Consider the following 121,896-nt stretch of genomic DNA (forward strand, 5'->3'; position numbering starts at 1 on the left):
CCAATGTTGCAGATTTCATTGGGCCACAAAACCGTGTTCATGTATAACCAAGTAAAGAATGGTGGAGTAATTCGCATTTGTGTTTCTCTTTCCTCTAAATAAGGGTAAAATTGGGAAGCACAGACAGTGGGTAACATTATTCCACGCCCATGGATTTCCCAGAAATATCGGCACAAGTCAGAAGCCACGAAATAATGCAGCTCACCTTAGCATTCGTGTGTACGTTTTCTTCAGCCGAACGATAATTACTGTTCGTTAGCGCTTGCATAAGTGTATCTATGACCCTGCAATGCCTGAATAATAAAACGCGTGCAAAAGGTGAATGAATATTGTTTATTGTGCGAGGTATGGCTTGCACCATCAGGGTAATTTCATCAACCAGAAAAATAAAACTATTGATGTGAAATGGGCGGTGTCCTGGAGTGCAGCAAAATGAGCATGTGAAATTAAACTACACTGCACAATCAGAGAACGCGCTGTCTTTTTTTAAGTGAAAGAGAGCTGTGTTTAAGCTGTGTGGCGAGGCTGTTATCTTGATGGGCCTTTCATCTCTGACATAAAAACCCAGATTAGCACGAGTCCAAACCCTGACCATTGTCAGTGACCACAAAGTGTCAGAAAAAGATGTGACTTCAATGGGAAAGGCATCGGGCTTCTTTGATGCCGTCGTCGGTAACGCAACAATTATTAAAGAGGTTGTCCGGTGTGCGGTGCTCAGCATCCCGGTGCCCCACGCCATAGTTGTGGTCCTGCAGGCTGGGAGATAAATATACTGTACAGAAGAAGGCAAAGCAGTGAAATTAATTCAAGATTTATTCTGGCCAGGCGCTGAGTGGTACAAGGTCGAGAATCTGCAGAGGTGTGCTGTTTTAGAAGCACAGATACCATGGCAGACTTGCAGCATGCCCGACTTCGAGCTGCGGGGATTGGTGAGTACGAGTTGCGATCGAAGCATTGGCTACCCAGCAGAGGTGCTGACGGGTTTAAGAGAAGTTCCAGCAAAGCGCCACACGAGGAACAGGAAATAGCATTCTACAGCCAGTAGAAACGTAGGAAAAGTAAGTGGCAAGCGCAGGAACAAATGAAAAACAAGGGTACGATTTAAGCACCTTTTAAGATTCATCTTAAATACTATTTATTTCACAAGCACTGTGCTGGTGAAACCTAAAAAGGGCTTTATTATAGCTGTCTTCAGACTGAAATTGCGTCTGCTTCAAAATAATTCAATAGGGAAAAAATATATATATATATTTTTTTTAATTCCTGTTCTAAAATGTTAGCATGTATAATCCTTGTGATGGGCTGGCATTCCTGCAACGCGAAAGTACGAGAAACAGCGGAATCTGTACAGGGTGACCTATAATGGAGTCCATAATGGTGTAATATACACTTACCAGGCAGATCCCCATGGCATTGCCAGTTTTCGCTCTATCCTTTGTGCGCTCATTGCATGATCCTTGGGCAACATTTCCATCTCAGAATGCTCATGAATATATGCTCCTGCATCAATAGCACAATCTCATTGACAGGAGATTACTTGTGATTAAGCTCCCCCCCTTCCACAGTCAGTTTGCTTTGCAGATAAATGCACCAGAGCTCAATCTAGTTCCCTGTCTGTATTTTTTAAATAGGAAAAGACAGAAAGCAGATCTTCTAGCTACTCTAATTCTGTCACCCTCGACTGCCAGGTCAATAACTTCATAGACTGACATCAAGAAGAGATACAAAAGTGATGAGATTTCCTAATGACGGCAAACAGCTTCAGCTGGGCACATCTGTTTATACTAATTGCTAGGGCTTTGCGGTCCATCGCATATGGTTCCTTATAGCACTATAACTCAAATATACTAAAGTGTAAATATTGCAAATATTCACTTATGGATTGAATAAAGGTTCACAATTACTAGCAGTTATTTACTTTTATTTCAGAACACAGAATAAATATCAATATACTGCTAGCAAAAATAAATATAGAAAATATAGTCGTAAACGTCAAGAAAATAAATGGTCTAAATCTGGAAGCCCTTCTAGTACATGTAGTCAGGGACCAAGTGGGCTACCCTGAAGTGTTATTAGCATGCAGAAACGTAAAGTGCTAAACATTATGCAAGCCCTTGTTTACAGATGGGTGCCAAACCAAGAGCAAAGTCCCCTTGGTGCAAAAAAAAAAAAAAACTGTCAGTTATATTCTTAGAATTAGTACAAAATCTTGACATTTGTACACAAATTTGAGAAAAACATGTGCAACCGGTAATAGCCTTTATGTTGCATGAGTTATCACTGCGTTTTCCTCTTTGCTGGTGGACAGAATAAGTGACAAGTATGAATGAAAGTTATTTGCGGCTTATTCTTTCTTGGTGCCATGATAAAACAATCATTGGCAAAGCCAATAGGTCTGGGTTTAATGTACTAATTCATGTAGAAGTGACCCAGCCGAGAGGGCTATATTTGTAGAGTAGCTCCCCATGCAGTGCAGTGCAAGCACTCAAGTGGAAGCGGAAGGATACACTCAAACACAGTCAGGCTGGCCTAGCAGGCAACCTGCTATCACAGAGGGGTCATTCTGATAAGTCAGCATGTGGGCTGGTTTTGTGGATGTGTGAGGGCCGGTTTGGTGGTGGTTGCCCCAAATTGTGGCACTAAATGGGCTGCTCTTGTGAGCATCTTTATATAGCAAGTAGAATGCAGCAGCAGACAGCATTGTGCAGTTGACAATAGGTTGTAATGGGCTCACAATGCAGCATGGTTGGGTGTCTCTCATGGTATGGGAAGAGACGCATCATATCTAATCCGGTGCACCGGGGCAAGCAGTGCAGTTCTAATTTTAGAATAAATCAACTGCTACCTGACACATACTTTCTCCAAGTTACCCACTCTCCAACTCTACTCATGTGAGCGCTAGCAATGGTACCAATAATTGCCATTGCCAAACGCCCCCCTGAAATGCATGCAGTTTCTAATTGGCTAGGTACGGGGGCTCATGTGTTTGTCCCACACACATGGGAAGCATACAGAAGATGCCATAATTGAGGCTCTCCAAATGTAGGCCACTTTCTTTACTCTTCAGTTTGCACATGGGGGGCACTTATATTTTGGTGCCTGCGTCTATTTTCTGTCCCAGCCCGACCCTGCACTCAAACAGTCAGTAGCAATAGATGAGAGATGAATAATCAATTGGACTGAGACACTTGATTGATCAAGTCTCCCCTCAGATGGCTGCAAGAGGCTAGCTGATAAACTCCACCACTATAAAGGGACAGATCTAAAGTCCCCTCTATGTATATTGTTAGCATTAAGTGTGTTTGACAGCTGCAAAAATCTACATATAAAAATATGTATTGTATTGTATTGTAATAGTATTTATATAGCGCTTACTACCCCTGACGAAGCGTCAAAGCGCTTTTCGGCGAGTAGCACGCTACTCCGGAACCCAACAAGAATTAGTGATGGATTGGTATCGGGAAATATGAGTACATGTTACCTATTGTTAGCTTTTTGGTGTTTTGTAACTGTTGCCATAGGCATTTTTTTAAATCTAAACATAGGAAGAACTAATTTGGGACGTTTAAAGTGTAATGTTGAACAGGTGCACTGTAACAGCAAGGTGATCTCTGAAAAACCGAGGAGCATATTTATACTCCGTCTGTGCCGATTGTGCGTCAAAAATTTTGACGCACAATCAGCGCAAACGTTGCCCCGTATTTAATCTTTGACGCCCGCGGACGACAAAATTCCGCCGTGTGCGTCATTTTTTGGATGCGGCAACCCGCCTTGCGTTAATTATATGCAAGGTAGGCGTTCCCGTCCAAAAAATGGCTTAAACTGCTGTGCGTTGTATTTATGCTTTCGGGCAAAAATGACGCACGGCCGGGAGGCGGAGCCAGAAAATGACGCACAGCCCGATTTGCGTCAAAAATTAAAGCCTGGGTCAGGGCAGGCGTTAAAATGGGGCAAACACACCTATATTTAATCAGAACAAACAGCAGAGCAGCAGAGCAGCAAGAGGGAGCCATGGAGGTGATTCTAATCCAGCGTGCACGCAGACGCAGAGCCCAGCAGCAACAACAGCAGCTACAACAACATCAGCAGGGACCCCAAAGGCAGTGCAGAAGGCAGGAGAGGATATTCCGCCCAAGAACCACCCTGCAGGGCCTCAGGGAACACGACATCATACAGAGGTACCGGTTGAACTGGCCGGCCATTCAGCAGCTGCTGCGCAACATTCAACAGCAGTTGGCCCCCACTTTGGTGACACCCCGCACCATCCCAACAGAAACAAAGCTGCTTGCCGTACTTCATATGCTGGCAAGTGGCTCTTTCCAAACAACTGGTGCCCTGGTTGGCGGAATATCACAACCATCATTCTCCGCCTTTTTGCCCAAAGTACTGGATGCCATCATTCGAATGACACCCCGCCACATCTGCTTCCCTCACACACTGCAGAAGCAGCAGGAAACAAAACAGGGGTTCTACCTCATCAAAGGCTTCCCACACGTCCTTGGTGCAATCGACTGCACACATGTACGCCTTGTGCCACCTGCTGCAACTGAACACCTCTACCGCAACAGGAAGCACACACATTCCATCAACGTGCAGGCCATAGTTCGATCACCATGGATTGATCACCAACATCATGGCTAAATATCCTGGGAGTGTCCATGACTCATACATCTTCCGTCACTGCACCATCAATGAACACTTCCAGGATGGATGGTATGGCAATGGACTACTTGTTGGTAAGTACAAAAACCTTCTTATATACACACTGCACAACAACCCTCTAGGACACACAACACATACACCACAACAGCAACATGTCAACAGGAACATACTGAGGTTGTGACATCGCTAGCCATGTTTCTGAAGTCACCATTGAACCTGTCACACATTGGAAATTACTGTACAGCCTAATGTTAAGACGTTAATGAGTGTGGTTGCCTAAATGTCACCTTGCAAATTGTAAGTGTCCCAATGGCCTTTACATTAATACATTGCATAAGTTTCAAGGTATGGGATGTCCAGGGTACTTTGATATGAACGTGTTAACAACACTTTCAATTTTAACTGTGCATGGAACTATAATCTCACCCCCAGTGAAGACACACGGACACCTGTATCACAAGTCACAATGCTAGGGAAGGCACACTGTACTGTAAATCCCAAAACATACTGCTGACAAACGGTCAGCAGGCAAACACTCGTTCAGCCAAGGAAACAACACAATGCAGATGTACAGCCATTCAAGCATAGGATGCCACATTGGTACACAAAAAAGTCACAGACAACACCAGACAACTACTGCCATGAAAGGTCTTTTCAATAGTGCCAGCTATATCAACATGATCCCATTCATTTTCTCTTGCAGCTGATCAGGGGTATGGCATCCAGCCATGGATTTTGACACCTTTTGGCAACCCAAGTACTGCTGCAGAGCGTGCATACAACAACGCCCATAGGAGGACACTCAGCATTGTCGAGCGGACCTTCGGCATCCTCAAGTCAAGGTTCCGCTGCCTCAACATCAGTGGTGGTAGCCTCCTATATTCCCCCGAGATGGTCTGTAGGATCATCCTCACATGTGCAATATTGCACAACATTTGTATCAAAAGAAACATTCCCCTCCTGGAACCAGAGCCACACATGCCTGAAGAGGAGGAAGAGGAGGATGCTGGCCTGCAACAGGAGGGGGAACTACAGAACACGGCCGCTGGTATACGCAGGCGGCAACAGATTGTAAATCATTTCTTCTGAATATGATCACCTTCACCACTTTAGTTAACTAATTTAAATAAACACCTATTCTAATCACCATATGATGGTCTGGCTATTCCTTTTTTGCACACCTTCATCTCTACTTATCAAAATAAGAGTGTTGCCTTATGGAGCATTGCTGAGATACTGAGTAGGACACGGAACATCCCAGAGCTAATGTGATGCCTAACATACAATGGTCACATACACACACACTCTTAATGACATATATCATGTACATATCTCCTTTGAAGGCCAATAGCAGAGGACCACAACTATTTCACACATACACGTTGAAAGCAAGGTCCAACGCAGCATATGGCACACAACTATGACACCATCACTCAATAAGGGGAAAACAAGCCTCATACATGAGGCTGTCAATGTGCTTTGGCATCAGTAACAGGAATGCCTGACCAGACCCTTGACAGCAGTTAGTCCAACTGCATCCAATATTTGCAAGGACTATCTGTGACTAGAGTTCCATAGAAGCAGAACATAGACAGCACAAGTGCCACACATATGACATGCATTGCGCACATGACATTCCATGTACATGTCAGGCCATTTCCTAACTCATTACACACCCATGCACCTAGTCACAACCCACCTGTCGGAAGACGTCCCTGGAATACTAAGATGTTTACCCTGATAATACCTCCTCTACACACACAGACCAACATTAGCAAACCAGTGTGCTACACCCTTTCCTATGGTATGCCATTGTCATAGAACATCTGACTGCAAGGACGTCAGGTCAATTTATACACTGTCTTCTAGTTTCAAAGCCCTGTTAGCACATGCAGATTGCTTCCCCTTGTCAAAATGTCTGTTGGCCCTTAGAATGCAAGTCTCACCTACACGACTGGTGAGAAACAGATGCAGCCCACACCTATCACCTCCATGCACACCACACATTTAAAAAAGCACTGCCCCTGATGATGCCTGGAACAGCATAGGAGTTACCATTATGTCAAATACACCGTCAACCATTGATACTAATTAAGCCGTGTAACACAGCCACTGGGTTCATTTGTCACCTTCAAAAACACAGGACGTACACAGTTTGACATGTCAACTGTCTACTTTGTCCTCAAAACAGTCTCAGTCAGACCACTGATTATGTAACTTGTCAAGTAACTGGATCCTGAATCACCCTGCATTCTGTCAGCCTGACTGGCAACTGCCTGTGCGTCACACTAAAGTTTCCCTGTGTCTACATATGTACCACACTTGCGTTAGCAAACCTGCCATTCATCAGGGGACATTGGGCATGGGCTTCTTCCATGCATTCCCAAACACCTTGTATAGCATCATCTGCCTTTTAACTGTACCTTTTGAGTTACATCCTCTTGGAAAAGCAAAATTCATGGCCCATCCCTTGTCTGGGTTGCATTTATGCATGAATGACAAAGTATGACAGTGTCCCAGGGCCGTAGGCAGGGATTGGTTATGGGGCTTTCAGCACAACCAGCAACCTCTGATAATGTCCATGAATAATACACAAATGTCAGGACCATGACAGTTCACACACAGCATCACAGTGCGCACAACATAGTGATGGGCTGTGTGTGGTGAATAGCTGCGAGAATAATCAGCACAGAGGCTATGATGTTCCCAGATGCAGTGGGAGTGCAGAGGCCAACCTGTGTACAAAAGTTGTAATGACACCTGCCGGAACATGACACCTGAGACATTATCTCACTCAGCACACCAAGGTTGCCCTGTTGACTGTCTCATTACACGTCTTTAGTGACAGGGCGGGACCATCCACATGTTGGTTCACATGTCCACATCTACTTTACTCACATTGATCAACCAAGGATACTCAGTAGTTACAGGAATAGCTGCCACTGACTCATGATGAGTCCTAGACCCAACTGTGACAAATTACACCCCAAACAATCTACAGGATCATCATTGGACCACACACATGAACAAGACACCTATGTGCAATTGGTCACTGGAAATATGTGGACACGTGCTGTCTTGTATGCTGGTCCACCACAGCCACTTGATAGTTGGGGCTCACTTCTATGGCCTCAACTGTGGTGTCATCATACATATGAGATTCACCCTTGTCTGTCTGTGCAAACAACATGGTACCCACTTCCTCAATGCATGTGTATGACTCACTGTGGGATTCACCAACTAGTGCCTAGGAAGCTCTTACCAATACTCTAGGACATAGGATGTAGAAAATGTGGACCATTGACATGAACAAGCGTCTGCCATCCATCTGGTGCATGCTATGTCACATGTGGTGTCTACGTGACCCTAAAACTTGGAAGTACACTTTACGGGTGTTGTTACATGTATGACTAACACATGCCCTTGCTCATTTTCAATTTGACTTGCATCTAAGGATTGGACACATGGACGTCACATTCATACAACCATATGTACAATTATGCTTCATGTGATACACACACATTTGGTCAACCAACACATTAGTTGTCAAAGCACACACTTTGAGCCAAAGGCATTTAGGTATTGTACATATGTGCGTCACATTGCTATCCTCTCGTTATGCCAAACATGAACAATTTGTGCAACACATATATGGAGTCCACACTTATGACCATCTATTGCGCCAGCCAACTGTAAAAATACTGTGAAGGGTGTAGTGGATGATGTTCCGCTGCAGTATGATGTCACACATGTGAACATACACCATCAACACCATACTGTCTTCAATTAGCCAATCTCTGATGTGTTCCATATGTAAAATAACCAAAAAACAAGTAAAAATGCCCCAAACCAGTTAATGCACTGTAATTTTGACGGCCCTAGCGCTGTGTGTCATTTTTTGTTTACCAAAACTGTATTTGGGTCATTTTTTTTGACGCACAGGAGTGAAATTTAGCCCGCATCCAGATATTTGTACAGTCCATGTATCATTATGTGGATGCGGGTTAATATTCACGCCTGTGAGTCAAAAAAAATTATGCAAATACAGTTTTGGTAAATGAAAAATGACATATAACGCGAAAAAGGTGGGACTTTTCATACAGGAAGTGATGTAATAGGATATCCTGTTTACAGATCATGTACAGTGGGTGTACTTTCACTTTCACTTTGCTGTCTATGATCCTTCTAGACTGTGTGGCTGTGTAGAGAGTGTTGTCCTGAGATTTTGCGCTGTTTTTGTCCTGTGTGCTATCTGTAAAGTCCTTTTGTGAAATAAATATTGTTTGTGTATACTGTAGTACTGTGTTTTGTCTACATTTGTCCATTTATCTTGTGTTTTTCTTGTTTGTGGGAGTCTGTTGTGGGTAGTGTTAGTTTGGGGATAGTTGGGCTCTTTTAGTGGTTAAGTTTACTTTTCATCTGCATTTGTAACCCTACTTTCCCCCTTTTCCCCTTTCTATTTCTTTTACCCCTATCCCCTTTCACTTCACAAGTATGTCTGGTAGGCCACGTCTTGGCAGGATGGGGGAAGAGGAGTTGGGGGGCTTCATCTGGCTGGTGACACATTTCTTGCCGCTCATGATCCAGGCAGGGTCATACAGGGGTATCCGACAGAGGCGCGCAGAATCCGGTGGGGAAAGGTGCTGCATCACCTGCAGCGTGTGTATGCCAGCTAGAGGAGTGACCACCAGCTGAAGCACCGGTGGGCTGACCTCATCACCAGGCAGCAGGATCTCTTGGACCACCTGGGAATCATGATTGGTGGCACTGTTGGTGAGTACGACTTATGTTAATGTGCACGATTAAATGCTCTGTAGTGACATCAGGGGATTAGTGCAATGTCTGCCAACTAACTTGCTGACTGTGTGTAATGCTGGGGAAATATAAGGGGATCATTGATGAACTATGGCAAGGATCACAATTGCTAGCTGTCAGGTAGCACGTGCTCAGCAAACTTACAGGTTACTGATCCATGAAGGAAATTGGTGCGGCCTTTTTGTCAGAACAGCTAACAAAATAGGAGCCAATCATGTCTATATAGGGTACTATTGACAGAGAAGTACAGATGTACCAACATTTAGGCCAACTATGTTGACGCAATTGCTAGGCTGACTTTAGAATCACTGCATGATGCAGAAAATGAGTGCTACCTTCACGTCAAATGATAATAGCAAAGTGGCTCAGACATTTGTCTCATGTGAGTCTGGTGAGTGTGGAAGGAAAGCGTTCACAGAAGTACTATGAATGTGTGGGATTATTGTGTTCCTTGATCTTTTTGGATACATGTGAGTCCTTGATTTGAAAACATTGTGAAAAGGTGTAAGGTGCCCTCAGCTAACATCTTAAGATGTTTGTTGGAATTAGTTGAGCCACAATCCAAATATGGATGGCAGTCCAAGTGTATGCACATGGCTTCACATCTCCATGGTTGGTGCAAATCACCATAGGTGGGCCACATCAATTGACTATACTCTAACAACAGGATGGCTTACAAGAGTCCCTGCCCCTCCCTCTGTACATTGGGCCTATGTGCAATAAATGTGTCATGGCCACAAGGCATGTTTGACTGGTAATGCAGTCCTTAAGTAACCAGGCTTTGGATGTCTCTCTTGGATGCACATGATGAGACGATTACACTCCATATTTCTTAGTGCTCACCAATTATGGGGCATGTTTGCAACCACATGATAGTTAGGGCCAATGTATGTGTGCAGATATGTGTGTAACTGTCACAGGAGACCCATGCTATGTACAAGTTGGCTGTGATATATGCAGTACCATCATGTCTGAAAGGCTGCCATTTCCTTATTCAGCCTAGACATTGTATATGTTTATGAAATTGTTGCACTGTGCACAGATTTTGAGCAAATTTCTTCCTTCCATACCTTACAGGTGGACCGGCACCCTACACTGTGGAAGAGGTGGTGACATTTGAGGACCTTGACTTCTCCAGTAAGTGTTGATATGTCTGTTATGTGTTGTGTTTGCTGGTTATGGACTCATGTGAGTTGGACACATAGCAAGGTGTGATGCGTTGGGCAAGCTTTTCACTTGTTCCATGAGTGGGAATGCAGTTCTCACATGTTTTGAGTTTGCCAATGCATATCCAATGGTATCATGTAGGGATTGTAGGACATCCCTGTAGGCCCCACTCTGAGTACAGGGGATAGTCATGTGTATGACACTTGTATCACCAAGAGTCGCAATGGAAGTAAACCCCAATTTAGTCAGCCTGTCAGACCCACATTCTCTAAGATTGGTAGAGCTAATAGCTTTCCAATAGACATCTGCTTCCCTATTTACCTACGTAAGTTTGAAACAGTAGGTAGAACCTCCTAGCAGCATGTACTTCCACATGTAGTGCATTAAGTCTGTGGAACCTGAGTGCAATGGCATAGGTGTGCATGCAATTCATGATCATGGGTGTTCTAGCAACTCTGTGTAGGATGTAAGTCAGGCCTCACTGGAAGTATATGTTGTGTACTAAGTTCTGCATTTCCTGACATGTCTGACCCTATGAGAGCTCTAGGGTTTGCTGACTCCTAATTGTAGATAGACCTTACCAGTGGTGTGTCTGTAGAGACAAACATGTGTGGAGTTTCCTATACACTCCTCGGTGTACATGTTGTTGGCAAATTATAGTTGTGTATCCACCGCCCCCCCCCCCCCCCCCAAACACGGCCATGGGTTTGTGAATGGGGTACCTAGTACTGATGCTACCAGTATGTTACACATACATGTGAATAAGTGACAGTTTTGGTTGCATACTAGTATACACACTCAGGTTTGCCACTTGGTACTATACTGGCAAGTCCAGTTACAACTTGCAGACCATGTGGCTTTAGTTTTGCTTTCCGTACACTGACATTTGTAGCCCAACTCTTGGTGGAGGATATGCAGCATGATTCTTAGATGATAACTGTCAGAACTCAGATTGCAAGTCAAAGCCAGTTGTTACCCATCTTGTGGGTTATGGATGTGCTTTGTGTGATGTGACTTTTGTTGTCTGGCCTGCCATATACTTCCTCAGGGACATTCAGTGCTCTGTATCGTGATATGAGCTGTTACAAGTACAGTAGATGTAATGTCTGATTAACTTGCTGTTCCGTTTCACACAATGCAGTTACTAATGTAGCATATCGGCATTTGTCTTCACAGCAGCTAACATGACTCCAGACCATGTCCATGAATTTTAGCGCCGGGCCATGCGATACCAGCACATCCTACTGGTGGAGTCGGGGTTCCGGAGGATGGCCCGGCGATATCGCCATCAATGTGCCTCCGGGGCATGGCGAGCCTTCCCACAGGGTGGGCATACTTTGCCCACCACAGCCACCACAAGCACAACCACCAATCAGAGCCAGGTGGCCCCAACCACAGCTGCCACTGTTGGTCCAACATCTGCAGGACTTCCTGGCCCCAGCATTGCCACCGGTGCAGGACAGCCCACACAGACCTCCTCCACCGGTACCCAGACTGCCACTGCTCCATCTGTTGACCCTGCAGCCTTCAACAGAATTGAACATAAGATAGACAAAGTGCTGCGCAAGGTGAGCCACCTGAGACGGGACGTGCGGCACATTAAACGGTGGGTCAAGGATATTAAGAGCACCCTCCGGAGCACCAACCTCTAGACACTTTATTTGATGGACATGATACTCTATCCTCCCTCCTCTTTCCTTGTTCTTATAGTTAGTGGGCTTAAGGGGCTTAGTGTTAGGTTAGTATAGGCTGTTAGTTTAGTTAGTGTTAGTGGGTGTGGCGTGGGGGGGCCTGCTTGTTTCTATTTTTTACTTATTACATGTGCTTGGCTATGTTGGGGTTCCTGTGTGTAAAAAAAAAAAAAAACACAAAAAAATATATATTTGTTTAGGATAGTATAGTATGTGTTTAAGTTAGTATGTGTTGTCCTCCTTGTGTCCCGTCTCATAAGGGGGCTGGGGGGTAGATGTTTAGAACGTTTCATTACATGTGATAAGTAAGTGTAGCTTAGGTTAGTTAGGGACAGTTGTGGGTAATGAGTAGTCAGGGTAGATTAGGGTAGGTAAGACTTTTCCCTCGGTTTCCTCTTCTGTGATTAGCATTTCATAAATATATAGTTAACCCTTAACAGTATGTGTTAAATGCTACTTGATCACGGGCTTGGAATTAGTGTGCATGAATGTTGTTCTATTACATTTGTGTCCTATGCTACAAACAAATCCCAACTGAGCTGTAAGACTGGCCGCTACCCCAGAGCTACCTTGCAAAGTTTCCACCATTTGTTGCAACCACCAATCACAGTTAATATGGATCTCAATGTGTTTCTGTCGATAAGTATGTTTTCTAAGTCAAAAACAGTGCTTCCAGACTTGGTATTGGGGGAACAGTTTTAGGTCTGACTTCAGTGTGATGATCAAGGACACCCTTATAAGATGAGTTCTCGTAGGCACTCTTGTATTCTTGTCTTCATAACTCACATATGTCATTTGTGACACAGTTCAGCATGAGTACCTATTAGTATGTAAACTCAGACAGCTTCATTCATGCAGTTTTTGTAGTGTTTGCTTAGATTTGTGTGCACTGTTATATGTGTTAGTATTGCATGGTGACAACATTTTGCAGCCACTATTTGATGACTTAGATATCCCCTGAGGAAGCATTATTCTGTTCAACACAGCATGATGGTGTATGGTTTCTCACTTCATCAGATATGTCCCTCAGGATGGGCAGAGTATGATGCAATCATGGGCACTGTGCAGAATTATCAGACTACATAATATAAGGACAGTTGTATTGACAAGCTATGTAATTTGACAGTAGGCACATTTCAGTTATCTACTGCACAGTTGATATGTCACATTACCCAGAGACAGATTTGTTGTGTAAGTGCTATTTATTGAAAAGTGCTGTAGTGCTATATGTACATTGGAGTGACATCTTGCATTGTGATCCTACACAAGGGGTTACGTAAATGCTTTTGACATGCTGGGGTGATGTTTCAGACAGTGCAGAGGGACAGGATTTACCAATGAGTAAGAGAGAGAGACAGTCACTGGGCAGGCTGACAAGATATACAGTGGTAAGCAGAACAGTCTTTAAGTAGAGTTGTAAGACTGGCATGTTATAAAGCGCAGGACCTTGGTAATAGTTGGCCATGTGGCAGGGACTAGTGCTTCCGGGTACTTTTCCGTGTGAAAGTGATCTGTTCCATGTCTTCTTCTTCTGATGTGTGTGTTGCCTCCTCTGTCCTTGTTGGTGGTGGTTGTGAAGGGGCAACACACACCTCAGTGTTAGAAGACGTGGAGTCAGACATCCTGGTCGCTGCTCCCTGTGAAGGTCTTAAGGGCAGTACTGCAGCAAGGAGGGCCTGCTGGTTCTTGAGAATCCCTGAAAAGCCCTGAGGGGTTCAATGTTGCATTCATGCACGCGTTGACAGGATTGCGGTTGTAGGTGTTGGGTCAACTGTATTACCGCTGTGCTGATTTCCTTCTGGGTTTTCTGCAGTTCCTGCAAGATAGATGTTAGGGCTTGCATAGCTGCTGCCTGATCTGCAAATGACATCATGCACGAACGCACCACCTCTAGGCTGGCTGCCATAGTTTGCATCCCCACCCGCACCTCCTTGGCCAGCTACCGCTGTACTCCAACTACAGTTCTCTCCAAGCTGGTGCCAGTGTCGTCTGAGTCCTCAGCTGTATTGGAGCTGGCATGTCTTACAATTGGGGTGGTGGGTGGTTCCTCTGCGATGGCTGCTTGTTCTGTGCTCCTCCTTGTGACTGACGGTGGGGTCTGGAGGGTTTCAAGGACCTTTTGGATGGTCTCCTGGGGAATGTTTATCGGCTCGTCATCCATGTCATCAGGGAAATCTGGGACAGGCATATCGGCAGGAGATCCTTCTTCCTCTGCATTGAAACAGGGTACAATTAGTGTGTCTGTGTTGTGGCAATTTTGATGTGACGTGCCTATCTTTTGATGAATTCACTTTGTGATCTTGTTTTGTGTTAATTTCTCCAGTCCTTCAGATGGGCATTCTTCCAGGCCTATGGCCCACCTGTGTGTCAAATGTATGTTATTGAGTTATCAGACTTGTCAGCCTCATCGCCTCTAGGGGTTGATTTTTGCCAAATAGAGAATTGCCACCTTCTTTTCCTACTCGACCCTCCGTGTACATCCATTCTCATGGTGAGACCTTTCACCGGCTGTGGGTGTTCTGATGGCCCTGGCAGCACACTTAACAATCTGGACCTGCCCCAATCTCTGATCTTTCATATCGACTTAAATGTAATTGACATGTGGCATATCCTATGCATGGCAATGTTATGATCCAATATGAATGTTGACATTGGTAATGTGTCCTGCTGGTGTTGGGGAATGTGTGTTACAATGGATTGCCCTGATAGTCGTATCAGTGTCCTATTTCCTCCTCTGACTGTGCAGGTGTATTTCAGTGACCAGTTACATGTGTCCCCTCCTCAATGCTGTTGTCTGAGCAGTATGACATTTGGGATGTTGCCTTATTACCCAGGCACAGGATGGACACTGAAATATGCAGCATGGGTGTGTCCTTAGTGCTGTGTAGCTCCTATTGTTGTTTACATTGGCTGATGTTTGTGACAACTATGGGCATTGACATTTGAGAGTACTGGGGCCTTTGTCTTATTTCTGGGGATTGTTACAGTTGTCATCCTCACCCCATAATTTAGGTGTGTATGATCCATGGGGAGGTTACTGCCATTGGCTACTTGAGCTGCACACAGAGCAGAGGTGGTAGTGGCAACTGTTGTCGCAGTTACATTGCAGTTGTCGGTATGGCTAGAGGATTGCTAATAGGGCCCTAGTTAATGTAGGGGGTATGTTGGCTGACGTGTGCCAGGATATCAGTTTGACGTAGTGGCCTTCCCTCCTGTCGTGGCTTTCCCTTTGCTCCATTGTTGGCATGACAGCATGCACCCATGGGACTGTTGTTGGTGTAGTGTAATGGTGTGCCCCAGCTTCTGTCTGTGCAGGCCATGCCCCCATGCCATGCCCCTTTACCCATGCCACTCCATGTATATGATGACTTACATGCAATGTGTAGTAGGTATTCCCCCCCCCGGTTGCAGTTGACGTAAGTGCATTATAACTCCCCATGCGACTTACCCTGCATGTGCGTTGTCTCCTGGTAGTCTGCGCTGTCCTGTCCTTGAATCCCTGTGACGATCTCCTCAGGGATGACGGCTGCGACCATCTCCTCCATGTGGTCCAGGGCCTCCTGGTGTGCTGGACTCCCACCTCCAGTCTGCAGTGCTGCCTTCCTGTTCCTGGCCATCTTTTCCTTTGTCCTGCGCTTGCAGTCATGCCAGCGTTTCTTGCACTCGATGACAGTTCTGCGTACTTCAGCCACACTGTTAATCTTGTCGACAATTTGTTGCCATATGGCCTCTCTCCTACTGATTGGCAACTTTGATGTGACAAACAGTTGGTGCTGGTGTTCCGTCACCTCTTTAACCAGAATTTCCTGTTCCTATGCACTAAAGCGACACTTTCTTTTCTTCTTAAAAGTGTCCTGGTTCTTGTGTGGGTCCTCCTGGCTGGTTCCTGGTCTGCTGTCATCTTCCTGGGGTCTGTAGTGGCATCTGGGATCCATTTTGGCTCTCCTCTGGTGAAATGGCTGTGTTCACTGGGTTTTTCTGATGCTATTGCGTCAAAAAAAAAGGCGCACATCCGGTTTGCGGTGTCGCAAATCGACCCACAGTCATTTCCGCTGCGTTAACGTTGTTTTCCTTTACGACTTGACGCCGCGGTGTGCGTAAAAAATAATGATTCCCACCTGTTGTTTGCGCCACTGTGCGTCAAAGTATAAATATGGCGCCCGCACGGCACACCAAAATGGCGTTAGCCGGCGGTAATATTTTTGACGTAAAACTGCGCCGGCGCAGTTTTGCGTCAAAAAGTATAAATATGGCCCCAAGTCTCTCAACTCACCCACATTATTCACGTGTCACCCACTATTGACAATAATTCACTCTCTCACCCACACGCCTAAGCCAATTACCTGCATCTGTACAGTGTGTACTGTTCAAGGGAGGCTAAAAAATAAGAGCATGTAACCTGGTCAGCGAGTTAATCCCACCTTTGTACTCCTTTCTCTCCCAGCTAGGTAAAGAGAGGGGAACAGAACCTGGCATATGTCTTTGTAGCTGTTCCCAATGTTCACAGCTTCCTTGCAGTGGAAACCAGCTAAGGGTTAGTCCTCTGGCTTTATTTTCTATTTCTTGTTGCTGTAGATCCTTGTTTTTTTCTGGTGTGTTGGGGTAGCCCTCTCACATCTAGGTCATTGAAGATATGCCGGGAGGGTCATCAAATGCTCAAGTTTGAGACCACTCCATGATATGGAAGCTTCAAGGATACACAGGTAATCTAGTGACGAGGGAACAGGGTGATGACAATGGGTGAGAGGGGAAGGGCTAGTGCCTGCTATATGACAGGACTATACGTGGAAGCAAAGCAGAGAAGGAGGAAGGGTTAGACACCTGAAAAGTGAGAGTTCAAGCAAGGGAGTGAAAAAGAAGCAGAGGTTGCACAGGAGGTCAGAAAGAGGTATCCTGGGTTGTACAGTGACCTGGTGGTTGGCCTGCAAGAGTAGAGGCAAACTGGCATCCTTGGAGCAGGTGTGGAATGACAGCATGTATTAGAGAAAATAACAAGATGACCTCTGTTCTCCATGCAAGCTCCTTCCCCTCCTCCTCAGCTGACTTCCTCCAATTGCTGCAGTTTCCTTTTTGTTTCAGTTTCCTACCCATTCTGTATCTCAGCTCTCAATACCTCACCTGTGCCTATCTCACCTCCCTCAACACGCCTCTCACTACATCACCATTCTCTCTCTCACACATCCTCCTCTGTGCCAACCAGCTATATCTGTATCCTCCTCCTCCTCTCCCTAGGTTTACCCCTCTGTACCTCACCTTCGCTCTGTTTCACTGCAGTTTCCATTCCACCTCCGTGTGACTCTACTCCATCTACTACACCTCTCTCCCAAACACATCTGTCTCTTTAATTTCTCTCCCTCTCAAGCAATTTCCCAATACCTTACCTTTATCACTCTCACCCCTCATTCTACCTCACCATTTTGTACCTCACATCCAGTGCTTAATTTGTAAATAAAAACATTCCGGTGCCTAAAGCCCTCCTCTTAAACACGCGGTTGCTGCAATTAAATGTGCTAACAGGGAATACTGAGGCAGCATAATCCCGAAGCCATCTCAAATTAAGCACTGCTCACATCACCCCTCTCTAGTTTTTTTCCTCTCCCATACTTTTCTCTTACTACCTGCGCTCCCTTTCCCCCACCTGTATTTCTGTATATCTAACCTCATCATTCATTTGCTTTTTCGTCGCTCCACCTCCCCTCTTTCTATTACTAGAGACTACTAGAGACTAGTGGTCCCTATACTTTCCCTCTCTCAGTATTTAACTACCTTTTCACTCGGTCTTTCTCTACCTCTCACTGTTTTGCTTTATCATTTACCTTAGTTCTGTCTCTCATCGCTCTCTTTACTACCTACTCTATTCAATCTCACAGTCTATGCCTCAACTCTCTCTTCTCTCGCGTTGTACATATTTCTACCTCATCTCTGTGCCTTTCTCTCTCTCTCTCTTTCTCCCTCTGCTCTGTACTTCTGTAAGTACTTTATTTATTTTGCTCTACGTTACCTCTTTTCTCTCTACATTTCTTCTCTTGCAGTTACGCTTCAACTATTCTCTCCCTACCTTCTTCTGCAAGATCTGTCTTTCTATTCTTCTCATTCTGCCACTCTCTTCACCTCTCCTTGCATCTCTCTAAACATCATTTACCAAATCACTTCTCTCCAGCTCACTCTGCCTCCCTCTCCTTCCGTTTCCCATTCGACGTTACCTCTTTCTCTGTCTCGCCCCTCTGTACACCAAACCCTTCTCCCTCTCACTACATTTCCTTCTCCTGATTTGTAGCTGTCTATCTCAGTCTAAAAATGTACCTATATCTCTTCCCCTTTTTCTCTGCTTTCCTCTTTCTACCTCTCTTCATATTACCTTTTTATTTGTGTCTGGCTACCCCACCTTTCAGTGTCAACCTTATGTCTCTCCCAAACGCATCAGTTTCTCTACCACATTTAGGCCCATATTTATACTATTTTAGCGTTGCATTTGCGCCGCTTTTTGACGCAAAAGCAGTGCAAAGTTTGCGCCGATTTTGCGTCAAAAAACGACGCAAATGCGGCGCTAAAAAAGTGTAACTATGGGCCTTATACCCTCACCGTCTCTCTAACTTGGCTTCACTTTACCTATCTGCCTTTCCCCTGTCTTCCGCCACCTCATACTAATCCTATTCGGCATAGTCGGATGTCACTTTCTAATCACAGAAGTGTACAAATGAAAAAAGAAAGGACAAACCGTGAGAAAAAATAAGGACAAAATGATCAAAATCCACCCGATGGAATGGTGGCAAGCCTTAGAGAGAGGTGTTTTGACTTTCACTTTTGCCGCGAGAATGCTAGTTGTGAAGGTAAATTTATTAGCAATTATGAATATCCAGCAATTAAAGCTTCGATCTCAACTGCGAATTGAAAATGTCTTATTTTAATATTATGCATTAGTCCACGATACATTGGCAAAGTCACCCTCACTTTGTTTCCACCAATGGTAAAAGCATGCTGGTTAGACACTGAATTCCACTTAGAATATTACAGTTACAACATGAAAAAGATTGAGAGTCAAGAATAAAAAGAAATTTATGTATCAATGTCTGCACAAGCATTTTTGGAACTACTTAGCTGCCCTTGTTTCTAAAAGTTTAAATATAATGTATTTTTGTTTGGTACCAAGAGGGCTTGGATTAGCCGAAAATGGGTATCAACTTCAATGGTGTTCAGAATAGGGCACCCCAATATATATCTTGTACATGTCCCCAAAAAGTCTGAAGATGGCACTGCCTTTAAGAAACTTTTTACATCCTTTCTTTCTATTGGGGAATTGTCATGGGCGTTCCCAGGGAGCATGGGGGGCACTTACCCAACCCCTTAACCCCCTTCCTCCCACCCCAGATTCAGGGTCAGTCTGGTGTGCAGGCTCACAGTGCAGTGTAACTCTACGCCCGCTGTAGTGTTAGGCTGTCTGCACTAGTACAGCTGCGGCCTCCGCCAAAAAGGGTCCGGGACGCCTGTTCCTGAAAAACTCTCAGTGGATGCTTATGGAAATTTTAAATCTGTGGCAGAAGCTCTGCAGACTTTTTAATGATTGTTATGGCATTTCAGCTTTTGTTGAGGCGGACTATTTCTATGAAGATATGGCATTCTAAGGAGATCCTTCAGAAATTACCAGTGACACCATTTAGAAATGGACGGTCCAGCAAGTGGCATCATCTCTACAGAAGCCTGTGCAACAAACAGGGACAGGTGACGGGCAGAGCAATTTTTTCTTGACCATGCATGGCATCTACGGGTATTAAAGTTGGCCAACATGCTCCTCCATACAGATGGGACTTCAGCATTCCTTCAAGCGGGTTGGGAAGCCACTTCCATCTAAGATGGTTATAGCGCCTGATTATGTTTTAGGGTTCAGTAAAGCTGAAACTGAACATACATGTAAAACAGTCTAAGCCAAACTGCATTGTTTAGCACCCTGTAAGTCAAATACTGTTCTGAGAAGGAACAGAATGTTTTTAGCTCTAAAAAAGAGCGACAATCCTAATAGGTACCACTCTCAGCAATTCTAACTTTAAATCACCCATAGGGCTTTGAGATGACTTCACAGCTGCAATAAGGCTATGCAAGCAATTAATACATCATAACAATACACAGCTCTGCCAAATACGCCTCAGTAATAACGCACCCCCCCACTATTCCAGTACCAATGAAGTTACAAACAATTTTACTACTACACTTTAATCCTCACTGCCAGCACTACCTACTAATCCAGGGCCCTCTTAGGTAGCTCTTCCTATGCATCCTAATACATAACACCTCCTTCTATAAGCACTGTACACTTTTAAGTAGCTTTACCTATGGTCGGCGTAGCCAGTCATTTAAAATTGTGGACGCTTAGTTGTGCAACTCCCGAGCTTGGACTCCTTAATCCTTTTACTCCCGCAATAGGCAGTGACATCTGACCATATTTGGGTTGTGCTAATATACCTGTAATGCCTGCTGACCCCTGCTGTGGGTACTGAGAGCATGGATGATCGAGGGCGGGTCGAGTGAAGCCACCGCCCGGCCCTGATAACGCGTCAGAACCTTGATAAGTAAACTTACAAGGAGACACGTGTAGGCAAATGAACCTTTTGACCACGTTTGGAGACTTCCCAGAACGAGATATCTTTTAGCATCACAATCAATATGTCAATAACTCCTTCACTATTCACAATAACTAATCATTTAAGCTAATCAATAACATTTAATATAGATCCACACAGCGAATGCACCATGACCTTTCAGCCATGAATAACCACACAATCCTAGTTATGTGTTAGGATATTTATTCCCTATTAGTTACAATCTAATATCATATTTATTAGTTTCGATATCAACAAGCTCGTCAAAAACACTATGGGGGTCATTCTAACATTGGCGGGCGGCTACCGCCGCCCGCCAGACGGGAACCGCCAAGCGGCCGCCAAGCGGCCGCCATGCGGCCGCAATAACGCGGCCCCCATTCCAACATTCCCGCTGGGCCGGCGGGAATGAGGCCGCAACACAGGAGCCGGCTCCTAATGGAGCCGGCGGTGTTGCGGCGGTGCGACGGGTGCAGTTGCACCCGTTGCGCTTTTCACTGTCTGCCATGCAGACAGTGAAAAGCAGGCCGGGGCCCTGTTAGGAGGCCCCTGCACTGCCCATGCCAGTGGCCCCAGGACACCCCTTACCGCCAGCCTCTTCCTGGCGATGTAAACCGCCAGAATCACCGCCGGGGGAAAATCGGCAGGACACCGCCGGGGGAAAATCGGCGGGACACCGCCGTCCCCGGCGGTGCGACCGCGGCTTTACCGCCGCGGTCAGAATGGGAAATGAAGCACCGCCAGCCTGTTGGCGGTGCTTCAGTCATTCTTGCCCTGGCGGTCCAAGACCGCCAGGGTCAGAATGACCCCCTATAACTTGGCAATCAGAGCAAAACTTCATCAAAGCATAGATCATGAACATTTAGAATGAGGCACGACGTTAATATGAATCAACTTTAGCAGAGTAACATTAGTACATTATTCAACAAAGCAAGAGTTCAGTCATTTGTCTATTTGCATCCGATATTAGTGAATTCCTTAACTAACTTCGAATTAGCATCCGCATATTGGGCTTCATGCTAAACAATTTGGCAAACACAAATGTGGAAAAACATCTAACTATGGCCTCTATCAAAAGAGCAGTTGGTACCTAGAAAGAAAAGGCAAACAGACAATTACAATTATCATCAGATAGTTACCCCTCCAACGTATCAGCAATCAGCGTCAGTCTTTGTCCTCAGGACATCAGTCGATTCGCCATCAGCAAAGTTAGGACAGGGCAAGGTCGCAGTATGGCATAGCTAAGAGTAAGGCTTTTCCCTCATAAAGAGGAGAAGTAAATATCAGGTAAGGATTCAATAGAGGATGGTTAAGATATCAGAACAGCAAAGTCTCAAAGAATAATGGCAAAGTATGGCTTAAGGCAGAATGTCAGAATAATGGCAAGGTGTCCCAAATAATAAGCGATTTCTCCTCGGGTCACACTGTTATATCAAAACTGTCGAACTAGCCCTTAATTCCCCATTGGATCAATTTTGGTGCATCATTATCTCTGTCCAATAATTCTCCACACACCTTACTAGAATTTTCCACAAAACAAAGTTCTCATGCAGTCAATTGGCTCCTATGATTGACGTCTTCATCAGGTGGAATGTCAGGTAAGAAAAGTTACACTTTACGCTCCAGTCAGTAGTTCCATTGTCTTCTCCTAGTCCAGGCGGCCTTGCACCTGTTGTGAATTATACTGTTGCATTCAGCAAGAATGTCTCCTTGAGCAAGTCGGGTCCCATGAGAAAGAATTTACTACGGCTACACACACATATCTCTAGCTTCTGGCAAAGTACAGCTTAGTGTCCTTCAGGAAAGCAGCACATTGCACGTTAGAAAAACACAGTTAATATGAGACCAGGCAGCTAGTCCCACACCTTCGCTAACTAAGGCCTAGTGATTAATTTAGCAAAACCCGAATACATAACTCTTAATGCTAATACAAAGTCTTACATTAGTACATTAATAATTCATCATGAATCAGTTTCATTATTCATCGTATACATTGGTGGCCACTCCCCGTGGGCACATTTCAAATGCGTACATTATTTTCTATGTTTAACACATTTCTATGCAGTTTCACTACACATTATGTTGCAAGCTTTTCATATTAATATTAATTTTAAAGGTCACACTCCAACAGCTCGCATGTTCACTGGGCCCAATCCCAAGCGCGGTAGTGCGCGGCCTGCTGCGCTGTACATTTTCTAGCTGCCCGTGCAAATACTTCCAATGGTGGAGCAATGAAGCGGAATTGAATGGGGCGCACCCGTCTTGTAAGGTGAGAGGAGCTGGGCAAGTGTTATGCAGGAGTTCGTGCCACTATAGTGCCCCGAACACTGAGGTGAGGAGGCATGGACAGATTGACTGAGCCACCCGGGGCCTGGCGTCCTGTTTGTCTGCCTGGAGAGTGCTGCGCTAGGGCAGATATCGGGTGCTGGTCTCTGCGGGAGAGCTGAGTAATGGTCATGCTCAAGGGCCTTCTCTGGATTGGGAAGGCCTGAAGCTGAGCTTCCGAACTGGCGCCAGGGGCAGTGGAAGTGTGAACTGTGCAGCCAGCCAAGGCCTTCCGGGTGCGATGAGACTCACTGCACTGCCCTAGATTTTTACGGAGGCTCTCTAAAAGTTGACTGTGCCCCCTAGAATGCACACAATAGAAAGAGAGAACTGACCAATAACTGCGGGCATCTGCCAAAGACTGAGGGTAGACCTCCAGTGATATGGACTGGGCAAAAACATTTGATTCATTAAAACTACAAGATTGGTGCTGCCCATTAGACTTACTCTCTAATGCCAGCCTTTTGATATGTGCACCCGGGACCGAGTCACCTCTCCTGCCCATGTAGACCCCTGGCAATACAGTAGTGTACCATTTGGAACAGACGCACCAAGTGTGGCCTCCCTTCACTCAGCTTTCTGTTAAGATAGATGCATTGCTTTCACTCCTGAACTGCGAGACAGCCTGCAGCTTACATAATGGGGCGGACCAAGGCCAGAAACAGCAAATCAGTGGCACATAAATGATCATGCTCCTCTCCATCTGAAAGCTCTTCCACCCGCACCCCAGAGTCTTCTGTACCTCCCAGTAAGCCGGTGCCCCCAATGGGCAAATTGTATATAGTTCTCCCAGAAATACGTGACTCATGCGTCGCTACAGAACAACGGCTGTGAGTCATCACCACAGACATAAGCCTGTTTAAGATGACCACTATAAATTAGCAGAGAAAGTCAAAGCGAATAAGGTGTCCATTGCTGCTATGATGCTCACCCACACAGACCACACTGCACAGCTCGCCAAGTTACATCAACAATTAGAGCTTCTCCATGAACAACCTGAAGACGCAGAGGGAAAGGCTTGCAGAAACAATGTCCGTATTGTGGGGATGCCAGAAGGAACAGAGGGATTAAAGTCTGGTTCCGAACCGCGGTGGCCCCAACAGGACTGTCAGACTTATTCACGCTTGGTGTTCAATCCAAGAAGAAAATACCGGGAGCTAAAATACTAAACTTTAAAGATTGCAAGATGCTGTTGAAGGCTGCCTATGAAAAAGCACCAATACTCATAGAAAACATGAGGCTCTCACTATTCCGTGATGATATGGTTGCTGTACAATACTGTATCCTCCTTCCAAGAAGTAAAGCGATATTTGTGATCAGCCGGCCTCACCTATGCCCTCCTTTACCCAGCTAAACTCGAGGTGGTGCATGAGCAGCAAGCCTTCTTTTTTTACTCCCCTGTCTTGCTGTGAGAATGGTTGGAGCAACACTTCCTGTAAGCATGTAAGGCTGAACCGAAGGGACTCACCCACCAAAGCTACAGCGGAGGCTGCGTCATGGACAGCTTGGTGTGTAGGTTCAGCTTGGTGTGCAGGCTCACAGTGCAGTGTAACACTACGGCTGCCGTAGTGTTACACTGCCTGCACTAGTACAGCCGAGGCCTCCGCCAAAAAAGGTCCAGGACGCCTGTCCCTGAAAAACTCTCAGTGGACGCCTATGGAAATTGAAGAGGATGGGATGCCCTCTCCTCAACAGGTTCTAGCAGGCCAGCTGGAAGCAATCCGATCGGCGTCCACTTTCTGTTCCAAAACAATGCCAGCCAGCTCCAGCTCATCACATAGCAGTGCTTCTGATTCAATGGTAGTATGGCTTTGTTCTCATCTATTACCCAACAGACAGCTAATGACTTGTAAAAGAGCAAGATGCGAGCACACTCTGGAAATGGCAGTTGTTCTCAACAGGTAAAGGGTTTTGAGAGTGGATGGGGAGGGACGGTCTCCTTATTCCAAAGGCACTGGTGTAGGACCTTCTGCAGAGATTGGTATTCCAGTTGGGTTGAACAAAGACTTAATGCAGCCCTGCCATTGATGCTTGCAGACAATGCTGCTCATATATAGCTTATTAATATTGTTATCCTAGCAGTTACGAGCTCAAGAGGCCTCTTCTACACAAGGGTTTTTGTTTTGCAGTGAGATAATGATTACACAGGTCATCCACGATAACCTTCAATGCGAAGACAAAGGTTGTTCATTAGCTATAATGTTATGGTTCTTTACACAGTTTGGTCAAAATATGACATATCAGAGGGCCAAGATTTGGGGAACAAAGTTCAGTTGGTTCATGCAGTCACCAATATTCTGTATTATAAGTATTATGTGCATTGTGCTATGTGTCCTACAGGCTATATCTCATGTTGTACACTATGGCCCTCATTACGACCCTGGCGGTTGGTGTAAAAGTGGTGGTAATAACACCAACAGGCTGGCGGTAACTACCGCCAAATTATGACCATGGCAGAAAGCTCTCCGAACGACAGCCAATGTACCACACCGACCGCCACGGTGGAAACAACAGGCACCATGGTGGTAACCGCCTATAGCCAGGCAGAAGTCAATGTTCCGCCCACCATATTAAGACCCTGCAAACCGCCACTTTTTCCGGCGCAGTACCAACAACAGCAAAAGCCAGGCGGAAACTGAGCTCAGAAGTGAAAGGACTACCCTTTGGAGACACAAGGAAGAACCATGCTGCCATGGAACCCAAACTGCATGTTTTTCCAATGATATTCTACGTTCTGCTCCACCACGAACACCAAAGCCGGCGAAGACGACGACGGTGAGTACAGCCGCCTAGCACACAAGGGAGAGGGGGAGGAAAACTACAGTGACACACACACACACCATACACACCCCACACACCATACACACTACCAGATGCATTACAAAAACTATTTATCCCTGTAAATCGTCTAAATAATGCAAGGACAAAACGATTTTGAAAAAGTGTTTGTAATAAGATCAACACAGTAGAAAAATAAGTTAGGCAATATAACAGATATATACAATACCTACAGAAAAGGGGACACATCCCAGTCCTCAGTTTGCGTGGGCCACATGGCCACAGGCCAAAGTCCAAGGCCCCACTTGTCACCTGCTTCAACATGGTGAGAACACTGCAGGGGCATCAGTGGGTAATAGCCAGGCACCTCAGGAGGACGGGGGCACCTCAGCCGAGAGATGAAACAAGGCCACTGGTTCTGGAGAGGGCAACATGCCCTGTGCTTGATCCTGGGGAGTGATGGGCCACAGTCTGTCGAGTGGGTGTCATGCCCACAGTCTCCCAGGGGGCAACATGCCCTGTGCTTGATCCTGGGGAGTGCAAGGCCACAGTCTCTGGAGTGGGTGACTTGCCCACTGGTTCTGGAGGGAGCACCATGCTCTGTGCTTGATCCTGGGGAGTGATGGGCCACAGTCTGTCAAGTGGGTGTCTTGCCCACTAGTTCTGGAGAGGGCAACATGTCCTGTGCTTGATCCTGGGGAGTGCAAGGCCAAATTCTCAGGTGGGTGTCTTGCCCACTGGTTCTGGAGGGGGGCAGGCCGCACAGCAGCCAATGGAGGCAGGATTACATAGTGTCCACCGGCGTTGACGGCTGCACAGTAGTGGTGCTGCTGGTGAGGGGTGGCTCCTGCACATCCCCTGCACCCTCGGACGGCTGCACAGTGGTGGTGCTGCTGGTGGGGGGAGGTTCCTGCACATCCCCTACACCCTCAGACGAATGCACAGTGGTAGTGGTGCTGGTGGGGGGAGGCTCTTGCACATCCCCTGCACCCTCAGATGGATGCAGAGTGGTGGTGCTTCTGGTGGGAGAGGCTCTTGCACATACCTTGCACCCTCTGATGGATGCACAACCATGGTTGGTGGTGGGGGCTCCATCACAGCTGCTGATCCAGGCGCCTTGCCCTTTCTGCCTCCTGGTGCAGGCTCCTTGGCCTTCTTGCCTGAAGGTGCAGGCTCCTTGGTCTTCCTGCCTGCTGGTGCAGGCTCCTTGGCCTTCTTGTCTGATGGTGCAGGCTTCTTGGTCTTCCTGCCTGCTGGTGCAGGGACCTTGCCCTTCTTGCCTCATGGTGCAGGCTCCTTCCCCTTCAGTACATGTGGCCTTGATCCCTTTCCACCACGAGTGGGTGAGGTTAGGACTGGGCCCGTGGACTGTTTGGCTGAGGTGCTTGGCTGGGTTCGTAATACCCTGGCCGTACATGCAGGACGGGGGTGTGGGGAAGGGTAGGGAAGAGGTCAAGCGTGGATAGGAACAGTTTTTAGGGACATTGGGGCAGGAAGAGGGAGAAGAAATGGGAGTGGAGGATGAGGGAGTGTTTGTTGGTGGTGTCTGTCTGCTGGATTTGGGTGCAGGTGCATGGGCTGTATGCTGTTGTGCAGTGGATGGCTGTTGGGTGTGTGAGAGCTTGCGTTTGTGTATTTTAGGAGGGGGGTGACACAGTGGGTGGGGATGTGTGCATGGATGTTGTGGAGGTGTCTGCCAGTGAGGTGTGTGTTCTGCTTGGTGTGGTGATGATGCTGGTAGTGGATGATGATGTAGTGCATGCAGGTGTGAGTGTGGACGTACCTGGGAGGGAGGTGATGGAGGAGGAGGAGGGGAAGACAGTGGAAATAGTGGATGTTGTTGTGTCTGTAACTGGATGGTGTTTGTGTGTGTGTGCCTGTGGGATGCTTCTGTTTACCTGTGACACTCCTGGGTGTTGTCTTGTGTGCATGCTCATCTGTATGTGTGCCTGGGATAGGTTGGGGTTGAGGGGAATGGGACTGGGCAGTGGAAGTTGGAGGGTAGAAACAGGGACAATGGCTGCAATCAGAGAGGAGGCCAGAGCCTGAATCGATCTCTGTTGGGCCGCCAATCTGGTGTGAATGCCCTCCAGGAATGCAATAGATTGTTGCATCTGGGCTGTCAGCCCTGGATGGCATTCACAATGGTTGACTGCCCTACAGAGATGGATCTCAGGAGGTCAATAGCCTCCTCACTCAGGGCAGCAGGGCTCAGTGAGACAGAGCCTGAGGTGCCTGGAGTGAAGGAGATGCCCCCCTCCTGGGTGAGCGGGCACCGGCAACTCCATGAGGGGCTGCTAGGAGGGCAGTTCTGGTATGTGGGGTGGCAGCTGTAGCTGGGGTGGTCACAGAAGTATCCGCCACCACCAGGGAGCTTCTATCGGAGGAGGTATCTGTGTCTGAACTGTCCCCTCCAGTCTCCACCGTGGTGCTCCCCTCGCCCTCCTTTCCACTGGTGCCTCCTGGGTCCTGAGGGATGCAGCTCCCTCTGTCGCCTGTGCCTCTGCTTCTCCGCCAGATGATGCTAAAGCACATAAGGACAGGATGACAAAATAAAAAAGGGGGAGAAGAGACAAAGGATACACTGGGTCAGTGACTGCACGAACACCACCGTTGGCGAACACAGCGCACACACACAAAGGGAACAGACCTATGCACTATGCATTGCACTACCAGAGAAATAGCTTGCAACCACAGCATGGGGAGGGGCACACACTGCCTAATGCAGCACACCTGGGACCCACACAACCCCGACCAGTAGTGGATGCCTAGGAGCTAGGTAGTAGGATTATCCCTTCAGAAACCTGGTCACCAGGGGACCTATGCTGCAATGTCAGGCCTGACCTAGGGACACCCACTGACACAGATCTCCCACCCAGATACCACCCTACCATGTGTAAGTTGTAATGATGGACACTGTACTCACCCCCTTGTGGCTGCTGTGATGCCCTCAAGCACCCATCCAGCTCTGGATAGGCCACCGCCAGTATGCGGGCCATCAGGGGGGTCAGGGTTCGAAGGGCACCCATTCCTTGTTGGGAGGCCATCCCCAGCTGGGCCCAGCATCTCAGGTCCTCCCACCGTTTGAGACAGTGGGTGCTCCGCCTGCCATAGACTCCCAGGGTCTGCACCTCCTTGGTGATGGCACGCCATATACCTTCTTTTGATGGGCGCTGACCTGCAGAGGCAATACACACAGGAAAATACCATTAGACAAACAGTCCTGCCTGTTACACTTATGGCCCACCAAACCTGTTTCCATCACCATTGCCACACACATGGCCCAGCACACAACCTGTACGCTGCCAAAAGGACATCCACCCACACCCTTACACGAGGCCTTCACACACACAACTCCATACATTCATGTCACATGCATCCTGCTCACAGTGTACTCACCTGTTGGTCTGGAGGCCCATACAGCAGTCCATACTGGGGTAGGACCCCATCCACCAGTCTCTCCAACTCCTCCGAAGTGAAGGCTGGGGCCCTTTCCCCGGTCACACGGGCCATGGTAGGTTCCAGATACAGGTCTCAGCAGCACATGCAGTGTAGATCGTCTCCTATGGAAGTTCAGGTAGCAATTGAGGAATATGATAGTAAATGGTGGTCACGTCCGCGGCGGTGCATACCGTCACCGCCAGCGTAGATCACCATTGTCCACTGTACCCAATAGGGCCCAATGTTAACCAATGATGAGTTGCACAGCGGTTCCTGACCGCCTCCTGCAACGGCACACAACGTCAGCAGAATTACCTCGCTTCCACCTATCCCTCCATACAGGACAGTCTGATGCCATTTCGGACTGGGGGGAAGACCCTGGAATAATGCTGCATCACAGGAGATATTAGCACATACTGGACAAATCACAACGACCATTACATGTTTACAGGACGCAAACTACTGTTGTAGCTCCATTGTTCAGTTTGTGACCGGCTCCTCACTCTTTTGTCCCTTAGATTCCTACCGCTGTGGATAAATAGGAGATGGAGACATACCCCCGTGTACAGACCTCTCATGGACTTGGCAACACTGGAGGACAGGCACATTATCCTCACCTATAGACTTGACAGGGCCACAATCACAGAGCTGTGTGCCCAGTTGGAACCTGATCTGCTATCTGCTATCCGTCATCCCACTGGGATTCCCCCTCTTCTGCAGGTGCTATCAGAACTCCATTTCCTGGCAACTGGTTCTTTCCAAGTGAGAGTGGGCTTGGCAGCAGGAATGTCACAGCCAATGTTCTCAATATTGCTGACAAGAGTGTTATCTTCCCTGATAAAACACATGTGCAGCTACATTGTTTTCCCCCAAGTTGAGGATTTGGCCACAGTGAAGGCCGAGTTTTATGCAATGGGGCATATCCCCAAAAATAGGGGCAATTGATGGTACACATATTACATTCGTCCCCCCACGGCAGAATGAACAGGTGTTCAGGAATCGTAAGAGTTTCCACTCCATGAATGTTCAGATGATGTGCTTGGCAGACCAGTACTTCTCCCACGTCAGTGCTAAGTATCCTGGGTCGGTGGGTGATGCCTTTGTCCTAAGGAATAGCAGCATCCCAAATGTGATGTCCCAACCACAGAGGCACAGGGTGTGGCTAATAGGTGAGCCCTGGTTCCTACACAGTAGATGTTGGTGTATGGGTATGGTGTGGCTAAATGTTGGCCCTCAATATTTGCAGGTGACTCTGGTTAGCCAAACCTATCATGGCTGCTGACTCCTGTGAGGAATGCCAGGACAAGGGCAGAAGAACGTTATAATGAGGCACATGGGCAAACCAGAAGGATAATTGAAAGGACCTTTGGCCTCCTGAAGGCCAGGTGCTGGTGCCTCCATTTAACAGTTGGATCCCTGTGCAGCTCACTAAAGAAGGCCTGCCAGATAGTGGTGGCATGCTGCATGTTGCATAACCTGGCCCTGAAACGCCATGTCCCATTTCTGCAGGAGGAGGAGGAGGCTGGAGATGCCCGTGTGCCAGCAGTAGACCCTGTGGACAGTGAGGGTGAGGAGGCAGAGGATGAGGATGAGGGCAACAGAACATATGTGATCCGACAATACTTCCAATGACACACAGGTAGGACAGTGTTACTTTACATTTCAATGACCTTGGTTGTAATTTGTGTGGCAATGGTTTGCTGATATTTTCCACTTCTAGGCCCACTTACTGTTCCCTCTGGCAATTCATTTTGCAGATTTTGGTGACCTGACATATACTCCTGGTGTGATCACTACAGCCAGCTACAGGTCATTAATCTATGCTCATTCTCTGTACAGTTGATTTGCAATGTTTGTACCTTTTTCAATGAATATATATTTGATATACATGACATACTCCAAATGTTTTTTTTTCAAAGGGTGTTTATTGAAGTGCTAATATATACTACCCAGAAATTTATTGATCCTGTTTGAAAATGACGGGATGGGATCAAAACTGATCTTCTCATAACAGGTGTTATCACCTAGTTGTCCTAAAATCTCCCGTTCGTAATCATGACTGTTCATGATCACAATATTTCCCCCTTTGTCAGCCTCCTTTGGCTTTGATCAGGTAGCCAGGAACCCCAGAGGGGGTAACAGAGAACTGGCCCTGAGAAAGCGGGAATGGTATTGGATCCTCAAACTTAAAGCGGTTGAAGAGGGACTCCATATGAATTTTGAGATGGAATACTATTTGGGTGAATAATCTAGCATCAATATGACTTAAATATCGCCTCTAGTGCTATGAATGGGCGAACACGTCAGTTCAACTAATGTCAATTCTTTATGTATCTTCTCAAACACTTTCAGTATACATATCTGGTTTCAATCATTGATAATGTATAATATAGCCAACGTTTACACATTGAAAGCAATGGTATGGCATAGAGCATATGTGACTTATAACACACGGGTCCAATATGGCAATTGGTTACTACCATGAATCTAACATTTCAATCGATACTTATATTACCTACTCTCTTCTTTAAGAATCGCAGCAACCAACTTCTCTCTATTAGCCCACTCAAATTTGCGTTGCTTACTTTCGTCTGTGTGCTAGTTCAATTTACTATAATCAGTTTGGGCTATATATTCAATTATTCAAATTTGCCCAATGGTAATTCCAGACTTGCAATTTTGTAGGCTCACACTCTATGGCTACTTTCCCATAAGCTTTTCTCTAATTATAATTTTTATTTGTAATGTCAATATCTATAGGGCATGCACAATTAGCTGATGGTCAGTTTTAATTGCCGAGTATGAGATCGGATGTTATCCTGAAACAGAGCGTTTCCCCTCCAAGATGGCACCCTCGCAGGGGAGTGTCTTAGTCCTCTTTCTACTTCCACTACACGGATGATCGTTTCAATAGAGTATAAATGACTGCACTTCTGGATTGCTCGCGTTTCTAACAACACTTGAAACAGCACCACGGAACAAGAGAACTTTTTTGCTTTATAATTTTCAGCACGAAGGTGAGTGGGGAGAGTCGGGCTGTTTCTGAAGCGTCTGTGGGACACCTGTGTTCGGTTATTAAGACTCACGGATAGACGTAATGAACCGTTTTCTTCGTTTTGTTTTATTCCAGATAATTGTGTCCACACACCGACTGGACACACGCATGAATATTTGGACTGATGATTTGGGGTACGTGCTTTAAAGTATTGCACAATATTATCCTTTAGGCTTTATAACACAAATTTACATACGTGTTGCTCTTGCTGGTTAAAAGTAACTTCGAGATTGGGTTACATCACCTTACAATTTTATTCCTAGATGAAAGTAATATTAGACTCTCAGGAGAGAGATCTAAACATAAACGAAATCGCGCTACTTGCTTAAATGATAGAAAGGTATGTAGGATATTTTCTCAGACGCTCACAAGGACACTATATTTCACTGTAGGGTATTGACATCTCCCTTCTTTTTATATTGCTATCTCTTTTAGATCAATTGGGATAAGTTCTACTTTCTCTGGTTTTTCGTTTTCATTTGGTCCATATACACGGGTGTCACGATTTACATAATGCTCTATTCCATCACATGAAACTAATGCAATGACTAATTATCAATGCCAAATATTCCAGTTATCATTTCTAGAGCAGCATATATACCAGTCGCTCCAAAGTCTCATCACTATTCTAGACTGCTCACCATTCCTTACGATTGCTAAAAAATGTTAAAAAATGTTAAATTGTAAATTCAAGAAAATCTTTAAATTTTTGATCTTTTTTAATTTCTCACAAATTGTCACATATAAAATGAGGGTTTGGCACAAAAGTCACGTGGTTTGGAGCATGGGATATCCTATGTGAAGGAACAACATTGTAAATATGTTTTTTAATATTGGTCACAAATTGAATCTTTACAGCCCTGATGAAGTCTTTGGGAGCAACTCTCTCACAGGACGAAACAGGTGTTGGCTGTTGTTGTAAAGGACATTATACTACAAGAATAAACTAACAACTCTGCCCTCTATCCTGGTCGGATGTACGGTTGATTATTATGAACAAAACACAAGGACCGAAAACTCATGAATGCTGAACTTATAACTCACGAGTGCCTTGACATCTGTTTGTGGTTACTGTGTTTCTAATAGAAACTTAGGAGGTATGGGGGGGATCCTCCTGTCAAGAGCACCGTGTGCAACTCTTTCAATTTACTGATACTTGGTGAACTACTGTGAGCGCTAGTCCCTATAATCATCCTCCTTTTCGTTGTTTTCTGTATATATATATATATATATATATATATATATATATATATATATATATATATATATATATATCACTGCAGTTCCTCAAACTATTATATGGAAGAATGCCCGGACAACAAATTGAAGTCCAAAATTACTTTAATACCAAATGCTTCCTCCCACACAACGCGTTTCAGCCGTAGCCTTGTTCACGTATAGGCTAGTAGTTTGCTACACATATTAAATACCAATAACAAACATAAAACACAAACAAAGGACTACACAGGACAAATACTTGCAATCCACAGGAAATACAGGCGCCATTTTTAAATGTCCAGGTATGCATATTGTATTATGTGCATCTTATATAAATAAATATGTCATGATAATATTTTTATTTATATTTGAGAGTAAAATGTATACAATTCATAATACTGATCAAATAATGTAAATTGAATCATGACCTTCATACTATGCCTACTACCTGGCTCATTCAATTGCAACGCCTATCTCTATACTTATAAAATACCAATAAATCTATTAATCAACAACAACATGCTTGTGCCATGACCCATTATTTCATGCTAACATGTGAGCAAACCCCAGACCAACACATCTACATAATATAAATACAAAACCCATAAAGTGCAAAAACACGTAAAAATATTAAATACAAAAATATAACCAGCAACTCATTTCAACCCAAATGTACATTAATTTCCTCACTTGAGTTAAGACCCACGGGGCTCAGGGTGTTAAGCCTGATTATCATCTTGGATTCTAAAACCCTCATTTTTCTCTCTCCGTTACCACCCCGAGCGGTAAACTTGATCTGATCAATGACCACAAAGCTAAGCAACCGTTCATCACCATTGTGTTTCTCATGGAAATGCCTTTCTACAGGATAGTTTCGATCACAATTGCGAATGGCTCTAATGTGCTCCAGAACCCTTTTCTTAGCTTTATGTATTGTACTGCCCACATATAATTTCTTACACGGGCATCTCAAACAATATATACAAAAATCTGTGTTGCAATTATAATGACCACAAATTTGATGGGTCCAATGTCCATTATCACCAATTACTTCAAAGCAATTAACACTATAACTACAAGCTTTACAGTGTTTACAGCAGAAAAACCCAGCCGGATTATCTGATGCTATTGCACTCTCGTGACCACTTGTGACCATATTGTGACTTAAATCTTCACTTAGTGATCTACTCTTACGAAAAGTGACCAAGGGCATATTGGATATAACATTGCTTAGAATAGAATCTGTATGTAATATGTGCCAACTCTTATTAAAAATCTGTCTAATAACCTGTGATTGATTGGAATATGTAGTGATAAATCTCACATTCTGCTCAGTTCTATCTGTTTCCAACCTCGGGTACAACAAATCCTCCCTCTTTATGTTGTCTGCCTTTCTTTTAGCTTGTAGGATTATCTTGCTGTTGTACCCTCTCTCTTGAAATCGCCTAGACATGCTCTCGCTTTCTTTCTGGTAATCTTCCCACGTGCTGCAAATCCTGCGAGCTCTCAAAAATTCACCAAAAGGTATACTAGCAATAAGCTTGGGTGGATGCGCACTATAAGCGTTTAATAGGCTGTTCCCAGCAGTTGCTTTTCTATGTAGTTTAGTCCTCAATGATTCCTCATTGACCAACACTTCAACATCCCAAAATTGAATTTGTTTCTTGCTTCATTGTTCACTCAAGTGCAAATTATAATCATTCATATTCAAAGCTCTCACAAAGCTCTTTGCAGACTCCTCATCTCCTTTCCAGATCACAAAGATGCTGTCTATATATCGACACCACAGAACAACATTGTTATCGTAATCTGGTATGTTGGTGGATACATGTCCTTCCCACCACCCCATAACCAAATTCGCATAACTGGGTGCAAAACATGTCCCCATTGCTGTACCCTGGATCTGTCTGTACAGCTTGTCATCAAAAAGAAAAAAATTGTTGTTAAGACAAAAACTAATCATATCACAGATCATCTCTGTATGCAGTAAATAGGAAAGTGATCTCACCCTTAGAAAATGTCTGATCGATAGTAACCCTAGATCATGTTGAATACAAGTGTACAGGCTAGTAACATCCATAGTAAGAAGAAGGTAGTCATCTTCCCATTGGATACCATCAATCATTTTCAAAAACTGAGTCGTATCTTTTATATATGATGGAAGACTCTCTACAAACGGTCTCAAAAAGTAGTCTGTGTATCTCGAAGTGTTTTCCAACAATGAACCTATAGCAGATACTATAGGTCTACCTGGGGGGGGGTATCGCTATTTTTATGCAGCTTCGGTAACAGATATAATATATATATCACAGGAGAGTCACATTTTAAGAATTAGAATTCCTCCCAATTCAACAGACTTCTATCCCGCCAGTCAATCAGCATTTCATAGTACTTAGTATTGGATGCTTTAACATATATCAATGTCACTGGTGTATAACATGTACAATCATTTACTTGTCTCCATCCTTCTGCTAAATAGGCATCTTTATCCAAGACAACAACGTTGCCTCCTTTGTCTGACTGCCTGATTACAATGTTACAATCATCCTTTAAACCTTGTAATGCCATTCTTTGCAAATCAGTCAAATTATATTGTTTCCTATTTCTCACTTGATGTCTGGTCTTCTTCAATTGTTTGATAATATCACTTTCAAAAACATCTATAGCCTCACATTGAATAGCAGGTAGAGAAACTGATTTTGGTTTGAATAAAGTAGGACAAGGGCTATCCAATTCAATGCCCGAGTCCACCAAATTTAACATGGGATCCTCGTGGGCTTTAATCCCATCATGCAACATCGATAATGTATGTAATACCTCTACATCAGAGATGTTTAATGTGCCGATAGGTTGCTTGCCCCCAACATGTACTTCTTGTGTGACCCTCGTATGGTACAATTTTTTCAACTTCAATTTCCTAACCAAATGAAAAGATTAATTCTTGTCTGTACATAATCAAAATCACTCCTAGAACAGAAAGACAAATCCATTGCCAAAAGGCTCGACTCTTGCTCAGTTAATGCTCTCGAGGACAGATTAACCACCGTCTTCATATCCCTTTCCGAGCTCTTGTTGTAATACCTGTTTGTCTTGACTCTTCTTTTCCTTGCTCGTATCTTTGCTGCCCGATATATATATATATATATGGTTTTTAGGTTGGATATGAGTTTTGGAACGGTAAGGGCATTTGTAGGTTTCGGGGGGACTAATTTTTGGGGTGGTAAGGGCATTTTAGGTTTTAGGATGGGTATTGGATTTAGGGTGGCAAGGGTATTTTTAGGGTTTAGGATGGGTATTGGTATTGGGGTGGTAAGGGAATTTTTGATTTTAGGGTGGGTATGATTTTTAGGGTGGTAAGGGCACTTTTAGGTTTTAGGGTGGGTATGGGTTTGGGGTAGTAAGGGCATTTTTAGGTTTTAGGGTGGGTATGGGTTTTGCACTGGTAAGGGCATTTTAGGTTTTAGGGTAGGAAATGGTTTTGGGGTGATAAGGGAATCTTTAGGTTTTAGGGTGGGTATGGGATTTAGGATGGTAAGGGTATTTTTAGGTTTTAGGGTGGTAAGGGCATTTTTAGGTTTTAGGGTGGGTTTGGGATTTAGGGTTGCAAGGGCATTTTTTGGTTTTAGGGTGGGTATGGATTTTGGGGTGGTAAGGGCATTTTTAGGTTTTAGGATGGGTATGGCTTTTGGGGTGGTAAGGGCATTTTTAGGTTTAAGGGTGGAATTTAGCGTGGTAAGGGTATTGTTTTAGGGTTGGCGTGGTAAGGGCATTTTTAGGTTGGTGTGTGATTTAGGGTGGTAAGGGAATTATTATGGCTTAGGGTGGGTATGGTTTGTGAGTGGCAACGTGTATGTATGTGTATATATATATATATATATATATATATATATATTTACACACACACACACACACACACACACATATATATATATGGGTTATGCGCACCATTTTATTTTCTATCATGCATATGACACATATGTCTTCACCACTAAATTTTTGTGGTAAAGGCATTTTCAAGGTAAAAAAACTTTCATAGTAAGTGCATTCATTGTAATGATGGATGCGTTGTAAAGTCAATCGGGATAATTGCACTCATGGTTCCATCATACAGCCACTACTGGCTCTCACCTACTGGAAGATGGCCCTGTAATACACAAATCCCAACACCCTATGCACTGAACATCCCTTTATGGGTCCTCCCCATCACCTTGGGTACGCTAACAGCAAAGAGATTACACGTGGGGTCATAATGGACCACTGACAGTGTCCTTGCAGTCTGCTAATGGCGTATTAATGTCACACTCCGACTTTGTACACACTCAAGGGTTTCCCGACATTCTATTCTTAAATCAAGCAAATATCCTCACCATGTTTGCCAACACTGGGCAATAGAGTGGACAGAACCTGGAACACATAAATTGCTTCAGGCACATCATGACATGGGACACGCAGGCATTTATTGCGCTGGCTATATTGTGGACTTAATCCTTAAAGGCCAAATAGGAAGCAGATTTGCCCTGTGGGTTTACTGATGGGGAGTGGTGCTTTCTATGAGAACACCACAAAAAATAGCCAGTAACTCTAGATTTAAATTCATCCAATTTTCACTCCTACACAGAGCATACCTCACACCATATAGGATCAATAAAATGTTCCCTGACGCCACTGCTGCGTGCCTCCGCTGTCACACAGTTGATGCAGACCTGCTACATATGGTGTGGACCTGCCCCTCATTAAATACATATTGGCCAGATATTGCACAATCACTCAGGGATCTAACTGGAAATTCTTACTGGCAGTCACCAGATGTGTGTATCCTAGGCTTACACCCCCAACCCAAAATTGCCAGTGTCGACTCACTTCACAAACCTGGCCATACTCCTGGCTAACAGATTAATAACGAGATGCTGGAAATCCCTGGCACCATGGATAACACAATGGTGGGAGGAGGTTGCTAATAGAGGGCTGGCGGAGAGTAGGGTTCTGCGTAGGGAGGAATATAGAGGATTGTTTAAAATACCCATTTCCTTAGAATAGGACATGCTGTTGGAACAATTCAAGGGGCAAACGGAGGATGCATCGGAGGAATTACATTTTAACCACACTGAATGGGAAATGAGGGATTTGACAACTCGCATAGACAATTCCTCCTCCACTGTTGCCTCATTACCATGAGGGGCGGGCCTTCACCTGCACTTTAATTATCGCTCTCAATACTGCCACTGTGGCGAGGGATGAGATTTTCTATATAGCGTCACAAGCACAAATCTAATTGTTAACCTCATTAAATCGGTGACTCCGACTGTTTGCTATGTTGTTGAGGGGAGGGGGTATTGTCTGATAATCACAGAGATGTTAAACAGATATAATCTTTGTAAAACAATTTGCGACTGATATATAACTGTGATGTACCATATCAGATATTATCTTAATTCCAATAAGGTTTGTGTTAAAAAAAGTAGCTTTACTTTTTCATCCTAATTCTAACTTGCAGCACCACTTACTAGTCAAGGACACGCACACTCCTTTTATGCATCCTAACTCACGGTACCACCTACTATTCCAGGACTAGATCGCATGTAGATAGCTCTACTAAAACAACTAATCCCTACACACAGCACTCCAGCTAAGGCACATTGGCCTGGCCTGAAGGACCCAGCAGTGGTGCACACGTACGTGCAGTAGCGGCTCAAGGGGCGCTGAAGTGGTGGTGCGCAGGGGAGGGAGGGAATAAACATTTATTTAATAACAAAATAAAACACTTACCTTTCCTTGCCACTGCGCCATCCTCTCCATCATGGGAAGCTGCAGGCACAGGCTCCCAGCCTGCCCTGCTGCAAATCCTGACGTTGCTCAGAGCAGCTGGGCTGCCGGGCTTGAGAGAGCCTGCTGCGCGTGTGTGTATGGCCGGCCCGAGACGGCTGGCTAAACATACATGTGCTGAGCATTCCTTCTCACTGCTCTTCACCCCTGTGGACCCGCCCCCTTTTAACAGAAAACGATCATAAACAAAGTTTATGATCGTTTTCTGGTAATGGTTTTGCATCTGCCACTGCTGGCGGGGGGAGGGTGGGCGACGCTCCTCCACCCAAACTGAGGAGCCGCCACTACATACATGCCTCAATCTTCCATGGCTGACTGGCACTGAAGGGAGAGGACTCGACACATCCGCTAAGGTTGCCTTTGGATGTAGGTTGGTAGCATTCTTACATGTTACATTCCCTTCTTACGTTTAAATTCTTAATTGTAATTCAACTGTGACTGGTTATCCTCAGCAACAAACCACCTCAAAAACACGGCCAGACCACTATATTATGGGGCATTATGTCGACAAAGGTAAACTAGTTAAGGGTATTATCATTACATTAAAAATAGTTTTTTTCCATAATTTAACCTTAACCTGAGAATGGTCTTACGGGGTAATTCCTAGAGAGGAAGTAACATCCAACAATATAGGGGTCAAATCAAGTAGTGGCAAGATGTAAAGTAATATAGAACCTGTGGTTCCCAGTTCAAAGATGGGTGCCACACTGCAACAGGACTGCATCACACTACTGGCAGCACCTGCTGCACTGTTCAAGGCAAGACGACACATCACACTGGCATCGCAGGCGCTCCACCTAAATCACACCACCCTGTCCGCTGAGGATGAACTCAGGGGGAGGCGCAAGCACACTATGTTTCCTTACTACATGTCTCTACAGACACATTTACCTGTTGCTCTGGGAAGTACTGTATTCTTAGAACTGTTTTTTTTTTTTCCAAGCAGTTAGCTCATTAGCAGTCAGATGCTGGGCTGGGTTGTTTGCAAAGAAAAAGGCAGAAAGTTGGAACCAAATTTTATTTTCATTTCGCAAGTCTGATATGCCGTGCCACCAGCCATTCCTCACTTTTTGTCCAACAGCATGTTGCACATTATTGGGGATCGTCGTTTTGCATTTTATACTGTCAGTATGGACTCACATCCCCAGTACACAAAGTGCTGTTGGCTAAAATGTCAGATATGGATACATGTTATAAATGACATGGAACCACTTGTCAACTATGTTATAAAATGATAAATGGAGACATATTTTGTGAGAGTTCACTCCTTTGTTGACATGTTCCGGCATTTGAATATTGCCTTTATGGGGTCAGCCACCTATCTCAGAAATAAAAGTCTTGGTATCTCACAGCAAATATTGTGAAACTGTCCTTGGTTCACTGAGAATGGTATAGAGGTGCATTCAATATTTCCTTTGCACAGAACAGGTAGACCCTGGACAGAAACAGTGCACGCTTCCCTTCTTTAGAGGTCTTCTTCAGAGGACTGGCACAGCGAGGGCAGCCGTAGTGAAAGCTTTCCCTTTCACAGGACACTTGCAAATAGGGCAGCAGCAGTGCCAGCTCTTAACAGAACAGGTAGAGCATGGCACTTGTGATGAAGCAGAAAAACAAAGGTTTTCATTTATTAGCGCTTAAACGTAGTATTGCAATAATCATGTGTGACTTTAACCAAACTAATAAAGATTGTACGGGGACAAAATGTGCCCTCAGAGTAGTTTGCCAACATTTATAAGCGTGCTTTGTATAACGTGGTGTATTAGAATTGCACTAATCCGACATAATCATAAACGTGTGCTACGATTTGCTTGTTTGAAATGTTTTAGCTTAGCATTACTTTAGTGCAGGCTTTGGCCTAGTTGCCTGGTCTCACAGTTTAGATGCTCGTATTTTTCCAATGTGCTAATAAACGTGTATTTTTGCTTGAAGCTGCACTTTTCCACTGAGATCGTTCACATGCTTATCTTAAGGTTTCGTGCCAGCCTGGCATATTTCTCTCCTTACTCCAAGGTCAATCTGCAGGTGCGGACAATGGAAGCTCTGAAAGTGAGTTAATTGGTATAAAATGTTGCAACTTGCGTACCCATCTCCAAGGATAATGTATGCTTAAGTAAAAGCTTGAGAACTGTCGTTTTTGATTGGACAATTTGAAGCTAACCTATGAACCCTCCAATGGAAGACCCTACTGGATTTGAACTGTTGTCTATTTAAACCAGGTGCACGAGAAGAAAGCAGCCATTACCCGGACATCGTAGCCATTACAGCCATTTACCAGCTATTGCCCGACAGCGCGTCATTCCGTAGCTATTATGGCCCACTTTGCTGCGACGCCATTTTGAAAGAGACTTTGATGCTTTCTCTAATCGAGAGAAAGAGACTTTAATGATTCTTGCCCTAGAGACTTTAACTTTGATTTATCCCTTTGCATGAAGTAGTAGTTTTACCTTGCCGCCGTGAGGCAATTGCCCCGTCCACCCCTGCCCCTTTGCCCCCGTCCCATGCTGATCGAAACGGTACCCATGCTGATCGAGAAACGGTACCTGTGAGACGAAGACTTCCTTGTATGCTGATCGTAATTGGTAAATATGAAAGGAAATTGTACAATTGCATTGTGTTTCTTTTAGGTAACCAACTGCTGATTTTTTGATAAGAGCCCTAGCTAGGAGTTTTCTAAATTTATGTTGCTAAATTGTTTTTGCATGAAGTCCCACATGCCGATGCTAATTTGAGGTTAGATGAGGATTCCTTTTGTTGCACGATGCAATTTGAGACCTTGTTATGCTGACTAAATGTATGCAATTAGTTCATTACAGATTATCGTATTAGTGATTTGCATTGCTATTATCGAATGCCTTGTGATTCAAATGCTACATAGGTTGCACCTGTTTCGCCGTTATGGACAGCTATTAATGTTCATTTACGTTTATCATCTGGTGTTGAGACACATCTATATTGTGCTAGCATTGTTAATATAGGGAAATAAATTCACTAACTTTGAATAAACTGGTGTGGTTATTCCTGACTGAAAGGTCAGGGTTCGCCGAAATGTATTCTGGATTAATTGTTAAGTGTTATGTTGATCAAGGTATTGCTTATGTTCGTTATTGATTATTGATTTGATTAAATTAACTGATATAGAGTACGGAGAGTCCCACTTAGCCAAAAGATTCATCGGCCTAAAAAGCGTCCGAATACAGGTAAAATTAGTAGTACGGACCGCTCCATCACTTGCAAAGCAAGAGTCTTCTCACAAAAGGCAACAAGTGAGATCTTCCATTCCCCGCATAACCGAACCAGCGCACAAAAGATGTACAGTTAAGGCACGTCTGACATGTAGGTCACAGACAAATCATTGGAGTGGGTGAGTGACCTAGAGGTAGGTGGATGAGTGAATGTGGAATCTGGCACAATTCTCAATGAAATGATATTCTGTGTCAGCATCCTGAAATTCCTTCTGCTGTCACTCAGAGACCTGTGGTCTGTGTTCTTTGGTTATCTACAAATTAAGAAGTAGCTGTAAGCTAATAGGTCATTGCTATTCAGGGCAGTCCGTCGACATCCTAAGAAACTGTGCTCTAAAAAGGGACACAGGCGCTAACCTCCTCGGAAAAGTTTCGAGTGCATAAGCACCAGGCGCACTGCAATTTAGCCTCAGTGCTGCACCTCTTCAAATGTCGAGGGCCGCCACTGCAGCTCACCCTTGAGGGAGCCTCCAAATGCAGAGAAGAAGAGTGTTATTCTTGCCTAGCCCTACATTTCAGCAAACATCAACATCAGGCATTCTAGAACGCTTGTTTGTTTGATGATGTTAGCTGGCTCTTTGAGGTCTATTCTGACATAATTGGCCGGACAGACCCTTTACCATTTTGTCTTTGCACCCAGAGAGCCTCACTCACTCCTATGGTGATCAAAGACTGTGAACTCACCTTGTCCTCCATTTTGAAGCGTCAGCAGGACTCTCTTGGCATTAGTGCTATCAGACCTGCCATTCTCTTTCTTGGCTCAGGTGATAGAGGCGGGGATGGGCACGGCGCAGCGAGAAGGAGATGGGGAGACAGCAAGGCCCGGGTAAGTGAGAGCCGACAGGTTGGTAATTGTGGACATTAAGCGTTTTCCGCAGAAGCATAAATCAATGCAGGCTCGGGAGACAATGCAGGCCTGACATTGATTTTCCATTTGCTGTCCTTAGAAAGGGAGACTCTCGAAACTCCCCATTAAGTGCCCTCTCTCCCTCCCTCTCCTCGCCCATCATGTCTCACATACAAGCAGGTGAGTATTTTAGAATTCGAATGTTGGTCGCCTTTTCCTCCGCTGTGACTCTTGTTTTGACTTAGATATGTGTTCCTTTATATAGCACAGCTGCACTCGAGGCTTGGGAGGCAGCGGCGGTGGCAAAAGATGCAGATGCCCCCTACGGCTCATGCAATTGTCCTCCCTACAGGACCTATAGGAAATAAAGATTTTCTTGCATCAAACTCATTTTGATTTCCAGCTCGTTAGAACTGCAGCTCGTGGCAGAAATGGAAAATGTGACTTACAAAGTCTATTTTAAAGTCCGGTGCAAAATCTGAGTGCAAAAACTCCCTAAACAAATTAGTTTTCCCTTGGCTGTTTCTTGAGTTTTATCTCCAATCTTTAATTAGCACAAGACATGCAGAATAAATCATGCAACCAATGTGTGAACCTAATTTACCTGCTCTTCCACCTTTTTTCTGATTTTGCCTTTCCAGGTGTTGGGAAGTCTCGGGCGTCTCACAAGTCATCTCAATTTGCACTCAGCTCTAAATTGTCGCTGGTGCTAAACATGGCACAAATATAGTACGCACCTGTTGTAGGGCTAACCTCATGGTCTAAGGACCAGATGCAAAACACTTGGGGTTGCAAACAAGGCGATTCTCAAAATAACAGCAATTGCGACTGACTTTTAAAAGAGCTTCTGCAACTCTTTCTGAAAAACAATAGGTCGGTAGTGAAAGGGGCATCCTCTCCACGATGTAATCAGAAATGGATATATCAAATGATTGCGGCTAAAATTATGGTTGCAAATCATTGGTCAGTCACTCCGTCTGAGTGCCTCATTTATATGATAAAAAAGAAGAGAAGAAGTCTGGGTACCCTTTTGTAAATCATTATCCAGATTACACTATGCCACTTGGTATGGTTATGACACCTTAGGATACCTGCATCTGCTTCTGTAATAGGATTACCATACATGCCCCTTTATCCTCGTCTGGCTTTGGAATATACTACATCATTTCCCAAAATCCATCTGAAGAAATACCGAATGTTAACTGTGGAATTACATCTGTTTTTTGAATGTTGAAATTCTAATTGGCTGATGTGAATAAATAGTATGTTATTATGCCGGGAAAAGTCCGGTACTGGGTTGTAAACAAGGCCAAATGGACATAAGAGATACCAAGAAGCAATGCTGCCTTAACAACTGCTAGAGATGCTTTCCTGAATGCAGTTATACAGGTTAGAGATACCAAAATGGTTGGGATGAACATGAACAATTGTAAACCATGCAAGTTTTAATGTGCCACTGACTTTCAAGATCAATTGAAGAATATATATGACTATCAGTCTGGTGTTGTGAATGCTGGTGTTGGGGTGGCCGCCATGGAAACACTGTCGGAAAGCTGAGTTGTAATCAGTAGAACTCAGATCGCTGTCAGCCCATAGGGAACAAAGTTCTTGGCAGGGATGGCAGTCCCCTAGAGGGACTGCCCACCAGGGCTGTAATGTGGCTGTGAGACTGCCTGGAGTGCAGCGGTCTGACCATCACCATGAGTATGGCAGTCCTCAGATCACCACACTCATAATGAGGCCCTAAGTCGGGGGGAGGGGGGCGCGAGTGCACCAGGTTCGGGGTAGCAATGTACTGCTCACACTACTGGTGTGTGGTCCTTCATCATGGGGACCACTGCACCCCAAGACAGCTTGTGAAGTCAATTGATCAACGTTGCGGGATGCTGCTGGGGGCTCATTGAATTAATGGTTTCCACAAATGTATGTACAGTGATCAATATTTACCATGGTGGGGCATATTATCGTGTTTTGCATGGGTCATTGAGATTCATCCCAAATGTACATTTCATATTGTTGTATGCTCATTGACATTTATGATGAAAACACATTGTAATCAAACTGCATTAATCATGTGTGTGTGTTGAATGCAACTTTGCTATTCATAAAACCTGTGCAAGTTTCCTTTTTGGGTGTTGTTCAGCTAGGGTGTTGTGGAAACGTGTTGTGCTGTCGCTTTACACATTGCTTCTGTGATAAGCCTGACTGTTCCAAGCCAAGCTACCGAAGAGTGAGCACAGGTTATCTAGCAGGTGTACTTGCCCACCCCGAACAGGAGTGGCACGTTCTGCCTGTCTGAGCTTACGCTTTAGCCAACTGAACCAAGCCGCCTCCAACAAACACACTTTGAGTCATCTGTAGTTAAGGATCTATGCAATGTGTTATGTATTCAGAATACACTTTGGGTCATTTTTAATTCAGGATCTGTGCAAAGAGTTAGATATTCAGCAACATAGCCACAGTGTCATTACCCTTAGTTCTCAAAGAAGGACAAACAAATTATTCAGTGTACAGATTGGGCCTATCTGACCTGATGCCTTACTCTCCGCCCTAATGTCAATGAAACCTACTCCTAGCTAAAAGACTAAATTGAGCCCACACTAGGATATCATGGCCAAATCAATGATTCTCCTGCCCACCTCTCCAGTGTACCCAGCTTTATTTGATTTGCACCAGTCTGATCAAGTATATTATTTCAAATAACTGATTCGCTGACTCAACAGCTACTGTTCTCAAAATAGATTCTGTTTTGTCCATCAGCCCCACCAAAGCCTGTCAAAGACTTACGTATTGTGGACAAAGGTTGTGAGTGGTGGGACCATTAGCCCGGGTTGAAAATTTTATTCTGAGGTTGGGGGAAGAACATTTTGATAGTTGACTTAATCGTTGCTGTAGTTTGAATCACCACTACAAAAAAGTCTTAGAGGAGGAAAGCGAACTTCCTCAGATTATTCCTTAACTTCTTATGATGACAGTATAATGATGATGACGAACTTGATGGCACTTTAGAAAGATAAAATGGAGGACAGGAAGTGTTTGATTTGATGAACATGGAATTGTCTCATGAAGAACAATGTTGCACAATAAATAGCACAAGAGCAAGAATGTGTAATTTTTTTAATTCTAATACTTCTCTTTAATAACCTGCAATTACCATGTTCTTCTGCTTAAACTAACTCTCTCCTAGGCAAGACAAGATACACCTTGTCAGCTGAGAATTAGATTGTGCAAACAGATTGCCCAACCAAATGTATCTATTTTATTTTTACATGTGAAGGCCCTCTAATAGCTCTGACGAATTGCAATTGCTTGTATTTTTGGTGAGATTTTTGTCAAATACGCGATTGATACTACACATTTAATTCACCATAACAGATACTTCAACTACTCATTCAGAATCCACTTGTGAAAGTGAGAAACAAAGCACAAGAGAAAGAATGTGTAATTTTTGAAAATTCTAATACCTCTCTTTAATAACCTGAAATTACCATGTTTTTCTGCTTACACTAACTCTCTCCTAGGCAAGACAAGATACACCTTGGCAGTTGAGAATTAGATTGTGCAAACAGATTGCCCAGCCAAATGTATTTATTTTATTTTTACCCGTGAAAGCCCTCTAATAGCTCTGATGAACTGAGCTATGCAATTGCTTGTATTTGTGGTGAGATTTTAGTCAAATACGCGATTGATACTACACATTTAATTCACCATAACAGATACTTCAACTACTCATTCAGAATCCACTTGTGAAAGTGAGAAACAAAACAGAAAAAATAACACTGATTTATACCATAGGGCAGGAAGTATTAAAGTAAAGGACACCAAAGTGAGAGTGACCTTAATAGTAACATTGTTTTTCCTTCCAAGAAAATTTACTATATTTGATAAGAAAAACATTCTTCCAACATGTCCAACTAATTCTCTCTTTTTTAAATACCAAACAAAGAAATAGACAGTTTTACACATTACCACAAACGGTGGTCTCTATTTCAGACAAAATCTCAAAACCCAACAAACAATAATGAAATAAAGAAAAAAAATTCTAAGCAAAAGAAGGACACCAAAGAATGGTAAGAAACAAATGCTCATTATTTCAGTAAAATGTACAGATCAAACCAAAAAAGTGTAACACAACAGTAAATACTTTTTTGCATTTTATACAGGTAAACATGGAAAACATGCCCACAGTGGGCTACATACTAAGAGAGGCAATTAATTACTTAGATATGAGGGGTATCTTTATTGTAAGATTAGACCCACAGAACCAAGGGCTCTTTAGAGATGTGTGGACTATGCTTGAACTTGTTGCAAAGGCAGAGCAGTTACTCTGAAAGATTTCATTGAGAAAACAACTGGCCATAAGCACTACGTCTCTGTAACAGAGTTGGAAGTAAGGAAGAATGTCCAGGAAATTGAACCCTAGGAGCCACCTCAAATGAGCCCTGTGGTTCAGTGCCAAAGGAGGTAGGAAAAAGTATTCTCATACATGTTGCCTGAGAGAAGGCCACCCTCTAAAATTTGAAAAGAAGTGACTGATAGGAAAACACAGACGAGCAGTGTGCACTAACAACCTAAAACATTTAGTGGCATTAACATGCCTCCCTGAACTAACAGAAACTTAGGGCCATGAACCTCTTGTTCTCTACAATAACCACAAACCTTTGAAAAGAATACTAATATCTGCCACCGTGACCCTAGAAAATAGTGACATGTGGATGATGGATTGGACATTTAACTAATACCTCATCCATTCACCCAGGTTTACACTAGTAAAATTAGTAGCACCACAATGCCTCTTATTTAAGCTTCAAAACCAGACAAGCAGTCCTTTACCTACCCCGATTCTTTTATCAGTCTTAAAGTGGAAAATAATTAATATGCAATTTGTTTCTTTTGGAGGAAAACCCCCTCAAGCCACACATGATTTTGTATTTACTCCTAACCTCCCTTTACTACTGTCCAACCATAAAAGCTAAAGTTATCTTTACCTCCCCTTACCACTGCCAAATCCAAAACCTAACATTCTTTTTATCTCGCTTTACTACTACCCACCCCAGACCATAAAATTATTCTTACTTCTCTTTAGCATTATCCTCTTCATACCTTAAAATTAACCTTACCTCCCTTTACCACTGCCCACCCTTAAACTCTAACATTACCCTTATGTCACTTTAGCACTACCTACCCTTATCTTCCTTTCCCACTCCCTGCACCTGACCCCTCTTTTTTAAATAACATGATATTTATGCTATTTAAAAAGAATGCTTGCCTGTGTGGTAAACTTTGTTGTAAAGGCTGTTTTCCCTAGTAAATCTCTGACACGCCACACATCTCCACAAACTGTAGTGCTTCACCATAAGTGGTGGCAACACATGTTGCTGATAAATTTGACTTGGAACAAGATGCCCGGATTCAGAAGCAGGATATGTCAGGTCAAGCTCTCAAGAAGCTGAATATGCAGTAAGTTACAAACCCCACCATTCCACCAAAGTGGGACAAAAAATGATCAATATGGAGCATATGGCACAAAATTCTAGAGTAAGATGGTGCATGTTACACTTTTAACAATATGCTAAGTGTACCAACCCCCCCAATTCCATACCTACCTCAAAATGGTGACAACATTAAATGCATGCAAAGTCTGATCAACAAAGTATGTAATGCAAAAAATCTATAGCTAAAATCTTTAAGTAATGGGAGCTGTGTGGCAGGAGTTCCGGCACTGTACAGCTCTTCGTGGCGTGCTCTGACACAAATATCTTACCCATGTTTACCACGCATGCAGACAATGTTTCCACCCAGGAAATGTAGAGGAAAAACCCTAAACTGAGAGATAAACAAATGCTTTGCTAATTAAAGGGAAATGATGGCAAGACAAGCCACCGTCCGCCATGGTTCTGAATGGCGGTGTCTAGCCATAAGGTGACAGCCTGGAGAGAACTGCTGTGATTCAGAAAGTGGAGGAATGGGGCCTGCTGAGACTGTGGAGCTGATGGCCCTAATCTTCTTGGGCCAGCCCCAACCCTTTGTGACACCGCAAGTGCTGAATTCCTGCTGCTGTGTCATTTGTAATCTGCGCCTTGAAAAAGATGAATGGAACCAATCTGAAAACGCAGTTTAAAGAATACCTGCTTTTTTTGTCCACTGTCATTGTCTGGTGGCTGTTTTGACTACTAAAAACTAAATGTCCCAGAAAGCCTTGCTGCTGGCATCCTGCACAAATCTGTTCAAGTTTCTGAAGCTGCTTCTTGCCACTCTTCATTGCAACCTGCTCAGCGTCCTCCAGTTGCTGCTAAAGGTCCTTTACTTTCAGTGCAAGGTTCTTCTTCATCCTTTCCAGGTACCGCTTTCTAGTCCTGACGAGGCCGGGAATTAAAGGTCTGAAACAAGTCTATTAACAACTGGAGGAGCGTGATGAACTTATAAATGTAAAGACTGTGATATATGAATATACTGCATTTAAGTAGATTTGAGTAATTTTCCATCACAGATGGTGTTACTCATTATATATGTTGTGGTTTATGTAGAAGGGCGAGACAGAAGGAGACAATAATATAGATTTATATAAAGAACATGGTTTTGAATTAAAACATTTTTCCAGTGAATAATGGGTATCTTTCCCTACTAAACACTATTTCTGTTTTACCACAGTTTACTAGCCAGAGTATAGCGAGGTTACTAGGGCTCCCCCAATTCTTTTGGTTGATATTGTTTTGCATCTTGTTAGATGCAGGGGATTTATTTGCCAGAAAAAAAAAATATTGTATAAAAGAGGCATCTATAGTAAGTGTAAATAAAGATGTCTCACTCTTGTCGACCCCTTAACAATTTAAAAAATGTTGTAGGAAGTTGGCTCTGTAAATACTATCTCAAAGTCAGAAATAGTGTGCACAGAGTCCAAGGGTTCCCCTTAGAGGTTGATAGTGGCAAAATTAGATAATACTAATGCTCTATTTTGTTGTAGTGTGGTCGAGCAGTAGGCTTATCAGAGAGTAGAGTTAAGCATTTGTTGTACACACACAGGCAATAAATGACGAACACACACTCAAAGACTTAACTCCGGTCCAATAGTTTTTATATAGAAAAATATATTTTCTTAATTTATTTTAGAACCACAAGATTCAAGATTTGAGGTTAGTACATACATTCAAGGTACTTCACACAGGTAAGTATACAACTTTGATTCAAAGCAGTAGTATACACAGTTTTAGTTAAAATGGCATTAAGCTATTTTAAAAGTGGACACTGCACAAATCAACAGTTCCTGGGGGTGGTAAGTTTGGTTAGGTTTCTCAGGTAGGTAAAGCACTTACCCAGTCAGTCTCCTGTGCATAGGCAGCCCACCGTTGGGGGTCCAAGGCAACCCCAAAGCCACAGCATCAGCAACACAGGGCCAGTCAGGTGCAGAGGTCAAAGGAGGGCCCAAAACACATAGGTGCCGTTGGAGAACAGAGGTGCTCCGGTTCCAGTCTGCTAGCAGGTAAGTACCTGCGTCCTCGGGGAGCAGAACAGGGGGGTTTTGTAGAGCACTGGAGGGGGACACAGGCACACAAAACACACCCTCAGCGGCACTGGGGCGGCCGGGTGCAGTGTGCAAAGTAGGCGTCGGGTTTGCTGTTGAAAAGCAATGGAGGGACCCAGGGGTCACTTAGTCGATGCAGGCAGGGCACAGGGTGCTTCCCAGGCCAGCCACCTACTAGGCTAGGAAGAGGGGCGCCTGCTGGTCACTCTTGCACTGGAAGGTGGTTCCTCTCGGTCCTGAGGGCTGCTGGTGCAGTGCTTGGTCCAAGAGTCGGGTTCCTTGTTATCAAGCAGTCACGGTCAAGGGAGCCTCTGGATCCTCACTGCAGGCATCGCTGTAGGGGTGCAGGGGGGTCGACTCAGGGTACTCACATTGTCATAGTCACCTGGGAGTCCTCTCAGTGGTGTTAGTTCTCCTGAACTCAAGCCGGGGGCGTCGGGTGCAGAGTGAGAAGTCTCACGCTTCCGGCGGGAAGAGAGAGTTCTTTGAAAGTTGCTTTAAAGTTGCAAAGTTGTTGCAGCTTTTGAACAGTGCCGCTGTTCACTGGAGTTTTTGGTCCTTTGGGTTCAGGGCAGTCCTCTGAGTCCTCAGAGGTCGCTGGTTCCTGTCGGATGCGTCGCTGTGCACGTTCTTTTAGTCTGGAGACAGGCCGGTAGGGCTGGGCCAAGTCAGTTGTCGTCTCCGTCGTCTCTGCGGGGCTTTCAGGCCAGCAGTCCTTCTTGTTGTAGGTTGCAGGAATCTGATTTCCTTGGTTCAGGGTCGCCTCTAAATACTCAATTTAGGGGGGTGTTTAGGTCTGGGGGGCAGTAGCCAATGGCTACTGTCCTTGAGGATGGCTGCACCCTCTTTGTGCCTCCTCCCTGAAGGGAGCGGAACACATCCCTATTCCTATTAGGGGAATCCTCCAAAACCAAGATGGAGGATTTCTAAAGGCAGGGGTCACCTCAGCTCAGGGCACCTTAGGAACTGTCCTGACTGGTAGGTGACTCCTCCTTGTTTTTCTCATTATCTCCTCTGGACTTGCTGCCAAAAGTGGAGGCTGTGTCCAGGAGGTGGGCATCTCCACTAGCTGTAGTGCCATGGGGCATTGTAACACAAAGCCTGAGCCTTTGAGGCTCACTGCTAGGTGTTACAGTTCCTGCAGGGGGAAGGCGTTAAGCACCTCCACCCAGTGCAGGATTTGTTTCTGGCCTCAAAGAGCCCAAAGGCTCTCAGCCCAGGGGGTCAGAAACTCATCTCAGTGGCAGGCTAGCATGGACCAGTCAGTCCTGCACTGAAAGATTGGGTAAAATACAGGGGGCATCGGTAAGATGCCATCTGTGTGCATTATTTAATGCGTCCAGCACCGGCATCAGTTTGGGTTTATTATTCTGAGAAGTTTGATACCAAACTTCCCAGTATTCAGTGTAGCCATTATGGAACTGTGGAGTTCGTTTTGACAAACTCCCACACCATATACTTAATATGGCCACACTGTACTTACATTGTATAAGAATAGACTTAGACACTGTAGGAGCATATTGCTCATGTAGCTATGCCCTCACCTGTGGTATAGTGCACCCTGCCTTAGGACTGTAATGCCTGCTAGAGGGGTGACTTACTTAGGCCACAGACAGTATTTTGTGTGCATGGCATCCTGAGGGGGATGCCATGTCAACTTTGCCTTTTTCTCCCCAACACACACAATCTGCAAAGGCAGTGTGCATGTGTTAGGTGAGGGGTCTGTTAGGGTGGCACAACACATTCTGCAGCCCTTAGGGACCTACCCTGGTCACAGTGCCCTTGGTACCACTGGTACCTTTTACAAGGACTTATCTGTGTGCCAGGGGTGTGCCAATTGTGGAACCAATGGTACACTTCTAGTGAAAGAACACTGGTGCTGGGGCTTGGTTAGCAGGGTACCAGCACACTTCTCAGTCAAGTCAGCGTCACTATCAGGCAAAAAGTGGGGGGTAACTGCAACAGGGAGCCATTTTCCTACAAATGTTTTTGGTTTTTTAGTGGTCTTATTTTTTTAAAATATGACAGAACCACATACAGTCAGTTATTCTAAAGCACAAATAAATAGATTATTGGAGCACCCTTCTCTTTTAAGTGGAGAACAAGCGATACCTGTCGCTTCTAATGTGGCTAAAATAGTAAAATTAAAACAATTAAAGAAGAATATTAGAACAGAGCTTCATGCACAAGTACTTCTAGAACATTTGAAAAATAACATCATTCCTGTAGGCCTCCAAGTTAAAAACATTCCGGTGATTTTTGTCTTTGATAAAACATATCTATTTCAGTTTAGTGGGGTTGGCACAAAACGCTCCCGAGATTGGTTGGCTCTCTCTATAGAGACTGCTCTAAGAATCAGTGAGTCTGAACTAAAGGAAATAGAATTGTTAGAACATGAAATTGAACAAGACAAAACAATTCAGGACGTAAGACAACTCCTAGAGTCAGTAGCAAGTAGTATAGCGGAATTTAAGATCCATACAGTGAGTCAAAAAAACCTCTAAAGTAGCGAGAGACATAAAAAACTTCTTTCTACAAGATTTTTACAAATTTAATAATCCCCCAAAAATGACTGGTGTTGTGGTGATTCAGCACTGTTCTGTCAGAGGAGATTTCCCAGTTGGTTGCCACAAACCCCAAAGTGAAGTGTGCAAAGTGAGAAGTACAGAAGGGAGGGCAAGATTAGGCCTGTGCTACACTGCTGTGTTTTCTTCTGCTGGTCCACCCATGTCTATGTAGCCGGGGAGCACCTCATTTGTTGAGAGCTACCTACCCAAGAGAAGGACATTTCCTAGGTATTTCCAGAACAAACTGAAGACATGCCAGGAAGGATTAACAGTGCCCTGACACAATCACCTCTGACGGTACAGGGGTACTGCTGACTCACATGATGACTTAGATAGATGAAGTATCAGTTCTGACCATGCAGCACCTTATGGCCTTCCTCAACAAATGCCAAAACTCCACAGCACCACCTTCCATGGCCATACTAATGACATAACAATGAAAACCATATTATTGGGGTTTTCCAGTCTCCTTATCATGCATCAAAAGCTCTGAAGAGGATACAGATTTTCTTTAAGTGTTTTCCAGATGTCCTGTTCTGCAGCAGTATTGGGTCGATTTGGTGATATGCTGAGGTTGATTTATTAATACTTGGTTTCCCTATCCCCTATAATTGTCATTCTTGGATAAGAATATTAATCCAACATGTATTCTAAGTACAGAAAGAGTCTTGCTTGATTGTCTATCTCCAATAGTTGAATGGTTGGTAGAGCAGTTGTTGCACTAATAAGGAGCTGTCTAGGGCCCCAAGACTTCAGATAAATGTATTTCTGATACCAGCTTTTTTGCTTATTTTCTTTTCATACCTTTTATTGTATGAAGAGTAGAAATAGAAGAATAGAAAATGCTCCCTAGAATACTCTTTGAAGTAGAGATTCAGTAAAATCCCAAAAGCACCAACACCCTTCTGTGCAAGCTTCCTCAAGACTGTTAAAAGCTGCAGAAGCTATGGACTTTTGTATCCTAAAGAATCGGACTGCACAGGCCTGACTGAGCTTTCCTAAAATAAAAAAGATTAGAAAAAAATGTGTAAGTTTGTGGCTAATGCAAATACATTCACTGCAACCTAATCATGTCTTGTAAATGCATGGGTAAGGAGAGAGAGGCGCTCCACTGGTATCGATGACACACTCCCTCAGGCAAAGAAATACTGGTCACTGGTGCTACATCGCCTCATACATCGAGGCAACACAGAAAAGTCACACCACCAATGAAAAATGCCTCAGCAGTCCCTTTGTGCGTGCCGGCCCACGGGGCTTCACCAAGAAGCCGCCATATTCTTTGGATGGTAAGCCACGCCCCCACTGTAGGAGATTTCTAAACTTTAATATATGTGTCTATCATCAGAGTCACATTAGATTACTAGAACCACTCGACCTAGATTTCCTACTGACCATTTCTTTTTTTTTTTAATCTCGATTTATAGCACTAGCCCAAGGATATGCTTTTTTACATCTCAGTTTTGAAGCTTACAAGTAAGTCATAAGTTATATCGATGGCACATGTGTTTTTTCTGGACACCAGTAGAGCACCTCAGAAAGTGGTCTATAATGGTTGGGTGCCTTGGAAGGGAGTAAAGCCGGGGCTGATGCAGTCTTCATGGATTATTTCTCATTATTCACTTATTTTGCACCTCGTGTGTTCCCTCTTCATTGAGACATAATATAGTGCCCGATGTGGTGCCAGTTGGATAAGCGAAATCAACTCTGATGACCAAGCTACCGGATGCAAAGCAATAGACCTTGAACATTATGGGTCCCAGTCACAAGAGGGTAAAAGTACGTTTGGAGATGTCTTCTTCCATGGTAACATATATGTACGCTTTTTAGTGATCACAGAGGTATAATGTATATTAAGTCAGCACAATCCACATAATTATGCTTGTTATGTTACATTCCCAAAATTAAGCAATTACACTGTGTTGTGTAATTACAACGGTTTTCATAGAAACAATTATAACTCTGGAGCATGGGACCAACGTGAATAACTCAACGCAAAAGTCTGTTCACGGCAACTGTGTTTTGTGAGTTATTTCTTTAATATGAAATACGTCCTTGAATAAAAAATTGAAGCAAGTGTGCATTTCACGCTACAATATAGTGCTAAATGATGAATTGCATTTCACTTGATTATGCATAATTCCCAGAGATTTTGTGTAATTAAGTCAATGTCGCACACTTCCACTTTTTAGGTGCTCACAAAGCTTACCAAGGGTTCTCATGGAAAGCCGTGCCAGTTACTGCTTCCCAGGCATGCTCCTAAGAAAGCTTAATGAATTCCCTTGTTGTCGTATCTCTGCTTACTTGACCAATGGGAAAGCGTGAGTAAGGTACAACTGAACACTGGCAAATGACAGAGATTTTGCGCAGTAACACGTTTTGGCTTGTTTGTTTCTTCACAGGAGGCATCACTTAGTCCACACCTTTACAAATTCTGAAACATTGACCTGTCACATACGAATAAGAGCCTGATTACGAGATTGGGTGGTGCTCGGGACCAGAATGACTAGGCCGGTAACTAGTGATTCCGGGTGGTAATTTCTCCTCTGCGCCATCCAATTATGAGTTAAACAGGCCAGAATATAGAATAACTATGCAGAACCACATTTTGGGCCAGATGTAGCAAAGGGTTTTACCCATTCTGTGTCTATGGGAAAATGTGTTTGTACATATGGCCCTTTCTGTGTCTAATTTCAACCTCTTTAACACTCATTTACCACCGGCACCCAGCAGGGGGTAAACAGATGCAGGGGGTGCCCAGTCTTGGAAGTTTTGTGTTGCTGGTGTTCTGGTGGAGGACACTTTTATTCCCTCGGCACCTGCATTTGCCACTGGAGCCCCAACGTTTTATTATTAGGAGCTGGTGTGGCAGACCAATATTCCTAAAGGAGCTGTGGATTTCTAATGTGCTAACCCTGGTCTTACCAGCCTGGAACACTTATGTGTGTGTGGCAGACCAATATTCCTAAAGGAGCTGTGGATTTCTAATGTGCTAACCCTGGTCTTACCAGCCTGAAACACTTATGAGCAAAAAGTGCTCGGAAAACAATTTTGTTCATTAGTACAGGTAATGCAACGAATGGACATTTAAAACAAAACATAAGTTTAATTGTCAGATTTGTTTCAGGAATTCCACTCCTCAGAATAATACTACTTTCATTGTTAAGAGGTTACAAGAGAAAACAAATTGGAGATAATATTCTCTAGACAATGAAGCATGCTGCCTAATTACTTCCATTTAAGACACCCAAATGTGTAGGTACAAAAATGAAACAGAATAAACCACTTTATAAGAAAAAAAGGTATCCTGTTCCCTGAACGAATCGTGCAGAAATATATTGAAATGCAACAAAACAGCAACACTGCACTGACAAGGGCTGCATTGAAAGAAACAAGTTGTCATTGACTATTTTTTTTATTCCTTTCATTTTCTATATAGTGCGAACTTGGCCGCAGGGCAATAGAGAGTTTACATGTGCACCAGATTATATTACACATAGATTTTTTTGGCACAGAGAGATATTGAGTGGTGTGCCAAGAATCGAAGCACGTTGAGCCGACACCAGGACTCAAGCCGAGTTCACCTGTTCCAATGTCTGTGGCCATTAACAACATGACACTCTTCAAATACAGTGTGCTTTCAGAACTTGGATTTCAATAAGGAACTTATACCTTATGAAAAATGACTAGCTCTGTTGCTGCCTATTCAGAAGATTTCCAACCGGTTCAAACTAGTGTACTGTCTGCCGGAGACAGTAGATTAGCATCACCTATCATCTGTCCTCCTCGCCCCAGTCCTCACAAATTGAGGAGTCCCTCCTTCCCCGCAGTACCACTAGTACGTATAAACTGATCTTTTAAGAGCCCATGTTTCCTCAGTCACGTTTCTATACCCTTGAATAGTTTATGAGAACCTCCCACCCTCCTGTTTATCTTTCTCTCAACAGACCGCTAAACTTTGTACTGAGCTCCAATATGTTTACTCACTACTGCCGCTCTGCTGAACTAAGTAGAGTATGATCGATACCGGAGGTCGGCGTACTCCTCGTTCATGTGCTAGGCTTGGGGCAGAGAGAGCGTATCACAGCGACCAGCAGGCTGGTGAAGATTGCATGGTGCCAGCACTCCTGCCCTGCTCACCACCTTCCTCTGAATGAGGGGAAGCAGCCATTTCAGTCAAGTGATTTGATCATTGGATGGTGATGTAGTAAATTAACAGGCCAACCCGTTGGACTTCGGTTTTAAATGAACAATTCACACCATTATTTGAGAGAAAGTAGAGAATCACCCAATTATATACATGGGAGAATTCATTTACTAGTGCGACAAGTCCATCTATATCCCTGCAATATTAACAGGTGTTTCCATAACTAGTGCTGATAAAGATCCATCATGAAGCAATAAAAGCATAATCTTTTTATGAGGGTCGAAACGTCGACGACCTCATATCCAGCCTGTACTAAGATATTCCAGTGATAAAGAAAAGTAACCCCAAGGGGGAACAAAAGAACTATCCACCACTCAACTCCACGCACTTCACAAGCACTCATATACTCCAATGATCAGTCTTAATAAAGGAATATCTAGAAAATTATTCAATAAATAATCCCATACAATTACAAAATCAAGACAGCTATAAAAAGGACCTTAATGGCCCAATGCTAGAAAAGACTAATTAAAGGCTGTTTGGTGAAATATCCTCACTTCTGCCCTCTTAGTCACAAGAACAACAAAAGTGATTAGATGGAGGTAGGGGCATGGTTGAAAAATGTATTACCACAGAAGTTGACATCAGCTCAGGATACTTGGGTGTTGCACATCATAAAAGATTCCATTCAAAGACACACATTGAACTTCATGGTTTAGAAGTACTGTGTTGCCAGGTGACGCCATACAGAAAGCCTCTATGTTACAGAGAGTTCAAGATCTCATTCTCAAGGGTGCAGTGATTCCTTTACCCCCAGACCAATAAAACCAAAGCTTTCATTTGATTGTTTTCTAGGTTCTGAAACAAGATGAAACTTTTTGTCCAGTGTTAGCTCTCAAAGACATGAACACGTTCATTGTCATAGAGGCGTTCAGAATGGTAACCCTAAAAACCATTATACCTTTGTTCTCAGAAGGAAATTTCCTAGCAACCCTCTATCTTCAGGACACTTACTTTCATGCTCCAATCCAAAAGAAGAGCTAGAATTTCCTTAAGTTTGCTATTTAAAATGAACATTAAAAGTTTCAAGCTCTTCGTACAACTTTGCAACCTCTCCAAGAGTTTTTAGAAAGGTACTGACTCCTTATGTGTTAACCTTACAGGTAAAGGGAGTTTCTATTTTTCCCTATCTTGATGACTGGCTTTTATGTGCTGCTTCCCTTTCTAAGGTGCAGCAACACATCAGTACAGTCTACCCAACCCTCCAGAATTTGGATATACTAGTAAATCACAAGAAGTCGAGACTGGTGCCAGCACAGGAAGTAACATTCATAAAGGCCAGAATCAATAATTAAGAGGGCTGAGTTTATGGTCCATGGAGGAGGGTGACAACCCTCCAAACCAATTTGTCTCATCTGCGGTCATAACATTAAGCATCAGTCAGTACTTGGTTACGTGCCAAGGGGTTTATGACGGCCACTACTGTGGTTGTACCTTAGGCTCAATTCAATCTGAAAACTTTCTTTAATCATGCCCTAGGCTACTGGAATCCAATGTTCCAGGATTTCGATTGCTTGGTGCCAGTGACCCCTCAGGTGTCCTGAGACTTCCAGTGGAGGTTGTTAGAGGAGACTTTAGTGAAGGGGAGATCTTCTTTCTCCTCAAATTCTAACTATGAATGCGAGTGTTTGGAGTTGCAGGGCAGGTTTCCAGAAACAGGAGGAACATGGACTATGGTAAATAACCAAGAAGCTCCAATCATCCAAATGGAGAGAGCTCACTCCAATATGGGAGGAAATCAAGTCATTTCAGTTTCATCTGGAAGGGGAAAATCTATTTGTGAGAACAGACAATCTAGTGTGAAGATACTATCTCAACCAAACGCGGTATGAGGAGCTGGAGGCTCAACATGGTAGTAGCCAAGATTTCTTCCTTTCTGCATGTTGTAGCAATAAGGAACTTTTACATTCAGGGGCCTCTCAATGATCATGCCTATTCTCTAAACTGCAATCTAGTGTCTCAGGGACATTTCACCTGTCATACCTCTGATTCAATCAGATTTACACCAGTTTCGGAGTTCTGGCACTCTACCTCTTTGCATCCCCTCAGAAGTAATTGCTTCCCTATTTCTGCACTGAAATGTTGAAGGTTTATGCATTAGATGCATTGTCAATGATGTAGATTAGGGAGTTGCTTATGCATTTTCCTCCCTTTCCCCATCTCCTGAAGATGCTTCAAAAGATTCAGGAGAAAGGCTGACAGAGGTGCTGATAGCACTTTTTTTTGGTAAACTTTTTATTGAATTTTTCCACATATAATAAAGCAACAGTGCACCATACAATAATAACATACAATAGATTTGGTGGCAGCAAGAGTTTCCCCACATCTCTAATAACTTGGTTATCTCCTGAGATGACATTGCACCACTCCCAAGGTGTCCTTCTCCCAAGGTCTATCCAGGCATAGTTTCAGCCCTATGCTCCGCACCTCTGCCCATGCTTTCCATATTTTGTAGTGTTTCTTGGGACATTCTCACACCTTATTAATGGATCTTTCCAACCCCATGCAAATATCCATGCCCTTACCCCAGACCTCCACCGAGGGAGCAGCCACCGCCTTCCAGGCCCTCCCAATATCCCTCTTGGCAATTATGAGACCTACCCACAAGAGCGCCTTTTGGTATCTTGTGCCACTGAGCTCATTCGTGATGTGAGGGAGCACTAGTTTAGGATCCCACTGAATATTCCATCCCAATACCTGCTCCACCCTCCCCAAGACTTCCTCCTAGAAGATGGAGAGGGCTGAACAGTGCCAAAACGTGTGCACCAAATCCCCAAGAGCAGTTCCACAGCGCAAACACTCTCCTGCGAGATGAGACCTATGCCATGTAGTCTAGCCCTCATGTAGTATGTGCAGTGAAGCAATTTTAACTGGATGTGCCTACATTGAGCAGGAATAACTGCTTGCCTGGGTGCTTTCAATGCCAACCTCAAGTCATCCTCCTCAAGTTCTCCTAAGTCCCTTTCCCAGGGTCTGAGTACCTTCTAAATTGGGTCCGGCATATTTTGTAACAACATTCTATATATCTGAGATAGTTTATGTTCTTTCATGTCCATCAAGAGGAGATTAGCCTTCAGGGAAGAATACTCCAGAATGTCTGAAGCCGCCCGCACTGTTGGTAGCAGTGCAATGCACAGTTGCACAAAATGAAAAACCCGTGTGCGATGGAGGGCATACTCCTCCTATAATTCCTGAAAGCATTTTGGGATCCCATCTTTCAGGACACCCCCCAAATTTGATATTCCAATACTATCCCACGCTGCAAAGCCTTGCAGAGCTGTAAGCTTCCGGAGATAGGTTCCACTCCATAGTGGTGTTTCCAGCGTAAACCTGCCCATCCAGCCAGTGGCTTTCCGAGCTGCCGTCCATATCTCCAGCACAACCTGGGTCACCAGTGGCATGTCCCCTCGGGTCTTCCCTCCTTACAGTAAATGTGTTCGGCCCTGTGGTCCCATAGCCCTCCCATCAAAGTCGTATGCTGGATCTGTAAGTCCCCAGAACCACCAATCATTAATGATGAGAAGGTGTGTGGCCCAGTAGTACAGCCGGATGTCTGCTGTAGCTATACCCCCTTCGAACCCAGTTCAATAGCACTTCTCTAGGGAGATACTAGAGTCCTGTTCCCCCATAGCAGTGCCCATAGGTGGGTGCTTATCTTTTTGAAGAAAGACTTATCAGTCACAAAGGGGTGGTTTTGTAACTGGTACAAGAGTCACAGTAGTGCAACCATCTTAAAGATGGCTGACCAACCCAGCAAGGACAGTGGGAGAGCCACTCAGAACTTAGTGTCTCTTGCCAACTGCTTCAATTGTGATGCCAAGTTCTTTTTGGAAGAGCAGCGTGCATCACCCATGACAAACACCCCTAGGTATCAGAATCCCTCTGGCTGTATCCCCAGTCCGGATGCCCCTTTTCATATTTGTTGGGCAGGAGGCTAAAGTGTAAATCACTAAATTCCGGGGATTGATATGAAGCCCGGAGTACATACCAAACACTTCCAATATCTGCAGCACACAAGGTCCAGTTGATTCCGGCTGCCCCATGTACAGGAGCACATCATCTGCACATAGCAATATTCTGTTGCTCACTGTATCTTCCCATTGGAAACCTCTAAACAGAGTATCCACACGTATTCATGCTGCCAAGGGTTCAGTCACCACTGGGTTCAATCACCACTGCGAATAACATCAGAGAAAAAGGGCAGCCCTGGCATGTAACTCGTAGTACAGGGAACCTACCTCAATGCATACCCTGGCTCTAAGGTCTGTCACATTTGCCGGGGTCTTCTTTTAAAGAAGTGAGATAGGATGACTACTATTAGTATTTTCCCCGTCTGTGGCCAGAGTTGAATCCTCCATCTGGATAGGACCCTTAGTTTGTTTAGAGAGTAAAGTATAATGTTTGAATGGAACGGCCACAGCAACCCCACCCCACAGATGTAGCACATCTGCTTCCTCCGACCTCGAAATCTGTAATAAGTGAATCTGAGAGCGTGTCTGTTAGCTGAGGTTCCAAAATGTTTCCTCCTTCCTCACTCTTACCACGCAAAATTACTACTTGCTCCACCCTGCTCGGCTTCAAGGAGTTCTCTAACTCCTAACTCCATCCCGTGTTGAGAGTTGTGCATGATGCAGGCATTAACTGATTTTGCTGGGCCCCCTCTGCACTTTGGCTTCTGGGATGAAGTGAATTGTCCTGGCGTAACCAAAGAACTAGTCCCCTTACATTGAAATGTTTGCTTTGTCAATAGGTAGATTCACCAAACGAGGTTCAACTAAGTGGAAACAGAAAGTTGTTGCTGCAATTTCTGTCAGTCTTATCCGTGCTATACAAAGTTCATCTTTCGCTTAAGCACCGGGCAGAGAAGAAAAGAGGGTGGAAGGGGGGCCTCCACACATAGAAACTCAGCTCCAAAGAAACAGTTCTCTTTTAACTAAGGGATTGGCCCTATAGCAGCAGCAGCACTTTCCCAGACAACATATAATTCCAGCACAGACAGCAAATATGAAACCTCTCTGACCTCTCCGGCCGGTGCGCCGTTTCCAAGAACGAGGGAGCAGATCTTGAGTGAGTTGCGGCCCATTTTGTCACCTCGCGGTGACCTGCACTCACCTCGGTTGAAGTGCCTCTGCGAGACCTGTCGAATGTAGTCACTGCTACTGAATCACTGAGGCAGCACCGTGTGTGGAATGCTTCCGGTTGCCATCTAAGCTCAACGCTTGCAGCCTGTTCCCAGTTCAAGTCCGAATCAAGCAGAGCTGCAGGACGCCATCAGTGATCTCCTCTGCGTCTCCTACAATGTCCGCAGCTCCACCGCACATACTTCTGGGGGGTGAGGTGGGAAGAGTGCGCCAGCAACGGAGTGCGCAGATCACCTCTGCCACCATCTGTTTCTAGCCACACAACGGGCAGATGTTGGATCCGGGCTTCGCAGAGAAAGTCAGACATATTGTTGTAACAAGAATGCCCATAATAAATCGCTTAATCAAGTGAGAAAGTCTATGCAAGATGTTTATAATGCTCGCAGTTACACAGCCAATGCTGTCTACCTTCAGAAGGTTTATGAAGAGAGTGAGTACGCAGGCTGATTATTAGCGTGGCAGGCTCAAGAAGCCAATCCAAAATTTGGTTAATTCACTATTTGATGACCAAACCCAAACTTGCACAGCCCGCTCAGATTTTTGAAAATTGTTTTAAACACTATAAAGCAATATACAGTGTACAGCAAAAGGTTGTTATGGCTAGTCTCCAACATTTTCTATCTCAGTTACCTCTTCCAAAGCTTGATGCCACCCATTATCAGGCCCTACTAGCTGCAGCGTCCCTCGAGGAGATTGAGAGGGTGGCGGGGTCGCTGGCCAGCGGGAAGGCCTGTGGCGAAGATGGGTTATCCGCAGAGTTTTTAAAGAAATTTGTATCGGTCTTGAACTCATTAAGCTGGCTAACCATGTTTTAACCAGTGGCGAGGTCCCGGCATCATTTTGTACTGCAGTAGTGGTCAGCTCCTTGAAAAGAGATAAGGATAAAGAAAATGTTAAATCATACAGGCCTATCAGCTTGTTAAACGTGGATTACAAAATAATTGCTAAAGTACTGGCTAGTCGCATGAGTAAAACATTAGGCTCCCTTGTTCACCCAGACCAGTGCGGTTTTATTCCTGGGAGGCAACTATTTTCTAACGCGTATTTCTTAATTGAGGCTCTAATTTATTTTTTCGTAAAACCACATCCCTGCACAGGTTTTTTTCACAGATGCTGAGAAGGCTTTGATCTAGTGTCATGGGCCAGTCTTTTTGCCATTCTCCGAGAGTTCAGGTTTCCAAAGAGGTTAATTAAGAGCATAACACTTATATGCAGGGGATACTGCCCAAATACTTATTAATTCACAATGTATCAGGACCTGTCCGATTGTCAGGGTCAAGCGGCAATGATGTCCCTTGTCACCTATTCTTTTTTAGTTGTTTATAAAGCCCACAGCCATAAGAATACACAAAGATCCCCTTGCTGTGCCCCCTATAAATAGCATGACCTGTATTAAACTATATGCTTATGATATAGCGTTATTCTTAAAACTGGGCTGTGCAAATTGAAATCAAGTTTTAATTTTTTTTAAAGAGTTTAAGGACCTGGGCAGATACAAGATTGACAAACTGAAAATAGAAATATTGCTAAATAGCTATGCACTGGACACTTCAACCACAGAATTTCATCCCTTAGTTAATTCTTGGCCTAAAAGATATCTAGGCATATATGTAACAGAAAATATAACAAACTTTTTCAAACTGAACTACTCCCCTCTGGTTTATAAGATCAAGGGTCTTTTCGCGAAGTGGACGGACTTACCATTGTCAATAAAGAGTCCGGTTTTCAAAGATTCCGTTCGCTCTCCAAATGAAATTCCTTAAGGAACTGGAGGACATTATTCCTGCTTTTATCTGGGCAAATAAAATACCTAGGTTAGCAATAGATGTACGGTATAGGCCGGTAAAGGAAGGTGGCCTTGCTTTGCCAGATTTAGAACTATATTACTTTGCCACCTTTGCTCGTGGCTCATATAGGTCCTCCAAAAAAGTCTCAGGTTATAATACAGATGGACAATTGTTTTTATCAATTTAATTTTTCAAGAATACGAAATTGGGGATTTTCTACATCTAACAAAATCCCCTAAAAAAATCTGATATAAGGCCCTAAGATGGCTTCTTAAAGGTAAAGAGCAACTGTGTAAACATTATAATATCCCAGACATCAAAGGTAAAACCCGCCTCACAAATATTTATGTTGAAAATCACCTCTTATTGGACAAAAGCATCAGCACTAGGTAGGCTTCCTGTGGATTTATTCTGATTTTTTAAATCAAGCCAGCTGAAAGACCTGGGCGGAAATCAAGCATTACCTTAGGATTTTTAAGCCAATAATGCAAGGATACTTTATTCTTAATAGACAGTTTTTAAGCAATTTAGATCTTACTAAAATTTGGGCTAGCCTGGACCTAGTCGAAGAATGGTTCGGCTTCCCTACTCGTAGATCCATTAGTGGTTTGGTCAGTATTCTTAGACAGCAGCAGGCCGAGGAACTATACTCGAATGTTCGAAATAAGTGGCAGTCCAAGGAAGGTCTCCAGATAACGGAAGGGATTTGGAACAGGGTAAATAAGCTTAATTTTTGTTTAATAAAAAGGGCAAGTTTTCATAGAATGCAGTTTTATGCAAAGTGGTTACTCTATAGAGCCCCAGCATTTTAATACAAAATTAATCCCCACGTTCCTGATAGACGTTTCAGGTGCTCAGCTGTGCTTGGAGCCAATTGGACCCATATTATTTGGGAGTGCCCTCAAATAACTTAATTCTGGGCAGACCCTCAGATTCCCTGCATGTGCACTTTTGGGTTAGGTCAGGCAATAGATATCTACATTGCAGTTTTGGGGTACTCTCCTAATATTAATGTTTCATTTCTCCTGCAAAAAAGATTGTTTATGTGCACGCTTGTAGCCAGATCATTAATCCTCCAAAAAAGGTGTTCAGCGCTTGTACCAACATATTCACTATGGTGGTCCAAACATGTTGAACATTAAAGAATTAGAGCATTGTTGTGCGCTTAGGTCAGTATCCCTTAAGAAGTTTCATGGGCTATGGGAATCTGAGCCAGGTTGGTAAAATATTCTAGACTTGCGGGGGCAGAATTGAGCAATATTTGGCTAAGGGTTATGTGCAATATTGATGTCACAAAGTTCGTATATCGTTTAATGTTGTCCTGCTGCTACCTTTTTCTAAGACTTTTTTATTTCATATTATAATATTATTTGTATGATGTATGAACTTTTGCAATAAAAAATAAACATAGTCTCAAATAAAAATCGCTGTGAAATCATAACCATGTAATCCTACTATTACACACTAATAAGTGAACCACATTGTAATCATCATGCCATAATTCACTTAAATGAAAACTGAAAACAACAAACCTTCCCTTAATCAAATGAATGAAAATAATACCACCTCTTAATAGTTGTATTGCACTTAATGATATACCCAAATTTGGGTGGGTGACTTATCACCAATGTGTCTGGAGGGATAATCCTTGCCTCTGTGTCCTTAACAGACTTGTAACTTTCCTTCTTGTTAGCTAGGAAGTTTCACATTGTAAATCAGGACCGGAGCTGAGGATTATGCATGTTTAAAGTTTACTCATCACTAAAGCAGATGCCTCATAAATAGGTTTGAAATAAAACTTTTTGAAGGTGGCTTCCAAAGACTAGTCCGCTGCATTCATGATGTCTTCTAATCAACCACCTGCTTGGATGGCCTTAGATGCCATAGCTCCCCTTGATGAATGAGCTCTAAAAACATGGGTATGAATTCCTGCTTTCGCCATGATACATTGTACCAATCTTGCAATGGAGGGAGATGAAACTGCCTTGAATGGTTTGTTAATGGCAATCAGCAACTGCCATTCCCCCGGCAGTCTGATCTCTGCTGTCATTTTCTCATGAGCCTTAAGACATCTTATCACACACAGCTTGGGAGCAGCCTCAAAGGTGGGATATGTTACTAACCTTGTATTAAATTTGTAGCGCCTCGAAATGGTAAATGTGACACCCTTGCGTGATATCCAGAACCCTAACATCTGAGACTCTTTTACAAAATATGAGACATGGAAGGACGCCAACTTTGCAAACATTTCTTTCCTAGACAGAAATTGGCTATCCTCACAATTTGATAAACGTAGCACTAAATTAACATCCTACAGACCAGAATATCTAGCTTCCGGAGGTTTGGACATCTTGATTCCTTTAAGCAACATACAGATCCAAAGGTGCTCCCCTATAGGAGTATTGTTGACATATGGATGTCCCAATGAGATTGCTGACCTGCAGAAGATCACCGTACAGTATGTCAACCTAAATTCGCTAACTCAGCTAAAAAGTTCAAGATATCTGTATTCTGGGCCTCCATGGGATCCAGGTGTCTCTGCACACACCAATGCACCCTTCTTTCCCAGGCTGATTTGTATCTCTTGCTTGTGCATGGGACCAATGCCTACTGAATGTATCTCTCAGCCTCCTTCAAAAGTCTAATGTCTTCCCATCTACACCTGATAGTCATCCGAAGCACATGGCTTGGAGAATATGTAATACCGGAGGATGCAGATGGCTGAGACGATTCAACAAGATCTGAGGGAATGATGGTATCGGAGCATCCCAAGATAGTTCCAAGAGGGCAGAGAACCAAGCAGCCTTTGATGACAAACTTGAGCCGTCACTCTCAGGATAAGGAGAAATGGAGGGAATGCATAGGCCTGTTCTGTCAATCAGCCCTGCAGGAAAGCACCCACCGACAAGACCCCTGGGTCAGGACACCAGCTGAAGTACCTCGAGAGTTGGGTGTTCAGCCTGAACATATCCACCGAGCACAGACCCCACCAGTCCGAGGGTCCAAAAGATCAGTGTGTCCAGTTGCAGTCGCTGGAGTACCTGATATTTCTGGAGTTCCAGTCCGCTAGAACATTCTGAGACCCTGGAAGGTATTCTGCCACCACAGAAATCTAGTGTTGGAGGCAGTAGCGCCAGAAGTCCTTTGCCAGCTCTGCTAGTGCTCTCGAGCGAGTGCCGCCTACTCAGTTTATGTATTGGACCGCTGACACATTGTCCATTCTAAGTAGGATGTAGCAGGGGACCCTGTCCTGAGTCATGGATCTGATCATGAACGATCCCGCTAGAGGTTCCAGGCAGCGGATATGAAGATTGAGTTCCTACTGTGTCCATCTAACCCCCCGTGGAGATCTCTCCGCACCTGGCACCTGGCATCCGACTCTATGATTATGTCCTGAGAGGATCCGAAGATCACTCTGCCATTGCACACTTCCATGTGTTCTATCCACCATTGTAATTCCTTCTGCGCCTCTGAGTTGAGAGAAATCAATTCTGCATATGTAAGACCTATTCTGAGGTGGGGAGCTTTCAGGCGTTGTAAAGCCCTGTAATGTAGAGGACCCAGAAAGATGGTCTGGATTGAGGAGGATAACAACTCAACTATCCTGAACATTTGTCTGAGGGAAATCCTGTCCCCCCTCAGTACCTTCCTCAATTCTTTCTTGCTCTTGCGTACCTTTCAGTCTGGGAGACTGAGGGTAGCCGTATTGGAGTCTATGAGAAATCCCAGAAAGTTCATGGTCTGTGATTGGGGCAGCTCCAATTTCTGTTGATTTATGACAAAGCCTAGGTTTTGCAATAAAGCAATAGTTGTGTTCAAGTGAGATATAAGTTGAGATCGAGACTGGTCCATCAAGAGACTGTGAAGGTAAATTATCAACCTGATGCCCTTCGTTCAGAGGGTTTGGACTACAGGTTTGAGGAGTTCTGTGAAGCACCAAGGGGCAGACAAAAGTCAGAATGGAAGAGATTGGAACTCAAAGACCTGGTGTCTCCACATGAATTGCAGAAAGTGGCAATGTGGAGGAAAAATTGGGTCCCTAAGGTAGGCATCCTTGAGATCTAGGTGTACCACCCAATTCCCTTGCAATAAAAGGTCCCTGAGGAGGTGGATGCTCTCCATCTTGAAGTGTCAGTATATTGCCCACTCCTTGAAGGCCCGTAAGTTTATGACTGGGCGAAACCCCTTGTCTTTCTTTTCTACTAAGAACAGATTGCTCAAGAAGCCTCGAGGGTGTAATACCGACATGCAAATTGCCCCTTTCCTGAGCAGCTTGTGAACTTCTGCATAGATCAAGGCCATGTCTGTGTCGGGAAAGAAATGTGGTGTTGGTTTTACCACTTGAACCGGGGAACCAAAGAATTCTATGTGGACTCCTTTTACTGTTTGGAGTAACCAAGGGTCTGATGTGACCTCCACCCATTTGTGTGCAAATAGCCTCAACCTCCCACCAGCTCTAGAGGGAAAGAAAGGAAATTGCTAGCCGTTATGTCCTCAGGGTGCGTTTGCACTGCCTTAGGCATTGTGGTGGCTCTTGCCTCTTCTACATCCCCTGTTGGGGAAGAACGCTCCCTGATGGCCATCTATTATTGCGTCTTGCTTGACCTCTATTAGGGCCTTGGATATTGGGGTGGCTAGAGTAGTGTCCCCTCCCTCTTCTGGCCCCTGTGAAAAACTTTCCAGGGAAAAATGTATTTTTGGAGATCTGCGCCTTATCCAGCTGAAGAAGATGACAACAAACTTCCCTAACTCTTTAACAAAAGGCTTGCCGAACAGGTTGCCCTCAACGACCACTCCACTTCAGAGTTGGACAACTCCCCTAGTTTAGAATCTATCTTTATTAGTAAAGAGTGTCACCTCTCAGCGGAGAGAGCGCAGTTGGCATTGCCCAAGAGGCATACCGCCCTCTGCACCCATCCCGCTACTATGTCCGTGGGCAAGGGGTTTCCAGAGGGTTTCGAGCATTCAGCCAGTTGAATGATCTGCGTGAGAGGCCTGATGACATCCAATAACTTATACTGACACGCTATCCAGGAGCGGTCAATACCCTTCTTAGGGCCCCTATTATATTTTGCAAAGAAGTTGCACATTTTGAGGGCTATATCGGGGAGTCGCGGCTACCTGTTCACCCAGGGTGAGTCTAGGTCATTTAGCCTGAAGACAGGCACGCACCACCTTATCAAGGGGCTGGCAGATTTTGCTGGCCACGTAATCCACTACTTTTGTGTCTGGGTGCCACCAAGAGGACCAAGGGTGATAAATGCCCTCTGGTTCAAACATGTTGGAAATGGGAGAATCCCCTTCATAGGGATCAGACGCTGCAGAGATCAGGCACCAGGATCTGCTGGAGTCGTGATCCTCATCAGAGGAGTCCTTATTGTCCGTCTCAACCTCCTCTTTTCCGGGTTCCCACACATCAGGATCAAGTTCCTGGGCGGCCTCATCACCAGTCTCTCTCTGGGTATAATGTCCTCCTGGTATGGTGCATTTTTTAACATGTGTGCACTCTTATGGGAGGCTTCTCTCAGACAGCCAAGCCTTCCAGGTGGCTCCCGTCATGTTTATTGGCCTTCTTAGGGGCAGAAGCATTAAGGTCACTAGGACCCGCCCCCGTGATCCCCAAAATCCCAGCGCCGGTAAAAACTTGGGCAGTGAGTTTGGCCACGTTTTCTTGCAGGGGAGCAAGTGCCTTAGCAATAGCCTAGGAAAAGAGTTTGTCCACCTCTGCCAGGAGGCGTCTTTTTGAGAGGGGTGAGGTGGGGGGCAATTCCTCCTCTGAGGAAAGAATAGGTGAGTAGTTGTGGTCCCGGTAGGACTCCATAGCCAGAGGGTGTGAGCACAATATATTGCTCTGAAATAAAAGATGAATGGCCTCAAGCTGTTAAATCCAGCCACCAGATGGCGTCTGGAGCAGTTGCACGGCAAAGGCCTGAGGGCCTGAGAAAAACCATACTGTAGCAACAGTGTCAGCGAGGGTCGGTAGGGAGGGTACAATACGTGTGGAGGCCCTGGGGACCGGGAGGAAACCACTGTGTCTCCCTAGCACACGTCATGTGTCCATAGAGTGCTGGAACGATTGTGTGCTTCACACGGAGCGAGGCACGCCTCACGGGAATCTCAGCCTGTGCAAAAGAGCACCACTTGGTGGACCCGCTTGGTGACACAAAAACATGCTTGGACCATATGCTACTTCGCGATGACAGCACTTTGATAGTTATCAAAGAAAGGCAATAACTCTGCATAATAAACGCTTAAGAACCTGAATCCAGTGCAATAATTAACCCCACAATACCGAACCAGAAAGCGATAAGGAAGTGAGGAAACTTAACTGGCGCTAGCAGTGAAGAAAGAGGAAGGACTTTGGGAAGCACAGATGGATATATATACTTTTGGACTGCACTTGGAGTGACTATTGTTTGCTATGGATACTTATATTTCCTTTAACCTTTGAACATGATTGTTGGACTTTTGCTTATGCAGGGTCATCCCCAGTCTTTTTGCCTCCTGCCTCCTATTTTTTTCTGACCTGTTGCTGATGGCTTTTCAACTCTGAGCACTTTACCACTGCTAACCAGTGCTAAAGTGCATATGCTCTCCGTGTAAATTGTATGTAATTGGTTTATCCATGATTGGCATATTTGATTTACTAGTAAGTCCCTAGTAAGGTACACTAGAGGTGCCAGGGCCTGTAAATCAAATGCTACTAGTGGGCCTGCAGCACTGGTTGTGCCACCCACATAAGTAGCTCTGTAATCATGTCCCAGACCTGCCACTGCAGTGTCTGTGTGTGTATTTTTACACTGTAAATTCGACTTGGCAAGTGTACCCACTTGCCAGGCCTAACCCTTCCCTTTTCTTACATGTAAGGCACCCCTAAGGTAGGCCCTAGGTAGCCCCAAGGGCAGGGTGCAGTGTATGGATAAGGTAGGACATATAGTAATGTGGTTTATATGTCCTGACAGTGAAATACTGCCAATTTCGTTTTTCACTGTTGCAAAGCCTGTCTCTCTCATAGGATAATATGGGGGCTACCTTTAAATATGATTAAAGTGTAGATTCCCCTAGAGAGTAGATGGACATGTGGAGTTTGGGGTCCCTGAACTCACAATTTAAAAATACATCTTTTAGTAAAGTTGATTTTAAGATTGTGCGTTTGAAAAGGCCACTTTTAGAAAGTGAGCATTTTCTTGCTTAAACCATTCTGTGACTCTGCCTGGTTTGTGGATTCCCTGTCTGGGTCAGTTTGACAGTTGGTTGTTTTTCACCTCACACCAGACAGTGACACAAAGGGAGCTGGGGTGTAACCTGCATTTCCTGATTAGCCATCTCTGCTAGGAGGGAGAGGTGGAGTGGTCACTCTCATCTGAAAGGACTGTGCCTGCCTCTAACAATGCCGGCTCCAACCCCCTGGTGTGTGTCTGAGGCCATGCCAGGGCAAGGCAGGATTTCACAAGTAGGTGTGAGTCCCCTTTGAAGAAAGGTGACTTCAAAGACTAAAATGGGTAGAAGAAGGGCACCCAAATCTACAGACTGGAGAAACACTTCTGGAACGAAGAGGAACCTCTGCCTGGAGAAGAGCTGAATAGCTGAGGAAGAAGAGCTGCCCTGCCTGTGACTGTGCTTTGTGGAGCTGTCCTGCAGTTGCTGCTTCTGCCAGAGTAAGAGGGCAAAGACTGGACTTTGTGTGCCTTCCATCTTGAGAAGAAATCTCCAAGGGCTTGATCTAGAGCTTGCCTCCTGTTGTTTGAAGTCTCAGGGACAGCAAAGACTTCTCTCTGCCAGCACCTGGAGTCTCTGGAGAGACTCCTACTCTGCCCTGTGGTGCCCATCCAGTTCCTGGGACCCTGAAAGGAGAAGCTGGCAGCCTAAAGACAAGAAAATCCACGCACAGAGCGCCGTGCGGGGAAAAGATTGACGCAAATCCGATCTGCGGCTGAAAAAAACGACGCGCCGCCGGCTCCGCAGCTGAGAAACGACGCTCAGCATCGCTGACGGAGGCTGGGAGATCACAACCTGCGCTGCGGGATTTTCAAATCATCGTGCGGCTGGATTTTTGACTCAAGTACCGCCGTGCGGAGTTATTTTTGACGCACACCTGCCCGTGCGGGGTTATTTTTTACACACACCAGGTACATTTTCACTCTAGCAGCGCTAGTGTGTTTTTAAAACTACTCAAAGACTCTTTTTGATTTTTAATTGATAACTTGACTTGTGTATGGTGGATTTTTGTCGTTTTGGTCTTGTTTTGTTTAGATAAATATTTCCTATTTTTCTAAACATGTGTTTGTCATTTTGTAGTGTTTTCATTAAGTTACTGTGTGGGTTGGTACAAATACTTTACACCTAGCACTCTGAAGTTAAGCCTACTGCTCTGCCAAGCTACCAAGGGGGTAAGCAGGGGTTAGCTGAGGGTGATTCTCTTTTACCCTGACTAGAGTGAGGGTCTTTGCTTGAACAGGGGGTAACTTGACTGTCAACCAAAGACCCCATTTCTAACAATGATGTTAATAAAATGAGTGAAGAAAGTAATTCATAGTCCTCGCCTACGGTTCTGACATAGAATTCAGTATGCAGTGCATCCATACAGAGGGACCGTATCACTGAACACGTGACACATGCCATCAGCATGGGAATATTTGGCCTTCTGGACAGCCAGTAAACACTGTGTGAAGACTGCTGCAGACATTATCCCACCTGTGATTGGAAAAACATACGTGTGAGCCGTTGTCTGCCCACTTTAGTGGTCGTGGCATGATACAGATAGTTGATTACATTTGTAACAGCAAGAAAAGACCTTGTAAGGGCAAACACCATCGCCAATGAATAAAGAACAACTTATGTTCTTTGCGGGGACGAGGGACTATTATGTGAAGTTTGTGAAAGATTTTGCAATTAGCGAGTGCACCTTTTACAATGCTCCTTAATAACAGTGCAAAATTCGATTGAATCAACAAAATGCAGTTGAAATTGTGAAAAGAAAGTTGACGGAAGCACCCATTCAGACTCCCAGCAATACGGCAATGTTTACAGTGAGTGTGATGTAAGGGGCAGTGTTGTCCCACCAAACGTCTAGGGAAGAGCACTCAATTGCGTTTGCCCTGAGGGTACTGAAGGCAACAGAACATGTGTTATCTGTAATTAAACAGGCATTGGTAAATGCACTAGGCTTTGCCAATGTGATTAATATTATTTTTTGTTGTTGTTGTAAGCTTTAACTTGGTGAGCAGTTCTGCAATATAAGTTACTAAGACTCCATAAAAGTGTTATGACTTATTTATTGCGAAAGCCAATCTATTGTGCAGTAACTGGTGGTAGTAAAACAAATATTTCCCTGTGCTGCTCTTAGCAGTAATAATACAGATATGTATTGCACTTATGATCACCAGATCACCTACATGGCTGAATATGTCTACCTCACTGAGCTAGCTACGCATGTCGGTGAGTTGCATCTAGCTGTGGTGGTAACATAATGCCCCCGCCTCGCACAAGAGATTATCAGAGAGGCGCATCTGCATAAGTGTGAGTCTAGCACGAGGGAGGAGAGCGTCTGCTGCGGAACAAGGCGTGCTGGGAGCCAAGGGGCACCAAGTTTTCAGTTAACCATCACTCCTTCCCAAGAGAGGCTTTACTGTTTCTTTTTCAACATAAATTCTCTCCCCCTTGTACCTTCTATGACAAATAAGACCGATATCAGTGTAAACCCAAACTTTCTATTTTTAGGAATTGCAAATCTACCAGTGGTGGGATGGGCTCTCATTGTCAACTGCAAAGCAAGTTTTCTAAATAAGAAGCAGCCGGACCTTAGAATAGGAGAGTTTATGTGCGATTTTGTCCGTACTGTGTGTGTTTTTCCTGAGTGCCAATATACAGCGCTAATCTGCACCAGAGCAATATCGTTGGAACCCTTCAAGCAGTAATATGCACTTAGATAGAGAAAACACAAAACTATGCCGATAAACTGCTGTTATTTCACAGCGCTTAAATGCTACAATAATGTCGGTATGCGCTGATTTATCCTCCAATTAAAATTAATAACCACAGAACATGAATATTAGCCATGCAATATTTGCAGCCTAAAAGACCATTATAGATGTATTAGCTAATCTATCTATAGGTATGCAAACCACACGTTTGAAGCCCACTTAAGCCTTTCACCCTTAAGAGGTTGTTACTGTTAGCACCATTGAATAGTGTATCGTTAATACCCGTTTAGAGCAATAAATGCCCCATAAAAACATGTTTGTTCTAATTTACTAATATAAGTTATTCCTTGGCTACCAAAATCCCCAAGATGACACATCCGAGTGTAGTGCATGAGGTATATTCTTCACCTATTGAGAGCGAGTGGACTCGGTGAATCTAAAAGTCAAGGCAGGCCAGCTCAAGAGTTTTAAATCTCTGTTGATTAAGCAGAAGAATGAGGGTGAGTCACCTGTTCGTATGTAATGAAAATGTATTTCTATGAAGCAGCCCCGAACACCTGCATTCCAGGCCAGTGGTGTGAGGCTTTGCAGTAAATAAACTATTCAGAAAAGTGTTACATGAAAATTCCAACTAAAATGTATGTCATGTGAAACAGTGCCCTAAGCCATGCATGTAAAAAGTGTGCTTTAAAGTAATGAGTCAGAGAAAGAAGAGGGGTTGTACCTTAGGACATTTCCTACAAAGTATTGAACATTTCCACTGTACATTAACACATTTTGCCTAGCCTGATGAGCAGGAACATAGTATGCTAAGTGGAGGGCTGACAAACTCTCATTGCGAATAGAAATGAGTGCCCTGCAGTGCTCCTTGCAGAAACCAAAATATGTTTGGATTCCTCTTAGGGTTGAGCGGGAAAGCACTCTAATCTGTTGTAATCTCTCTGTGGGCTTTTAACCATGCCCATTCTTACTATTCATTCTTTGTTGTGCTTGTCTTAAATGTTTCATCTGTATTGGTGGATTTTGTGAAATGTCCCTTCTTTGTGTGAGGAGTTCCCTCCCCAGGCCATTTAACTAAGTGAACATTTTTGTTGGCCATCACACTACGTCACACTTCCTCCTGTTACAGCGTGTGATGGACCCTCCTCCAGTTTCAGTTTGCCTTTCATCCCAGCCGCGATCCTTTCTAGACATTCACGCAGGGAGCCAATAACTATTGCGCTCAAGCTCATGGTGGTGCTTTGAATCAGCTTGCTGCTGTCAACTGTTTTACTTTTCAATTTATATGGCAATAAAAGTCCAGTTAGGAATTTACAATGCTAATAGCTCTAATTTGAGCAAACGCAAGACCCTCTGCATTACAAATGCGTGTTTAATGTATGGTTTGACCATTCAAATACTCAAACACACACAGTGATGGATGTTGTTCAAGTATTAGAGCACTAGTGAAATTAAAATCTGGTATTTGGGTATGGTGCCGTTTGTCTGCCTAGAATCAGAGGCACTGAAGTACAACTGTGGATGATTGCTGCAGTATTTTGTAAGCCCTAAGGATTTCAGTGGGGTGAAGTAGGGATGTTGTAATGGGGATAAATTAAAATCATTGCAGTCGAGCAAGCACGCAGAGGCAAATACCAATTTAAAGGAAACTTCTGTTGTGTTTAAAAAAAAAAATGTTTTAAAGAAACTGGGTAGCACTACTGATACAATGTGCGTAAGAAGTGGATTAACATCTATAATTTTTCACAAAGGTTTTCAAGAGGGGTTTGAGATGATGGTCAGAAACTGCTGAAAGCGCACATAAAGACAATAATGCAGAGGGTGACACGAATGTGGCGCAAGCCCAGGCTGGGTGTCTCTTGGCATTGGAATGTGTTGATGAAACGGTCATAGGAGCTCAAACAATAACAGGGAAACAGCTTTAGCTGTCTTGAAAGCCTTAAATAAACAAGAACACTTGAAATGTGCTGACACAAGGATATTAAATAAAATAGGTTGGACAACCAAAATGAAAACATTGCTTAAAAGGCGTTGGAGAAACAAAACAAAACCATGAAGCTCACAAGCATGCTTGAAATGCTTGCTGGCACAAGGTCATTAAATAAAAGACTTCAGACAAGATTTACAGCCATGGGCTGAGCAAGTTTGGGGTGGGAGTGCAGATGACTTGCCAGCATAGGATAAAATTCCCGAAAAGCGCATGTAAACAGCACTTGGGCATCGGGACACTGATAAGAGCAACCACAGGGGGACAAGCATTGGTGAATGCAGCAAATAGTGCTATAGCCAATAGAAATGGAGGAAAAGTAAGTTGCAAGCACAGGAATCAATGAAAAGCAATGAAAGCAAGGGAGGGGATGTAAGCCCTTTTAAGATTTATATTAACCCCTTCACAGCCAAGGATGTAACTTCACAGCCAATGGCCCCACTGCAGGGATGGAAGGGGAACTGCTTCCCCTTCCATCCCCGCCCAGCCCTACCCCCATCGTGGCATCTGATGATGTCGCGCGCTGACCTCATCAGAGGCCTGCCCCTCCGTGCTGGCTTCCGATCGGAGGAGAAATGCTTTTGCATTTCTCCCACGATCACTGGACGGGCTGAGAAAGGCATGTAAGGAGAGGAACAACCTTTCATGTCTCTTTCAGCATTTCTGCTGCCCGATCGCACTAGACACCAGGGATTTTTTGTTTTTGTTATTGACATGAGGCAAGGGCCGCTCCCCAGGGGGGCAAATTATTTTTAGGGGGGGGGGGGCAGAAACCCCCTAGACACCAAGGATATTTTTTTTTTGTTTATTTTTTATATGTGGGGAGCAACCCCTTAGGCAGGGGTCTCTCCCCTGGGGGCAAAATACATTTTAGGCCATTTTGGCATATTTATATTAGGCCAATCTGCCCCCAAGGGGGCCAGAAACCACTAAACACCAGGATTATTATTTTTTGGGGGGCAAAGGCCGCTCCCCAGGGGGTAATATTTTTAGGCCTTTTTCTGCCCTCCCCCTCCCCCCCCCCGGGGAAGATTGGCCTATTATAATGAGGCCGATCTGCCCCCTGGGGAGGCAGAAACCCCTAGACACCAGGGATATATATTTTTTAATGTTTACTTTTGTTTTTTTATCTATGGGGAGCGACCCCTTAGGCAAGGGTCGCTCCCCTGGGGGGAAAATTGTATTTAGGCCATTTCTAACCCCCTTGGGGGCAGGTCGGCCTACTTCTATAAGGCCGATCGGCCCCCGGGGGGATGGAAACCACTTAGGCACCAGGGATTGGTGTGTGTTTTGTTTGGGCAAGGGTCTCTCCCCAAGGGGGCACATTACTGTTGGCCATATCTGCCCCCCTTTGGGGGCAGATAAGCCTATTTTTGGAAGGCCCATCTGCCCCCAAGGGGGGCAGAAAGGCCACCAGAGACAAGGGAAGATTTTTTTCTACAAAATAAGAGGGTGGGGGTATGGCCATACCTCCACCCCAAATAAATGGGGCCAAAGTTGTTCTGCCCACTAGTGTGGAGATGGGACAATTAACCCCAATCCCCACCCTGGGGGACAGAAAGTCTACTAGGTGCCAGGGAATTAGAAAAAAAACTAACCAGTATGGGCCTGGTTATGCCCCCACCCCAACTGAAGGGGGTAAAAGTATTTCAGCTCTCCCCCTGCACACTAAACATCTTATCTCACAGCAAGCAAGAGGACATTTGATTATTTTCGGTTTTGGTTTTACATTTGGGCCATGAGAGCTTGGCTAACTCTCAAAATCGTCCCACTTGGACTTTGGGACGCTGCCATGCAGAAAAATCAGCAAGACCTAGACACATCTGGAAACCAAACATCTGGGTGATTTCAGAGTGGTGTGCTTCACAAGCACCCGGCACCATTTTCTTACCCACAATGCCCTGCAAACCTCCAACTTTGCGGGAAATCATACATTTTTCCTCACATTTTTGAGATGGAACCTTCCAGAATCTGCAAGAATCCACAAAATTCCTACCACCCAGCATGTCTCATTTATACCGATAAAAAGTATGCCCCACTTGTCATCCTAAAATGTTTTTTTTTTCAAACTGCCCTTATGGACCCGCTTTGGTTCCACCTCAATTTTGACATGTTTTTGGCTCTTCCCTGTCACAGGCACTTGGCCCACCTACCCAAGTGAGGTATCATTTTTACCAGGAGACTGGGAGGAACTTTGGGTGGTAGTGAATTTGTCACGGTGCGGTGATCCCACACAGAAATGTGGGGAAATGTGATATTTTTTAGCTAAATTTGAGGTTTGCTGAGGATTCTGGGTAAGAAAACATTAGGGGATCCATGCAAGTCACACCTCCCTGGACTCCTCGGGTGCCTAGTTTTCAGAAATGTCTGGGTTTGGTAGGTTTCCCTAAATGGCTGCTGAGCCCAGGATCAAACACGCAGGTGCCCCACCCCGCAAAAACAGGTAGTTTTGTATTTGATAATTTTGATGTGTCCAGATAGTGTTTTGGGGCCTTTCCTTTCGCGAGTACTAGGCCTACCTACACAAGTGAGGTACTATTTTTATCGGGAGGCTGGGGGAACGCTGGGTGGAAGATAATTTGTGGCTCCTCTCAGATTCCAGAACTTTCTGTCACAGAAATGTGAGGAAAAAGTGTTTTTTGGGTAAAATTTTGAGGTTTGCAAAGGATTCTGGGTAACAAAACCTGGTGAGAGACCCACAAGTCACCCCATCGTGGATTCCCCTAGGAGTCTAGTTTTCAAAAATGTGCAGCTTTGGTAGGTTTCCCTAGGTGCGGGCTGAGCTAGAGGCCAAAATCCACAGCTAGGCACTTTGCAAAAAAACGCTCTGTTTTCTTTGGGAAAATGTGATGTGTCCACGTTGTGTTTTGGGGCATTTCCTGTTGCGGGCGTTAGCCCTACCCACACAAGTGAGGTACCATTTTTATTGAGAGACTTGGGGAAACGTTAGGTGGAAGGAAATTTGTGGCTCCTCATAGATTCCAGAACTTTCTGTCACCGAAATGTGAGGAAAAAGTGTTTTTTTGGACACATTTTGATGTTTGCAGAGGATTATGGGTAACAGTACCTGGCGAGATAACCCACAAGTCACCCATCGTAGATTCCCCTAGGTGTCTAGTTTTCAAAAATGTGCAGGTTTGGTAGGTTTCCCTAGGTGCCGGCTGAGCTAGAGGCGAAAATCCACATCTAGGCACTTTGCAAAAAACACGTCAGATTTCATTGTAAAAATGTGATGTGTCCATGTTGCATTTCCTGTTGCGAGCATTAGGCCTACCCAAGCAAGTGAGGTACCATTTTTATTGGGAGACTTGGGGGAACACAGAATAGCAAAACAATTGTTATTGCCCCTTGTCTTTCTCTACAGTTTTTCCTTCCAAATGTAAGACAGCGTGTAAAAAAAATGTCTATTTGAGAAATGCCCTGTATTTCACATGCTAGTATGGGCACCCCAGAGTTCAGAGATGTGCAAATAACCACTGCTTCTCAACCTCTTTTCTTGTGCCCATTTTGGAAATACAAAGGTTTTCTTGATACCTATTTTTCACTCTTTACATTTCAGCAAATTAATTGCTGTATACCCGGTAGAGAATGAAAACCCATTGCAAGGTGCAGCTCATTTATTGGCTCAGGGTACTTAGGATTCTTGATGAACTTACAAACCCTATATATCCCCACAACCAGAAGAGTCCAACAGACGTAACGGTATATTGCTTTAAAAAATCTGACATGGCAGAAAAAGTTACAGAGTAAAACGTGGAGAAGAATGGCTGTTTTTTTCACCTCAATTTCAATATTTTTTTATTTCAGCTGTTATTTTCTGTAGGAAACCCTTGTGGGATCTACACAAATGACTACTTTCTGAATTCAGAATTTTCTCTATTTTTTAGAAATGTTTAGCTTTCTGGGAACCAGCATTGGTTTCACACCCATTTCTGTCACTAACTGGAAGGAGGCTGAAAGCACAAAAAATAGTCAAAATGGGGTCTGTCCCAGTAAAATGCCCAAACTGTGTTGAAAAATTGGGTTTTCTGATTCAAGTCTCCCTGTTCCTGAAAGCTGGGGAGATGGTGATTTCGGCACCGCAAACCCTTTGTTGATGCCATTTTCAGGGGAAAAAAACACAAGCCTCCTTCTGCAACCCTTTTTACCCCATTTAAAAAAAAAAAAATGTTCATGGTATTTCAGCTAATTTCTTGGTCTTCTTCAGGAGAACCTACAAAGTCTGGGTACCTCTAGATTTCCGAGGATGCTGGAAAAAAAAGGATGCAAATTTGGCGTGGGTAGCTTATGTGGACAAAACGTTATGAAGGCCTAAGTGCGAACTTCCCCAAACAGCCAGAAAAAAGGCTTGGCACCTGAGGGGGAAAAGGCCTGGAAGCGAAGGGGTTAAATACTCTAGATTTCACGAGCACATCACAAGCACTATGCAGGCAAAACCTAAAAAGGAATATTAGCCTATGCCTGGGCAGCAGACAAATTTAAGTCACGTTTGTGTTGAACAACATGATTGGTTCATACAGACCTTGTGCCATTTTTAAATGGCACCACTGTCAATTCAGAAGGCCAACCACAAGTCTGAATAGTTGGTGCTTAATATGTACTGAATACGAATTTGAAAAGTAGCACATTCCTGAGCGAAAGAACAAAGGTGTATATTGTTTTTCCGAGTCGTCTCTACCCTTGAAGGGTAGTAATGTTAGCTTAAAAGAGGAGGAAAACTTGTTGGCGGCATGTGCAGTTTAGTTAGGCGAACAAGGTATAAAGGGGGGTGAGTGGAGAGAAGCTATGCCAAATTATGTGATGTTGCAAAGCGTTTAGGGATGGGTGAAGAAAGAATGGCCCAAGCAGGACCTAAGGAGGGAAGTTTGAATGTAAACCTGCAGTCACACAGGAAAGTGGAGTCAGAGTTACCCATTGATGACATTTGGAGGTGAGAAACTTATTCTACAGTCAGAAGTTAAAGTCAGATTGCTAGACATCGTTCACCAAGATTGCCGTACGATAATAACTAACAAAAACAAATAAGAGAAAAAATATGATGGCCTGCCATCAGCTCGGACATGGAAAGAAAAATCGAGGTGTGTGTGGGGTGTCAATATGGGGACAAAGGTTTGAAATATAGAACGCGACCAGTCAGAAATTAGTTTTAACGAGCTAAGGAGAGGCTTGGAATAGATTTCCATTACTTATATTGAGGCAGAAAGTACGCAATCGTGCTGGTTGTGAGACAACCAAACACTGGGACTGTTACTGATTTCCTTTTAGGTGTGTTTTTGTGTGAAGGTTATCCTAGTGAAATGATTTCTCATAAAGTGCTTCTTGGCAGGATAGGGAATAAACACGAAATAGGTAGAATGTATCTCCCCCAGTGCAAGGATATGGCGAAACAGTAAATGGTGTTTTGATTGAAGTTGTGAGGCAGCCATTGTGAAGTTGTGGATATGTATGATCGATGTGGTGGTCACATCAGAGTGCATCACGTGGTTTCACAGGTGTTATACCTTTTGCAGTGATTCGAGTAAGAGTTGCTATATATATGCCTAAATAAATGAGCAAGAGCAGACACGATGACGTGAATTAGGTTAAAAAGGTTCAGATCAACAATGGTATTTTTGGGCTGCTCAAGCTACCAGGAAAGGCAGGAAAATGCGACTTGATGTTTAGGAGCAAAGTGGGGGTGGCAGATGTATCGGGTAACGCCGTCAAGTTAAGGAATGGAAACGATAGAATTGCAAGTGAGAAAAGAAGGTGAAGAGTAGAATAGAGGCTGCAGGAAGCTACACTGGGCTGAGTGAACCAGCCCCAGAAAGCCTGTCCTGTTAGAACCAAAACGTCCGAAGAGGTTTTAGATAATCAATAATTACATAGCATTTCTTCAGCTGAACCATGACAATATATTGACTGTGATGTTAAATTAGGTTGTATCCCTTGTTTAGTGTTAATGTTATAGTGGTAAATAATAGTTGCATCTGTTTACACAGCAATGTTATAGTGGAAAATAATAGTTGCATCTGTTTACACAGCTTTGTGCATTTTTATTTATTGCTAGTACTTATTGTACAGGTTTACTGAAATAAGAGCAGAGAGGTATGTTATGTGCTGTTTGATGTCTATGAAACAGGACATGCGTGTAACTCATCACTCCCAGAACGTTATGTTGACTTTGAAGTGTCCATTGATGCAAGAGCTGCCCCTATACCAGTCGCATCATGTGCAGTTCCATAATTTAAGCTATATTTTAACTTCGTCTGGTGGACCTCCGTTGTATTACCCCTTTTCCCCCACTTAGGCCCTAATTACAATTGGCCATGAAATTCTGACCACTATGTAAATGTTTACGCAGGGCCCACAATTAGGTGTTGTGCAGGAGTCACTACCCCACTGCAATTTTCTCCAGATAAATTCCTGCAGGTTGAACCACAATATGAGCCGATGGTACTAAAACTGCAGAGACTATGATCCGAGCCTTCCTGCAAAATGAGGATTCATTGATAGAAGCAGTCGCCATATGTGGCTCAGCCCCTTACTGCCCCCTAACGAAATCTGCACTGGGAATTTTCAAGAACTAAATTGGCAAATGAATTAAAGGTCGTTTTCTGTCACGTTTGAGGAAGATGGAGGAGAGAGGCGAAGATGGAAGAGTAGGGGGGACTAAAGAAAGAAAAGGGTGGAAGAGAACGGTGCGCAAAGGAAGGATGATGGAGGAAGAGAGTGGAATGGAATAGGGGAGTGAAGATAATTTTCACAGACACCTAAGTGGGAAGCCAGAGAGAGGACAGAATGAGTGAGGCACGACTGGGAAGACGTCTGTGAGAAAAAATTTACAGAAACAAAAGGTGAGAAGACAAGAGAGGGAAAATGAAGCAAAGTGGAAAGAGAATGTTAGAACGCAGAAAGGACATCGAGAAAACATAATGGATATTGCAGCAATCCGCACTAAACAACAGAGAGTAAAAGAAGCTTAGATGGAGCTCGAGATAGGGAGTTAGGCGGGGGGGAGACAGAGACACGAAGGGTAGCAAAATAGAAAACAAAACATGTGGAGTTGATCACATGGAACACGGTATCACAGTAGGCCTTGCTTCATTAGATCGTAAGACCTAGGTTCGAACCAATTATTTTGTGAACTTGGCTCCATTGGACAGATGCACGGACTCTGACTGTCCTCGTAGTACTGGGGGTTCCCTCATGCCACAGGTAAGTGTGAACTAGGTCAGGTGAGTGCAAGCCATGTTCTCCTGTTTCTCACTGTGCATGCAGGTCTTTGTTATTGCAGGAGTTGGAACAGGAAAACAAACTAATTACTCATACCCGGCGTGAACTGTCAGTCACGCTTCCCCTCACTCACCACAGCCCAGTAGTAGGAGCTATGATATTGAGGATGGAGAGGTTCAAGTGGGATGCTGTCACATCTGCTATCGGATTGCTAACGCGGTCACCTCAAAACACAATCTCATTCATTGTGTCCAGAATTGCAATGCCTGAATGCCCTGACTGTGGCGTCACGTGCCAACACTTCACTCATAGGACTGTGCCCATAAATTCCTTTTAGAAACGTGCGTCATCACAGCAGGACGCTACGCCAGGGGAGTAGGTTCCTTTGATGCCGCAGGTGCAGTGGCCCCGGGACCTAGAGTCCCGAAGGGCCCACTGAACCCCAATCACTGCTGTATTTTATAATTCAAACAACAGCCATGTCCCCGTTTACTAGGGCACACGACACACTGGTTACGCTCCTGGCACCCACCGCGGGTTATGTTGTTTTCGGGGTGCATGCAGGGGGGTGCTCTCAGGCTGCCCTTCTTATCAGCCTGTACAACGTGTCATTGAGGGTGACCTTACCCTTAATCCTTCGCACTGCTGAGATGAAAAAATGCTGAGAAAAATGCTGCGGTTAGTAGTTTTTCCCCCCGCCCCTTTCCTCTCCTCCCCCTTGTTCCATTCACTGCAAATTGCACTTTGGAAAAATCATAAAATGTTAATTTATTGAAGAAGACTTTAGAGAGAAAGGGTAATGAAACCAGCTGGGTAAATTATGATTCCGCTCCGGCACTGTCGCTGGCACGCAGGCCTTTACTTAAAGCAACTAATGTATCAGCAGATCTCGCCGTGGCGGCATTTACCTGCCGCCGGCCCTCCCGCCCTCTCAGCCTTCCTTCCGCCGCCTTCCTTCCGCTTACCTACGTGTCGCGTCGGCAGTCTGAGGAGACATGGGGTCTGGGCGTAGTTTCACTGAAGTCCTGCCGTGACCCACGCACAACGTGGGCTGGGTCCAGGCCTCACGGTATTTTTACTGCAGGTGAGAAGAGCAGTGGCAGGTGGTGGCAAAGTACAACGGAGTGACACAAACACAAAACACTACACACAGCACATAACACACTAATATAATTACACATACACATTAATATAGCTATAAAAAAAAATATACCTTACTGATGTTCTGCACGTCCTCCGAGCGCGAGCCCAAGCACACAGCGAACTCCCTTATCCATTCAAGACACTATCTTCATGCTGATAGGCAGCATGAAAAAAGCGTCTTGATTGGTTGGAGCGGCCAGCTCCACGCTCCAAAAGACACTGTAGGCCGGTGTCTGCTCTCCATCTCAGCTGTCCAAGACAGCCTGGTTGGAGAGGTTTGAACATAGCAAGGTAGCCCGCCAAACCGACATGCACACCTCAAACTGAAGGGGCCACTAGTCACTGCTGCCAACCAATGCCCTGTCCTCACACTCCGTTTACTAGCAGAAAGTATGAAAAATAAAATAATTTTATTCCCATTTAATTTTTTATGCTTTCTGCACAGCAGTGTGGGGGGGGGGATGGCACTCCTCCGCTCCCACAGAGGAACAGGGGGTGGAGAAGCGGCATAGTTTGAAAAAAGATCAGGTGGGTTTTACACTGACTTTGATGGAGGGTGGTTGTTATATTGGGCACAGACGCTATGGGATGGTGTGTGACTGAGAACACGTGGCTTGTCAGCTCTACCTCACAGTATGTGGGGAGCCAGTGGTTCCTCGAGCACTTTGTTGTTTTTTTCACTCATGGACCTTGCATATTGTTTGTAGGTGGTGTGTCATTGAGATGGCCATGAATAGTCTGCTTTATGCTAGAGCCTTCCTGTCAGTGGGTGTGATGTTGGTGTGACGTTGGTGTGACAGTTGCATTCTAGAGGCTTCCTGGATGGTCATATGTACTCTGTAGTATGTTAGTTGGTGTGGTGTCAGTGAGATGGTCAAATGTAGTCTGTTGCCTCTCAGTAGGTGTGGTGTCAGTGAGATGGTCACTGGTAGCCTACTGTGTGCTAGAGCCTTTTTGAAACTAAGTATATGCAGTTTCAGTGACATGGTCATGGGTAGTCTGTTGCATGGTAGAGACTTCCTGACAGTAGGTGTAGTGTCAGAGATGGTCATATGTGTTATGTTGCATGTCAGCAGGTGTGGTGTCAGTAAGATGGTCATAGGTAACCTGCTGCATGCTAGGGCCTTCATGACAGGAGATGTGGTGTATGTTAGGTGGTCACGGGCAGCCTATTGATAGCCTTCCTGACAGCAGGATAGCCTTGCTGACAGTAGTTGTGATGTCATGGCTAGTCTGTTGCATGATAGTCTTCCTGACAGTTAGTAGGTGTAGTTTCAGTGAGATTTTTTTGAGTAGTCTGTTTCGTACTTGAGCCTTCCTGACAGTGAGTGAGATGTCGGTGACAGTATCATGATCAATTGGTTGCACACTCCAGTCTTCCTGACAGCAGATATGATTCCAGTGAGAGGGTTATGGGTGGTCTGTTGCATGTGATAGCCTTCCAGATAGTCAGTAGATTTTCTGTTAGCGAGATGGCCTGTCGTTTTTTGGGTTCTACTATGGATTCTTCCTTAAGATCATCTGGTGGGCAAGGGTGATCTGTCCCCTACATGGTCTTCTTCACCAGAGATGTGGAATTCCTATTTCCAGACGCCCAGGACATATTGTTTGGGGTCAAGGGCAACAAGTTTTCATGTTTATTTTGTCCTTGGGACAAGTAGGCCCAACCCCCTGCAGCACAAACCCTTTCGCTGCCAGTTTACAGAGAATGGAACTGTCTGCAGTTGAGGTAATATGAGTGTACATATCTTAATGCTGTTTGAACTTGTATTTATGGTTCATTAATGAAAAGCCTTCATTATCAGAGTGAGCACTGAAATAAACGTTTTAAGGTCACACTGCACTACTGACAATGGTGCCAGTAAAGAAAGATAAAAAGTATACACACTTTTTGAAACGTTTGTCGATATGAGGGTAAGTATGATGCTTCCAGAATGCTCTCTGATTAGATGCAAATGTTTGCAGAAGCTTGTAAGCAAGAGTGATGATTCTTTGCTTTCAAAATTAAATGTAAAAAAAAATGCAAGTAGGAAATAAACATTTCACTACTATGAATGTTTAGGTGCTATTTCTTTGAAGAGCCATTTAGTAAAATGTATTGATGCATGCTAGTATTTCCCAAAAATATTACTAAAGGAAAATAAGTGTAGACCTTTTCAACAAGATTGCGGGAAGCATGAAAATAAACAAGCACTGGCAAAGCCAACCAATCTGACATTTTTCATGAGTCTTTTGGTTTCGCCAATGAGTGACTTGTTTTGACATGGTTTTTGTACCACTTTATTGTTGTGGGAGCTGCCAAGCCCGCACCATTGTAACAAACACTGTGAAAAAGAAACAAAAAGTTTTTGGTCTCAAAAGCACACTTTGCCGGAAGTTGCGTAAGAAAAGGCCCTCAGCCCCACCCCCTCCAGGGGGCCCCCTCAGCACAGTACCTGCCCCGAGTGAGTCTGGGGGGGCTCCATGTTCTCTGCAGGGGAGCTCCTTCCAGTTTTATTACTCCACTGATTGCCACAGTAGTTCCTTGCACTGAACAAAACTACTTTTTTGTGCCAGTATGCTCCTTGTGGAAGAGCTGAGTGCCATCACCTACAGTAAAGCTAGGCGATAGATAGGGAAATAGAAGTTTAATAAAAACAAAGGGTCTGATTTATGAAAAGTAAGCGCCATCTTCATGTGATTTTTGGATGCAAAAGTTGTGCAAACTTACAACATATATATTTTGTACGTTTGCACTTCTTATCCATCAAAAAATGATGTAAAGGTGGTGCTAACTTTTCACAAATTAGGCCCCAAATGTCTTTCTTAACACCAAACCTAATTAGGGACCCAATTCTTAAAGAAAGTCACAAAAGTGCACCCATGGTATATGTCTTTGAATTAGTAGCTTTCGTGAATTCACAAGAATTTACAGAAGTAGACCAGGAAATTGTACTCCCAGGAAATATTTGTGAACTGTATTTTAGTACAAGCAAATATGCATGTGTAGATTTGCTCACGTGAAAATATATTGAGCGTTTACAAGTTTACTTTCCCTCCAACCACTTTTTTCCCAACCCCGGAAGAACTTCTACTTCTGCCATTGTCAGGAGTAAATTTCCAACCTTTCTACTTTTCTCATTATGGGAAAAGATTAGAGACGAGCTGGTGAAAATCCTTAAAACATGCAAGTTAGTAGATTTGCAGACTCAAAGGCATTCCAGCCCTGTAACTATTGCTTACTGCTTCCCCCAGCCCCAGTATATAGACCTGTGGAAAGTTGTCAAAATAAGGAAATTGCTATAGTAGGGATTGAAATTGAAAGTATTCAGATCCTATTATAGTAGTAGCCCTGACATAATCAAAGAGGCTATTATCAGAAGTCTTACATAAGGAGATTGCTGCCATAATTTGTTGCCGCACTACATGGCACCAAAGGGATAAGTAGATTATTTGTACAGGACAAGTAGATTTCAGAAGCAACCTGTCCCATGGACAAGTAGATATTTTAATAAATTCCACAACCCTGTTCACGATAGGCGCAGTATCATTGAGATGGGCATTCACTTTTGTTTTTTACCTTTGGATCTGTATGGCCATCAGCAGTTGGGGAGTCTCTAGGAGCTAATTTGTCTTTGGTTGCACTTTTTTTATTTTAATGTCTCTACAGACAATTTTTTTTATGGCCAAATCCTTTATTCAAGAGTCATCTACCAAGTGAGCAATTAAAACCCAGGTTAATGACTCGACTGGTAGCTGGTTCCTTAATAAAGATATTTGGTCCGAACAAATGAGTGTGTTTTTAAGACTACTTATTCCTGTCCTTTATCACACCCTTCTTTCCTTTGTGTATGCAAGTTTCGAATGCTAGAGCCACCACTCAGAGATCTTATAGTCTACCACTGGGCATCTGTTTCTGGCATACTGTATTGAAGACATCTACACCAGTGTTCCCTAGTGAAATAATGACAAGAAGCTAGGAGTCATTATAATCAGTTATATTTTGTCTTATAATATTACCAATGCTCTCTGTAGTGGTATAACCCACTACAAGACCCATGGTTACATTGTAGAATGCAGTTTGAGTATGATTGCATTCACATCTGCTTATAGTGGCATGAAGCAAAAAGAACAGATGATGGATGTTATGCTGGTCAAATCAAACATTCACCCCTAGTCACAGATCTGGGTTTAATCCATCATTTATTTTGCTCACCACGCCACCCCAGTTTGGAACTAGCCATATGCAAATCAGTCTTGACCCTACTCCCCATGGGAACAGTCCAGTCTGAATTGCCAGGCCAGGTCCTCCCTGGACCAGAAACAAGCATCCTGGGACTGGTTTCTGGGTATCACCCCTCATCAGCCAGGATAGCTTGAATCCATTGGTGCAGTGAGCATGGGACCTGCATCTGGGCATACCCTTCCCACTTAGGGCAACAAAAGCAAAAAGAACAGATGATGGACGGAATGCGGAACAATTCAAACATTCACCCCCAGTCACAGATCTGGGTTTAATCCATCATGACCAACTTGACTGCTGGTCATGTAAATAGTGTGAGGTACTCAGACCTGACACTTCGCCTTTTGTCCTAGGTTGCTTTCTTTGCTCACCATGTTGTACCTCTTTCTAGAGCATAAGCTTTATTACCTTCTTGCCGTACCAGATTCTGCTTTTAGGGATTACAGGAAACATGTGCCTGATACGGTTTCCAGTTGTTACAGACCACCCCTCCAATCTCTGTCTCTTTCTTGTGGCTCATGTGTCCATGGATGCTCCCATGCTCAGAAACATCTCATGTAGTCCCTGTGTCAGGTACTTGCTGCATCCCACTCAAATTGTCTACTGTTGATGTTGTGCACAATTACTTTTGAGACTCTTTCCATAAAATCCTCCAGTCCTGCCACTTGCAGCACAGACTGCTTTTCCAGTGTAATGTTAAGGCAAAGCCTGCATTAATCAATTTGTTCAATTAGAATTTCTTCACTAGAAATTTAAAAATAAGCACCATTGATGCTTAAAAGTGGGGTCATTACCAACTCTTTCTGAAACCGTATGGCACCTTTCGGCCAAGAACTGGTGTTCAGCAGGACATACAGCTTTTGTGATCTGCTTCCTTCCTAGCTGGACAGATTTTTGCCGGCTGGACTATCCATGCCTCTCTCCCACCCTGAGATCCAGACAAAACCCAAGCAAGAGGAAGCAGGAAGGTTTCAGGAGCAGCGCTATGCTCGACTGCATTGATCGTGAATGCTAAGGGATGGACTAGCCATGGTAGAGGTACAGATGAATACTTTCCACAAGTTTCTTTGTTGACCAAGAAAGAAACATGTAAATAAACAATGCCCCTGCCTGGTGGGATTGTTCTGCCCTGTTTTAATAAAATAACCTGGGCTTATTTTATTGCTGAGTAGCTACAGTGCAGTCACAGACCCACCCCAAGTCCTACCTATTGCTGTCCTTGCTGGTCTGTGAGGATATGTAGAAACACCTATAAGCTCCATCATGTCTCAGCTTTGAGTTGTATCAACCACTTTAGTTTGCATCAAAGCCTTTGTCTGTAGAGCCTTGAACCCTGTCCCCAAAGCAGGTTGCCAAATAACGTTTTGACCACCATTGTTAGCCCCTTATTGGTTCCACCCAACCTACCAGAACCCCAATCATCCACAGACCTAAAATATTTTGAATGTCATTACCCATGTAGAAAAACTAGCAAAAAGGGTTCTAGTATATTCGTGAGAGGAGGGAACTAGTAAATACCAATCAGCTTGTCTATGCTACTGCCCCATGAAATACTTCTAGCAGATCGAAATATCTGTGAGCTCTGGGTGGCTTTGAGTCAACAGTGGATATCTTTAAAAGTTGGGTACCTAATTGATCTTTGCCAGTGCTGGTGGCAGGATTGTACGCGTCAGAGCATGAGTGATCTAAATAAACTGGCTGATGTAAACTGAGCTCCTCCGCCTACAGTAACATCAAATTGACTGGAACTAACACATAAACAGGAGTAATTTAATTCCTAATAACATTAAGAAGGCCCGGGATATCTATGGAGTTTTACCCCGAGCTGTATTTTGGCTTCACTGAAACCAATTGAACACATTTGAGTTATTGTCTCAGCCAGAAGTGCAAGGCCCTTTGTGGTCTATATGAATTGTTCTACTTTCCCCTGCAACATTAAATATGTAGCTTTTTCAAAGAAATACAAGTGGCTGGACATTCATCATTATTTGCGTTACAATGTGTAGTAATCACACAAGAGAAATGAACTTGAGCTGTTTATTCTGATTAACTCCTCACACTCAATGCCTGGCTCTTCAGTTCAACATTCTACTGTGAGCTCCCGGATGTTCCAAAGTCCAACATTCTAAGGTGAGTGGAACGTACTATTCTACTAGTGAACTTGAATATGTACCTTTGAATAATATCTCAATACTATTCTTACACTAATATATATATATATATATATACATATTTACAACACAAAATTATTGTAACACTATACTCTTGTGTATACAATTTTCCACACAACATTATAACTGAAAAGATATGACCAGATTAATGTGTTTATAACACAATGTTTCTCAGAACAAACCCATAACCACTTTGCTAGATTAAGAAAAACACGTTGTAGGCGTTACTAGGCTAATATGTCTCAGTTTATTCTACTCTGCTGGATAATCTACACTATGTTCTGGATGTTTGAATTTAAAACATATGTGCTGCGACGGAGTATACACACCACCAACATGGAGGTCAGTGTGCCCCATGTAAATGCGAGCAGGCCTTCGATTTGACTACATCAGTGTCTACTACATCACCACCATAGCCAAACCTCCGTCACGACCGGTCAGAGATTTTGGGCCAGATGTATCATCAAGGCCATTTGCGATATGGAAATAGCGATTTTAAAGAAATCGCTATTTCCGACTCGCAAAGTGCCATGTATCACATTTGCGAATAGGTAATAGCGATTTCTTAAAAATCGCAAATGCTATTACCGAATCGCAAATTGCGATACCTACCCAATTTTTAGCATTTCCAAAATTGCGATTTCTGAATGAGAAATCGCAATTTTGGAAATGTAAAACCCCAGGGTGCTGGGGGGCTGTGATGGGTCTATTCGATCCGACCCACACTCTTCCCGGACTTGTGCTGACTCTGCCTTAGTTGCACCGGAAGTGACCTTGGATAACAGCGCTGACATTGGATGTCTTACGAGGCCGCGGAACCTGAAGGGATTTAAAAGTCGGCTTCCTCCACTTTCGGGTGAGCACGCCGGGAATAGGAGCTGGGAGGCATCGGAGATCGCGAACTCCGAGCAACAGACGACTGCAAAAACCGCCGAGACCAGAAACGAAGCAGCCGCTTCTTGGAGGAGCGGAGCACCGCCTGAATCGGAATCGACGGAAAGCCCTGAAGATGGCCGCTGACCCCGGGGAGCTGAACGAAAGAGCCGCCACGCTTCAGGAGAAGCGTGGCCTCTCCAGGTACGGGGAGCGGTACAAGGGGAAGCGGGCGGGAGACGGGAGGTACAGGGAAAGCACAAGGAAGGAAAAGAAAAGGGAGACACGGCACGGGGAGCACTGCGAAGAAAGGAAAACAAAGGGGGACACGGCACAGGGAGCACTGCAAGGAGGAGAAACAAAGGGGCCACGACACAGGAAGCACTGGGAAGAAGTGAAACAAACAGAAAGAGCAAGAAGGATAAAAGACAGCGAAGAGAGTCTTATATGAGTATGAACGTAAATGATAAAGGCAAGGAATCGAAGAGGGAAAAACAGGAAAGGAAGGAAATCTAGAGTATTCGACTTACAGGAAAAGAAAGAAAAACAGCAAGGAAAGAAATAGAACAGGCCCAAAAGAAAACCAGGAGAGAATAAGTAAACAAAGAAGAAAATACACGAGAAAGGTAAATAGAGACGAGAAGAAGAGAGAGGGAAAATACAAAGAGAGTAAAACCGCAACCCCACACTTACCTGTTCTATGTTCTTCTTTTCCCGCACGCTTCCCGCGAGGTCCTGGGAGGGAGAGAAGAAGAAGAGGACGCGAGGTACATGCCTTAAGGGAAAGTCACTACCACCCGCCAGAACAGAACAATCATCTATGGCTGTTTCCTGTATATTACCTATCAATCCAATAAATCAAACCTATTAAATCAAGGAAAACCCACGCAGTCTGGTGTTTCTGTCCAGCCATCCTCGTACAGGCCCTAATTTTTTGGGGGACATGTAAGGTGCACACATGCCAAAAGGGCATGTGTGGTTTACATGTGCAGTTTAAAAATGCATTTTAAATGCATTTTTAAATTTTGCATATGGTTACCACCAAGTTCAACTTGGTGGTAATTAGCGATTCCTAAATGCTAAAATATAATTTAGGAATTGCTTCATACATTTGCTAAGGAATCGCAAATAAGGAATCCTTATTTGCGATTTCTAATTTAGAGAGTCGCAATTTGCGACTCTCTAAACAGGGTCGCAATTTTAAGGAATCGCTATTTTAGCGATTCCTTAAAATTGCATTCAGAATGTATTTCATACATTCTGAAATGGCATTTTGCATTCGCAAACGGGCATTCGCACCGTTTGCGAATGCAAAATGCTTTCATACATCTGGCCCTTAGTTTTTACTGTCTGTCACCCCCAGGCAAACCCTAGTTATCAGGGACTGTAAAATGTGAATATATGTCCCTCCACCATATGAGATGAGTCTCATGGCGAGGGTAGCATTATTTTATTTATTTTAAAAAGGAAGATCCCGTTTCTGGATTTTCTTTTTGAAAATACATTTTTTTATTTGTTTGGTGAAAAATTGCATCATTCCGATGCAATGTGGCATCAAACAGCACTATGCACTAACAGAAACCGCCATGATGGTGGTTCTTGCCAAAAGGGCTAGACTGGGAATATAAAGCAACCATGGCAAATTTTGTCAGACCAGCCACCCTATGGTGCCCAGCAAGCAAGCCTGACTACTATAAGTTTGAGAATGGGGAAAATGGCAAACATTTGGGCATTCTACAACACATTTTTCATTATATATTCAATTGTATTAGCTTTTAAAGCATAGTCAATTAAGACCTTACAGTGCTCTAGGATACATAGTCATACCTACAGACATTCAAAAAATAGGATGTCAAGTATGAAATAGGAATTTAAATATAACATAAGTGCACGTATTCACTGTTAAGCACATCCAAAAATCAGAGAACAAAATGAAAGACCATTTTGAGGAATGTTAGCACCCTTCGCCCCAATAAGCGACATAGCAGGGTAATAGTTTTGGGCGCCACACCAATGACCTTTTTCTTCACAGATTCCCTCACTACCACTCTCCAACAATGCCCTCATCTCTCTGTAGCGTCTCACTTGTTTGTTAGTGCTTCTCATACTATTGAAGGGTGTTGGAGCACTTTACATCACACACACAGAGGCAATGAATCATATATGTGTAAATCAGTGTATAGGAATGTTACGTAAGACAAAGGTGACCACAAGGTGGCCCCTACCATGAAAAGGCTGGCGGAAAGGCAGAGTTTGGGCCACAGAGGGTCCCCTGCACTGCCCACGACCATGTTTTGGGAAGTGCAGGCCCCCTCAGAATGTGCACTGTCTGCAATGGCAGACAGTGTGCATTCCGAGGGTGCTGTGTGGATGGCATTGGACAATCCCGTCGCACTGTTTCTGATGGTCAGCCTGGCAGAAACATCGAAATACGATGGTGGTGAGACCATCAGCTTGACGGCCATCTCCCCACCATCGTATTGGAGTTCTAGGGGTTCAAATGCCAAACTCATAATAAGGCCCCTACTCTTTTGTGGGTGGGTGCACGTGCTTCCATAACCAATCCTTACCCTCCCTATTACATCTTCCATAACCCCTCCCATTTAATAGTAAGTATTCCCCATTTTATAGCTACTCCCTTGTCCCTCCTCTCAAATTTTCTACTAAAACTTATACCCACATTTGTGGAGATTTCTGTAGTCAGGGTGGGGATCTCTGCATCTAAAAGATACAAGAAGTGGAGGGGTAGAGAACCACATGTATGTTAGTCGAAAGCAAGCTTTCTACAAAATAAAGTTTGTGAATAGGCGCTGTAGTGTTCAGCTGTTATAGCTTGCCCTGTGAATATCTGGATTCCAATGTTAGTGAATCCAACTCAGTGCCCCAAAAGTTCTTTTTTGCTCTGGGGTTTTCTGTTTCCCTGCACTAGTGTTACACCGAGTTCCATGGTGATATGGTGCCAGATGTATGAAAAATGTTTGCACTCGCAAACGGTGCGAATCGCAAAATTCGGCCATTTGCGAGTGCAAAAAAGTGGTCTGCGATGCATGAAAGGCATTCGCAGACCACAATTAAGAAATGCAAAAATTGCGATTTCTTGCGTTGCGACCTGGATTTGCGAGTCGCAATTTGCGATTCGCAAAATCCACATCACAAGGAGATGCTGCAAAAAATTGCAAATTGCGATTTTTCGCAGAATGGCATTTTGCACATGCAAAACACCATGAATAGGACCAGGTGGTAACCTGGTACAGAATTTAAAAATGCATTTAAAATGCATTTTTAAATTGAACATGTAAAGCACACATGCCCTTTTGGCATGTGTGCACCTTACATGTCCCCCAAAACATTTTTGGGGTGCAGCAGAGGGGGCCTTAGGCCCGCAGCATCCGGGGCTTTTGCATTTCCAAAATTGTGATTTCTGGTTCAGAAATTGCAATTTTGGAAATGCAAAAAATTCGCAGATATGGGCCAACAGGCCCATAGCTGCAAATGGGGCCGGTATCGCAATTTGCGATTCGGTAATAGCATTTGCGATTTTTAAGAAATCGCTATTACCGATTCGCAAATGTGATACATGGCACTTTGCGAGTCGGAAATAGTGATTTCTTAAAAATCGCTATTTCCGACTCGCAAAGGGCCGTGATGATACATCTGGCCCATAATGTATTAACACTCATTGCCGTTCCTTGATCTCGAACAGAACTTGCTCTTATTATCTTAGAAACATTAATTACAGGTATGCACTGAACATTTCGAACAGTTTGCATGTTACAGCCCACCCTGGTAGTAGTGATTAGTTTACAAATAGTTTATGTCCTTGCTGCCAACGAGCCAAGTGGTAACCATACCTGCAGGAATCGTTTCAGCCAAGGCACCTCTCCTGGGAAGAAGTCGTGTTCTGTGCTGGCAAATTCCATGTTTTATCTTTTGTTTTTAGTAGTGCATTTGTTAATTGTAGTTTCTTTAATATTTTTGTACAACAGACTCTCACGGCTGCAGATGGCAATGGTGGGTTAAGTAAAGTCTTTTAAATTAACGTTTCAGTCACTAGCACTGGAACCTGAGAATCTGCATATCAAAACCAAACTCTGTCCATCTCTCCCATGTGGCTGTTGAAAGACTCCAATAACACATAATGAAAACTAATTAATAAAGGGAAACTTTGTTCTATTTAATCTTTAAAGCTGTTAGACTCATTTTGAACATGGTGTACGCCTGGTTGACATGCAGAGGAACTCTTTTCCTCTGGGATTGTGAACAGCCTCAGTCACTTGATGAATAACAAGGAGCTGTGCAGCATTAATCAATGTTAAAACGTCAACGTTTTTATATAAAGGCTCCTTTGATGCTGGTCTTCAAGTATCCAAAAAAGAAAGAGAGAGAGAGTTTAGCAGAGATCCTAAATTGTCCTTGTTGTGTCTCACACCACAGAGAAAGCTGGACTCAGGTTCCAAAAGCAGAATGTGTCTTTATTTCTTAACAGGAGTGATATGCTTTTATATATTGAGGCCTCTGCCATCGTGGTGTGGAGCAATGACTTCTTGGCCCTGAACAACGCATATTTTGCGGCCCACTGTTTGGAACCAATTTAAGTATATTATCCATTTCAGTTTATTCATGCCCTCATGATGCAAAACAGTACTGAATTATACATTAAACTTTCAGAAATGGGAGCATACAAAAATAGACCAAAGTTTAAGCTGTCCAGTGTTCACCTGCCAAATAGTACCAAAAGAAAGCTTGACCCAGATCTAAAAGTTTGTGTTTTTGCTACAGCATTTTACCTGGAATCAGTGTGAAACCAGCACCTTTCTCCCATTGTACCAAATTGACAGTAAAGGTGACTGGTAGATGTTTAGTGGACTGGTGGATAATATTAAAATAAGACATAAAGTACTCGAAAATGTAGCTTTAACTGACAAATATCTGTAATCACAAAATGTCCCCATTCAATACTGGCATTCTCGCTGCAACAGTGACAATCAAATCAGTGGACTGACAATTTTCACCATTCCATCTGAAGAAATCTGAATATTATCTCCTTAAATCTCTCCCCCTGCTTTGTCTCTCATTTCCTCTTTCTATGTATAACACTTTTCGGGATAGATAGTGACCTCCTGATTTGGTGACAACAATGTCACATAGTTCTTCATAGACTATTTTGGTCTTGTTAACTGTGCAATTGACATGTTCTATGATAAAGGTGTCTCATGCTGAACATAGGCGGATGACGAGAGAAGTGGTCTGGAGATTCAGGATCCTCTCAAGGCATGTGCACAATTTTAAATGGATAGTGTAAATGCACAGTCTTGAAGCATAATACCACATCGCTCTATTCTAAGGGGCATCCTAATATTTGGGTGGCCATAGGCATTGACATGTACTTAGGGATCCATAATGATGGTAAATTAATTTCCATATAGAAATAAATTAAATGCTTTGCCAGCTTGAGAGTAATATTTCTCTCTGTGGTTTAGACTGGCATCACAAGACCAGGACATTCACATCACCATTAAAGACATCTGCCCAGATCAAGAGGCTATCCAAACATAGAGTGAGCATCTTCAATAAAAAAAATAAAACCTCGGAAAAGATCAATTTCCCCACAGTTGGCTCATATGTATTTAGGAGACAGACTTTATCATCTAGTGAGCTGTAAAGTAGCACATCAGTCATTTGGATGTTCACTTTTCGTCTCTGCAGGTGAAAAGAGAACATCAAGGGTTGCCCATATTGCCAAACCTAAGTATGCAGAATATGAAGATGAAGAAGTTTGGCTCATCCAATCATTTGCCAAATGGTTGTGTTTTTATTTGGTAAACCAAATGGGTAGTCTTCTTGCACCACAAGCTATGTATAGAGGACCAAGTGCCTGCCAGTGCAAAACAAATAGCTTCTCCTTGGGTCCAGCTCCTTATGCTGGGTTTGAGAAAGCATCAAAAGGCAGATCCAAACAGTAAGTCAATCACTAGGAATGAGACATGTTTCACCACGCATCTAAGTCTTCATCAAGGTTATCTCCAGAGCTCCCAAGTTTCCTGATTTTATGTATGAGTTACTTGTTAAGTCCAGACTATTCCTTTGCCTGCCAGTATGTATGCACCTGTTGATATCATTTTTTTTGTTTAATATTTTATTGGCATTTTAGAAATACAAGAAACTATACATGGGAGGAAACAAGGACGGAAAGAGAAAAGCAGCTAGCGAGAGACATACATATCACAAGTCATGTAAACAAAACATTATTTGTAGATATCGTCAATAATTGCATACTAATGTTGATTGATAATAATATTGGTAAGGGAAAGCGGTTAATTCCTCAAGGTTGGAATGGGAGAGGAATGTGCAATAGAGGATGGTAGAGGGAATGTATAATCCCTGCGGGAAGTAACAGTAACCTATGTGTGTCGTACACGTACTTATAGAAAAGGTTTGGTACAAGAAATAAAGAGGGAAAGGGGAGGGGTGGGAGAGGGAAGGGCATTGTCATGTTAGTCGATAATAAGGGTTATGCATAATGAAATTGTTGACAGGCGTTTGGAGTCATGAAGGAGTGACGTTGGTGGATTTTCCATTATGAGGATGGTTTGCGAATAAATAGATCAAGTGTCTCCCACAAGGTTTGGGAAGGTACTGGAGAACCTTTGTTGGTAGGCTGAGATAAATGCATGCTCCTTAAACAAGTGACCCAAGCTCACCAGATGTGGTATAATATTTTGTCAAAAGATCTCCAGTCTATCAATATTACTTTGATAGCGAAGATGAGTAAAAGGTCAAGGAGGAGAAGATCTATGTTAGAAAGATCGAGATGGGGTCTGCAAAGTGTGGGCCTAGTAGAATAAATGGGAGCGATAGCGGAATGGGTGTTTGGAATATTTTTTGTAGTTGAAGGACAATGTCTCACCAATATGAATTTAGATGAGGACAAGACAAGAACATGTGATCTTCTCGCCAGGGGACGAGTCACATGCCCAGCATGTGTTTGCATCTTTAAGCTTAAGGCAAAATAATTTTGACGGTCTCCAGTATAAAAAATATATAGCAGAAAATTTGGTTTGTGTTATCGAAGGGATAATTTTTTTCTGAAGTAATTGTGATCCAATTTTTTTCCAGCCTTCCTCTCTGGGGGAGAGAGGTTTCTAGCAGAGAAATAGGGAACCCATTTCTGTGCCAAGTGTGGGTGACTTTTATTTTTTGCAGTAGTAAGTATCTTGTAGAATTTAGACACGGTGTGACCATTCCTAAGCATTATGTGAAGTTTTTGTATTAGGGATGAATTGTGGATGGGACTAAACTTGGATATCTTAGCTTTGATTGAAAGAAAGCCATAAAAATCCATATTGGAGTGGTTGTGTTTGTGTTGTAGAGAATCAAATGTAAGCGGTCCAGAGTTTCTATACAGATCTGCAATCGTCGAGATCCCTTTGGCTGGCAAAATTAGACCGATTATTGGGGAGTTGGGGATATGAAGTTACTTATTGTACCTCAACGATGCAAAAGTTGATTTGTGAATATTAATTAGCAAGACTGTGTCTATAGAAAGAATGGCAGCTATGGTGTCCTTGAAAATTATATGGGATTGGTAATAGAAAGGAGAGAAAAAGAGAGGCAAATGGAGGATTCAGCGCCCAGCCACATCGTTTTTTTTAGCGGGTCTGTTTCAAAGCGCTGTGAGCCCTGGGCCACCAAGTAGGCAGTTTGATATGTGGGCCAGTTAGGGAAGTTGCAATTGCCTAATTTCACGGGTTTTCTCAATTTCTTTATTTAGAGTTACGTCTAGGGCTTTTTATTCTCCCGTAGGAAGTTAGGTGCCACCTTATCAATCTTAAGGAAGAAATCTTGGGAGAGTTGAAACAGCAGCATGCTGGACAGGAAGTTGACCAGAGATGAGATCTTCATTTTGATGGTTTCAAGTCTACCCCACCAAGATATGTGTCTCGGTGACCATGATGAGAGTAAGTCCTTAATTTTGTCTAGGGTTTTGTTTTTGTTGAGGGAGACAGATTCTGCGAGGTCCTTATAGAAACATATCCCGAGATATTTAAGAGCAGACTTCCATTGGAAGTTAGAAGAGCCAGTAATCAAAGTGTGGCAATGAACATTCAGTGGGAGAATCTTTGTTTTGTCCCTGTTGAGGGACTATCCTGAGCTTTGGGCATGTACTGCTATTTGATGGAGTTTGTTTTGACCAATGACTTTGTGTTTCACCACTGCGCATATTAGTTGCTCAATGTTCACCAGTAGCACATGGTATGTTTTGTTCAGTTTAGCCGCCTATGGGCTTTGACATTGCATTAGTCATTACATTCTGTATTCTGCCTATTGGCTTTGACATGCTGTATCCAGTCTAGCCGCCTATTGGCTTTGACATTGCATTCCTATTGGCTTTGACATGATGTATTCAGTTTAGCTGCCTATTGACTTTGACATGCTATTAGATATTCTGCCTATTGGCTTTGACATGATATCATATATTACATTTTGTATTCAGCTCCGCTGCCTATTGGCTTTGACATGATATCATATATTACATTTTGTATTCAGCTTAACTGCCTATTGGCTTTGACATGATATTATACATTACACTTTGTATTCAGCTCCGCTGCCTATTGGCTTTGACATGATATTATACATTGCATTTTGTATTCAGCTCAGCTGCCTATGGGCTTTGACATGATATAAGACATTGCATTTTGTATTCAGCTTAGATGCCTATTGGCTTTGACATGACACTAGACATTGCATTTGATATTTAGGTTAGCTGCCTATTGCCTTTAACATGACATTGCATTTGATATCTAGGTTAGCTGCCTATTGCCTTTAACGTGGAGTTAGATCTTGCAGTTGAGAATCCAAGCTGTATTTTTCCAAGCTGTGTTTTTGCACCAGAGAACCAAGATGTTTTTCTCACAGTAGACTAGACATGATAAGAGAGAGTACATGGGTGTTGTTTTTTCTTCGCTTGAGCTTGGGAACAGGAGTAGTCTTGGAGACCTGGCCAGTCTCCAAAAGGCTTGCTCAGTTTCCCAGGTCTGAGAGGAGGGGGCACACCTTTGTAACGAATGTAACAGGCTGCAGAGGGTCAGATTCGAATCTGCCGGACCTCGTGCTGGAGCTTGGCGCAGGCTGCCAGCAATTCCGTGTGGGTAGATGAATCTCTCTTTCTCGCGGCTGACAGGGGTCATCAGCTTGCAGACCTTAGAAAGATGAAGCTGTAGATAGTTCCCACACGGTGAAGTATTTGTTTTGCTTTGCATTCAATATCTTATAAATATAACCTGCTGTGTATATTGCAAACTGATATATTTTGTTTGATTAACGCGGACTTGAAAGCTACTAATTCGTCATACATAAAATATTGTGGTTGGGGAAGAATTAACAACAATAAAAGTCTTCTTTGACCTCAGAAGTGCATTTCTGTTGTGTTATGTTAGTGCTTAGAAACTAGATAAGAGGAAAGCACTACAATTGGTACCAGAAGTGGGGTCGGTCATTAAGAGGTGATTAAGAGGGTGTTGACGAGTTGGTAGATTTTTTAAGTGCACACTTTAAAAGTGTAATTGTTTTTTGTTGTTTGGAGAATTACAGAAATTGTTTTCTGTTTGGGGAATCACAGTAGCACGGCAGACCATGTCTGAGAATACATGTGTTGATAAACTGCCTGATGGTGCTAAGAAAAACTGTGAATTGTTTTCTGTTTGGGGAATTACAGAAGAAAATGCATGTGTAGCTAAAATGCCTGATAATGTTTTGAGAAATAATTCCTGTTGTATATATGTAGAAAACGTGTCTTTTGGAAGTAATGATGACAGAAAGGTTTGGATACCTTTATCTGCTTACAGAGAAATGCAGGAGAAATGTAGGCAGTTGGAACATGAAAATAGGAATTTACGTGAGCAAATTAGCCCGACTGAAAGTTATAAGAGGGCTGTTTTTGAAGAATCTTTCTTGTCCCATTCCAGTAATGAGGGGGTTAAGACAGCTCCGAGCTGCACTGAGTTTCCATGTGAGCCAGGGTTTTTGGCAGACAGAATGCATTCCTTAACTGATAACACGGACGAGAGAGACCAGAATGTGATTTACGAGTTACCGTTGCAAAATGCACAAGTAAAACGAAAGATTTTAGAGCAAGAGCCGACTTTCATTAGCTTGTTTGATTTTTGGAAAAAGAATAGCCCTCATTTGAGAGAAATCCTAACACTTTTGTATATGGTCACTGTGAAAAATTATATGCAGTTGCGCGCTTGTGATTTGGCCAATGAAATAATGCAGACTTTAGGTTTCTGCGCAGTGCAAGAAGGAAATACTTATGTACATGTAACTCAAGAACAAGGAAAGAAAATAGTGCCCCTAGCTAGGATCATACAATGGATCTGGTACTTGCAAGACAGGGCTAGAGTACCACAGGTAAAAGAGTTATCAACGAAATTGTGTGCACCATTTGAATTCGTGTCCACTGAAGATAAAAAGCATGTTTGTTTTAATAATGATTCATTGACTGAAATGTTGTTTTCTGGCACCGTAGAAGGAACAGCGTTGTATAATGTGTGTCAGATTTTAAAGCAAGAGCTACGTGAGATGTGTCATTTTTACGCTGATTTTTGGTTCATTGCTAATGTTTTAGCACCTAACTGGTTCAATTACCTTGCAGATGTTAATGAGAAAAATTCAGAGAGAGAAGTGTACACCCAGAATTCTGCCTTAGTGGGGATGGTTAAGTGGGTGCCCCAGAAATGTGAACAGCTGAGAGAAAAAGCCACTTACAGGTGGACAAAGATGAGAGAGATGCACATTCCCCTAGGTTTGATAAAAACTGTGCAGCACGCACAAAAGCAATCTGTCATGCAAGCAGTCACAGAGCAGTTGGGGAGAGGAAAGTTACCAGGACAGAAATGGCAAAGTGATCAGGTTTTAGGGAGAGTGATTGCTGCAGATTACCAAGGAAAAATCGAAATTATGCTGATACCTAGAAAAGAATCTGATTCATTCATACAAATTGGAGACAGAATGGCCCAAATTGACAAAAGTGCAGTGAATGGAGGTTTGGTAAAGAATGAGTCTGCCCCAGCCCTTCTGACAGTGCAAGAAAAGGGAAGCTGTGGCGCAGCAGATAAAAACCTCAGTGCTGATGTGTTGGCTGAAGCCCCAAGTGATCCTCCAGAACCTGCAGTGAATATAACAAAGGGCCCCCAAAACGTCCTGCTGATTATAAAACAGGGAAAGAAAGAGGAAGGGTGCAGTTTAAATGAAAAATGTTATTTGCAAGAAAAGTCATACTTGTTTCTTTTGCAGATCCTACCACGTTTCGCCACTGTCCCTGAGTGTGCTGTGTGGTCCCCCTTCCGGTGTGTGCGTGTGGGGTCGGGGAAGGGACCGAATCCCCAACCTGAACCTGGCTGAGTAAAGTGCCAGCACCATGGATCCATTTTGCGCAAACTGCGCCTTCAGTTCAAGTTCAACTTGTTTGATTGCATTCTTCCACTGGAACTAAGCTGTGTTTTTTTATTTTTTTTCCCCTCTCGTATGGAACTCTGACTTTTGCTTATCTTCCAGCAAACCTTTCAGGTGGACCGTGCACCTTTACATGAGCAGAACTCATGCCACATCAAATTGCTAACACTGTTGAATTAGAGACTCACTCAGAGTATAAAAAAAATGCCCAGTCTTTTCTGTATAGATGTATCTGATGTGAAAGGTTATGAAATCAATGTGTTAATTCACTTCTATTGCTTTACAGGGATTGCTTTGATCATTCTGATAATGTTTTTTTGTTTGTGCTGATGTTTTTTTGTTTTTGTTTGAAACAGGAGATATGTGAAACAAAAATTCATTGGTCAAAGGGCGGAATGTACTGCTATTTGATGGAGTTTGTTTTGACCAATGACTTTGTGTTTCACCACTGCGCATATTAGTTGCTCAATGTTCACCAGTAGCACATGGTATGTTTTGTTCAGTTTAGCCGCCTATGGGCTTTGACATTGCATTAGTCATTACATTCTGTATTCTGCCTATTGGCTTTGACATGCTGTATCCAGTCTAGCCGCCTATTGGCTTTGACATTGCATTCCTATTGGCTTTGACATGATGTATTCAGTTTAGCTGCCTATTGACTTTGACATGCTATTAGATATTCTGCCTATTGGCTTTGACATGATATCATATATTACATTTTGTATTCAGCTCCGCTGCCTATTGGCTTTGACATGATATCATATATTACATTTTGTATTCAGCTTAACTGCCTATTGGCTTTGACATGATATTATACATTACACTTTGTATTCAGCTCCGCTGCCTATTGGCTTTGACATGATATTATACATTGCATTTTGTATTCAGCTCAGCTGCCTATGGGCTTTGACATGATATAAGACATTGCATTTTGTATTCAGCTTAGATGCCTATTGGCTTTGACATGACACTAGACATTGCATTTGATATTTAGGTTAGCTGCCTATTGCCTTTAACATGACATTGCATTTGATATCTAGGTTAGCTGCCTATTGCCTTTAACGTGGAGTTAGATCTTGCAGTTGAGAATCCAAGCTGTATTTTTCCAAGCTGTGTTTTTGCACCAGAGAACCAAGATGTTTTTCTCACAGTAGACTAGACATGATAAGAGAGAGTACATGGGTGTTGTTTTTTTCTTCGCTTGAGCTTGGGAACAGGAGTAGTCTTGGAGACCTGGCCAGTCTCCAAAAGGCTTGCTCAGTTTCCCAGGTCTGAGAGGAGGGGGCACACCTTTGTAACGAATGTAACAGGCTGCAGAGGGTCAGATTCGAATCTGCCGGACCTCGTGCTGGAGCTTGGCGCAGGCTGCCAGCAATCCCGTGTGGGTAGATGAATCTCTCTTTCTCACGGCTGACAGGGGTCATCAGCTTGCAGACCTTAGAAAGATGAAGCTGTAGATAGTTCCCACACGGTGAAGTATTTGTTTTGCTTTGCATTCAATATCTTATAAATATAACCTGCTGTGTATATTGCAAACTGATATATTTTGTTTGATTAACGCGGACTTGAAAGCTACTAATTCGTCATACATAAAATATTGTGGTTGGGGAAGAATTAACAACAATAAAAGTCTTCTTTGACCTCAGAAGTGCATTTCTGTTGTGTTATGTTAGTGCTTAGAAACTAGATAAGAGGAAAGCACTACAATTGGTACCAGAAGTGGGGTCGGTCATTAAGAGGTGATTAAGAGGGTGTTGACGAGTTGGTAGATTTTTTAAGTGCACACTTTAAAAGTGTAATTGTTTTTTGTTGTTTGGAGAATTACAGAAATTGTTTTCTGTTTGGGGAATCACAGTAGCACGGCAGACCATGTCTGAGAATACATGTGTTGATAAACTGCCTGATGGTGCTAAGAAAAACTGTGAATTGTTTTCTGTTTGGGGAATTACAGAAGAAAATGCATGTGTAGCTAAAATGCCTGATAATGTTTTGAGAAATAATTCCTGTTGTATATATGTAGAAAACGTGTCTTTTGGAAGTAATGATGACAGAAAGGTTTGGATACCTTTATCTGCTTACAGAGAAATGCAGGAGAAATGTAGGCAGTTGGAACATGAAAATAGGAATTTACGTGAGCAAATTAGCCCGACTGAAAGTTATAAGAGGGCTGTTTTTGAAGAATCTTTCTTGTCCCATTCCAGTAATGAGGGGGTTAAGACAGCTCCGAGCTGCACTGAGTTTCCATGTGAGCCAGGGTTTTTGGCAGACAAAATGCATTCCTTAACTGATAACACGGACGAGAGAGACCAGAATGTGATTTACGAGTTACCGTTGCAAAATGCACAAGTAAAACGAAAGATTTTAGAGCAAGAGCCGACTTTCATTAGCTTGTTTGATTTTTGGAAAAAGAATAGCCCTCATTTGAGAGAAATCCTAACACTTTTGTATATGGTCACTGTGAAAAATTATATGCAGTTGCGCGCTTGTGATTTGGCAAATGAAATAATGCAGACTTTAGGTTTCTGCGCAGTGCAAGAAGGAAATACTTATGTACATGTAACTCAAGAACAAGGAAAGAAAATAGTGCCCCTAGCTAGGATCATACAATGGATCTGGTACTTGCAAGACAGGGCTAGAGTACCACAGGTAAAAGAGTTATCAACGAAATTGTGTGCACCATTTGAATTTGTGTCCACTGAAGATAAAAAGCATGTTTGTTTTAATAATGATTCATTGACTGAAATGTTGTTTTCTGGCACCGTAGAAGGAACAGCGTTGTATAATGTGTGTCAGATTTTAAAGCAAGAGCTACTTGAGATGTTTCATTTTTACGCTGATTTTTGGTTCATTGCTAATGTTTTAGCACCTAACTGGTTCAATTACCTTGCAGATGTTAATGAGAAAAATTCAGAGAGAGAAGTGTACACCCAGAATTCTGCCTTAGTGGGGATGGTTAAGTGGGTGCCCCAGAAATGTGAACAGCTGAGAGAAAAAGCCACTTACAGGTGGACAAAGATGAGAGAGATGCACATTCCCCTAGGTTTGATAAAAACTGTGCAGCACGCACAAAAGCAATCTGTCATGCAAGCAGTCACAGAGCAGTTGGGGAGAGGAAAGTTACCAGGACAGAAATGGCAAAGTGATCAGGTTTTAGGGAGAGTGATTGCTGCAGATTACCAAGGAAAAATCGAAATTATGCTGATACCTAGAAAAGAATCTGATTCATTCATACAAATTGGAGACAGAATGGCCCAAATTGACAAAAGTGCAGTGAATGGAGGTTTGGTAAAGAATGAGTCTGCCCCAGCCCTTCTGACAGTGCAAGAAAAGGGAAGCTGTGGCGCAGCAGATAAAAACCTCAGTGCTGATGTGTTGGCTGAAGCCCCAAGTGATCCTCCAGAACCTGCAGTGAATATAACAAAGGGCCCCCAAAACGTCCTGCTGATTATAAAACAGGGAAAGAAAGAGGAAGGGTGCAGTTTAAATGAAAAATGTTATTTGCAAGAAAAGTCATACTTGTTTCTTTTGCAGATCCTACCACGTTTCGCCACTGTCCCTGAGTGTGCTGTGTGGTCCCCCTTCCGGTGTGTGCGTGTGGGGTCGGGGAAGGGACCGAATCCCCAACCTGAACCTGGCTGAGTAAAGTGCCAGCACCATGGATCCATTTTGCGCAAACTGCGCCTTCAGTTCAAGTTCAACTTGTTTGATTGCATTCTTCCACTGGAACTAAGCTGTGTTTTTTTATTTTTTTTCCCCTCTCGTATGGAACTCTGACTTTTGCTTATCTTCCAGCAAACCTTTCAGGTGGACCGTGCACCTTTACATGAGCAGAACTCATGCCACATCAAATTGCTAACACTGTTGAATTAGAGACTCACTCAGAGTATTAAAAAAATGCCCAGTCTTTTCTGTATAGATGTATCTGATGTGAAAGGTTATGAAATCAATGTGTTAATTCACTTCTATTGCTTTACAGGGATTGCTTTGATCATTCTGATAATGTTTTTTTGTTTGTGCTGATGTTTTTTTGTTTTTGTTTGAAACAGGAGATATGTGAAACAAAAATTCATTGGTCAAAGGGCGGAATGTACTGCTATTTGATGGAGTTTGTTTTGACCAATGACTTTGTGTTTCACCACTGCGCATATTAGTTGCTCAATGTTCACCAGTAGCACATGGTATGTTTTGTTCAGTTTAGCCGCCTATGGGCTTTGACATTGCATTAGTCATTACATTCTGTATTCTGCCTATTGGCTTTGACATGCTGTATCCAGTCTAGCCGCCTATTGGCTTTGACATTGCATTCCTATTGGCTTTGACATGATGTATTCAGTTTAGCTGCCTATTGACTTTGACATGCTATTAGATATTCTGCCTATTGGCTTTGACATGATATCATATATTACATTTTGTATTCAGCTCCGCTGCCTATTGGCTTTGACATGATATCATATATTACATTTTGTATTCAGCTTAACTGCCTATTGGCTTTGACATGATATTATACATTACACTTTGTATTCAGCTCCGCTGCCTATTGGCTTTGACATGATATTATACATTGCATTTTGTATTCAGCTCAGCTGCCTATGGGCTTTGACATGATATAAGACATTGCATTTTGTATTCAGCTTAGATGCCTATTGGCTTTGACATGACACTAGACATTGCATTTGATATTTAGGTTAGCTGCCTATTGCCTTTAACATGACATTGCATTTGATATCTAGGTTAGCTGCCTATTGCCTTTAACGTGGAGTTAGATCTTGCAGTTGAGAATCCAAGCTGTATTTTTCCAAGCTGTGTTTTTGCACCAGAGAACCAAGATGTTTTTCTCACAGTAGACTAGACATGATAAGAGAGAGTACATGGGTGTTGTTTTTTCTTCGCTTGAGCTTGGGAACAGGAGTAGTCTTGGAGACCTGGCCAGTCTCCAAAAGGCTTGCTCAGTTTCCCAGGTCTGAGAGGAGGGGGCACACCTTTGTAACGAGTGTAACAGGCTGCAGAGGGTCAGATTCGAATCTGCCGGACCTCGTGCTGGAGCTTGGCGCAGGCTGCCAGCAATCCCGTGTGGGTAGATGAATCTCTCTTTCTCGCGGCTGACAGGGGTCATCAGCTTGCAGACCTTAGAAAGATGAAGCTGTAGATAGTTCCCACACGGTGAAGTATTTGTTTTGCTTTGCATTCAATATCTTATAAATATAACCTGCTGTGTATATTGCAAACTGATATATTTTGTTTGATTAACGCGGACTTGAAAGCTACTAATTCGTCATACATAAAATATTGTGGTTGGGGAAGAATTAACAACAATAAAAGTCTTCTTTGACCTCATAAGTGCATTTCTGTTGTGTTATGTTAGTGCTTAGAAACTAGATAAGAGGAAAGCACTACAGGGCATAGTGATAAAAAATGTATAGTATCACTGGAATTGCAAGGTCAGTAGATTCCATGAAGATCAGGGTGGCATCAGTGTATGGGGCTGTTTTGTATCATATGATGTTGAAAGTTATACCTGGAATGTCCAGAGATTCATTTAACATTAGGAGTAGAGGGTTAATTGCCAGTAAAAATAGGAGTGGTAACAATGGATAACCTTGTCGGGTTCCTTGTTTGAGCATAAAAGGTTGCAACAAGGTTCCATTAATTCTGATTTTGGCTGAGGGGCTGAAATAAAGAGCCATGGTCATATGAATAAACTCCACACCCAAGGCATGTTTTGAGAGATCAGCCTTGAGGAAAGGCCATGAGACATTGTCAAAAGCCTTCTCTGTGTCCAAGGCAATAGTGGCTGCGGGGGGTAAAGCAGGTTAGAAGATTTTTCAATGACATGGGAAAAGAGACGGATGTTGTTGCTTGCTAGTTGTCCTTTAATAAAGCCTGGTTGCGTGGGGTGGACAAGTTTGGGAATCAAGGGAGCGAGGCACTATGCAAGGATTTTAGCATAGATTTTGGCTTCCATATTGATGAGAGATACTGGTCGAAATTTTTACGGTTGGAGTGGTCCTTAGCCTCTTTGGAAATAATCTCGATGATGGATTCGGAGGAAGAGACAGAGACAGAGACAGAGAAACAAGAAAATGTCTGTTCTAGAATGTCAAGAATTGGATGGAGGAAGGTTTTATAAAATTCAATCAGAAAGCCACCTGATCCAGGGTCCTTACTGGAGGAGATACTTTTAATAGCACAAATAATTTCTTCCTGTGAGATCGGTTTAGATAGGGAGGGTTGCTCGGATTCGGAAATGTGTTTAATTGGTAGGGATTCTAAAAATGTGGATCAATCGTCAGTGGGGGTGTTGACATTGAGTGTGTATAATTTGGTGTGGAAGCATTGGAATACTTTAAGAATGTCATCCGTTGCGCTTTGTAATACATTATGCTCATTTTTGATTGATTGAATAGGGGTGGAGTTATGTTTAAACTTTAGGTAGGCTGCCAGGGACTTCCCTGCTTTACTTAAGTAGAATAATTTTTTACCTTTCTGGCCCTGGGTCCACAGGTGAGCGTGTTTGCTGATTATGGAATTAAATTAGTAATTAGTATTTGAGGCATTTCAGGTCCGTCATGGTGATCGGGTTGTTAGTTTTTCAGAAAATCAATTATTTGGCTTTCTGATGTCAATTTTTCCAGAAAAGATTTAATAAGTTTATTTTTCCGGGTCATTCGGCTTATGACTTGGCCATGACAATAGCACTTTAGGGAGTCCCAAAGCTTAACTGGGGAGGAGACAGAGTTTTTGTTTATCTGAATGAAGTATGTTAATTCGTCATGGAGTTCCTTAACCATCTTTGGATCTTCTAGACTCTCTAGATTCATGCGTCAGACCTTCAATTTCGGTGGGGTGGGAAGGATTTGTAGGTGTAACAAAACAGTGGCATGATCCAGTATGACGATTGGTTCTTTATAGGGAGAGGTAGCGTGTTGGAGGAGAAAGGAGTCAACCAGGAGGTAATCAATTCTGGAAAAGGAGTGGTGTGAGGCTGAAAAAAACATAAAGGCATTGCCAGTGGGATTATAAAGCCTCATGATATCAGCTAATTTATGGGCCGAACACAAAGCTCAGAGAGCCTTATGGTATCTACAGGCAGATTGTCTGTCCAAAGGGGGGTCCATTGAGAGGGGAAAATCTCCGCCAAAGACTATCTGTGCATCTAGGAGGAGGATTGCAAGTTTAGCAGAGAGGTTATCCCAGAATTTAGGGTCATCAGTCGTAGGTGCATATATGTTCACTGCATAGATTTCTATGTATGCATGTGATTTTCTGTAGATACTTAATTAACCATCTGCCATCTTGATGAGGTTCTGCTGAAGTGATTGAGAGGCCGGAGGACTTGAAGATCAGATTGAGGACTCTGTTCTTTATTTTTGATATCATTTTAAATTCAAGACAATAACTTACAGAATCCAAAGAGCAGACAACTTACTCACGTTTGGAATTGGGAAACTTTAGAACACTGATGTAGTCACAGAATATACATAGAGAAGTTTGAATCAGATCGGGAGTGTAGAACGCTCCTTTAGCCTTTAATATAATCACCTTAGTGCTGGTATATCTGTGTTATGGTGTAGAACATAGTAACCATGCATGGGCATGGATGGCTCTTGCCTCACTGTTCCTTGTAGTTCCTGTCCCCCCTGTTTCCTTTTCTGAGAACTGCATGATGACATCATAGCCTACTGCTAAGTCTGAATAACTCATATAGACTTGAATTTATCCTTGCCTTATGATTCATAAATTGTAACCCTACATTTATACAGGGAACATTAAATCAGCAAGTGTGAGCTCTCAATTCAATAAGTACAAGTTGAACTACTCGCATTTGATGTGGGACAACAGAAGATCTCTGAATTTATATAACTATGAAACACTGTTTAATGTGCCATTACTTGCAAATATTACAGGGACTGCAAAGTGCCTCATGTCAAGCATTTTACCTCATACAGCAGTGGTATTGTCTTTGCATTCTGGTACGTGTAGTTCCCCAATCTAAATGGCTTAATTAAAACCACAAGTGCAAGCTATGGTGTGAAGGAAGGTAAAATATTTACTAATGACATTAAACTTTGTTTAACCCCTACAGCTGCTCCTCAATGGTGGCATTTGAGGTAATGCTCCACTGGTCCTGGACAAAAGAAGGAGAAGAATTACAGACTTGTCTGCAGGACTCAAACTGGCAGTCTAGCAGCAGATGTACAGAGTATAAACACTGGCGGGGTTATTTACAAAGGTAACTTAAACTTGTGAATAATTTACACATGTAATTTACTCTTACACTTTTGAGTAACTTTACTACTTTGGCTATTGACAAATTCAAGTGTAAATTTACTCAAAAGTGTAGAGTTACACGTCTCCATCCCTGAAAAAGTAGGTGGAGACAAATTTACAAGTGTACGGTACTACTGCCAAAAGAAACACTACTAAGTCCAGTACCACATATGGCCAACCACTGGAACTGCAACCACCTTCTACAAAAATAACGGAGACAGGGCAGTGCTTCCCAAACATTTTAGAACTACGACCCAGTTTTCACATCAACAAACCTCTGCGACCCCACTAGCTTTAATGGACATGAGGCAAGTGGTTTATTAATGTAACTAACGCACTGTGTGGTAGCCCATTGCCATTTACAAACAGCACATTTTCCATTGAGACGACTGCTAAATTTGCACAGACATACAGTTTTACTGACAAAACTATATTGTAGACAAATGATAAAGTGTGGAAAACGGTTTTCAGTGAATATTTATCATTTGTGTCTCATCAAGTAAAATGTTTTGATTTGTTTTATCCTATTACAATCTTTGATTCCATTTCACTTCAGAATTACAATGAAAATGTGCTTTATTTCTGCTTTCGTAACTGCTGAATGTGTAAAGTTAATTTACAGGTATTTACATTTGGTTGTATGTTACAAAACATGACATCCTACAGCCTTTCCTTTCACATAATTCTCTTAACCCTTCTTTTTCAGACTGCAAAGTGAGAGGAGTTTGCAAACACCAATCCCCATGTTAAAAAACAAACTGCAATTTGTCAGAAGACATAGCCTGCCATTTGACCTCTGTCTTTGAAGCGAAGCATATGTAACAAGATAAACAGAGAATATGAAGGAAACGTTAATTTATTGCTTCAACTTTCAGGACTCAGGAATAAGGGCTGGTGACCCACCAGTGGGACACTACCCCATCAGTTTGGGAAACATTGATATAGGGACTTAAAATAAAGCCCTGTAGTAAATAATGCTACATTATGTTAAATATTTAAGGTAGTTCAAAATATAAATATAGTTTAATATTAATCTAAAAGTACAACATATTTCTTAATTAATTATAAAACTGTTTGAGTTTATAAATTAATGTAACATTAATTTGCATTGAAAAATAACAATTTACTTCCATTATTTGTATGCATCACTTTTAGCTTAATAATTAATAAGTCATAGCAAATGCTTCTTTTTTACTTTGGGTGGCAATTTTTTTTTCTTTTTGAACTGCAGAACACTACATTTAATTTAATTTAATATATTTCACTTAATTCAAGATTCAATTCAAAATTAAGTTAATAGTGATGTGGCATTTTTTAAATTTTGTTCTACAACAAAATAAATATGATAAAATTGATGTACACTCATATATATAATAAAAACGTTTACTAATTTATTATAAAGTTTAATAAACGTATTAAAATGTCCATGTATTTTATCATTTTTTTTGTTCAAATCTTTTTGTTGGTATTTCATATACACCATCACATTGAGTGGTACAGTCATGATTTTGTCTATACCCGGTTTAAAAATAATCAACAGTATAGAATATCAATCTACGCATATTGGATACAGGACTAAGCATTTAGTGATAGATGTGATATAGCAGTGTGATTGGCTTGTTCTCTATGGTCAGGTCCATAGATTCTTGTAATTAACAATCATTTCACGAACAATAAGAATACAAAGCAATCAACTTCGGAGACCATGAAGCTCAATTGCCTCCGTCACTCAAGCAAGCTCTGGAACAGTAGCAGAGCTCCAATTTCGAAGTGAAGAGATTGAAATCAAAACACATATGTGGGATGTTGAGTCAGTTGGGGCCCATACTACCTTGCTAGCATACCATGTTTGGTGAGTAGTGAGGAAGCCCTTGTACTCCCATGTTCCTTGGGAGTATATGCGGAGTCGTTCGGTAACTGTGCAAGTATGTTGTCCCAGTATACGGCTATGTGACATTTACGGAGCCCCAAAGTATCCTCTCTGCGCAATGATACACCCTACGCCCAGATAAGCATGGAACCTTTCTAAGCTGTATAGCTCAAGAGGGGGGATTCCACCTTCGTGTAATAAGCCGTTTGGCCATTATAAACCCTTAGTCTGGAAAGCGGGAAGTCATTCTTTGTTTCTTATTTCTACTGTACAGCCCCAGTAAGCATACGTCCCCATTGTGGAGATTTGCGGGTCTTCTGCATGCCCAAAAGGTGAAAACTATGGCAAGCTAGTAATTATTAAGATTGGGACCAGCCCATAACATATGCAATCCACCAACTTGCACCGTGGACAAGCAGCTTAGGTTCTGTGATAAAACTGGTTTATATTAGCAGGAGTAAGGTATGCTCTATGGATAATACATAGCTGAATAAGTTTAAACCGGGCATTACGGGGTACATGCTTGGGACCCTCCAGCAAAGTCATCCACTGTTGATCTGTATAGGGATGCCCGATGTCCTTGGGAGCCTGAGTGTGCAAGAGGTGCATTTCCTGCAATAAAGCACCAGTGCAGCCGTGGGGTGCCACACTGCATCAGTCCCTCATATGCATTCTGCACCAATAGCGTTCATAGGCTCACCCCAATTGCCTCCCAGGTGCCACGCAACCGCCGCTCCAGATCTGTCCCTAGCCACAAATATGTGGCTCCTACAGTGCCATTGAGACAACACCGAGTCCACAAGGCTCCAGGCGAGTCAGGAGCTCACCAGTAATGGTTTTTCGTGTGGCAGACCAAGGGTCCCATGCAGAGTATTGCCACATAATCTGGACTCAGAGCGGAGCGCTTTCAGAGCACGTCTGCCATGCTTGCAGAACAAGCCAAGCACCAATCCATGCATTGTATCATAGTGAGATTTACACCCTGACTGTGGTTGGACATATGGGGGGGCTGGACGTTATTACAGTTTTGGGTATCTTTACTACTGTTTGGGTCGCTTTTTGGCCATAGTAACTGTAGGAAGTTGGCTCTGTATGTGCTATTTCAAAGTAAGGAATAGCATGCACAGAGTCCAAGGGTTCCCCTTAGAGGTAAAATAGTGGTAAAAATAGATAATACTAATGCTCTATTTTGTGGTAGTGTGGTCGAGCAGTAGGCTTATCCAAGGAGTAGTGTTAAGCATTTGTTGTACATACACATAGACAATAAATGAGGTACACACACTCAGAGACAAATCCAGCCAATAGGTTTTTATATAGAAAAATATCTTTTCTTAGTTTATTTTAAGAACCACAGGTTCAAATTCTACATGTAATATCTCATTCGAAAGGTATTGCAGGTAAGTACTTTAGGAACTTCAAATCATCAAAATTGCATGTATACTTTTCAAGTTATTCACAAACAGCTGTTTTAAAAGTGGACACAGTGCAATTTTCACAGTTCCTAGGGGAGGTAAGTATTTGTTAGGTTAACCAGGTAAGTAAGACACTTACAGGGCTTAGTTCTTGGTCCAAGGTAGCCCACCGTTGGGGGTTCAGAGCAACCCCAAAGTCACCACACCAGCAGCTCAGGGCCGGTCAGGTGCAGAGTTCAAAGTGGTGCCCAAAACACATAGGCTAGAATGGAGAGAAGGGGGTGCCCCGGTTCCGGTCTGCTTGCAGGTAAGTACCCGCGTCTTCGGAGGGCAGACCAGGAGGGTTTTGTAGGGCACCGGGGGGGGACACAAGCCCACACAGAAATTTCACCCTCAGCAGCGCGGGGGCGGCCGGGTGCAGTGTAGAAACAAGCGTCGGGTTTGTAATGGAAGTCAATGGGAGATCTAGGGATCTCTTCAGCGCTGCAGGCAGGCAAGGGGGGGGTTCCTCGGGGAAACCTCCACTTGATCAAGGGAGAGGGACTCCTGGGGGTCACTCCTCCAGTGAAAGTCCGGTCCTTCAGGTCCTGGGGGCTGCTGGTGCAGGGTCTCTCCCAGGTGTCGGGACTTAGGATTCAAAGAGTCGCGGTCAGGGGAAGCCTCAGGATTCCCTCTGCAGGCAGCGCTGTGGGGGCTCAGGGGGGACAGGTTTTTGTACTCACAGTCTTAGAGTAGTCCTGGGGTCCCTCCTGAGGTGTTGGATCGCCACCAGCCGAGTCGGGGTCGCCGGGTGCAGTGTTGCAAGTCTCACGCTTCTTGCGGGGAGCTTGCAGGGTTCTTTAAAGCTGCTGGAAACAAAGTTGCAGCTTTTCTTGGAGCAGGTCCGCTGTCCTCGGGAGTTTCTTGTCTTTTCGAAGCAGGGGCAGTCCTCAGAGGATGTCGAGGTCGCTGGTCCCTTTGGAAGGCGTCGCTGGAGCAGGATCTTTGGAAGGCAGGAGACAGGCCGGTGAGTTTCTGGAGCCAAGGCAGTTGTCGTCTTCTGGTCTTCCTCTGCAGGGGTTTTCAGCTAGGCAGTCCTTCTTCTTGTAGTTGCAGGAATCTAATTTTCTAGGGTTCAGGGTAGCCCTTAAATACTAAATTTAAGGGCGTGTTTAGGTCTGGGGGGTTAGTAGCCAATGGCTACTAGCCCTGAGGGTGGGTACACCCTCTTTGTGCCTCCTCCCAAGGGGAGGGGGTCACAATCCTAACCCTATTGGGGGAATCCTCCATCTGCAAGATGGAGGATTTCTAAAAGTTAGAGTCACTTCAGCTCAGGACACCTTAGGGGCTGTCCTGACTGGCCAGTGACTCCTCCTTGTTTTTCTCATTATTTTCTCCGGCCTTGCCGCCAAAAGTGGGGCCTGGCCGGAGGGGGCGGGCAACTCCACTAGCTGGAGTGTCCTGCTGGGTTGGCACAAAGGAGGTGAGCCTTTGAGGCTCACCGCCAGGTGTGACAATTCCTGCCTGGGGGAGGTGTTAGCATCTCCACCCAGTGCAGGCTTTGTTACTGGCCTCAGAGTGACAAAGGCACTCTCCCCATGGGGCCAGCAACATGTCTCGGTTTGTGGCAGGCTGCTAAAACTAGTCAGCCTACACAGATAGTCGGTTAAGTTTCAGGGGGCACCTCTAAGGTGCCCTCTGGGGTGTATTTTACAATAAAATGTACACTGGCATCAGTGTGCATTTATTGTGCTGAGAAGTTTGATACCAAACTTCCCAGTTTTCAGTGTAGCCATTATGGTGCTGTGGAGTTCGTGTTTGACAGACTCCCAGACCATATACTCTTATGGCTACCCTGCACTTACAATGTCTAAGGTTTTGTTTAGACACTGTAGGGGTACCATGCTCATGCACTGGTACCCTCACCTATGGTATAGTGCACCCTGCCTTAGGGCTATAAGGCCTGCTAGAGGGGTGTCTTACCTATACTGCATAGGCAGTGAGAGGCTGGCATGGCACCCTGAGGGGAGTGCCATGTCGACTTACTCGTTTTGTCCTCACTAGCACACACAAGCTGGCAAGCAGAGTGTCTGTGCTGAGTGAGAGGTCTCCAGGGTGGCATAAGACATGCTGCAGCCCTTAGAGACCTTCCTTGGCATCAGGGCCCTTGGTACTAGAAGTACCAGTTACAAGGGACTTATCTGGATGCCAGGGTCTGCCAATTGTGGATACAAAAGTACAGGTTAGGGAAAGAACACTGGTGCTGGGGCCTGGTTAGCAGGCCTCAGCACACTTTCAATTGTAAACATAGCATCAGCAAAGGCAAAAAGTTAGGGGGCAACCATGCCAAGGAGGCATTTCCTTACACAACCCCCCCCCAAACGAAAGAGGATGAGACTAACCTTTCCCAAGAGAGTCTTCATTTTCTAAGTGGAAGAACCTGGAAAGGCCATCTGCATTGGCATGGGCAGTCCCAGGTCTGTGTTCCACTATAAAGTCCATTCCCTGTAGGGAGATGGACCACCTCAACAGTTTAGGATTTTCACCTTTCATTTGCATCAGCCATTTGAGAGGTCTGTGGTCAGTTTGAACTAGGAAGTGAGTCCCAAAGAGGTATGGTCTCAGCTTCTTCAGGGACCAAACCACAGCAAAGGCCTCCCTCTCAATGGCACTCCAACGCTGCTCCCTGGGGAGTAACCTCCTGCTAATGAAAGCAACAGGCTGGTCAAGGCCATCATCATTTGTTTGGGACAAAACTGCCCCTATCCCATGTTCAGAGGCATCAGTCTGCACAATGAACTGCTTAGAATAATCTGGAGCTTTTAGAACTGGTGCTGAGCACATTGCTTGTTTCAGGGTGTCAAAGGCCTGTTGGCATTCCACAGTCCAGTTCACTTTCTTGGGCATTTTCTTGGAGGTGAGTTCAGTGAGGGCTGTCACAATGGACCCATATCCCTTCACAAACCTCCTGTAATACCCAGTCAAGCCAAGGAATGCCCTGACTTGAGTCTGGGTTTTTGGAGCTACCCAGTCCAGAATAGTCTGGATCTTGGGTTGGAGTGGCTGAACTTGGCCTCCACCTACAAGGTGTCCCAAGTAAACCACAGTTCCCTGCCCTATCTGGCATTTGGATGCCTTGATAGAGAGGCCTGCAGATTGCAGAGCCTTCAAAACCTTCTTCAGGTGGACCAGGTGATCCTGCCAGGTGGAGCTAAAGACAGCAATATCATCAAGATAAGCTGTGCTAAAGGACTCCAAGCCAGCAAGGACTTGATTCACCAACCTTTGGAAGGTGGCAGGGGCATTCTTTAAACCAAAGGGCATAACAGTAAACTGATAATGCCCATCAGGTGTGGAGAATGCTGTTTTCTCTTTTGCTCCAGGTGCCATTTTTATTTGCCAGTACCCTGCTGTCAAGTCAAAGGTACTTAAGAATTTGGCAGCACCTAATTTATCTATGAGCTCATCAGCTCTTGGAATTGGATGAGCATCTGTCTTGGTGACAGAATTGAGCCCTCTGTAGTCCACACAAAACCTCATCTCTTTCTTTCCATCTTTGGTGTGAGGTTTGGGGACTAAGACCACTGGGCTAGCCCAGGGGCTGTCAGAGCGCTCAATTACTCCCAATTCCAGCATCTTGTGGACTTCCACCTTGATGCTTTCCTTAACATGGTCAGATTGTCTAAAGATTTTGTTTTTGACAGGCATGCTGTCTCCTGTGTCCACATCATGGGTACACAGGTGTGTCTGACCAGGGGTTAAGGAGAAGAGTTCAGGAAACTGTTGTAGGACTCTCCTACAATCAGCTTGCTGTTGGCCAGAGAGGGTGTCTGAGTAGATCACTCCATCTACTGTGCCATCTTTTGGGTCTGATGACAGAAGATCAGGGAGAGGTTCACTCTCTGCCTCCTGATCCTCATCTGTTACCATCAACAGATTCACATCAGCCCTGTCATGGAAGAGCTTAAGGCGGTTCACATGGATCACCCTCTTGGGGCTCCTGCTTGTGCCCAGGTCCACCAAGTAGGTGACCTGACTCTTCCTTCCTAGTACTGGGTAAGGGCCACTCCATTTGTCCTGGAGTGCCCTGGGAGCCACAGGCTCCAGAACCCAGACTTTCTGCCCTGGTTGGAACTCAACCAGTGCAGCCTTTTGGTCATACCAAAACTTCTGGAGCTGTTGGCTGGCCTCAAGGTTTTTGGTTGCCTTTTCCATGTACTCTGCCATTCTAGAGCGAAGGCCAAGTACATAGTCCACTATGTCTTGTTTAGGCTCATGGAGAGGTCTCTCCCAGCCTTCTTTAACAAGAGCAAGTGGTCCTCTTACAGGATGACCAAACAGAAGTTCAAAGGGTGAGAATCCTACTCCCTTCTGTGGCACCTCTCTGTAAGCGAAAAGCAGACATGGCAAGAGGACATCCCATCTCCTTTTGAGTTTTTCTGGGAGCCCCATGATCATGCCCTTTAATGTCTTGTTGAATCTCTCAACTAAGCCATTAGTTTGTGGATGGTATGGTGTAGTGAATTTATAAGTCACCCCACACTCATTCCACATGTGCTTTAGGTATGCTGACATGAAGTTGGTACCTCTGTCAGACACCACCTCCTTAGGGAAACCCACTCTGGTAAAGATACCAATGAGGGCCTTGGCTACTGCAGGGGCAGTAGTCGACCTAAGGGGAATAGCTTCAGGATACCTGGTAGCATGATCCACTACTACCAGGATATACATATTTCCTGAGGCTGTGGGAGGTTCTAGTGGACCAACTATGTCCACACCCACTCTTTCAAAGGGAACCCCCACCACTGGAAGTGGAATGAGGGGGGCCTTTGGGTGCCCACCTGTCTTACCACTGGCTTGACAGGTGGGGCAGGAGAGGCAAAACTCCTTAACCATGTTGGACATATTGGGCCAGTAGAAGTGGTTGACTAACCTCTCCCACGTCTTGGTTTGTCCCAAATGTCCAGCAAGGGGAATGTCATGGGCCAATGTTAGGATGAACTTCCTGAACAGCTGAGGCACTACCACTCTCCTAGTGGCACCAGGTTTGGGGTCTCTGGCCTCAGTGTACAGGAGTCCATCTTCCCAATAGACCCTATGTGTTCCATTTTTCTTGCCTTTGGACTCTTCAGCAGCTTGCTGCCTAAGGCCTTCAAGAGAGGGACAGGTTTCTTGTCCCTTACACAGCTCCTCCCTTGAGGGTCCCCCTGGGCCTAAGAGCTCAACCTGATAAGGTTCAAGCTCCAAAGGCTCAGTTCCCTCAGAGGGCAGAACTTCTTCCTGAGAAGAGAGGTTCCCTTTCTTCTGCTGTGTTGCAGTTGGTTTCCCAACTGACTTTCCTGTTCTCTTGGTAGGCTGGGCCATTCTTCCAGACTCCAGCTCTACTTGTTCACCCTGTGCCTTGCATTGTGCTCTTGTTTTCACACACACCAGTTCAGGGATACTCAGCATTGCTGCATGGGTTTTTAGTTCTACCTCAGCCCATGCTGAGGACTCCAGGTCATTTCCAAGCAGACAGTCCACTGGGATATTTGAGGAGACCACCACCGGTTTCAGGCCATTGACCCCTCCCCATTCTAAAGTAACCATTGCCATGGGATGTACTTTTCTCTGATTGTCAGCGTTGGTGACTGTGTAAGTTTTTCCAGTCAGGTATTGGCCAGGGGAAACCAGTTTCTCTGTCACCATGGTGACACTGGCACCTGTATCCCTCAGGCCCTCTATTCTAGTCCCATTAATTAAGAGTTGCTGTCTGTATTTTTGCATGTTAGGCGGCCAGACAGCGAGTGTGGCTAAATCCACCCCACCCTCAGAAACTAGAGTAGCTTCAGTGTGGACCCTGATTTGCTCTGGGCACACTGTTGATCCCACTTGGAGACTAGCCATACCAGTGTTACCTGGATGGGAGTTTGGAGTGGAACCTTTCTTGGGACAGGCCTTGTCTCCAGTTTGGTGTCCATGCTGTTTACAGCTATGACACCAGGCCTTTTTGGGATCAAAGTTTTTACCCTTGTACCCATTGTTTTGTGAAGAGGTTCTGGGCCCACCCTCCTGTGCAGGTTTTTGGGGGCCTGTAGAAGACTCTTTACTATTTTTAGTTTTGGTTGTCTCATCACCCTTCCCCTGGGGAGTCTTTGTGACCCCTTTCTTTTGGTCACCCCCTGTTGAAGTCTTGGACACCCTTGTCTTGACCCAATGGTCCGCCTTCTTTCCCAATTCTTGGGGAGAAATTGGTCCTAGGTCTACCAGATGCTGATGCAGTTTATCATTGAAACAATTACTTAACAGGTGTTCTTTCACAAATAAATTGTACAGCCCATCATAATTACTTACACCACTGCCTTGAATCCAACCATCTAGTGTTTTCACTGAGTAGTCAAAAAAGTCAACCCAGGTCTGGCTCGAGGATTTTTGAGCCCCCCTGAACCTAATCCTGTACTCCTCAGTGGAGAATCCAAAGCCCTCAATCAGGGTACCCTTCATGAGGTCGTAAGATTCTG

General features: G+C 43.8%; 2 long non-coding RNA genes across 2 annotated transcripts; one reads left to right on the forward strand and one right to left on the reverse strand.

Annotated features, from left to right (window-relative positions):
• Positions 1-60,175: 60,175 nt before the first annotated feature.
• Positions 60,176-85,266, reverse strand: LOC138286470 (uncharacterized). Its single transcript, XR_011201996.1, has 4 exons — positions 85,218-85,266; positions 84,970-85,082; positions 64,794-64,885; positions 60,176-63,956 (listed from the first exon to the last, which is right to left on the reverse strand). It is a non-coding gene; the product is annotated as an uncharacterized lncRNA (long non-coding RNA).
• Positions 84,969-113,172, forward strand: LOC138286471 (uncharacterized). Its single transcript, XR_011201997.1, has 3 exons — positions 84,969-85,088; positions 111,951-112,097; positions 112,842-113,172. It is a non-coding gene; the product is annotated as an uncharacterized lncRNA (long non-coding RNA).
• Positions 113,173-121,896: the final 8,724 nt, after the last annotated feature.

Source organism: Pleurodeles waltl, chromosome 3_2 (assembly GCF_031143425.1).
Source record: "Pleurodeles waltl isolate 20211129_DDA chromosome 3_2, aPleWal1.hap1.20221129, whole genome shotgun sequence".
Taxonomy (NCBI): Eukaryota; Metazoa; Chordata; class Amphibia; order Caudata; family Salamandridae; genus Pleurodeles; species Pleurodeles waltl.